The sequence below is a fragment of the Hyla sarda genome, chromosome 2 (genome assembly GCF_029499605.1).
Source record: "Hyla sarda isolate aHylSar1 chromosome 2, aHylSar1.hap1, whole genome shotgun sequence".
Taxonomy (NCBI): Eukaryota; Metazoa; Chordata; class Amphibia; order Anura; family Hylidae; genus Hyla; species Hyla sarda.
This window is the reverse complement of record NC_079190.1, coordinates 420370405-420502379: the sequence shown is the minus strand read 5'-3', so window position 1 is coordinate 420502379 and position 131975 is coordinate 420370405. Positions and strand designations below refer to the sequence as shown.

Genomic DNA, 131975 nt, shown 5'->3' with positions numbered 1-131975 from the left:
CAGACACATGAGGTCTAGCATTGTCTTGCATTAGGAGGAACCCAGGGCCAACCGCATCAGCATATGGTCTCACAAGGGCTCTGAGGATCTCATCTCGGTACCTAATGGCTACCTCTGGCAAGCACATGGAGGGCTGTGCGGCCCCCCAAAGAAATGGCACACCACACCATTACTGACCCACCGCCAAACCGGTCCTGCTGGAGGATGTTGCAGGCAGCAGAATGTTCTCCACGGCGTCTCCAGACTCTGTCACATGTGCTCAGTGTAAACCTGCTTTCACCTGTGAAGAGCACAGGGCGCCAGTGGCGTATTTGCCAATCTTGGTGTTCTCTGGCAAATGCCAAACGTTCTGCACGAGGTTGGGCTGTAAGAACAACCCCCGCCTGTGGATGTCAGGCCCTCATACCACCCTCATGGGGTCTGTTTCTGTCCATTTGAGTGGACACATGCACATTTGTGGCCTGCTGGAGGTCATTTTGCAGGGCTGACAGTGCTGCTCCTTGCACAAAGGCGGAGGTAGTGGTCCTGTTGCTGGGTTGTTGCCCTCCTACGGCCTCCTCCACATATCCTGATGTACTGGCCTGTCTCCTAGTAGCGCCTCCATGCTCTGGACACTACACTGACAGACACAGCAAACCTTCTTGCCACAGCTCGCATTGATGTGCCATCCTGGATGAGCTGCCCTACCTGAGCCACTTGTATGGGTTGTAGACTCCGACTCATGCTACAACTAGAGTGAAAGCACCGCCAGCATTCAAAAGTGACCAAAACCTCAGCCAGGAAGCATAGGAACTGAGAAGTGGTCTGTGATCCCCCATCTGCAGAACCACTCCTTTATTGGGGGTGTCTTGCTAATTGCCTATAATTTCCCCCTCATGTCTGTTCCATTTGCACAACAGCATGTGAAATTGATTGTCAATCAGTGTTGCTTCCTGAGTGGACAGTGTGATTTCACAGAAGTGTCATTGACTAGGAGTTACATTGTGGTGTTTTATATATTTTTTTGAGCAGTGTATCTCTACCTAATTGTGTATATGGAGAAGTCGGACATATTCCTGTTTTTACAGATTTCTCTAAAACATTGTAATGTTACAGTAAACCATAGTTTGCCTGTCCCTGTTTCTGATGACAGGTTCTCGCATACACACATACCTGATGTATAATATCTATATGATGACCTTGCATTATTCACATATACATTGAGAACCCATTATTTCTGTATCAATAAATAACTTTGTTTTCTATAACAGCTTTCCCGGCATAAGCATCTTGCTAAAGATAATGTCCCGGATATTTATGCCTTGGAGTTTACTGGTTTAGAAGAGATCAAGAAACGGTATGGTGAGGACTCTGTGAAGTTTAAGGATGCAACCAGAATTCTTTCAGAATGTCTACAGAAAGTAAGCAACACTGTGCTTTTCACTAAGCAAGGACCCTAGCATTAAAACGAATGTTCAGGCCACTAAATTCTCTTGCAATTAGTTGGCTCCTCTAATATAAACCATTAGGTACACGTTAGAGCCCTGTGCAGGACTGGTTTTTCAATCTCGCTCGCGATGACTTTTTTGACCAATCCCTCCCACTAAAATGTTTGTCAAATCCTGCCTGCTCCCGCTAACATAGGAATGTACTGACACTAGGGTGCAATGCTCTGCACATACTCCCCATGTATACATGTTGTACACACTAGGGATCGACCGATATAGTTTTTTTTTAGGACCGATACTCTGTGAACGTTAGGGCCGATAACCGATAACTTATACCGGAATTTCGGTATAAGTTAACGGCTATTTTAAAATATGCAATTTGGACTTAAGTATTTTTTTTTTTTTTTTTTATTCTACCTGTACATTATCAACTGTGCAATTTGCAGACATTTACGCACGCAGCAATACCACATGCTTTTTAATTTTTTTTTTTTACTTTGCTCTGTCTACGGTCTCCATACCCCCCATGTGCAGAGCAGACTGCAGGCACGCCTGGAGGCCCTGGGTGGATCGCCGACCGCCAGAGCTGCAGCACAGCACACAGTGTGTGTGCGCTGTGTATAGATTGCATTTTTACATACCAGAGGGGCCCGGGCAGAGGCGGCAGCAGCAAAAAATTGAAGTGGAGGATTACCTCCAGGGCAGGCAGGCTGAGCGGGGGGGAAGGAATGGTCCCGACACAGATGAAATGGCGGCAATTACGTCAGCGGCGGGGGAGGAGACAGTTAGGAGGAGGAGCAGCAGCCCCACCCTGGTGAGTGATTGGTGAATATACTCAGAGGATGGGGCTGCCGCTGGGTCACTGAGGCTCCTGCAGGATTTTGTGGGACCTGCAGGTTTTGGGTTTGGTCCGGCGGAATCCCAGTGCAGGGCTCTAGTACACATCCATGTCTCCTGTAACATCCCTAACCCAAAATATAAACACAACCTGATCATGTATGACAAATGAATGAAGCGTGAGATTTATGGTCACTGGCAATATGTTTTGCTTTACCTAGGAATCAAACAAGTTTCTGCTTCTAGGTACTTGTTCAGTACATGATTAAAAGAGAAAAGATTTCCAAATGCTGACATCTTATTCATTGTTGTAGTTTGCAGATGACATGCACAGTATTTATGGGGGAAATGCTATTGTGGAAGTTGTCACAGTGGAAACATTTGAGACTCCTCTGACAAGAAAGAGCCGTTCTATTCTGGAAACTGCAACTGCTGTAAGTACTTATATAGACACTGTCCTTTAAATAAACTTTGCATAGAACATAAGTAAAGGCAAATATAAGAAACTATGTAATAGATCATCTTAGACAAGAATGCATTTTTTTCTCCTGTTATCAAATTCCCTCTGCGGCTCCAGCTCTGCTTTGTCCTGGGTCTGCAAGACAAGAAATACATGTCTTTGGCGGGGCACGGAAGGAGATAGGAGTGGAAGTGCTTGTGAACTACCAGTCTGTCATCCCAGGGCTTAAAGGGGTACTCCACCCCTATACATCTTATCCCCTATCCAAAGGCGGTACCCCTGTAATCTCCCTGATGCACCCTGCATTCGTTTACAGTGCCAGGTACAGTGCTGGAGCCTCTGCCCCGCAACGCCAGTCATCCGGCAGGGAGCAAAGTTTGCTTTGTGCACCAGATGTCTGGGGGGTCGCAGTGGGACCCCCGCGATCAGACATCTTATCTCCTATCCTTTAGATAGGGGATAAGATGTCTAGGGGCGGAGTAACCCTTTTAACCCCTTAACGACGCAGGACGTATATTTACGCATCATATCGCGTCGGTCCCGGCGGTAATCAACGGCCGGGACCCGCGGCTAATACCACACATCGCCGATCGCGGCGATGTGCGGTATTAACCCTTTAGAAGCGGCGGTCAAAGCTGACCGCCGCTTCTAAAGTGAAAGTGAAAGTGACCCGGCTGCTCAGTCGGGCTGTTCGGGACCGCCGCGGTGAAATCGCGGCGTCCCGAACAGCTGATCGGACACCGGGAGGGCTCTTACCTGCCTCCCCGGTGTCCGATCGACGAATGACTGCTCCGTGCCTGAGATCCAGGCAGGAGCAGTCAAGCGCCGATAATGCTGATCACAGGCGTGTTAATGCACGCCAGTGATCAGCATTAGAGATCAGTGTGTGCAGTGTTATAGGTCCCTATGGGACCTATAACACTGCAAAAAAAATGTAAAAAAAAAGTGTTAATAAAGGTCATTTAACCCCTTCCCTAATAAAAGTTTGAATCACCCCCCTTTTCCCATAAAAAAAATAAAACAGTGTAAAAAAAATAAAAAATAAACATATGTGGTATCGCCGCGTGCGTAAATGTCCGAACTATAAAAATATATCATTAATTAAGCCGTACGGTCAATGGCGTACGCGCAAAAAAATTCCAAAGTCCAAAAAAGCGTATTTTGGTCACTTTTTATATCATTAAAAAATGAATAAAAAGTGATCAAAAAGTCCGATCAAAACAAAAATCATACCAATAAAAACTTCAGATCACGGCGCAAAAAATGAGTCCTCATACCACCCCATACGTGGAAAAATAAAAAAGTTATAGGGGTCAGAAGATGACATTTTTAAACGTATAAATTTTCCTGCATGTAGTTATGATTTTTTCCAGAAGTGCGACAAAATCAAACCTATATAAGTAGGGTATCATTTTAACCGTATGGACCTACAGAATAATGATAAGGTGTAATTTTTACCGAAATATGCACTGCGTAGAAACGAAAGCCCCCAAAATTTACAAAATGGCGTTTTTTTTTTCGATTTTGTCGCACAATGATTTTTTTTTCCGTTTCGCCGTGCATTTTTGGGTAAAATGACTGTCACTGCAAAGTAGAATTGGCGATGCAAAAAATAAGCCATAATATGGATTTTTAGGTGGAAAATTGAAAGGGTTATGATTTTTAAAAGGTAAGGAGGAAAAAACGAAAGTGCAAAAACGGAAAAACCCTGAGTCCTTAAGGGGTTAATACACAGTTTAGACTGCTGCTGAGATATAGAAGTGTAGTATCTCTTCTGTGTATGGCAGACGCCATAGACATGAGGCTCCACCCACCAGCTCTGGGAGAACTGAAAACTAGAAATGAAGCCTGCAGAGAAGAAATCTGCTAAAATATCATATACAAGTAATAGAATGACCAGGAATAGTGCTGCTTCTCATGTACACACACCCATTATCCTAAAATGACAGATACCCTTTAAGGACATTTTATTTCATGCTGCGATGCGTTGCTGGCAGTCACAAGAGGGACTGCAGAGAGCTCCTGGTTGCGGCTGGGTAGCGCTGTGTGTACTCAGGTGTGGAGGAGTTCCCACTGTAGAAATCCACCACTAAGAGTGGACACAGAGTTACCCGGCCGCAGCCAGGAGCTCACTCTGCAGTCCCTTTTTGTAACTGCAGTCAGCGCATCCCGGGCATAAATTACGCTGCAGATATGCCCCGCGTGACCTTAAATGTGTAATATTGTAGAAACTTGTTCCATTGTCTGAGTCATTTAGTACACTGGGCCAGTGTGAACAAAAAACCATCCTTGTACAGCAGTGTAACTTGGTTATGTAGATAGCACTTGTATGTTTTCTCATTATTAACAAAGCATATTGTTTTGTCTGCTCAGACCGCTCCCACCAATCCATACAACCTGGCTTATGACTATAACTTTGACTACGCTGTCATCTTCAACATCATCTTGTGGATTATGATTGGTCTGGCTCTTGCTGTTATTGCAATCTCATACAATCTCTGGAACATGGACCCTGGCTACGACAGTATCATCTACAGAATGACCAACCAGAAGATCCGGATGGACTAATAAGATGTAGTAAATTACTTCAACATAACTGGTTTCTTTGGTTATTTTTTGTTTCCTAAAATTGTCAATATGTAAGAAGGTGAGAACCTAATTCTACCTATAGTGACGTAATAAATATATAGTTAAACATCTTTTTGCGAAAAAGTGTGTGTGTGTGTGTATATATACTTTTTTTTTTTCCTAAAAAAAGATTTTTTAACTATAATTTTTATTACGTCACTATGGGTAGAATTAGTTTCTCATATATATATTAAAAGGAAGCCGCTACTTTTTTCTTAATATGTGGCCCTTTAAGCCCTTCCCTGGTTCACTAGATTTGATTTGTCGTCATATGTAATTTTATTTATTAAATTATTTTAATCTTTCTCCTTCCACTAGAAAAGTGACCCCTTATGTTTAGTACTATAGAATTGTTAATACTCTATAACCCCTTTTAAGATATGAAAGCTGAGCTGTGATTGGTTGTTATTGGCAAAACAGACAGGTGTATGGAGACCACTTCATGTTGGCACATCCGCAGTTATGTTACGGTAACCACTCCATGTCATAATAGACCCCAATATGCATAATAGTGTTCCCCTTGAATATTATTGGTTTGGTGAATAAATACATTTGTTGATTTGTGTGTAAAGATAACCTTGTGCCTCTGTCAAATATCTGTATATTAGGAATACTGATGGCATTTCTCTCGTTTTCCTCTGGACATGGCTGTAAATGTTTTATTCTTCTGATGTAAATATATAGATATATATATATATAAAAAAAGACAGTAAATTCATTGCCCCGGTTGTTCTAATCCTGTTCTGTCTTGCTGTATTCTTTTCCCCATTGCTGTTGCTCAGTGCTGTGGTTAGTAGCCTTCCACCTTCCATTGATTCCAGAAGGCCAGCGAGGCCCCATTCCCACTTGTCTAGTGATCTGGCTCAGTTTCCATATGGCATTGTAGTAAAGCGTTGCAAGGAAACTGATGTTAAGTGCTGATCCTATTGTTTTAAAGGGGTACTCCCCTTGGTTAACGTGTTTTTTTTTTTTTTTTTTATCAACTAGTGCCAGAAAGTTAAACAGATTTGTAAATCACTTCTATTAAAAAAATCTTTATCCTTCCAGTACTTTTTAGGGGCTGTATACTACAGGGAAAAAAAAAATGCACTTCCTCTGATGTCATGACCACAGTGCTCTTTGCTGACATCTTTGTCCATTTTAGGAACTGTCCAGAGCAGGAAAAAAATCCCCATAGCAAACATATGCTGCTCTGGACAGTTCCTAAAATGGACAGCAGATTCATAGACCAATTGGACAGCAGAGAGCACTGTGGTCATGACATCAGAGGAAATGCATTTCTTTTTTGGATTTCTCTTTAATATACAACCCCTAATAACTACTGGAAGGAGTAAGATTTTTTTAATAGAAGTGATTTACAAATCTGTTTAACTTTTTGGCACCAGTAGATTTAAAAAAAATAAATAAACATTTCCATGGGGTACTCCCTTGGAAATCTTATTTTTTTTTTTTTTATCAACTGGTGCCAGAAAGTTGAACAGATTTGTAAATGACTTCTATTTAAAAATCTTAATCCCTCCAGTACTTAGCAGCTGCTGTATACTCAACAGGAAGTTAAGTTGTCATTTTCTGTCCGACCACACTACTTTCTGCTGACACTTCTGTCCATTTTAGGAACTGTCCGGAGCAGGCTAGGTTTGCTATTGGGATTTGTTTCTACTCTGGCCATTCCTAAAATGGACAGAAGTGTCAGCAAAAAAGCACGGTGGTCAGACAGAAAGGACATTCAAAAAGAAAAGCACTTCCTGTGTAGTATACAGCAGATGATAAGTACTGGAAGGATTAAGATTTTTAAATGGAAGTAATTTACAAATCTGTTTTAATTTTCTGGCACCAGTTGATTTAAATAAATAAATAAAAATAATCCATTGGAGTACCCCTTTAAACCCATCTGTGCATTTTATCAAGAATTGTGATAGTCTCTTCCTTTCGATAGGGGATAAGATGCCAGGGGCGGAGTACCCCTTTAACTACAGAATACACATAAGTGTGGCTGGAAATATAATAATATTTTGTGCCACACCTTTATTGAGAGCTCTGAGGCCAGCGATATCCCTCATATACATTGCAGGAAATAGGAGACGTGATAATTATTTAACTTATAATTGACCACAGAATACACCGTATATCAGCCCTATTTATTGTCATTTAGATAGAAATGTTAACCTGTTGAATTTTTTTTTCCACTGATCTATCTTCTGAATGCTGGTAATAAGTAAAGATTTCTGTTTAAATAAACTGTCCAGAATGGATAAAATCATTTGTATATTGTATTTACTGCAATTAACTCTGGAATCTATATATAATTTAGCAGGAAGCCGTCCAGAAATTAAAGGGGTATTCCGGTGAAAAACCATTTTTCTTCATATCCACTGGCTCAAGAAAGTTAAACAGACTTTTAACCCCTTAAGGACCAGGCCATTTTACACCTTAGGACCAGAGCGTTTTTTGCACATCTGACCACTGTCACTTTAAACATTAATAACTCTGGAATGCTTTTAGTTATCAATCTGATTCCGAGAGTTTTTTCGTGACATATTCTACTTTAACATAGTGGTAAAATTTTGTGGTAACTTGCATCCTTTCTTGGTGAAAAATCCCAAAATTTGATGAAAAATTAGAAAATTTTGCATTTTTCTAACTTTGAAGCTTTCTGCTTGTAAGGAAAATGGATATTCAAAATATATATTTTTTTTAATTCACATTTCCAATATGTCTACTTTATGTTTGCATCATAAAATTGATGTGTTTTTACTTTTGGAAGACACCAGAGGGCTTCAAAGTTCAGCAGCAATTTTCCAATTTTTCACAAAATTTTGAACCTCGCTTTTTTTCAGAGACCAGTTCAGGTTTGAAGTGGATTTGAAGGGTCTTCCCATTAGAAATACCCCACAAATAACCCCATTATAAAAACTACACCCCCCCAAAGTATTCAAAATGACAATCAGTAAGTGTTTTAACCCTTTAGGTGTTTCACAGGAATAGCAGCAAAGTGAAGGAGAAAATTCACAATCTTTATTTTTTACACTCGCATGTTCTTGTAAACCCAATTTTTGAATTTTTACAAGGGTTTTGCAAGGGTTAATAGCAGAAAATACCCCCCAAAATTTGTAACCCCATCTCTTCTGAGTATGGAGGTACCCCATAAGTTGGCATGAAGTGCATTACGGGCGAACTACAATGCTCCGAAGAGAAGGAGTGATATTTGACTTTTTGAGAGCAAATTTTGCTCGGGGGGCATGTCTCATTTAGGAAGCCCCTATGGTGCCAGAACAGCAAAAAAAAAAAAATATGTGGCATACCATTTTGGAAACTAGACCCCTTGAGGAACGTAACAAGGAATAAAGGGAGCCTTAATACCCAACACGGGTTTCACGACTTTTGCATATGTAAAAAAAATATATATATTTTTTTTCACTAAAATGTGTTTCCCCCCATTTTCACATTTTTGCAAGGGTTAATAGCAGAAAATACCCCCCAAAATTTGTAACCCCATCTCTTCTGAGTATGGAGGTACCCCATAAATGGACCTGAAGTGCACTACGGGCGAACTACAATGCTCAGAAGAGGAGGAGCACCATTGAGCTTTTGGAAAGAGAATTAGTTTGGAATGGTAGTCAGGGGCCATGTGCATTTACAAAGCCCCCCGTGGTGCCAGAACAGTGGACCCCCCACATGTGACCACCATTTTGGAAACTACACCCCTCACAGAATTTAATAAGTGGTGCAGTGAGCATTTACACCCCACTGGCGTTTGACAGATCTTTGGAACAGTGGGCTGTGCAAATGGAAAATAAAATTTTTCATTTTCACGGATCACTGTTCCAAAAATCTGTCAGACACCTGTGGGGCGTAAATGCTCACTGTACCCCTTATTACATTACATGAGGGGTGTAGTTTCCAAAATGGGGTCACATATGGGGGGGGGGTCCATTGTTCTGGTACCATGGGGGCTTTGTAAACACAAGTGGCCTTCAATTCCGGACAAATTTTCTCTTCAAAATCCCAATGGCGCTCCTTCTCTTTTGAGCATTGTAGTGCACCCATAGAGCACTTTACATCCACATATGGGGTATGCTCTTACTCAGAAGAAATTGGGTTACAAATTTTGGGGGGCTTTTTTTAATTTTCCCTTGTGAAAATGAAAAATTTAGGGTAACACCAGCATTTTAGTGAATTTTTTTTTTTTTTTTTTTTCATTTTCCCATCCAACTTTAATGAAAATTTGTCAAACACCTGTGGGGTGTTCAGGCTCACTATACCCCTTGTTACATTCCGTGGGGGGTGTCGTTTCCAAAATGGGGTCACATGTGGGTATTTTTTGGGGTTTACGTCAGAACCGCTGTAAAATCAGCCACCCCTGTGCAAATCACCAATTTAGGCCTCAAATGTACATGGTGCGCTCTCACTCCTGAGCCTTGTTGTGCGTCCGCAGAGCATTTTACGCCCACATATGGGGTATCTCCGTACTCAGGAGAAATTGCGTTACAAATTTTGGGGGTCTTTTGTTTTTTTTTCCTTTTACCTCCCGTGAAAATAAAAAGTAAAGGACAACACCAGCCTGTTAGTGTAAAAATTTTTTTATTTTTTTTACACTAACAGGCTGGTGTAGGCCCCAACTTTTCTTTTTCATAAGGGGTAAAAGGAAAAAAAGCCCCCAAAATTAGTAACGCAATTTCTCCCGAGTACGGAGATACCCCATATGTGGCACTAAACTGTTTCCTTGAAATACGACAGGGCTCTGAAGTGAGAGAGCGCCATGCGCATTTGAGGACTAAATTAGGGATTGCACAAGGGTGGACATAGGGGTATTCTACGCCAATGATTCCCAAACAGGGTGCCTCCAGCTGTTGCTAAACTCCCAGCATGCCTGGACAGTTAGTGGCTGTCCGGAAATGCTGGGAGTTGTTGTTTTGCAACAGCTGGAGGCTCTGTTTTGGAAACACTGCCGTACAATACGTTTTTTTTTTTTTATTAGGGGGACAGTGTAAGGGGGTGTATATGTTGTGTTTTACTCTTTATTATGTGTAAGTGTAGTGTAGTGTTTTTAGGGTACGTTCACACTGGCGGGTTTACAGTGAATTTACCGCTAGGAGTTTGCGCTGCGGTGAAAAATTTGCCACAGCTCATACTTGAAGCAGAAAACTTACTGTAAACCCGCCAGTGTGAATGTACCCTGTACGTTCACATGGGGGGGGGGGGGGGGGCAAACCTCCAGCTGTTTCAAAACTACAACTCCCAGCATGTACTGACAGACTGTGCATGCTGGGAGTTGTACTTTTGCAACAGCTGGAGGCACACTGGTTGGAAAACCTTCAGTTAGGTTCTGTTACCTAACTCAGTATTTTCCAACCAGTGTGCCTCCAGCTGTTGCAAAACTTCAACTCCCAGCATGTACTGATCGCCGAAAGGCATGCTGGGAGATGTAGTTATGCAACAGCTGGAGGGATCGCAACTACAACTCCCAGCACGTAGAGACAGCTGTTTGCTGTTTAGGCATGCTGGGAGTTGCAGTTTTGCAACATCTGGAGAGCTATAGTTTAAAGACCACTGCACAGTGGTCTCCAAACTGTGGACCTCCAGATGTTGCAAAACTACAACTCCCAGCATGCCCAGACAGCAAACTGCTGTCTGGGCATGCTGGGAGTTGTAGTTTTGCAACATCTGGAGGTCCACAGTATAGAGATTACTTTGCAGTGGTCTCAAACTGTAGACCTCCAGCTGTTGCAAAACTGCAACTCCCAGCAAGCCTAAACAGCTCTCTGGGCATGCTGGGAGTTGTAGTTTTGCAACATCTGGAGGGTTACAGTTTAGAGACCACTATAGTGGTCTCAGACTAGCCCTCCAGATGTTGCTAAGTAACTCACCGGCTTCCGTTGGATCCAGGAAGCTGTGTCGCCGTCCTCTTCTTACGCCGATCGTCGCCCGCTGCCGCCGCTAATCGTCGCCCGCTGCCGTCGCCGATGGGTAAGTGGATCTTCGGCGCCGGTCCCTGTCGGTTTCCCCGTCCTGCCTATTGTGGGTGGGCAGGACGGGGAAACCGAAAGTAAACCCCTCCGCCCCTGATCTGCTATTGGTGGTCGCGTCTAGACCACCAATAGCAGAGATAGGAGGGGTGGCAACTCTGCCACCTCACTCCTATCGCTACAGGGGGATCCTGAGTGTCTAGGACCCCCGCGATCCCCCTTCTATTCCGGGTCATCATAGACCCGTAATGACCCGGAATCGGTGCAAATTGCAAGTGTGAATCCATTTGCGCGGGGTGCCTGCTGACCCCGGCCCGATCCCCGCCCGGCGCGCGGCGGGGACCGAAATTCCCACGGGCGTACAGGTACGCCCTTGGTCCTTAAGTACCAGGGAGCAAAGGTGTACCTGTACGCCCTTGGTCCTTAAGGGGTTAAATTACTTCTATTAAAAAAAAAAAAAAATCCTACCAGTACTTATCAGCTCCTGAAGTTGAGTTGTTCTTTTCTGTCTGACCACAGTGCTCTCTGCTCACACCTCTGCCCATGTCAAGAACTGTCCAGTGCAGGAGAGGTTTACTGTCGGGACTTGCTTCTACTCTAGACAGTTCCCGAGACAGACAGGTGTCAGCAGAGAACACTGCTGTTAGACAGAAAAGAACTCCACTTCAGCAGCTGATAAGTACTGGTAGGATTAAGATTTTTTTTAATAGAAGTAATTTACAAATCTGTTTACATTTTCAAGTTTTTCAACGCAATACCCCTTTAAATTGTGAGGATGATACGTGAAATTATCCTCCATTTTAGCTTGGTATGTGTGGGCACCCTCCAGTACCGATGGCGTTTATTCACATATTGTAGTTGTGTTGTCTGTTTTGGGGAATAAAAATATCTGGAAAAAAAATTACTTGTAAATAAACCCTGAAGCTCAATGGAGTTAGGATTGATATGTGAAGGTCTGTTTTCAGTCCCAGCTACAAAATTAAAGGGGTACTCCGGTGGAAACCAATTTTTTTTTTTTTTTTTTTTTTTTTTAAATCAACTGGTACCAGAAAGTTAAAAAGATTTGTAAATTACTTCTATTAAAAATATTTACCCCTCCAGTACTTTTTAGCAGCTGTATGCTATGCTACAGAGGAAATTCTGTTCTTTTTGGATTTCTTTTTTGTCTTGTCTACAGTGCTCTCTGCTGACACCTGATGCCCACATCAGGAACTGTCCAGAGCAGGAGAAAATCCCCATTGCAAACCTATGCTGCTCTGGACAGTTCCTGATACGGGCATCAGGTGTCAGCAGAGAGCACTGTGGACAAGACAAAAAAAGAAATTGAAAAAGAACAAAATTTCCTCTATAGCATATAGATGCTAAAAAGTACTGGAAGGGTAAATAATTTTTTATAGAAGTAATTTACAAATCTGTTTAACTTTCTGGCACCAGAAAAAATGTTTTCCACCGGAGTACCCCTTTTAATCCATTTTAATATATGGCACTTATTAGAAACAACATGTGTGTGTGCAGTCATAAATATAAATGATCTGTAAATCTGTTCCTATAGTTGATTCATGCAATTTTCTTCAGATTTTTTTTTCTTCTTTAGGACAGAGCTGTTATCTTTGACTGACTATTGCTAAGCTACAGTGCCTGCAGGGAGTGTGAGGTAGTTAGAAACACAGCTTCTGTCTGATCATTGGTTCAGGCTGCTGTTCTCTCTATGATCGGATTGCTTTCCCTGTATGAAGAAGTCTATTATAATACGAGGGACAATCAAAAACCAAAGGTATTTATTAGTTATGCGAGAAACAACAAAGAAGCTAGCTACATACATATATACACACAAGAACTTCCTCCTTTTGCCCCTTTTGTTTCTCGGGCCGCCCGGACAAACTGGGGGCCACTCAGGATAGAAGGGCACCCTCTTTCAAGACTCGCTCCTGGAAGCCGGGGTCCTGTTCCAACCGCCCCTCTTCCAAATCCGGGACTCACAAGCCTCCCATTGCCTGAGGGTGCACCCACATCCGAGCCTTCTCTTCAGGTGGGTGGTCACCTGTCCCTCTTTCGGGATGTTTGGCTGGCACAAATTCAAGATTCTTGGGTTCGAGAGGTCGTGTCCCAGGGCTATCTCATTGAATTCTCTTCTATTCCCCGAGATCGTTTTTCCGGTCCCACCACCCACCATCTCCCGCTCTTGCTGCAGCTTTTCAGGTGCCAGGGAGTGATCCTCCTCGGGCATGCTTTTCAGGGTTCTACTCCAATCTCTTTGTTGTTCCCAAGAAGGATGGCGCTGTCTGTCCCATTCTCAACTTAAAGCTTCTGAACCGTTATGTACGGCTTTGGCATTTTCGGATGGAATCCCTGCAGTCAGTAGTTGCCTCCATGGATCCGGGAGAGTTCCCCTCTTCCGTGGACATACGGGATGCCTATTTGCACATCGCAATCGTTCCGGCCCATCAGCGGTTTCTCAGATTCGCTGTTCCTGCGCATCACTTTCAATTTGTTGGCCTGCCCTTCCAGGCTGGCAACTGTGGTGCTCCTCCACTCTCGGGGTGTATCTGTTCTTCCCTATCTGGATGACCTTCTCATCAAGGCACCCTCCCAGGAGCAGAATCGGGTCAGTCTCCACATCACTCTGCAGACCCTCTCCAGTTTCGGTTGGATCATCAACCGCGAGAAATTCAGCCTGGTTCCGTTCCAATCTCTGACCTTTCTCGGGGATCCGCTTTGACACAGCAGTTGCATGTCTCACTCTTCTGGAAGACAAGCTTCAGGAGCTGTGGTCGAGTGTTCGCTTGCTTCGACTGCCAGGTCCAATTCCTGTCCGTGCCTGCATGTCTGTTCTGGGCAAGATGGTAGCTTCCATGGAGGTGGTCCCCTTTGCCCAATTTTGGTACCGCCACCTTCAGTGGGCCATCCTCTCTCCCCCTTGTCTCTCCTACATGGCATCCGGCTTCTGCTCCAAGTTCGTCGCTCCCTCCTTTGGTGGCACTGGTCACCTCCCCTTGACATGTCCTGACCACGGATGCGAGTCTCCTTGGCTGGGGAGGTATCTTCCGGGTCAAAATGGTACAGGACCGATGGACCCTGTCGAAGTCCGGTCTCCCCATCAATGTCCTGGAACTTTGTGCGATCTTTCGGTGCCTTCTCTGGAGTCACTGCAGCTCGGCAGTCATGAAGGAAGTGTCGAGGATCCTCTCCTGGGCGGAATTTCACGTCCCAGCCATATCGGCAGTGCACATTCCCGGGATCGATCCGGGCGAGTGGACCCTTCAACCGGAAGTCTTCTCTCAAATCTGTCACCGCTGGGGAACTCCAGATGTGGATCTCTTCGCGTTGCGCCGGAACAGGAAAGTATATCTTTGTTTCCAGGTCGCGGGATCCCCAGGTGCAGGCGGTAGACGCGCTCTTTCCTCCGCTTCCACTTCTTCCCATGGTTGTCCGGAAGCTCAATGACAGCAATTCTGGTGGCCCCGGATTGGCCTTGTCGTGTATGGCACGCAGACGTGGTCAGTCTCGTGCCAGATGTTCCCTTCCGTTTTCCTGATTGTCCCAACCTTCTCTCCCAGGGACCCCTCTGCCACCCCAATTTACTTCCGCTGCGTTTGATGGCGTGGCGGTTGAAACCGCAGTTTTGAGGGCTCAGGTGATTTGGACCATGCTCCGTGCCTAGAAGCCTTCGTCCTCCAGGATTTACCACCATACCTGGCGGGCCTATTTCCGCTGGTGCGAGGCTCGTTCTCTCTCTCCCACCTCTTTTTCCTTGCCCAAACCTCTTGTCTTTTTTACAATCGGGCCTGGTAACATGCCTTGCCCTCAGTTCCATCAAGGAGCAGGTTTTGGCTCTGTCCTCTTCCAATGACCAATTACATCCGACCTTCATGTGCACACTTTTTTGCAGGGCGTGGCTCACGAGGTCCCTCCGTTCCGGTCCCCTATGGCACCTTGGGACCTCAACCTCATTTTGGATGCTCTGCAGAGCATTCTGTTTGAGCCTCTTGGTCAGGTTTCCCTTCGCTTCCTTTCCTGGAAGGTGGCCTTCCTTGTAGCAGTCACGTCCATTCGCCATGTGTCAGAATTGGCTACCCTCTCTTGCCGTTCCCCTTTTCTGGTGCTTCACCAAGATAAGGTGGTTCTTTGGCCCTCTTTTCAACCCAATGTCGTAACTTCCTTTCACTTGAATGAGGAGATTGTTGCCTTCCTTCTGCCCATCCCCTTCTCATCCGTGGGAATGCCAGCTCCACAAACTGGACTTGGTTTGGGCAGATCGGACATATTTGTCCGTCATTTCCTCCTTTCGGCAGTGTGACTTTCTGTTTGTGCTTCCCGATGGGTGGCGCAAGGGGCTTCTGGCCTCCAAGGCCACTATCTCCCGGTGGATCCGCTCTGCCATTTCAAAAGCATATCGTTGCAAGGGTAAGGTTCCCCCCTTTCGAGTGACGGCTCACTCCACCCGTTCGGTGGGGGCATCCTAGGTGGTCAGCCATGGGGGCTTTGGCTCTGCAGGTTTGCAAGGCAGCGACTTGGTCATCTCTGCATACCTTTGCCAAGTTATACCATGTTCACACCTTTGTGTCCATCGATGCAGGCCTGGTACAGCCGTCCGCTTGAGTTTTTCTGGCTGGGATGTTAGTCTTCCCTCCCCAGGGACTGCTTTGGGATGTCCCATGGTCCTGTGTCCTCCAATGAAGCGATCGAGAAAAGTAGATTTTTTAGACTTACCGTAAAATCTTTTTCTCTGAGCTTCTATTGGGGGACACAGCACCCGCCCATTAGTTTGTTTGTGACCAGCTAGATTCCGTTGCTGTGGAGTGGGGATAATTTTTGTGGTCGGTTGCCCTTCCTTTGTCTGGGTTTGTTCGCACTTTCTTTTCTTGGTCGGTTCTCCTTCTGCTTTGGGACTAAACTGAGTTGCTCAGAGCCAGGAGGCGGGTATATCCTGCTGGGAGGAGCCGGCTTTCTTTTTTTTTTTTTCCCTAGTGTCAGCCTCCTAGTGGCAAGCAGCATATACCCATGGTCCTGTGTCCCCCAATAGAAGCTCAGAGAAAGATTTTATGGTAAGTCTAAAAAATCGACTTTTTTCTTTCCATGCATCCACTCTCACTGAGTATTTAAAAATTCAACAGATATCTAGAGCTTTACGTTAAGTTAGTAATTTTTTTTTAGGAAGAAGTAGAAAGTCCAAAGAGTCGGAATCTACAGCCTACGGAATCTCCAGCCTTATGCCTATCCCTATCTTATATGAAGGATAGCCTTCTGCCTATTTCTATCTTATATGAAGTATAGCCTTATACTTATCCCATGCATGTTTAAACTCCTTCACTGTATTTGCAGCGACCACTTCTGCAGGAAGGCTATTCCATGCATCCACTACTCTCTCAGTAAAGTAATACTTCCTGATATTACTTTTTTTTTTTTTTTCCAAAATAATTTTTATTAAGTTTTTCACAGAACATAAGAAACAGCAGCATCAAGTGATGCAATGAAACAGAGCTTGTACAAAGCTCTAAAAGTCGTACATGTACAATGTTTTACAATCAACAGTTACAACCAAACCAAGGAAAACACTGACAGTGGTATATAGCTATTTCCAATTGGTGGGACTAAAATCAAGAATGGTCATTAAGACTGCTAGTGTATTGGTATAATGAAAAAATGCATTCAGTGCTCAGAGAGTGACATCAATGTTACAAAATGAGTGACCGCAATGTCAATATTGCATGTGAACGGTTCATATAAGTGCTCAATAAGGAGAACAGCTAAACCGGCAAGGATGATACTAGGAGGGGGACCGTGCGAAGGGAGCCTAATCATTCATACTGACTATGTCCTTCTATATGTCTACACAATGGGGAGACTGTTTCCACCTCTCCCACCTACCAGTAAAAGTACTAAAACCTACGGAAACAAGGGCTATAATCTTTTCAAAGGAGTAGGTGGTGTTGATTTTTGCTATCAAAGATTCAATAGAAGGGACATCGGCTGACTTCCAGCGACTTGCCAACGTTATCTTAGCGATTATACAAATGATGCAATAGAGATCCCTATTTCGTTTAGATATAGAGGTTAGGTCCAGAAATAATAGTACAGATTGTGGTGACCATGGAACGTCGTGGCCTAGAACTTCCTTCAATAACTTTGTGCACAAGGACCAAAAGGGTTGAATATTAGGGCACTCCCAAAGGATGTGATAAAGTGTTCCTCTGTTCCCATACCCCCTCCAACATTTGTCAGATGTCAGTATATATCAAAGCTAATTTATCAGGTGTGTAGTACCACCGTAGGATAGATTTCATTGCAGACTCTATGTGTGTAGAGCATTGAAAAGCAATATGTATATGTTTGAAGGCTAGTCGCCAGGTTATCAATGGAAGGACATCTGTAACTCTCTTTCCCACAACCTCAGGGGATAGGGCTTAACGTCACTATGATTTTGCATAAGAGAGGAGTAAAATGGTTTCAAACCCTTTTGTGTGGATGCGAGTAGGCCAAGTGCCGCACTGTCCGCGTCTCCTGGGGATGGAGCAAGGCCTTGCAAACAATGTCTTATTCGTAAGAATTTATAGAAATCTTGTTTGGGTAGGTTAAATTATGCGGCTATTTCAGAAAATGGCAATAAAAAGCCCTTATCATAGATGTGTGTAACGTGAGTCATGCCCCTCAGGGTCCAAGATGATAGGTTTATATTTGGAATAAGGGCTTGCAGGAAAGTAAGTGGGATATCCGCTAGGGACAATCTAACTGGGTTAGCCATATGTGTGATAAAAAATGCTAGGGTAGCTATATAATACTAACGGATATTTGGAGAGCCTAAGTCTAGATCTGGATAATATGTGTGGGGCCAGCCTGGGTCTCTTGCCCGCCCATATGAAGGAGGAGAGTGCCTTTTGTGCTTTGAGAAAGAATGTAGAAGGGAGCGGGATGGGAAGAGTCCGGAAGAGATAGAGACATTTTGGTAAGAGAAACATTTTAAAGGTTGCTACCCTTCCCACCCAGGAGATTTCTGATTGTCCTAAACAAGATATGTCTGCTTGAATGTCCGTCAGAAGTCGTTCATAGTTATTAGGATAGAGTAGCTTAGAAGGGAAAGAGAGCTGGACACCCAGATACTGGATGCTAGACGTGCGCCAGTCGAATGGGAAAGTCGATTGCATTGTTGTGATAGTGTGGGGGTAAGGTTGATGGAAAGGGCCTGGGTCTTTGTATCATTAAGGTGATAATATGACAGAGCACCATATTTGGCTATGTTATCCATTACTGCTGGAAGCAATGTCACTGGATCGGTAAGAGACAGGATGACGTCATCAGCATATAGGGCTATAGTATGCTCACTACGACCAATTGTGACACCTGACACTGGCATCTTGTCTAATAGATTGGGCCAATGGTTCCATAGACAAGATGTATATTAGTGGAGATAAAGGACACCCCTGACGGGAACCGTTAGTGATCAAGAACGGCTTCGAAAGCGAGCCATTAGCCAGCACTGTCGCTGTAGGTTGAGAGTATAAAGAGGTCAGGGCCATGAGAATACTACCCGAGAAGCCCATGTGAGCTAGGACCGAGAAGGCGAAAGACCAACGAAGTCGGTCAAACGCCTTCTCCGCATCCAAGGCGAGGATCACCGACGGGACAGAGGCATGCTCCAAATGATGCAATATATGTAAGTCTCCTAGTATTGTCTGAGCCCTGCTGCCCAGCAACAAACCCCGACTGGTCAATATGAACCAAGGAGGGCAAAACCAGGGAAAGGCGGCAAGCCAATAGCTTTGCATAAATTTTTATGTCCTGGTTCAACAGAGATATAGGTCTAAAATGTTGAGGCCTGTCCTGTGTCTTTCCCGGCTTTGGCAGGGTGGTGATGACCACTTGCAGATTCTCCAGTGGGAACCTGCCAGTGCGGGTCGCTGTGCGGCAGAAGCCCAGGAGGTGTGGGGACAGAAAATCAGTAAATGCCTTATAATATGATGCAGCAAACTCGTCTTGGCCAGGAGCCTTACCTCTAGCGAGGGATTTGATAATTTTTTACAATCTCCGAGAGTGTGATATCCTGATTGAGAGAGTCCAGCTGTGCGGGGGATAAAGTAGGAAGGCTAAGGTTAGAGAGATAGGATTGTATAGAGGAGGACAGGTCAGGGGGGGGGTAGGAATGGACTCTTGTAGATTATACAAGTGTGCGTAAAAACAACTAAACCCATTGGCAATGTCTGTAGGTGTATAAAGTTTAGTATTAGTGACAGGGTGTAACAGATACGGTATCCGGGTTTTAGCCTGACGTTGCTTTAAACGGTTTGCTAAGAGTTTGCCAGCTTTATTATCTTGAGAATAATATTTGGCCTATAATTTTCTATGGGATTTTTCATAGGATGTTAATAAAAGGCAGCGAAAGCTGCAGCGTGAGGCAGCAACCTCCTCAGCGTGTAACTGAGAGGGATCCATCTGGTTGACAGATTCCGCTTGTTTTAACTGGGCTAGTAAATCATTCATAGTCTGTATTCTGTTTTTTCAAGATCGAACAGTACTTAATGCAAGAACCCCTTATAACCGCTTTGTGGCAGTTCCACAGCAAAATAGGATCCGAAACTGAACCCTCATTTTGAGTGAAGTATTCCTGAATGTCTTTTCTAAGGCATTCACCAAATTGTGGGTGAGACCACAGGTAGGGGTTATTGTGAAAAGCATAAGCCGGGGGGAGGGGGGGGGGGGAATTGTGCTATCTTTAAGTTTGAGGACAATAGCTGCGTGGTTGGACCATTTTATAGGTTCAATTTCGGATTGCAGAGCAAGATCTAAAAGGGACCTACCCACCAGAAATAGATCTATTCGGGAATATGTGTTGTGAACCCACGAGTGGAAAGTGTACTCTCTTTGGGACGGGTGGTGTACGCGCCATATATCATAAAGGTCCATAGTAGAAAGCAAAGAAGACAAAGAAGCAGGAGAAAAGCGAGAAGGAGAGGTAGAGTCCAGTTGAGGGTCGGAAACAATGTTAAAGTCCCCATAAATGACTAGAGATCCCCAGGCCGAGCCCCCAACAATTTTTAACAGTCGTTTCAGGAAATTCAGCTGTCCCGAGTTAGGGGCATAAAGTGAAACAATGGTGTAGCGAGCGGCATTGATGGTACACCTAAGGATCACATACCTCCCCCGCCGGTCCGACACAACTTCTTGCAAGGAGAATGCCACTGTGTTCCTGATTGCAATCATGACTCCCCGAGATTTGGAACTAAAATGAGAGTGGAAAAGTTGAGGGTACAATGGGTGGTGTATATGGAAAGCATCTTTATCTAAGAGATGGGTCTCTTGAATACATAGAACGTCACAGTTCAAATTTTGAGCTTCTTTCCATAAATATGCCGTTCTATGTGGTGCATTTAAACCATTCACATTTAAGCTTGCAAACGTTATAGCCATATCACAAATCTATCAAAGCAATGATGCATCAGTAGCAGGTATGTAGTTATAGGGTGGTAGCACGCATTTCCCAGCCAGCATGCGTCTACCATGGCGTCACTGAGCACTACACACAGACCATATATATTGGTTATACCACAGAGAAGACAACAAAGTAGGAGAACACATAAAACAAACATTAACATAACAAAACACACAGAGGATGGATTGCCTAGGCAAAGACCATAAACTTCCAGTGGGGGTTAGAGTCCACACTGTAACCGGGCATACGGGTCACAACACAGAGGCCTGCGCACCAGCAGTTGTATGAGACAGCGCCCAGCCCATCAGGCGGTGGACCAGTCCTTTTCCACCATCCTTGGTCCCGGAGATTTCGTTGGTTGTGAAGGATAGATCGATGAAATGTTCCACCGTTTTAGTAATTCTTCACCCTCCTTGAGGGTTCGCACCAAATGCATTGCGTTGTCTCTGCGAATAAGGAGGCACCGGAAATCCCCAACGGTACATGATGTTTCCCCTCCGCAGGGCTGAGGTGATTGGAAGAAGGGCTCTACGAGCCTGTAGGGTAACCGCCGAGAAGTCGACATACACCGTAATCTTGTGGTACGGAGCAGGGAGGCCATTATTGCAGCGAGCATACTCCATGAGTTGTTCCTTAATGTGGAAGAAATGAATGCGAGCTAAGACATCACGTGGAATAGAGTCCTCTAAATGCTTGGGTCTGGGAACCCTGTGCGCCCTATCAATAATGAGATCTTGAAGCGGGCAGTCTGGTTAAGTAGCTTTAATCAAGGAATGCACAAAGTCCGGTATATCTGCCGAAGCAACGGTCTCTGGGATACCCCGTAGTTTCACATTGTTGCGTCTGCTCCGATCCTCTAAGTCAGCCATTTTGAGTTTGAGTGCAGATACCTCCTCTTCAAGGTCATCCCTCAAATCAATAAGAGTGTTATGGGATACAGCGAATTCACCAAACTTTGCCTCCAGGTGATCTACTCTATCACCTAAATCTTGAATAGAGGCTTGCATAGGATGTACCATTTTGTGAATGTCCTGCAAAAATGACGAACGTAGTAGCAATAGCATGTCCCTCATTTTGGTATCAGTGAGGGATTCATTAGACACAGGTAGTGCAGCCAGTGGATCTGTTACTGCTGCGTCCCCAGAAGAGAAAGTGCCCCAGTCACCCACCTCAGTACACGCTGGCAGGACACTCGGCTGTGCATGCTGGGCGTCTGTGCTGGGAGAGGCGCAGGCTCCCAATACTGAATCTGAGGAGCTAGAGGGGAAGCTCCGGGCCGGGCTCACCAGTGCGCCTGTCACGTCCCTTTCCGGCTGCCGCGGGCGGTCTGTGATCAGCGGCGCCGGCTCAGATTGCAAGGCCGAGGAACGGAGCGCTGGGTCCGACGTGGATCTCCTATGCAGGAGCGGAGACTGTGCAGGTGAGTGTCTCCATAGTTGCGGTGAGCGCTCGGTCTGCCGCGCTGAAGAGATGTCGGCACCATCTTGCCGGGAGGCCGCTCTGGGCTTAAAGACGAATTTGTCCAGTCTGCCGGCCTTGATCGGTTTCCTCCTCTTCACTGGCATGGCGGCGGAGGTTCTGTGTCGGGATACTGCTGGGCAAGGCGGTGAAGTACGGATGGGACCATGTGCCTCGGCTGCCAGGCCACGTCCCCTGATATTACTTTTAAACCTTTGCCCCTCTAATTTAAAACTATGTCCTCTTGTGGCAGTTTTTCTTCTTTTAAATATTCTCTCCTCCTTAACCGTGTTGATTGCGATTGTATTTAAAAGTCTATCATATCCCCACTGTCTCTTCTTTCTTCCAAGCTATACATGTTAAGGTCCTTTTAACCTTTCCTGGTAAGTTTTATCTTGCAATCCATGTACTAGTTTTGTAGCTCTTCTCTGAACTCTCTCTAGAGTATCTATATTCTTATGGAGATACGGTCTCCAGTACTGGGCACAATACTCCAAGTGAGGCCTCACCAGTGTTCTGTACAGCGGCATGAGCACTTCTCTCTTTCTACTGCTTATACCTCTCCCTATACATCCAAGCATTCTACTAGATGTTTCCTGATGCTCTTACATTGTCTTTTCTACCTTTCAGTCTTCTGAAATAATTACTCCTAAATCCCTTTCCTAAGATACTATGGTCAGGACTGTGTCAAATATTCTATATTCTGCCCTTGGGTTTTTACGCCCCAGGTGCATTACCTTGCCCTCATCCACATTAAATTTCAGTTGCCAGAGTTCTGACCATTCTTCTAGTTTGCCTAAATCCTTTTCTATTTGGCATATCCCTCCAGGAACATCAACCCTGTTACATATCTTTTTGATATTAACCATCAGAAAAGTTGTTCATTTATGGAAGAAATCCCAGTAACTGTTCGCCGTTCTTCCACTTTTGATCCAGAAATTAAATCTGATAGTCTGGATACATTTATGAGAGTTGTGTCCAATGACCGCCTCATTGTAATTAAAAAAGTGGACAAGGGGGGGGCGCATTGTTGTGATGAATCGAGACCTTTACATAAAAGGAAGCTTATCGTCAGTTAGATTATTCAAATGTCTTTACGTTTGAGAGGAGATCCTACTAGTGCATTTAAGAAAGATGGATGCGTTTATCCTTGAGAGTGTACAGGAAGGTTTAATTTTGGATAAGCTAGCTAAAACATTAATTATTAGTGTTCCAGTATTTTATATGCTGCCAAAGATCCATAAGGATCGAGATAGGCCACCTGTTCGCCCGATCGTGTCAGGATCGGGCTCTGTTACAGCCTTTCTTGATCCTTGTGGATAGCTTTATCCAACTGTGGATCAAAAAGTTAGAGAGGGGTCTGATTGCTACTAATGATTTTCTGAATGATTAGAATCATGTGACAGTGAGGGGGTTACTTTTTTGTGTACTCTTGATGTACAAAGTTTGTACACTAATATACCTCAGATTGAGGGGATGCAATGCATTAGAGCGTTATTGTCTAAAGATGTCGAGTTGGATAATAGAAAGATTAACTTCCTCATGACGTAAGTAGAATAAGCCCTTACAATTTTTTTGCTTTGACCAAGAGTTTTTTCTGCAGGCGTATGGTGTTTCAATGGGGTCCTCAGTGGCCCCAGGATTAGCTAATGCCTTTATGGCTAACGTTGAGGATACATGTCTTCAGATCTCTCGACCTGGAGACGTTGTCCACGTGGTTTTGCTACGTGGATGACTTCTTCATGCTATGGAGAGGTTCACAGGAATCATTAATGTCATTCATGGAGCATTTAAATGTGTGTCATAATACAATCACGTTCACACTGACACATGACCCTTATAGTATTTGTTTTTTGGACGTGGAGATAAGAAAAACACAAAGGTTTTGAGACTACATTATTTACAAAACCCACAGATAGAAATAGCATGCTACATCGACGGAGTTACCATGCTCCCATCGTTTTCAAGGGACTCACCAAGAGCCAATTCGAATCTCTAGTAATGATAATGAATATACAAAAAACAAAGATTGTGGAGAAATTCATATCGAAGGGATACAACAAAAAAATGGTTAAAAAAAATAGGGACAGAGGTTTGAAAGACTAGTAGATATCTCTTAAGACAAACTAAGGGTAGTTCTGTGAGCAAACAAAAAAAGTGAAGGAGTAATGTATGTTTCTAAATATGGCAAACGTTCTTCTATTATCCAACTCACTATTAGGAAGTATTGGGAATTGTTATCCACCGAAAAGAAGCATGGATTAGTATTTCGAGATCCCCCTATGTTTACTTACAGAAAAGGGAAACTATAGGTGATAAACTTGTGAGGAGTGACATTATGGAAAAACAAAAAGGATAAACATTTATGGCAGCGAGAAAAAACTGGACTTTTTCATGTCTTTCTTGTATACAGTGCAATGGCATTATAAAAGGTGGTGATATTTTACACCCCACTAAGAGCCACTATCCCGGTTAAAGGTTATCACACATGCAACAGTACTAACGTGATATATGTTTTAAAATGTCCATGCAGGTTTTTCTATGTAGGGCAGACCGCACGGATGATTAAAACTAGAGTTGGCGAACACAAGTCTGCAATAAGATGCTATACACACAGAGAATCTGTGGCATGTGCGGTACAGCAATACGGGGAGACAACAGTGGCCGGACATTTCAAAGAACACGGACATGTAGCTTCTGATTTAAAGGGGTACTCCGACGCTAAGACATCTTATCCTCGCTGGGGACCCCGTGATCTTTCATGCAGCACAACGTTACCATCAGCCCCAGGAGCATGTTCGCTCCGGGTTTGATGACTGCCGATCACGGGGCAGGAGTATTGTGACGTCACAATACTTTGCCCCCGTGATCGGCAGTCATCAGACCCGGAGTGAACATGCTCCAGGGGCTGATGGTAACAGTGTGCTGCGTGTAAGATCACGGGGGTCCCCAGCCACGGGACCTCCGCGATCAGGCATCTTATCCCCTATCCTTTGGATAGGGGATAAGATGTCTTAGCAACAGAGTACCCTTTTAAGATGGCAAGTGATCGAGTAGGTGACAGTGAACAGTAATGTGGATGTTAATAGAAAGAATTTGCTGAAAAGGGAAACCTTTTGGATTGTAGGACTAGAATCTTTGGAACCGAAAGGGCTGAACGAAAACTGCAATTTCAAGGTCTATTTGTAATAGTGGACTTCAGTATGATAGCGGGTACTGGATGGATAAAGAAGAAATGTGATATGCGCAGTGTGTAAAGAGTTAACTACTCACCTGAGTCCAGTCGCTACCATTCTTAAACCCACTTGTTTTTCAAGCCTGTGCGCATGACTAAGGGGGTGTGCCCCTGAAACGTACCACGACAGGTTTGTACTCGTGTATCTCTCCATCTGATTGAGGTATGCTGTTTTTACATCTTGCACAGTGAATATTGGCACTTATGTGTCTGAATACTTTGCATACATGAAGATATTATGAAGATTGTTGAAAAAATTATCCAAACATCGTTAGGAACATTATGCTGCAGCCTGAACACCATGATCTACTGAGTTTAAACAAATTCTTTATTAATACACCAATATAATGCATATAATACAGTCATGGCCATGAACATTAGCACCCCTGAAATTTTTCAACAAAATTAAGTATTTCTCACAGAAAAGGATTGCAGTAACACATGTTTTGCTATACACATGTTTAGTCCCTTTGTGTGTATTGGAACTAAACCAAAAATGGGAGGAAAAAAGCAAATTGGACATAATGTCACACCAATCTCCAAAAATGGGCTGGACAAAATTATTGGCACCCTTAACTTTATATTTGGTTGCACACTTTTTGGAAAAAATTACTGAAATCAGTTGCTTCCTATTACCATCAATAAGCTTCTTACACCTCTCAGCCGGAATATTGGACCACTCTTCCTTTGCAAACTGCTCCAGGTCTCTCTTATTGAAAGGGCGCCTTTTCCCAACAGCAATTTTAAGATCTCTCCACAGGTGTTCAATGGGATTTAGATCTGGACTCAGTGCTGGCCACTTCAGAACTCTCCAGCGCTTTTTGCCATCCATTTCTGGGTGCATTTTGACATATGTTTGGGGTCATTGGGGGAGATTTATCAAAACCTGTGCAGAGGAAAAGTTGCTGAGTTACCCGTAGCAACCAATCAGATCCCTTCTTATATTTTTGACAAGGCCTCTGCAAAATGTAAGAAACAATCTGGTTGCTATGGGCAACTGGGCAACTTTTCCTCTGCAAAGGTTTTGATAAATCTCCCTAATTGTCCTGATGGAAGACCCAAGATCTCGGACGCAAACCCAGCTTTCTGACACTGGGCTGTACAGTGCTACCCAAAATCCGTTGGTAATCCTCAGATTCCATGATGCCTAGCACACATTCAAGGCACCCAGTGCCAGAGGCAGCAAGACAACCCCAAAAATAATTGAACCTCCACCATATTTCACTCTAAGTACTGTGTTATTTTCTTTGTATGCCTCATTCCATTTTCGGTAAATAGTAGAATGATGTGCTTTACCAAAAAGGTCTATCTTGGTCTCATCTGTCCACAAGACATTTTCCCAGTAGGATTTTGGCTTACTCAAGTTCATTTTGGCAAAATGTAGTCTTGCTTTTTTATGTCTCTGTGTCAGCAGTGGGGTCCACCTGGATCTCCTGCCATAGCGTTTAATTTCATTTTAATGTCGACGGATAGTTAGAGCTGACACTGATGCTTCTTGAGCCTGCAGGACAGCTTGAATATCTTTGGAACTTGTTTGGGGCTGCTTATCCACCATCCACCGGACTATCCTGCATTGACACCTTTCAGAAATTTTTCTCTTTCTCGTCCACGCCCAGGGAGATTAGCTTCAGTGCCATGGGTTGCAAACTTCTTGATAATGTTGCGCACTGTGGACAAAGGCATATGGACTTGTAACCTTGAGATTGTTGATATTTTTCACCAATTTTGATTCTCAAGTCCTAAGACAGCTCTCTTCTCCTCTTTCTGTTGTTCATGCTTAGTGTGGCACACACAATGCAAAGACTAAGTGAACTTCTCTCCTTTTTATCTGCTTTCAGGTGTGATTTTTATATTGCCCACACCTGTTACTTGCCACAGGCAAGTTTAAAGGAGCATCACATGCTTGAAACACTTTTATTTTTCCACAAATTTGAAAGGGTGCCAATAATTTTGTCCAAACCATTTTTGGAGTTTGGTGTGACTTTATGTCCAATTTGCTTTTTCCCCTCACTTTTTTGGTTTAGTTCCAATACACACAAAGGGAATAAACGTGTATAGCAAAATGTGTTACTGCCATCCTTTTCTGTGAGAAATACTTAATTTTGTTGAAAAATTTCAGGGGTGCCAACTAGAGATGAGCGAACTTACAGTAAATTCGATTCGTCACGAACTTCTCGGCTCGGCGGTTGCTGACTTTTCCTGCATAAATTAGTTCAGCTTTCTGGTGCTCCGGTGGGCTGGAAAAGGTGGATACAGTCCTAGGAAAGAGTCTCCTAGGACTGTATCCCCCTAGGCATGTTTCTAGGCATGCTTTGTGACCGCAGGAAGGGGGAGACTGAGCTGTGAGTGTCATCTATTGTCTTTTCTGATGTCACCTTTCACTGTAATGCCGTACAGATCACTTTCGAGCAGCCTCCTCCTTATCACCACTGACAGAACAAAAAGTTTCTGCTTAATATTAAGCCCAGTGGCCAGAGTGAAAACAGCAAGATTTCAGGATTGTTTTAAAATCGGAACATGTTAAAAAACTTTACCAAAAATTCTTAAAACAAATATGTCTAACATAAAAACTTGATATTAGCGATAGGTATCTTTCCGTTGACACATTCCCTTTAATGTGTTTGACCAAATAAATATGCAAGTGAAAATGCTAAAGAAAGCACAACGAGAAACGCTGCAAAACCTTGTGGGGGAATCCAGCCTAAAGAAAGGAGCAAAAAAAAATATATATATTTTTACTTGAATATTTTCTGTATTATCATTTTACTGGTTTATTGGACCAATAAGAAAAGCTTTTACCAATTATCTTACTTAAAATAATTATCGTGGAATAGAAAAATAGAGCTAATTTCTCAGGCACTGAGACTAAGCTGAAATTAAACATACAACCTAGGGACAGGAATGGATGGTTCTGCTTTTCTAACCCTGGATAACCCCTTTAATCTGTTGCTGTGCATATGGGCACTGTCAGATTCAGAAACCTTTTATATGTTGTACATCTTGGCAAAACATTAAAGGGGTACTCCGCCCCTCGATATCTTATCCCCTATCCAAAGGATAGGGGATAAGATGTCAGATCGCCGGGGTCCCGCCGCTGGGGACCCCCACAATATAGCAAGCAGCACCCACCTGTAACTGCTTCCGGAAGCACTGGAGGCTCTCAGGCTAATTCCTCCCGACCACGGGGACGGAAGATCGTGACGTCACGACTCCGCCCCCGTATGACATCACGCCCCGTCCCCTCAATGCAAGTCTATGGGAGGGGGGCGTGACGGCCGTCACGCCCCCTCCCATAGACTTGCATTGAGGGGGTGGAGTCGTGACGTCATGATCTTCCGTCCCCGTGGTCGGGAGGAATTAGCCTGAGAGCCTCCAGCACTTCCGGAAGCAGTTACAGGTGGGTGCTGCTTGCTATATTGCGGGGGTCCCCAGCGGCGGGACCCCGGCGATCTGACATCTTATCCCCTATCCTTTGGATAGGGGATAGGATATCTAGGGGTGGAGTATCCCTTTAACCTTTCTAATATACTTAATAAGAACATTTTATTTATAAAAATATTTTTATTAAGTGCTATTGAGACAGAAGGTAAGGTAATTGCCATCAAATAGGTATTAAAAAAAACCTATTTAATGGCCTTTGCTGTAATGTATGGTACAGGTAACAGTCAGAACCTGAAGTCTTACTATTTCAGCTATCTGATTTGGTGACTCAAACAGCAGTAGAACCAAAATCAAAGGAGTAGTCAAGTTTATCTGAAGGATAGGGGATAAACTGATCGCGGGGTGTCCGACCTCTGGGACCCCGCGCGACCTTCCGCCTGGCTCCCCGGATGAATGCAGTGTGTCAACCATGGCACAAAGCTGTGGCCGACATGCCCCCTCCATGCATCTCTATGGGAGAGCTGGAGATACCCGAACATTGGAGGCGCCGTGTGGTGGGTTCAACCTGCGGATAGGGGATAGGTTTTGTTATACTGCGTAACGCCTTCAATCTATGCATGTGACCTAGAGCAGGTACCTACTACTATAAAGATACATTAAAAAGTTAAACAGCACAGAATACTGAACCTAATTCATTTTAAGGGTATGTTAACATGTGCCGTATTTTTCTGCAGCAGATCTTGCTACCCATTGAAAATCAGCAGCAGATCTACAACTAAATATGAATCAAAATACACACGTGTGAACGTACCCTATTTGCAGCGTATTTTACGCTGCAAATCCGCTGGTGAAGGCCCGCTCTCTGCTGGCTTTACATGTGCCTGCTCGTAGCGGCAATACCCGCTACGAGCAGACACACTGCGATGTGCTAGTCGCAGTATACTCGCACATCGTAGGCGCTCTCTGCCTAGCCCAGAGCAGGCACATGTAAAGCCAGCATAGAGCGGGACCTTCATAAATATGCTGCGAAAATCCATTGGTGAAGGCCCGCTCTACAGCAATACGCCGCTACCAGCAGGCACACTGCAATGTGCGAGTCGCAGTATACTCGCACATCGCGGGAGCTCTCTGCCTAGCTCAGAGCAGGGAGAGCGGCCGTGATGTGCGAGTACGCTGCGCACATCGCTGCACTGTGTCTTCTCGTAGCGGCGTATTGCCTCTACCAGCAGGCACATATAAAGCCAGCATAGAGCGGGGCCTTCATCAGCGGATCTGCAGCTAAATACACTGCAAAAATCCGCCCGTGTGAACGTACCCTTAGGGTATGTTCACATGTACGCAGATTTGATGCATAGGATTTTCTGCTGCAGATTTCAATGTAAACTAAATGACAGCACAGCTTCTAATCTGCAGTTACAAATCCTGCGCATCAAATCTGTGCAGGATCCTGTACCCTAAAGAAACAATATAAGGGTACGTTCACTGGTGTATATTTTTGCTGCCCATTGACTACAATGGGTAGCAAAATCGGCAACAGCAAATCTGCAGCAGAAAATATGCACGTGTGAATGCATCCTAAAGAATTCGTTCTTCTTGGTCCCAGACTGCCCAACAAAAACTAACCTTCTGCATTGGGTGGAACATGATTCTTTCTCAAGTTGTCAAGCCTTTTAAGGTCTCCTTGGAGAACAAATCCGAGATCTTCATTTTGGGACAAGAAGTTTTTTATTTTGCCGACTTTGTCCTCATTCTGCAGAAAAATACACATTTATGTGCCAGTCACTTTCCTTCATGCTGAAAGCTTAAGTGCGGTCATTTTTGTTCTATACTCACCTCTTCAGTCAATGAACCTTGCTCCTCTATTTCTAAACAGAGCTCTTGGATCAGCTGCTGTATCAGTAATATCTCCACTTCCTCTGGGGATATTCTAGTAATTGTACAGGATTGTGAAGTAACTCTGCCTTGAAGGTCCACTGGAGTTATTAGACTCTGGAGTTCAAATTTCGGAATTCCATCAACCTCAATCACGCCAATGCTCAATTCTGACAAGAGGACCTGAAATGTTTGTAAATGTAATGAGATGAGATTATGTTGCACATACTATAGATTTAATGTTGAGTCCGTATTGACTTGGTACGTAGATTGTGGGAATTCTTAGCTCCCTAGTAAATTGGAAGGAAGCTTAAAAACCTTAAAATGTCTAAAAACTGAACCTTATATTTTATTGTCCTTGTTCTGCTATGAGCCAGCATCTGATATCTGACACATCTTATGTACATTGCCCCTGATATGAAATGCCATCTGCTTAGAATGTTGTGTCAGATCTTCAGTAAAGAATACAATGTGATACAGTGATCCCTCAACTTACAATGGCCTCAACATACAATAGTTTCAACATACAATGTTTTTTTCTGGACCATTGTAACTTAAAACCAGACTCAACATACAATGCTACAGACAGTCTAGATCTGTGATACCTGTCACAACTGGAGGAACTGACCAATCAGAATGGGCATCTTACTGGTAAATCACCTGTATTACTGAAGTGCATGCACTGACCGTCTGTCTGTTAGCGCCCCCTACAGTACAGGGAGGAACTACAAGTTCTGTACTACTCCTTACATGTGCCGGGGTTAGCTGCTCCTTTGGACACCAAGTAAGGGCGGCTCCATTTGGGACACTGTGTGTACTGTATAGGACCCTGAAGAAGCTCCTGTTCTCTACTTAACCCCTTAAGGACGCAGCCCTTTTTCGCAATTCCGACCACCGTCGCTTTACGAATTAATAACGCAAAAACGCTTTTATTGAATATTCTGATTCTGAGAATGTTTTTTCGTGACATATTCTACTTTATTTTGGTGGTAAATTTTCGGCGTTACTTGCATTCTTTTTTGGTGAAAAATCCAAAAATTTCATGAAAATTTAGCATTTTTCTAACTTTCAAGCTTTCTACTTCCCAATAAATTTTATTTTTCTTCACAAATACAATATGTCCACTTTATGTTGGCATCATAAAATGGACATATTTTTGCTTTTTGAAAAAATTTGAGGGCTTCAAAGTAGAGCAGCAATTTTCAAAAATTTCATGAAAATTGCAAAATCTGAAGGGACAGATGTTACAGAACTACAACTCCCAGCATGCCTGAGCAGTCTAGGCATGCTGAGAGTTGTAGTTTGGCAACATCTGGAGGGCTACCGTTTGGGCACCACTGTAACAGTGGTCTCCAAACTGTGACCCTCCAGATGTTGCAAAACTACAACTCCCAGCATGCCCAGACAGCCTTTGGCTGTCTGGGCATGCTGGGACTTGCGTTGCAGTTTGGCCTTCCTAGTGGTTGCCACAGTAAAGATCACTTTACTTTCACTTTCATTCCTACCTGTGCCTGTCTCCAGCGACGATCGGGGGTCCCCACGCATCTTCTCCTCCAGGTACCGGCCTCCATCTTCTCCCCACGTTCCCCACAACATCCAGGGGTGGGCAGAACGGGGTGGTTGCCATGGCAACCCACTGTCCGGCTCTGCCATTGGTCAGAATCAGTTCTGACCAATGGCAGGGGATAGGAGGAGATCGCAGCACTGCAACCTCACTCCTAGCCCTCAGGATGATCAGGGCTGTCACTGACAGCTCCTATCATCCCTATTTTCCGGGTGATCGGGTCACCAGAGACCCGATCAGCCCGGAATAGCAGAAAATCGCATGTCTGAATTGACATGTGATTTTCTGCGATCGCCGACATGGGGGGGGGGGGGGTCGATGTCTCAGGACCCCTCTGGGCCTGGGCGATGTGCTAGCGGCTAGCGGCGGGGACCGGAATTCCTACGGGTGTATGAATACGTCCTTAAGGACTCGGGATGCAGGGCGTATACATACTCCCGGCGTCCTGAGGAGGTTAAACCATTGTTTCCCAACCAGGGTGCCTCCAACTGTTGCAAAACTACAACTACCAGCATGTCCAGGGTGCCTCCAGCTGTTTTGCAACAGCTGGAGGCACCCTGGTTGGGAAACACTGACATAGACAGTAATTTACAGTTCCCAGCAGCTCTTTCTTACTTTTATATATAAGGATTTGCTTTATCTATATTAGTTGTCTACTTATTTTTCTTTATTCCTCACTTTTTCCTATTTTTTGGATGACATTTTGGGGCTTCAGAACCAATTACCAGGTTTGCATAGAGTTCTGGTCTCAACATACAATGGTTTCAACATACAATGGTCATCCTGGAACCAATTAATATTGTAACTTGAGGGACCACTGTAATTCATTTCATTCCTTATCTCACATTGAGTATAATGGAGAGGGAGCATTCATACCTCAAACTGACCCAGCAATGTTATATTGATGGTTTATCTAGTTCTATAAGTCTTTCATAAGACACTATGCTAACTATATATCATATTTTATATAGACTTTTACCTTCTGCATTTCTTCACCTCCGCTCAAAAGGCCAGGAACGTGTTTGAATTCAGAAACGAGATCATACAACTTTTGTTCAAAGTGTTTCAACCAAGAAGAAGAGACCTTCATATCAGCAGAGTGCATCAACTCATTTCTGCACTTTATCAGCTATGAAGAGAAATAATACATGCAAAATTAATTCTCCAACTAAGGGTATGTTCACACAGCGTATTTTTACACACATTTCTAACACATATTCCACATTGGAATACATGTGAAAACTATAGGCAATAGGTTTCCCATTGTTCACACTCACATCCTGTGCTGTAGTTCATATGTGGATTCTGCTACAGATTTGAAATTTGTAAATATGAAACAATTCACTTTCTAAGGGTGCGTTCACACGCTCTTTGTTTTTGCGGGTTTTCCGCTGCGTATTTGAAAGGGGTGGGCTCTTCTCGGCTGTCCATAGCAGATTGTCCGCGGCGGAATTTACGCTGCGGAAAATCCGCCGCAGTCACTACTGACTTCAATGGGGCTTGCGGCGGATTTTCCACAGCGTAAATTCCGCTGCAGACAATCTGCTATGGACAGCTGAGAAGAGCCCGCCCCCTTCAAATACGCTGCGGAAAACCCACAAAGAGCGTGTGAACGCACCCTAATGCACTTTCTGTGTGTACCTAGTGCAGGAAATGTGTCAGGTAGCCAAACTTGTGGCAAAATCATATTTTTGCCACAATTTTTATATTTGCTACTACAACAAAAATCCTTGCCATCATTTCAACTTATTTGTACTGTATCTGGACACTTAAGCTATGTTCACATGGCGGAATTTCCTTAAAGAAGCACTCTGTTTTTTTTTTTTTTTGGTTTTGCCTATATCATCCACACTAACCATCACAGGTCCTACAGCACCATTTGTTTTATTCCAGCGCAGCAGCATCCATGTGTTCTATCCCTGTAACTTGGTCAATGATCACATTCTTGATTCTCCCAATCTTCCAGTACTTAACCCCTTAAGGACCAGGCCATTTTACACCTTAGGACCAGAGCGTTTTTTGCACATCTGACCACTGTCACTTTAAACATTAATAACTCTGGAATGCTTTTAGTTATCAATCTGATTCCGAGATTGTTTTTTCGTGACATATTCTACTTTAACATAGTGGTAAAATTTTGTGGTAACTTGCATCCTTTCTTGGTGAAAAATCCCAAAATTTGATGAAAAATTTGAAAATTTAGCATTTTTCTAACTTTGAAGCTCTCTGCTTGTAAGGAAAATGGATATTCAAAATATTTTTTTATTTTATTCACATTTCCAATATGTCTACTTTATGTTTGCATCATAAAATTGACGTGTTTTTACTTTTGGAAGACACCAGAAGGCTTCAAAGTTCAGCAGCAATTTTCCAATTTTTCACCAAATTTTGAACCTCGCTTTTTTTCAGAGACCAGTTCAGGTTTGAAGTGGATTTGAAGGGTCTTCCCATTAGAAATACCCCACAAATGACCCCATTATAAAAACTACACCCCCAAAAGTATTCAAAATGACAATCAGTAAGTGTTTTAACCCTTTAGGTGTTTCACAGGAATAGCAGCAAAGTGAAGGAGAAAATTCACAATCTTTATTTTTTACACTCACATGTTCTTGTAAACCCAATTTTTGAATTTTTACAAGGGGTAAAAGGAGAAAATGTATACTTATATTTGTAGCCCAATTTCTCTCGAGTAAGCACATACCTCATATGTCTATGTAAATTGTTCAGCGGGCGCAGTAGAGGGCTCAGAAGCGAAGGAGCGACAAGGGGATTTTGGAGAGAACGTTTTTCAGAAATGGTTTTTGGGGGGCATGTTGCATTTAGGAAGCCCCTATGGTGCCAGAACAGCAAAAATAACCCACATGGCATACCATTTTGGAAACTAGACCCCTTGGGGAATGTAACAAGGAATAAAGTGAGCCTTAATACCCCACAGGTGTTTCACGACTTTTGCATATGTAAAAAAAATATATTTTTTTCCACTAAAATGTGTGTTTCCCCCCAAATTTCACATTTTTGCAAGGGTTAATAGCAGAAAATACCCCCCAAAATTTGTAACCCCATCTCTTCTGAGTATGGAGGTACCCCATAAGTTGGCATGAAGTGCATTACGGGCGAACTACAATGCTCCGAAGAGAAGGAGTGATATTTGACTTTTTGAGAGCAAATTTTGCTCAGGGGGCATGTCGCATTTAGGAAGCCCCTATGGTGCCAGAACAGCAAAAAAAAAACACATGGCATACCATTTTGGAAACTAGACCCCTTGAGGAACGTAACAAGGAAAAAAGTGAGCCTTAATACCCCACACGGGTTTCACGACTTTTGCATATGTAAAAAAATATATATTTTTTTTTCACTAAAATATGTGTTTCCCCCCAAATTTCAAATTTTTGCAAGGGTTAATAGCAGAAAATACCCCCCAAAATTTGTAACCCCATCTCTTCTGAGTATGGAGGTACCCCATAAGTGGACCTGAAGTGCACTACGTGCGAACTACAATGCTCAGAAGAGGCTTTTGGAAAGAGAATTCGTTTGGAATGGTAGTAAGGGGCCATGTGCATTTACAAAGCCCCCCATGGTGCCAGAACAGTGGACCCCCCCCACATGTGACCCCATTTTGGAAACTACACCCCTCACAGAATTTAATAAGTGGTGCAGTGAGCATTTACACCCCACTGGCGTTTGACAGATCTTTGGGACAGTGGGCTGTGCAAATGGAAAATTACATTTTTCATTTTCACGGATCACTGTTCCAAAAATCTGTCAGACACCTGTGGGGCGTAAATGCTCACTGCACCCCTTATTACATTACATGAGGGGTGTAGTTTCCAAAATGGGGTCACATATGGGGGGGTCCATTGTTCTGGTACCATGGGGGCTTTGTAAACACAAGTGGCCTTCAATTCCGGACAAATTTTCTCTTCAAAATCCCAATGGCGCTCCTTCTCTTCTGAGCATTGTAGTGCACCCATAGAGCACTTTACATCCACATATGGGGTATGCTCTTACTCAGAAGAAATTGGGTTACAAATTTTGGGGGGCTTTTTTTTATTTTCCCTTGTGAAAATGAAAAATTTAGGGTGACACCAGCATTTTAGTGAAAAAAAAATTTTTTTTTTCACTTTCCCATCCAACTTTAATGAAAATTTGTACGGTGTTCAGGCTCACTATACCCCTTGTTACGTTCCGTGAGGGGTGTCGTTTCCAAAATGGGGTCACATGTGGGTATTTATTGTTTTGTGTTTATGTCAGAACCACTGTAAAATCAGCCACCCCTGTGCAAATCACCAATTTAGGCCTCAAATGTACATGGTGCGCTCTCACTCCTGAGCCTTGTTGTGCGTCCGCAGAGCATTTTACGCCCACATATGGGGTATTTCTGTACTCAGGAGAAATTGCGTTACAAATTTTGGTGGTCTTTTTTTCCTTTTACCTCCCGTGAAAATAAAAAGTAAAGGACAACACCAGCATGTTAGTGTAAAAAAAAATTTTTTTTTACACTAACAGGCTGGTGTAGACCCCAACTTTTCTTTTTCATAAGGGGTAAAAGGAAAAAAAGCCCCCAAAATTAGTAACACAATTTCTCCCGAGTACGGAAATACCCCATATGTGGCACTAAACTGTTTCCTTGAAATACGACAGGGCTCTGAAGTGAGAGAGCGCCATGCGCATTTGAGGACTAAATTAGGGATTGCACAGGGGTGGACATAGGGGTATTCTACGCCAGTGATTCCCAAACAGGGTGCCTCCAGCTGTTGCTAAACTCCCAGCATGCCTGGACAGTCAGTGGCTGTCCGGAAATGCTGGGAGTTGTTGTTTTGCAACAGCTGGAGGCTCTGTTTTGGAAACACTGCCGTACAATACGTTTTTTATATTTTATTAGGGGGACAGTGTAAGGGGGTGTATATGTTGTGTTTTACTCTTTATTATGTGTAGTGTAGTGTTTTTAGGGTACATTCACACTGGCGGGCGTTTACAGTGAATTTACGGCTAGGAGTTTGCGCTGCGGTGAAAAATTTGCCACAGCCCAAACTTGAAGCAGAAAACTTACTGTAAACCCGCCAGTGTGAATGTACCCTGTACGTTCACATGGGGGGGGGGGGGGGGCAAACCTCCAGCTGTTTCAAAACTACAACTCCCAGCATGTACTGACAGACCGTGCATGCTGGGAGTTGTACTTTTGCAACAGCTGGAGGTACACTGGTTGGAAAACCTTCAGTTAGGTTCTGTTCCCTAACTCAGTATTTTCCAACCAGTGTGCCTCCAGCTGTTGCAAAACTTCAACTCCCAGCATGTACTGATCGCCGAAAGGCATGCTGGGAGATGTAGTTATGCAACAGCTGGAGGGATCGCAACTACAACTCCCAGCATGCAGAGACAGCTGTTTGCTGTTTAGGCTTGCTGGGAGTTGCAGTTTTGCAACATCTGTAGAGCTATAGTTTAGAGACCACTGCATAGTGGTCTCCAAACTGTGGACCTCCAGATGTTGCAAAACTACAACTCCCAGCATGCCCAGACAGCAAACTGCTGTCTGGGCATGCTGGGAGTTGTAGTTTTGCAAGATCTGGAGGTGCACAGTATAGAGATCACTTTGCAGTGGTCTCAAACTGTAGACCTCCAGCTGTTGCAAAACTGCAACTCCCAGCAAGCCTAAACAGCTCTCTGGGCATGCTGGGAGTTGTAGTTTTGCAACATCTGGAGGGTTACAGTTTAGAGACCACTATAGTGGTCTCAGACTGTAGCCCTCCAGATGTTGCTAAGTAACTCACCGGCTTCCGTCGGATCCAGGGAGCTGCGTCGCGGTCCTCTTCTTCCGCCGATCGTCGCCCGCTGCCGTCGCCGATGGGTAAGTGGATCTTCGGCGCCGGTCCCTGTCGGTTTCCCCGTTCTGCCCCGCCTATTGTGGGAGGGCAGGACGGGGAAACCGAAAGTAAACCCCTCCGCCCCCGATCTGCTATTGGTGGTCGCGTCTAGACCACCAATAGCAGAGATAGGAGGGGTGGCAACCCTGCCACCTCACTCCTATCGCTACAGGGGGATCGTGGGTGTCTAGGACACCCGCGATCCCCCTTCTATTCCGGGTCACCGGGTCACCATAGACCCGTATGACCCGGAATCGGCGCAAATCGCAAGTGTGAATTCACTTGCGATTTGCGCCGATCGCCGACATGGGGGGGTCTAATGACCCCCCTGGGCATTTGCGCGGGGTGCCTGCTGATAGATATCAGCAGTCACCCCGGCGCGATCCCCGCCCGGCGCGCGGCGGGGACCGAAATTCCCACGGGCGTACAGGTACGCCCTTGGTCCTTAAGTACCAGGGAGCAAAGGCGTACCTGTACGCCCTTGGTCCTTAAGGGGTTAAAGGGGTACTCCGGTGAAAACCTTTTTTCTTTTAAATCAACTGGTGCCAGAAAGTTAAACATATTTGTAAATTACTTCTATTAAAAAATCTTAATCCTTCCAGTACTTATTAGCTGCTGAATGCTACAGAGGAAATTCCTTTCTTTTTGGAACACTGATGACATCACGAGCACAGTGCTCTCTGCTGACATCTCTGTCCATTTTAGCAACCGTGCATAGCAGATGTATGCTAAGGGCAGCATGGTGGCTTAGTGGTTAGCACTGCTGCCTTGCAGTGCTGGGGCCTTGAGTTCAAATCCCACTAAGGACAACAATAGATAAATAAATAAAGACATTATTATTATTATAATAACGTCAGCAGAGAGCACTGTGCTCGTGATGTCATCAGAGAGCATTCCAAAAAGAAAAGAATTTCCTCTGTAGTATTCAGCAGCTAATAAGTACAGGAAGGATTATGATTTTTTAATAGAAGTCATTTACAAATCTGTTTCACTTTCCGGAGCCAGTTGATTTAAAAGAAAAAGGTTATCATCGGAGTACCCCTTTAAAGGGGTATCCAGTACTTAAAAACTTATCCCTTATCCACAGAATAGAGGATAAGTGTCTGATTGAGGGGGTCCGACCGCTGGGACCCTCCACGATTTCCTGCCTGGCACTCCCCATGCACAGAGATAAATCATCACCTCATATCCTTCCTACTAGCTCCCAGATCCCTCCTCACTCCTCTGTGCTCCATGTGTACTGGAAGATTTGGAGACTGAGGAATGTGATCAATGACCAAATTAGCAAAATAAAACACATGGATGCAGCTGTGCTGGAATAAACCAAATAGCACGCTGTAAGACTAGTGATTGTGAGTGTGTGTGAAATATATGAAGTGTATATATATGTATATGGGAAAAAAAACTGCAGTGCTTTTTGAAGGTTAAAGCTAGTGTAGTGTTTGTGCCTATAATAAAATAGGAAATGTCACCATAACAAATATATATATTATATATACAGTCATGGCCGTAAATGTTGGCACCCCTGAAATTTTTCAAGAAAATGATGTATTTCTCACAGAAAAGGATTGCAGTAACACATGTTTTGCTATACACATGTTTATTCCCTTTGTGTGTATTGGAACTAAACCAAAAGAGGGAGGAAAAAAAGCAAATTGGACATAATGTCACACCAAACTCCAAAAATGGTCTGGACAAAATAATTGGCACCCTTAACTTAATATTTGGTTGCACACCCTTTGGAAAAAATAACTGAATTCAGTCGCTTCCTATAACCATCAATGTTGGACCAATGTTGGCCACTGAATAAGGCCTACAAAGAAAAGAACACAGTACCTACAGTGAAATATGGTGAAGATTCAATAATGTTTTGGGGTTGTTCTGCTGCCTCTGGCACTGGGTGCCTTGAATGTGTGCAAGGCATCATGAAATCTGAGGATTACCAACGGATTTTGGGTTGCACTGTACAGCCCAGTGTCAGAAAGCTGGATTTGCGTCCGAGATCTTGGGTCTTCCAGCAGGACAATGGCCCCAAACATATGTCAAAAAGCATCCAGAAATGGATGGCAACAAAGCGCTGGAGAGTTCTGAAGTGGCCAGCAATGAGTCCAGATCTAAATCCTATTGAACACCTGTGGAGAGATCTTAAAATTGCTGTTGGGAAAAGGCGCCCTTCCAATAAGAGAGACCTGGAGCAGTTAGAAGAGGAAGAATGGTCCAACATTCCGGCTGAGAGGTGTAAGAAGCTTATTGATGGTTATAGGAAGCGACTGATTTCAGTGATTTTTTTCAAAGGGTGTGCAACCAAATATAAAGTTAAGGGTGCCAATAAATTTGTCCAGCCCATTTTTGGAGTTTGGTGTGACATTATGTCTTATTAGCTTTTTTTCCTCCATTTTTGGTTTAGTTCCAATAAACACAAAGGTAATAAACATGTGTATAGCAAAACATGTGTTACTGCAATCCTTTTCTGTGAGAAATACTTTATTTTCTTTTACGGCCATGACTGTATATCCAATAGAAATTGCAGCACTACTTATCAGTCCTTAATGTATATGGTGCCAGCGCTCTTCTAGACCCCATCAAAGTCCATCCAAGTTATAGAAACCAGCTAATGGCGCAGCACTCCAAAATAAAAAAGTGATTTATTTTCCCATGTTAAGCATTACAACGTTTCAGCTCCTCCTGGTGCAATTTTCAAGCAAGAAACTCTTACCCAATGTACAGTATGTATACATTAAAACTCAAAAAGGCTGGAGGGTGCCCATGTTACTTAAACATCACAGAGAGCACAGAGGAGTCTTATCAGACAGGAGAGAGCACAGAGGAGTCTTATCAGACAGTAGAGAGCACAGAGGAGTCTTAACAGACAGGAGAGAGCACAGAGGAGTCTTAACAGACAGGAGAGAGCACAGAGGAGTCTTAACAAACAGGAGAGAGCACAGAGGAGTCCTATCAGACAGGAGAGAGCACAGAGGAGTCTTAACAGACAGGAGAGAGCACAGAGGAGTCTTAACAGACAGGAGAGAGCACAGAGGAGTCTTAACAAACAGGAGAGAGCACAGAGGAGTCCTATCAGACAGGAGAGAGCACAGAGGAGTCCAAACAGACAGGAGAGAGCACAGAGAAGAGTGCTATCAGACAAGAGAGAGCACAGAGGAGTCTTAACAGACAGGAGAGAGCACAGAGGAGTCTTAACAGACAGGAGAGAGCACAGAGGAGTCTTAACAAACAGGAGAGAGCACAGAGGAGTCCTATCAGACAGGAGAGAGCACAGAGGAGTCCGAACAGACAGGAGAGAGCACAGAGAAGAGTGCTATCAGACAAGAGAGAGCACAGAGGAGTCCTATCAGACAGGAGAGAGCACAGAGGAGTACTATAAGACAGGAGAGAGCAAAGAGGAGTACTATAAGACAGGAGAGAGCACAGAGGAGTACTATCAGACAGGAGAGAGTACTGAGGAGTACTATCAGACAGGAGAGAGCACAGAGGAGTTCTATCAGACAGGAGAGAGCACAGAGGAGTACTATCAGACAAGAGAGAGCACAGAAGAGTACTATCAGACAGAAGAGAGCACAGAGGAGTGCTATCAGACAGGAGGGAACACAGAGGAGTGCTATCAGACAGGAGAGAGCACAGAGGAATGCTATCAGACAGGAGAGAGCACAGAGGAGTGCTATCAGACAGGAGAGAGCACAGAGGAGTTCTATCAGACAGGAGAGAGCACAGAGGAGTTCTATCAGACAGGATAAAGCACAGAGGAGTGCTAGCCCACCCTCACTTACTGGACTTTTTCTATGTCTCAGCTTGGACAAAGCCATGATTTTATAAGCCATGTACAATATATAAAAAGTTTTTGAATCTGACAGAGCCCATTTAAATCTATTCTACCCCACCCCCTTGTGCGAGGGTTGGGTTTTTGTCTGAAGCCCCATGAAAGTCTATTGGTCTTCTGGTACATCTCCTGATCTCTTTACCCTCGGTCTGCAGAGATTCATGGGACTTTCAAACATCTTGCTGACTGTCCAGCAGGCACGTGCAGAAAATAGTTAGAGAAGGGGTCTGGATATAAGGACGCAATATGAGGACGGGAATGGTTCTCTTTTTGAACTGTAGACATGAGAATATGTTTCTGTGAATGTATTGATACATTTTAATGTTAAAGTAAATGTTACCTCCCGAACCCTTGATAAATTTGATCCACTGAAATAATCGCAAGTGTTCATCAAGTTGAGAAGAGCTGCCACATCGCACTTCTCGGGTCCTCTGACCTGGGCTTGTCCACGTGGCATATACACCTAGAAAACACATACTGATGAAGGGAGATGAATCACAGTTCACTGCAGAAGCCTGTTGTGGTTTCAGTAGCTAGACTGATATTGCATTATATACACTCATCGGGGGGGATTTATCAAAACATGTACAGAGGAAAAGTTTCTGAGTTGCCCATAGCAACCAATAAGATCGCTTCTTTCATTTTTGAAAAGGCCTCTGAAAAATAAAAGTGGCAATCTGATTGGTTGCTATGGGCAACTCAGCAAATTTTCCTCTGGACAGGTTTTGATAAGTCTCCCCCATTGACAATACAAATAATGCACCAAGAAGGGGAATCAAATGAATATGTGTGATGTGATGCAACCGGGCAGGCCAAGGAAGTTGGGACAGCAAAAGTAGAATTGAAGTGCTCAGCACAAGGTCTCCATACATAAAGGGGTACTCCGCCCAAAAAAATCTAACCCCTTATCCAAAGGGGACCCCTGCGATCTCCGGCGCAGCACCCTAGTCATCCATGCACGGAGCAAACTCTGCTTTGTGCTGGATAACAGGTGACTACAGCCGTCACGCCCCTCCAATAGACATGAATGGAGTGGGCGTGGTGTGGCGTGACGCCACAAACGCGAAAGCTCCAAGCTTTCGTGTTCCGGGCTCGCTGCTGGCCCGGAGATCGCTGGGGTCCCCCGCATTCAGACATCTTATCCCCTATGCATTGGATAGGGGATAAGATGTTTTTTTCAGCTGAGTACCCCTTTAAGCCTGACTGTTGTTAGATCCCAAACAGAACCTGGATTAATTGCTAAAGACTAAATGGATCCAGTCGATAGCAAAGGTGACACTTGTTGGTTGTCAATGGAAGAACATGTAATAGGCACCATAATACCAACTTTCTTCCTGCTAAGCACCTGTAAAGGGTCCGGGCAGAGACATGTGAGTGTAATAAAGGTGGCACCTGTGTCTGGATGGTGGACAAGAAAAATATGCTCGTACTTGCCAGCCAGAACCTGTTTGCCATGTTGTGCATGCCATCATGCCGTCACTGCTCCCAACACCTCCACAGGTGGTTATCCAGGAAAAAACTTTTTTTTATATATATCAACTGGCTCCAGAAAGTTAAACAGATTTGTAAATGACTTCTATTAAAAAATCTTAATCCTTTCAGTACTTATGAGCTTCTGAAGTTAAGGTTGTTCTTTTCTGTCTAAGTGCTCTCTGATGACACGTGTCTCGGGAACCGCCCAGTTTAGAAGAGGTTTGCTATGGGGGTTTGCTCCTAAACTGGGTGTTTCCCGAGACACGTGTAATCAGAGAGCACTTAGACAGAAAAGAACAACCTTAACTTCAGAAGCTCATAAGTACTGAAAGGATTAAGATTGTTTAATAGAAGTCATTTACAAATCTGTTTAACTTTCTGGAGCCAGTTGATATATAAAAAAAAGTATTTTCCTGGATAACCCCTTTAAGTCTGTCAACTGTCTGTCAAAATGTCTTACCAAGAGGTACACTATCCAAAAGTAGCCTCAAAGAGCCTTTTTATAGGGCAGCGTGGAAGCACTTTAACACCCTATTGTGCCCAGATCCAGTGTGAAATTAGTTCACACCTGTAATCATTTACAGATCTGGCTGAGACATAAATGCATTCCAAGTTTTGCAGAAATCCAACATTATCACCTGGATTCATTCTTTTTTTTTTTTGCATAAAAATTGAAAAAAGTGATAAAGAGTCTGAGTGAGGGCTTTCTGCATGTCAAAACCAAGACATGAAGTACTGCTGTCAGGATAGGGCACCATTGAGACAGGTACTGAGGTGGAGCAAGACAACCCGTTTAAATGTCAGATGTAACAGTGATGAGTCCATTTGATGTAGTAAAGAGGAGTGTGTAATATGTATTAGCACTAATTGGCCAGCTGAGTATAGCAGAAGAATCTAGTAGTGATGTATGAAACATGATAAACAACAATAGCAGCTACTACTAAAAAGCAGCTTTGCCATGTGCTGACATGGTCCTGTGCATTTTTACCTCCACCATAAACACTGCAATCTTTCTATCACACTATCACTCCCCTACACTTGTGATTCCATGTGCACATAGCAATATTATATGCAGATTACATGTGTAATGCAGAGTATTTGATCCATAGAATGACATGGTACATATTTGCTTTTGGTAATAATGGGCACCTTACCTTAGCTACTTCCCAGTAGTGTGTAGGCCACAATGAAGGATTACTGTTTCCCCAGTGTATGTCTCCATTTTTGTAGTTATGGTGAGCTAGAATGAGTTCCTTCCACTGAGCACAAACAGGACAACTGGGCTGAAACTTGTAAGGGAAAAAAGCAAGAATTAAACTGCTGGTAAAAAATGGTGCAATAATCCAGCTGTATCTATATAAGGGTGGTTTCACACTGATTTTTGGATTCTGTTTAACATAAAGGCTTTATACACTTGAAAAGTATATAAATATATATATATATATATATATATATATATATATATATGTTACGGATGCTAAAAACAGATGCTGCTGTAAGCTAAATCCATTTCTTATTGACTTACCTTATAAAATGTTATGTTTACTTTTTTTTATTTTTCTGTACACAATAGTGACTACTAGAGATGAGCGGAGTTACAGCTATTCGATTTGTCACAAACTTCTCGGCTCAGCAGTTGCTGACTTTAGCCTGCATAAATGAGTTCAGCTTCCAGGTGCTCCGGTGGGCTGGAGACTCTCTCCTAGGATTGTCTCCCCCTTTTTCAGCCCGGAGCACCAGAAAGCTGAACTAATTTATGCAGGCTAAAGTCAGCCACTGCTGAGCCGAGAAATTTGTGACGAATCAAATCACTGGAAGTTCGCTCATCTCAAGTGACTACATTAGGCATACATGTACACTTTAGTCTTGCTTCCGTTGCATGAAGTGTGTTAAGGAGGAGCATTATTCTTACCTGATGAGTCCTGGTTGCTATCAGCATCCAGGACCCACGGCAAAGGCCCTGACATCGCCGATCAGGCCGAGGTCATGCATTAACTCTTTAGACGCCACGAATGTTGACTGTGGTGTCTAAAATGGGAAAAAGCTAATCCAAGGCTTATCAGCACCACCCAGATGAAATCTCAGGGTTCCGATCAGCTGAGAACTCAGACAGAGGTCACTTACTCTCCTTCCACCTATGTAATCGGCTCCTTGACTGCAGGAAACCTCAGCAGTCTGGAGTAATGCAGCACCGATAACAATGATCAATTTTGTTCAGCATTGAACAGTGTAGGCCAGTGGTTCTTAACCTGGGTTCGGTGAGTCAGTGGTGAGTCAGGGGTTCGGTGAGTCAGTCCCGGGGGTTCGGCGGGGGAGGTCTTAACAGGATAGGAAAACCAAGCAATTGCCTGGGGCCCCGAGCAGAGCCAGTGTTTGCCCATCCTGTAGCGACAGGGCAATTCCCCCCATCACTAATAACTCCCTGCGGCCCCGCGTTAAGTTTAAAAACGCAGGGCCGCTGGGACATAGCGCACGCCGGGACGTCACTGACGCCCCGTGCGTGCGCCCATGGAAATGAAGGCTCCGAGGACCGGAGGATAGAGAAGGAGGAAGACGCGCGCTGGCCAGCTTGGTTTATTTTCTCGTTCCAACGCTCACCCATGGATACTGTCATTCAGTCTGCTATACACCGTCATTGGCATCTCATAGAAAATGATGTAGACCTCATGGAAGTGGCACTTAGGCTGCTTTCACACTATGAAAAGTACCCGTTATATAACAACCGTTATAAAATAGCGGGCGATCGCGGGGTTAAACGGCCATTAGAAAATCCCTAACAGACGTTAGAAAATCCCATTATAGTCTACGGGATTTTTCTAATAGCTGTTTTAACTCGTTATCACCCGTTATTAATAACGGACGTTATTTTGTGACGGGCGATTGAACGGTCACTTTATATACCAGAAGAAGAAAAAATTGACCTCACAAATATTTTTTTTTCCATTTTGGAGCATATGTTATGGAAAAATGAATGAAGAAAGATTACAAAGTACCATTGTTTACGCAAAAAAACAAGCCCTTATATGGGCGTGTAAACGAAAAAATAAAAGTTATGGCTATTTAAGGGCGAGGAGGAAAAAACGGAAGTGCTACAATGAAAATTGGCCTGGTCCTTTAAGGGATATTCCAGACAAAAACTTAAATATATATATATATATATATATATATTCTATTAAAAAATCTTAATCCTTCCTATCAGCTGCTGAAGTTGAGTTGTTCTTTTCTGTCTGGCAACAGTGCTCTCTGCTGACATCTCTGCTTGTCTCGGAAACTGCACAGGAGAAGAGGTTTGCTATGGGGATTTGCTTCTACTCTGGAAAGTTCCTGAGACATGTGTAATCAGAGAGCACTTAAAAAAAAACAACTCAACTTCAGCAGCTCATAAGTTCTGAAAGTATTAAGATTTTTTAATAGAAGTAATTTACAAATCTGTCCAGTGGACAGACAGACACTTTCTGGTGATTAAAAAAAAAAAAAAAAAGTACCCCTTTAAGTATGTGTCCTGGTGCTTTTTAAATTGTAATGTTTCTGTAATGGTTTTATTGTCTAATTATGTTTAATAAAGATCTATTTGTCCTTATGTGATTTTTTTTGTGCACATTATTTGTTTGGTATTGGTGGTGCATGTTGTACATCTTGGCAAAACATTAACCTTTCTAATATACTTAATAAGAAAATTTTCTTTTTATAGAAATCATGGCTTAGAAAATCATGGCTTTGTCCAAGCTGAAGCACAGGCATGAACAAAGTCAAGTGAGTGAGGGTGGGCTTGTACTCCTCTGTGCTCTCTACAGTCTGATAGCACTTCTCTGTGCTCTCTCCTGTCTGATAGCACTCCTCTGTGCTCTCTACAGTCTGATAGCACTCCTCTGTGCTCTCTCCTGTCTGATAGCACTCCTCTGTGCTCTCTACAGTCTGATAGCACTCCTCTGTGCTCTCTCCTGTCTGATAGCACTCCTCTGTGCTCTCTCCTGTCTGATAGCACTCCTCTGTGCTCTCTCCTGTCTGATAGGACTACTATGTGCTCTCTTCTGTCTGATAGCACTCCTCTGTGTTCTCTCCTGTCTGATAGCACTCCTCTGTGCTCTCTCCTGTCTGATAGCACTCCTCTGTGCTCTCTCCTGTCTGATAGCACTCCTCTGTGCTCTCTCCTGTCTGATAGGACCCCTCTGTGCTCTCTCCTGTCTGATAGCACTCCTTTGTGCTCTCTCCTGTCTGATAGCACTCATATGTGCTCTCTCCTGTCTGATAGCACTCCTCTAAGCTCTTTCTTGTCTGATAGTACTCCTCTGTGCTCTCTCCTGTCTGATTGTACTCCTCTGTGCTCTCTACAGTCTGATTGTACTCCTCTGTGCTCTCTACAGTCTGATAGCACTCCTCTGTGCTCTCTACAGTCTGATAGCACTCCTCTGTGCTCTCTCCTGTCTGATAGCACTCCTCTGTGCTCTCTCCTGTCTGATAGTACTCCTCTGTGCTCTCTCCTGTCTGATTGTACTCCTCTGTGCTCTCTCCTGTCTGATAGGACCCCTCTGTGCTCTCTCCTGTCTGATAGGACCCCTCTGTGCTCTCTCCTGTCTGATAGCACTCCTCTGTGCTCTGTCCTGTCTGATAGGACTCCTCTTTGCTCTCTACTGTCTGATAGCACTCATCTGTGCTCTCTACAGTCTGATAGCACTCCTCTGTGCTCTCTACAGTCTGAGAGCACTCCTCTGTGCTCTCTCCTGTCTGATAGCACTCCTCTGTGCTCTCTCCTGTTTGATAGGACTCCTATGTGATCTATTCTGTCTGATAGGACTCCTCTGTGCTCTCTCCTGTCTGATAGCACTCCTATGTGCTCTCTCCTGTCTGATAGCACTCCTCTGTGCTCTCTCCTGTCTGATAGGACTCCTATATGCTCTTTTATGTCTGATAGCACTCCTTTGTGCTCTCTCCTGTCTGATAGCACTCATCTGTGCTCTCTCCTGTCTGATAGTACTCCTCTAAGCTCTTTCTTGTCTGATAGTACTCCTCTGTGCTCTCTCCTCTCTGATTGTACTCCTCTGTGCTCTCTCCTGTCTGATAGTACTCCTCTGTGCCCTCTCCTGTCTGATAGGACCCCTCTGTGCTCTCTCCTGTCTGATAGCACTCCTCTGTGCTCTCTCCTGTCTGATAGGACTCCTCTGTGCTCTCTACTGTCTGATAGCACTCCTTTGTGCTCTCTCCTGTCTGATAGCACTCATCTGTGCTCTCTCCTGTCTGATAGCACTCCTCTAAGCTCTTTCTTGCCTGATAGTACTCCTCTGTGCTCTCTCCTGTCTGATTGTACTCCTCTGTGCTCTCTCCTGTCTGATAGGACCCCTCTGTGCTCTCTCCTGACTGATAGCACTCCTCTGTGCTCTCTCCTGTCTGATTCTGTGCTCTCTCCTGTCATATCAGACAGGAGAGAACTAAGAGGAGTGCTAGCCCACCCTCACTTACTGGACTTTGCCATTGCCTGTGCTTCAACCAGGACAAAGCCATGATTCTATAAGCCATGATTTCTATAAAAAGTAAATTATATTTTCTATTTATAGCAATCATTGGATTGCAAATGCACTGATCAGTATTATCGGCAATCTATTTTTCTGGTCTGCTAGAAGGCAGACCAGAGAAGACCCAGTGAAGACGGTCAGAGGCAGGTTAGGAGACCAGCAACATGGATTGGCGGTTGTGTTGGTTGTTGTGAACATGGATTTAGCAGTGGAGATCTGAGGTCCATTTGACAGTGATCAGTGGGTTATTGTGATTGGATATTTAAGCAATATTACTCATATTCTGGAGACTGTGGGTCTATTTTGCAAGACTATTGTAGGAAAGGACACTTCTAATCTTGGGCATGATATTCATCAGATTAGACTATAATTAGGGCATGGAAGATATATTGTATCAAGTTATTAGTCCCTTTGAAAGAGATATTGCCCACATCCATCTGCATCCCTCTGGTTAAAGGGGTATTCCAGGAATTTTTTTTATTTGACTATGCTACAGGGGCTGTAAAGTTAGTGTAGTTCCTAATATAGTGTCTGTACCTGTGTGTGACGGTTTTCTCACAATTCTTCTGTGATTTTCACCCCAATATTTATTTTTAACAGCATACAAAATGACTGCTGTCTCGGATTTTTCCCAGGTTACAATGCGGCCGAGACCTGACTCACTAGTCAGCTGATGACAGGGAGCCTGTTTGCTTCAATGGGTGGAGGGATCGCTTGGTGGGAGAGAGATCAATCTGCAACTAATGCAACAGCTGTAGGCACCCTGATTGAAAACCACAGGTCTTTGAATGGATGCCGCTCATTTATGTTTCAATGGGTGGGGTGGCTGATGTGTGGGAGGGAAGAAAATGGAATTGTGGTATTTGTAGTCAAAAAAAGAATAGTCAAAAAGTAAATACCAGTTCACAAAAAGCTAGCCACAGTGTTATGGTAATCTTACAACATAGCCATTTAGCCCCAAGACAAGAGCAGATCGTTCCTAAGCTTGTCCATTACTGCCTGCCAGGTATGTACTAAAATCACCTTATGGTGGAGAACCCCTTTAAGTATTGTTATTTAATCTGGATTGCAGAAGAGTTTTACAAAAGGTACACACTATCTGGCTATCTCCTTTATGTGGTTGACCTCACCCTGTGTGTTCCAAAAAACTATATATTGGTCTACATAATAATGGGAGGATTAATGACCTCCACATGGAACTACATCTAGCAATATATCATAAATGTATTCATATGACCTAGGAGTAATTGTTATGTATCTTATTGCTATGATTTGCAAATTTGTCGAATACCCTTTTTTGCTTTGTAACTGACATCTGTATGTATGCATATGTTTGTAAGTTTACATATTTATGTATTGTGAAATAATGTTTAATGTCTCCCCACTTGCATATCACTACTATAATCCCCTGATGAACTTTATTTTGCAGTTAGTTATACAGTGAAATGTGTTGGGAAGTTTGGGGTTTCTATTAGGAGAATCTGGTTACTAGATCTCTGTAATAAGCAGAGAGACTGCATATGGGTTTCCTCCTAGCATTCTCCCAGCCCTCTGGTAGGGAGCACATGGTAGGTGTTCATGCTGGTGTGGTGCTCTGTGGCAGCCATTGTTTCTGTGATGCTTTATCTGTGGGGTGGTGCGGACGAGAGCCAGGGGCTTGGTTGGGCAGTAGTGGTGCTGCCTGGCCACTGGGTCATTCCCCCTGTGGGCTTGGTCTCGTGGAGGCAGTGGTTGCTGCTGGGTGCTACATCAGTGTTAGGTTAGGGACCCACTCTGAATAGGTGGCCTTGATGTGGCGAGTGGGCTTGTACTTTTTGATCAAAATGTAAACTAACAACCTGTTATTTTTATTTTATTTATGCTGAGAAGCAAGTAGATCAAAATACAAATTTTGGATGTGCGGCTGTGTTTCTGTTTCTCTATTTTAGTTTTTCTCTGTAATAAAGCCAACCAAAGTGACGATTTTCTTATATATTTATGGATTCTGCTTTTTGATATGTGCCTTTTGTAATAGTGTTTTAACTTGTGATTAACCTGTTAATGACCATGGAAGTGTATACTCGTCCAATGGCCGTTAACGGGGTGTACTGGCCGGCCCCCAGCTGATTCCTGTAGCTGGGGGACGGCGTTAATAGCCAACATGCGGACGGCTATTAACCCTTTAGATCACCGCTGTGAAAGTATCCCATCCCTGGTGGTCCAGTGGGGGGGGGGGGGGGGGGAAGCGATCCACTGTGGAGGTAGCCTGAGGGCTTACCTCTCCTTCCACGGCAGCTCCTGCGCTCTGAATGATAAAGCCTGGCAGGATTTATCAATCAAGCGCAGAGTACACAGGTCAATGTGGTTTTATGAAACCACATTGATCTGTATGAAGAATCTAATGATTCCTCCTAAAATTCCCCTAAGGGGACTAAAAGTGTAAAAAAAAAGTTTAAAAACACACACATTAACCCCTTCCTTATTAAAAGTTTAATTCACCCCCCTTTTTCCAAATTCCATATAAAAAAAATATATAAACATAATAAAAATAAACATATGTGGTATTGCCGTGTGTGTAAATGTCCGAACTATAAAAATATATCATATATATATCACATGGTCAATGGCGTATGCAGAAAAAAATTCAAAAGTCCAAAATAGCGTATTTTTGGTCACTTTTTATACCATAAAAAAAGGAATAAAAAGCTATCAAAAAGTCTGATCAAAATAAAATGGCACTGATTAAAACTTCAGATCACGGTGCAAAAAATTTGCCCTAATATCACCCCGCACACAGAAAAATAAAAAAGTTATAAGGGTCAGAAGAGGACAATTTTAAATGTATAAATTTTCATGCATGTAGTTATGATTTTTTCCAAAAGTACGACAAAATCAAACCTATATAAGTAGGGTATCATTTTAATCGTATGGACCTACAGAATAAAGAAAAGGTGTCATTTTTATCGAAAAATGTACTGCGTAGAAACAGAAGCCCTCAAAATAAAAAACATTTGAGTTTTTTCTTCAATTTTGTTGCACAATGATTTTGTTTCCCATTTTGCCGTAGATTTTTGGGTAAAATGACTGATGTCATTACAAAGTAGAATTGGTGGTACAAAAATAAGCCATCATATGGATTTTTTGATGCAAAATTGAAAGGGTTATGATTTTTAAAATGTAAGGAGGAAAAAACAAAAGTGCAAAAACAGAAAAACGCTTGGTCCTTAAACTTTTGGGGACGAAGGGCGTATGCATACGCCCTTGCATCCTGGTACTTAAGGACAAAGGGCGTATCCATACGCCCGTGGGAATTTCGGTCCCCGCCGTGCGCCGGGCGGGGATCGGACCAGGGTGACTGCTGATATCGATCAGCAGTCACCACGCCCATATGCCCAGGGGGGTCATCAGACCCCCCATGTCGGCGTTCGGCGCAAATCGCAAGTGATTTCACACTTGCAATTTGCGCCGATTCCGGGTCATACAGGATCTTTGGTGACCTGGTGACTCGGAATATAAGGGGGATCGCGGTTGTCTAAGACACCCACGATCCCCCTGAAAGGATAGGAGTGAGGTGGCAGGGGTGCCACCCCTCCTATCCCTGCTATTGGTCGTCAAAAACGATGACCAATAGCAGATCGGGGGCGGGGGGGTTAACTTTCGTTTTCCCCGTCCTGCCCACCCACAATAGGTCGGGCAGAATGGGGAACCGAAGGGGACCGGGCGCCGAAGATCCACTTACCCATCCGGAGGCAGCGGGCGACGATGTCGTGCGGAAGAAGAAGACGGCTCCCTGGATCCTACGGAAGCCGGTAAGTTGCCTAGCAACATCTGGAGGGCTACAGTCTGAGACCACTATACAGTGGTCTCTAACCTGTAGCCTTCCAGATTTTGCAAAACTACAACTCCCAGCATGCCCAGACAGCTGTTTGGGCATGCTGGAATATGTAGTTTTGGAACAGCTGGAGGGCTACAGTTTGAGACCACTATACAGTGGTCTCTAAACTGTATCCCTCCAGATCTTGCAAAACTACAACTCCTAGCATGCCCAAACAGCTGTTTGCTGTCTGGGCATGCTGGGAGTTGTAGTTTTGCAACATCTGGAGGGCCACAGTCGGAGATCACTGTGCAGTGGTCTATAAACTGTAGAACTCCAGATGTTGCAAAACTGCAACTCCCAGCATGCCCAAACAGCAAACAGCTGTCTCGGCATGCTGGGAGTTGTAGTTGCGTACCTTCAGCTGTTGCATAACTACATCTCCCAGCATGACCTTCGGCGATCAGTACATGCTGGGAGTTGTAGTTTTGCAACAGCTGGAGGCACACTGGTTGGAAAATACTGAGTTAGGTAACATAACCTAACTGAAAGTTTTCCAGCCAGTGTGCCTCCAGCTGTTGCAAAAGTAACAACTCCCAGCATGCACGGTCTGTCAGTACATGCTGGGAGTTGTAGTTTTGCAACAGCTGGAGGCACACTGGTGGAAAATACTGAGTTAGATAACAGAACCCATTTTGGAAACTACACCCCTCACGGAACGTGACAAGGGGTATAGTGAGCCTTATCACCACACAGGTGTTCATTTTTATTACATTTGGATGGGAAAATGAAAAAAAAAATGTTTTTCACTAAAATGCTGGTGTTACCCTAAATTTTTCATTTTCACAAGGGAAAATAGGAAAAAAAGCCCCCCAAAATTTGTAACCCCATTTCTTCTGAGTAAGAAAATACCCCATATGTGGATGTAAAGTGCTCTGCGGGAGAACTACAATGCTCAGAAGAGAAGGAGCACCATTGGGATTTTGAAGAGAAAATTTGTCTGGAATTGAAGGCCACGTGTGTTTTCAAAGCCTCCATAGTGCCAGAACAATGGACCCCCTCACATGTAACCCCATTTTGTAAACTACACCCCTCATGTAATGTATTAAGGGGTGCAGTGACCATTTACGCCCCACAGGTGTCTGACAGATTTTTGGAACAGTGGTCCGTGAAAATGAAAAATTTTATTTTTCATTTGCACAGCCCACTGTTCCAAAGATCTGTCAAATGCCAGTGGGGTGTAAATACTCACTGCACCCCTTATTAAATTCTGTGAGGGGTGTAGTTTCCAAAATGGGGTCACATGTGGGGGGGTCCACTGATCTGGCAACCACGGGGGGCTTTGTAAATGCACATGGCCCCTGACTACCATTCCAAACTAATTCTCTTCTCCAAAAGCTCAATGGCGCTCCTCCTCTTCTGAGCATTGTAGTTCGCCAGCAGAGCACTTGATGTCCACACATATGGTATTTCCATACTCAGAAGAGATGGGTTGACAAATTTTGGGGGACATTTTCTCCTATTACCCCTTGTAAAAATGTAAAATTTAGGGAAAAAACAGCATTGTAGTAAAAAAAAAATTTTTTTCATTTACACATCCAACTTTAACAAAAAGTCGTCAAACAGCTGTGGGTAGTTAAGGCTCACTGTACCCCTTGTTACATTCCTTAAGGGGTGTAGTTCCCAAAATAGTATGCCATGTGGGTATTTTTTGCATTTCTGGCACCACAGGGGCTTCCTAAATGCGACATGCCCCCCAAAAACCATTTCAGCAAAATTCACTCTCCAAAATCCCATTGTTGCTCCTTCCCTTCTGAGCCCTCTACTGCGCCCGCCGAACACTAGACATACAGATATTAGGTATTTCCTTACTCCAGAGAAATTGGGTTACAAATTCTGGGTGGCTTTTTCTCCTATTACCACTTGTAAAAATTCAAAAACTTGGTCTCCAAGAACATGCGAGTGTAAAAAATGAAGATTTTGAATTTTCTCCTTCACTTTGCTGCTATTCCTGTGAAACACCTAAAGGGTTAACACACTTACTGAATGTCATTTTGGATACTTTGAGGGGTGCAGTTTTTATAATTGGGTCATTTGTGGGGTATTTCTAATATGAAGGCCCTTCAAATCCACTTCAAAACTGAACTGGTCCCTGAAAAATTCCGATTTTCAAAATTTTGTGAACAATTAGAAAATTGCTGCTGAACTTTGAAGCCCTCTGATGTCTTCGAAAAGTAAAAACATGGCAACTTTATGATGCAAATATAAATTAGACATATTCTATATGTGAATCAATATATCATTTATTTGAAATGTCTATTTTCCTTTCAAGCAGAGAGCTTCAAAGTTAGAAAAATGCTATATTTTCTAATTTTTCATAAAATTTTTGTATTTTTCACCAAGAAATGTTGCAAGTATCGACAAAAATTTACCACTACCATAAAGTAGAATATGTCACGAAAAAGCTATCTCGGAATCAAATTTATAAGTAAAAGCATCTCAGAGTTATTAATGCTTAAGGTGACAGTGGTCAGATTAGCAAAAAATGCTCCTGTCCTCAGGGTTATAATGGGCTCCGTCCCCAAGGGGTTAAGGGGTTAAAATAAAGAATAGGTTTTTTTTTAGCTATATTTGATCAATTTCTTGATGTTGAACTAGCTACATTGGACATTCTAGTCCGTTGTGTCAGTGGCAGGTTAGGAAACCTCTGTCTGCCATCTTGGCTGATATGATCCCCGTAGTCATGCTATGGGTGATCAAATCAGCCATCGGAACCCCCATATTGCCGCAGATGCCATGATCAGTATTAATATCAGTGTCTGACGGTTTAATGGCGGACATTAGTGCAACCGCTGATGTCCGCCATTACCAGCAAGTCCCAGGCTGCTGATAGCAGCCGGGACCTGCTGTGCATGGAGCGAGCATGATGATTTTTTTTTTTTTTAAAACAATGCCCATTTGACAGCATATAAAAAATCAACCTGTACTTACTTCCACAGGGACGCAAGACAGCAGCTTCAAGGTTTCAACCAGTCCCTTGAGCCCCTTTAAATGGCATGGGGGTCCTTAGGATACCATATAGTTGAATACTACTTTGAACAGTGTGGGTGAATGGCACACTGGCAGACCTTATAGTACTACTACTCCCAGCAGCTGATGCATCAGGCTGTGTCTATTAGTACAACAGGAGCTTCAGTACAGCAGAGCTATGAGTTTGTAGTCCTATGTTGTATAATAAAGTATACTTCTAGAGTTTTTTCACTATGATGCAGCTCTGTGCGCAATAGTCCTTTATCTGAAAATGATTATTATTTTTTTTTTAAATCAGCGCTGCAAAACCAAACGGTAAGGGATGCTTTCAGCTGTATATATCTGTGCTGTGTGAGAAGAGGTCACAGAGGTATTAAGTCACTGTATGGCAGTATTCTATAGTCACATAAGGTGGTATATATAGTTTTTGTATTTATATCAATATTTGAATGAGCTGTCAATGGAGGCATGTTCAGGCTCAGCGCCTAGGGCAGCCTGTAAATATGGCTCTGCAGGGGCGGACAAAGGCAGCAGTGTGTGGGCCCTGCTATTCATGACCTCAGGGCGCCAATATTCCCATTTTTTTATACAGTCATGGCCGTAAATGTTGGGACCCCTGAAAATTTTCTCGAAAATGAAGTATTTCTCACAGAAAAGGATTGCAGTAACACATGTTTTGCTATACACATGTTTATTCCCTTTGTGTGTATTGGAACGAAACCAAAAAAGGGAGGAAAAAAAAGCAAATTGGACATAATGTCACACCAAACTCCAAAAATGGGATTGTTTCAAGCATGGGATGCTCCTTTAAACTCACCTGGGGCAAGTAACAGGTGTGAGCAACATAAAAAAATCACACCTGAAAGCAGATAAAAAGGAGTGAAGTTCACCAATCTTTGCATTGTGAGTCTGGGTGTGCCACACTAAGCATGAACAACAGAAAGAGGAGAAGAAAACTGTCTGAGGACTTGAGAACCAAAATTGTGGAAAAATATCAACAATTTCAAGGTTACAAATCCATCTCCAGAGATCTAGATTTGCCTTTGTCCACAGTGCGCAACATTATCAAGAAGTTTGCAACCCATGACACTGTAGCTAATCTCCCCGGGCATGGACGGAAGAGAAAAATTGATGAAAGGTGTCAACGCTGGATAGTCGATAAACAGCCCCAAACAAGTTCCAAAGATATTCAAGCTGTCCTGCAGGCTCAGGGAGCATCAGTGTCAGCGCGAACTATCTGTCAACATTTAAATGAAACGCTATGGCAGGAGACCGAGAAGGACCCCACTGCTGACACAGAGACATAAAAAAGCAAGACTACATTTAGCCAAAATGACCTTGAGTAAGCCAAAATCCTTTGGGGAAATGTCTTGTGGACAGATGAGTCCAAGATAAAGCTTTTTGGTAAAGCACATCATTCACTGTTTACAGAAAACGGAATGAGGCCTACAAAGAAAAGAACACCGTACCTACAGTAAAATATGGTGGAGGTTCAATGATGTTTTGGGTTGTTTTGCTGCCTCTGGCACTGGGTGCCTTGAATGTGTGCAAGGCATCATGAAATCTGAGGATTACCAATGGATTTTGGGTCGCACTGTACAGCCCAGTGTCAGAAAGCTGGGTTTGTGTCCGAGATCTTGGGTCTTCCAGCAGGACAATGACGCCAAACATACGTCAAAAAGCACCCAGAAATGGATGGCAACAAAGCGCTGGAGAGTTCTGAAGTGGCCGTCAATGAGTCCAGATCTAAATCCCATTGAACACCTGTGGATAGATCTTAAAATTGCTGTTGGGAAAATGCGCCCTTCCAATAAGAGAGACCTGGAGCAGTCTGCAAAGGAAGAGTGGTCCAATATTCCGGCTGAGATGTGTAATAAGCTTATTGATGGTTATAGGAAGCGACTGATTTAAGTTATTTTTTCCAAAGGGTGTGCAACCAAATATTAAGTTAAGGGTGCCAATAATTTTGGAGTTTGGTGTGACATTATGTCCAATTTGTTTTTTTCCTCCCTTTTTTGGTTTAGTTCCAATACACACAAAGGGAATAAACATGTGTATAGCAAAACATGTGTTACTGCAATCCTTTTCTGTCAGAAATATTTCATTTTCAAGAAAAATCTCAGGGGTGCCAACATTTACGGCCATGACTGTATTTGCTTATAGGCATGTTTATAATAGCTGATCTATAAGTTATAATAGATCACCTATCATAAACAGATATGCCATTCAGGAGCATGGAAAAGTTAGGTGACAATTTCTCACTTAGCTTTTCCAATCTTCTGAATGGCATTCAGCTTATAGGCATATATGTTTATAACAGCTGATCTTTTATAAGCAGATATGCCATTCGGGGGTTTGGAAAAGCTAGGTGAGAAATTGTTGCCAAGCATTTGCATGCTCCCTAATGGCATATCTGCTTATAGACATGCTTATAACAGCTAATCTATTATATTTTATCACTTATAATAAATCGGCTATTATAAACAGATGTTTATAAGCAGATATGCCATTCAGAAGCATGAAAAAGCTAGGCAACAATTTTTCACCTAGCTTTTCCAAGCCCCTGAATGGCATACCTGTTTATAATAGCTGATCTATTATAAGTCATAATAGATCAGCTATTATAAACAGCTTTGTCATTCAGGAGCATGGAAAAGTTAGATGAGAAATCCCTTATCCATGTTCCTGAATGGCATGTTAATAATAGCTGAGCCATGCTGACTAACGTCTCAAGGAAGTGTTCATCAGGATCCTATGTCACAGAAGCGGCTCCCCTCAGGACTCACCGCCGGCAGCACCGCACCTCTCTCTATGATTCCCCTATGTAATAATTCAAAATTCTGCATGCGGCAGCAGAATCGCATTTTGCTGCACTGGAGGGCCCAGGGGAGGAGTCTGTATGTGAAGACGTACAGCAGCAGCGGCGCTGTACTCACATGTGAGTGACTGACCTGTCACCTAGGTCCGGCTGGGAGATCTCTCCAGCAGCACTGGCCCTTTAATGACTTGCTCCTAAGATCTGTGTTCAGGGGAGCAGGATGGGCGGCCTATGAGGGGCTGGCACCGGGCAGCCTATGCAGGCCGCTGGGCCTATTTTGATATAGGGGCCTGGAGCTCCATCGGCCCCTACTTTAATCCGGCCCTGATGAAAGGGCAGCGGGCCCTCTTACACCCTGGGCCCCCGTGCAGCTGAACCAGCTGGAAAGGTGATATGTCCACCCCTGTGACCCTCAGTGAGCAGTCTTGAGTGGGGGCCGTCCTGCTGCACATCACAAAGAGGGTGCATAATTACTATATAGGAGCACAGAGAGGGCCTAATACTATATAAAGCACAAGGGTCATAAAAGAATTATCCAGCTGGAAGGTTTAGGTTTTTTTCGAAGCATGCCCATTCTACTTTAAAAAAAATCAACCGTTACTTATATCCAGCCTGCTCAGTGTCTCCATTGTCCCGCTCAGGTCCCTGGTTGATGATGCTTGGACCCAGAATGTCACACTGCCCTACAGTGATTGGATAAGCGGCAGTATGACACTCTGGGCATAAATAAAGGTTAATACTTTTAAAAAAAATACCCCTTGTGCCTGATGACCCCTTTAACTACTGTATAGAGCACTATTACAGCGTGAGGGAATATTGTTAGAAAGTTTGTACAGTATGGAGATAAACATAGTGCTGAAGCGAGGAGCCTAAAATGTGTGTTTGGCAGATTCTGTGATGACAAGACTTGGCCGGAAGACGTCTTCATGATGCGCAGGACTAAAAAGTGAACGACTCGAAACAAAGATGACGTCACCTGTGGATCACTTAGAGTAGACAAGGTGATAATATTGCTCCTTGTATACTGGTAATATTAGTATTATTGGTCTCACTATACAGGATTTGGTCAGTAACAGCATACTGACAATATATACGGTGATAATATACTGGCATTAGTGATAATATTGATCTCAGTATACAGGATTTGGACAGTATATATAATTATTTATTTATTTATTTACTTACACCTTCTAAGAGAGGTTTATCCAAACCTGTCCAGAGGAAAAGTCGCTGAGTTGCCCATAGCCGGTGGCTGTGGGGCTGGTTTGCAATTATTTCCAGGACTGGTTTTTATCCCCAGTCCGGCCCTGGATATTATCCTATTGGGACATATATACTGCTAAAGCAACCTTATGGGAACCTATCTATAGGGGTGGACTAATTAGTGAATTTTTCCAGACCCAAATATAGATAAAAAGGACAGAGGAACAGAAATTGTAGCAACTTGACAGAACAGCACGCTTACATGTACAGTGGGGATCAAAAGTTTGGGCACCCCAGGTAAAAATTTGTATTAATGTGCATAAAGAAGCCAAGGAAATATGGAAAAATGTCCAAAAGGCATCAAATTACAGATTAGACATTCTTATAATATGTCAACAAAAGTTAGATTTTATTTCCATCATTTACACTTTCAAAATAACAGAAAACAAAAAAAATGGCTTCTGCAAACGTTTGGGCACCCTGCAGAATTTATAGCATGCACTGCCCCCTTTGCAAAGCTGAGACCTGCCAGTGTCATGGATTATTCTCAAACATCATCTGGGAAGACCAGGTGATGTCAATCTCAAAGATTTTAAATGCCCAGACTCATCTGACCTTGCCCCAACAATCAGCACCATGGGTTCTTCTAAGCAGTTGTCTAGAAATCTGAAACTGAAATAGTTGACACTCACAAAGCTGGAGAAGGCTATAAGAAGATAGCAAAACATTTTCAGATGTCAATATCCTCTGTTCGAAATGTAATTAAGAAATGGCAGTCATCAGGAACAGTGGAAGTTAAAGCAAGATCTGGAAGACCAAGAAAAAATATCAGACAGAACAGCTTGCAGTATTGTGTGAAAAACAATTCAAAACCCACGTTTGACTGCACAATCCTTCCAGAAAGATCTGGCAGACACTGGAGTTGTGGTACACTATTCCACTATAAAGAGATTCTTGTACAAATATGGTCTTCATGGAAGAGTCATCAGAAGAAAACCTCTTCTACGTCCTCACCACAAAATTCAGCGTTTGAACTTTGCAAATGAACATATAGACAAGCCTGATGCATTTTGGAAACAAGTTCTGTGGACCGATGAGGTTAAAATGGAACTTTTTGGCTGGAATGAGGAAAGGTACGTTTGGAGAAGTAGGGGAACAGAATTTAATGAAAAGAACCTCTGTCCAACTGTTAAGCATGGGGTGGATCAATCATGCTTTGGGGTTGTATTGCAGCCAGTGGCACAGGGAACATCTCACGAGTAGAAGAAAAAATGGATTCAATAAAATTTCAGCAAATTTTGGATGCTACCTTGATGCCATCTGTGAAAAAGCTGAAGTTAAAGAGAGGATGGCTTCTACAAATGGATAATTATTCTAAACACACCTCGAAATCCACAGGGGATTACATCAAGAGGCGTAAACTGAAGGTTTTGCCATGGCCTTCACAATCTCCTGATCTCAATATAATTGAAAATGTATGGATAGACCTTAAAAGAACAGTGTGTGACAGACAGCCCAGAAATCTCAAAATCAAAGAACTGGAAGACTTATGTAAGGAAGAATGAACAAAGATACCTCAAACAAGAATTGAAAGACTCTTGGCTGGCTACAAAAAGTGTTTACAAGCTGTGATACTTGCCAAAGGGGCAGTACAAGATATTAACGCTGCAGGGTGCCCAAAATTTTTGCAGATGCCATTTTTTTGTTTTCTGTTATTTTGAAAATGTAAATGATGGAAATAAAATCTAACTTTTGTTGACATATTATAAGAATGTTTAATCTGTAATTTGATGCCTTTTGGAGATTTTTCCATCTTTCCTTGGCTTCTTTATGCACATTAATACTAATTTTTTACCTGGGGTGCCCAAACTTTTGATCCCCACTGTACAGGTGAGGTGGAATATATCCAGGGCTGTTTGTCATCACAGCTGAAATTATTATAGTTTTTCTACTCCATTAGCTCGCTAGGGGGCGTTGTCAGCTCCGCAGCGCTGTCCTCCAGCACGTACCTGCTTCCTTGCTGCCCTGCACTGACATCTCTTCTTCGGTCTGGGCGCAGTGATCCTGTCGCTCAGCTCCCAGTGGAAGTCCAGCATCTTCCCGCCTATGTATCCCTTCAGGCGGTCCTGCAGCAGCAGCAGGCACTGCCCAGCCTTCAGCCAGTTCATGTACTCCCCGCAGTTCATCCTGGTCGCCAGCAGTGCCATGGCTCCGGGCACCCTCAGCCTGCTGCTCTAAATGATTCCGGTGCTGACTCCTCCCCGGTCTCCCTGCTACTAAATAGTGAACGAGGAAATGAAACTTATTTCAGCGTGTAAGGATGCATTTTGGCCACCAGGTGGTAGCAGCGTCACCCCTTTGCCTGTAATATCTCCATCCAGTGACTGCAGCTCGCTGCCCGGCTCCTCCTCCATAGAGTGACAGCAGCACAATAATACAGGAAGCCGGGGAATGTCCTGCCGTGTGTACGGAGGGGAGCCTGCTGTAGAGAGGGACCTGCTGTACAGAGGGACCTGCTGAAGAGAGGGACCTGCTGAAGAACAACCATCTGCCACCTGCACCCCGGCCTGAGCACCATGGAGGAGCAGCACAAGGCAGAGGTACTGGGCACTGGCACTACAGGGTACTGTGGTGGGATCAGAGCAGCTGGGGACCACAGTGCAGGACTAATCGGCTTCTTCTAGCACTCAATCGTTTTGTAATATATACAAACCCACCACACAAAGTGAGGGAACACTAATGTATCCAGGTAAGAAGCTGTCACAAGAATCAATCTGCATTCATGTGAATGTATCTTCTATAAGGGGTTGAAAAGAAAAAAGTTTACTTTCAGAACAGCTGGAGAGCCACAAGTTTGGGAACACTTCTGTACAGTATAGACCAGTGGTCTCCAACCTGCGGACCTCCAGATGTTGCAAAACTACAACTCCCAGCATGCCCGGACAGCCGTTGGCTGTCCGGGCATGCTGGGAGTTGTAGTTTTGCAACATCTGGAGGTCCGCAGGTTGGAGACCACTGGTATAGACTGCTGCCTTCATAGTGGATTTGATCATACATTTGAATGTCTGCATTGCCCCAGATGCTTTCATCTCTTTCGCGACCAGTGTGCCTTCAGCTGTTGCAAAACCACAACCCCCAGAATGCCTGAACAGCCTTTGGCATTAAAGGAGAACTCCGGAATATAAAAATTGTTGCCCATACTGCCGGCAGTAAAAAAATAAAGATGTACATACCTTCCTCCGCTCCCCCGGGTCCTCCGGTAACCGTCTCCGGTCTCCGCCGCGATCCTCTTCCTGGTTGCCGGTGGTCGGAGAATTATACTGCGCTCAGCCAATCACCAGCCGCAGCGAAGTCCCGACTCGGCCGGCGATAGGCTGAGCGGCAGTGTGAGAACGCTTCAGGACACAAAAGTCTTCACTACACTGGCGCCTGCTGCCGGGGCCGAAAACGTCACACTGCCGCTCAGCCTATCGCCAGCCGAGTCAGGACTTCACTGCGGCTGTTGATTGGCTGAGCGCAGTAAGACTCTCAGACCACCGGCAACCAGGAAGAGGATCGTGGCGGAGACCGGAGGCCCCGGGGGAGCAGAGGAAGGTATGTACATCTTTATTTTTTTGCTGACGGCAGTATGGGGGGCCAATTTTTATATTCCGGAGTTCTCCTTTAAATGGTCAACTGGTCTTGCTGACTTTTCACTAATGTGTATAGGGGGTCATAAAGGAGAACTCTGGTGGGAGTTTTTTTTTAATCTACTTACCTCCAGCGCTCCCATGGTGCCTCCGGTGTCCTCTGATGTGATCGATTTCCTGAGCTACAGCGTGACTATCATCTTCAGAGACACTCATGCCCAATGTGTCATACTGCAGCTCAGCAAGTCACTGGGCACAGCGATGTCCCACATTGGTCGGGGATACGCCAAGCAGCAGTGTGATGTAATGGGCCAAGGCCCGGCCTTTTTCATGGTGCCGGGCTTGTTACATCACTTCCCCTCAGTGTATGACCATCCGAGGCAGGACATCGATGCGGCCGGCGATAAGCTCAGCGCAGTGTGACGTGTCAGGCCCCAGAATGCGGAAGAAGACCGGGGCCAAAGGACAGGAGACCGATATCGGTGGCAGTAGGGGAGCAGCAGGAGGTAAGTTAAAGTTTATTTATTTTTTGTTGTTGCAGCACAGGCAGAATAGAAAAATAGCTTTGGATAATCCCTTTAAAAACTGCAACAGGGAGGGGTTACTCTAGGCACTAAACTGCTGTTGCTCCTAATAATAATACTAATAAGCCTACAGACTATAGGTAAAAAGGAGGGAGATCACATTCAGGAGGCAGCACAGTGTGCATACAGTAGTAGCTTTATAGATGGTGAGAGATGAGAGGGAAGCCTTGATTTACCTTTATTTTACAATGTGGATACTCTGCTGCTAGAAACCGAATTCCCCTAACAGGCAGTTGACAACAGTTTCCATGTAAGGGAGTAATGCAAGACTTAAGGGTTTCCTGCGATAAGGAGTCATGGGGGAAGTTGTTTGAAATGACGGTGACCATTGAAATGCACTACAATACACTTTCATGGCATTGTTCTTCATTTTCGTTGTTTTTTTTTTTTTTTATCATTGTGTTTTTTATTTATTTATTTATTTATTTTTTGTAGATTTGGTGTTTTTTTCATTCAGTTTGTGACTTTATTCTCCCATAATGCATACAATACATCTAGTATGGCCTAGGTTCCACAGAGCAGCTCCTGACTGAGCAGCGCCTCCACGCAGGAAGCACCCACCCAGCCTGACACTGGTTGTAGAGGGGGTCTGCCTTGGCCAGTGATTGGGTAAGTGGGTGCTTCCTGCATGGGAAAAGAAAGCAGGAGGAACTGCTCAGTTGATAGCAGGCTCTTTATAACAGAAGTGATGGGGGATTGAGGCATGTAAGTAAAATGGTTTTCTTAGCCCATCCTAAACCTTTAAACCTTTGTTTAGCCCACCTCCAAACCTTTGTTTTTTATGAATATTTTTTTAATTTAAAAAAAACAACAACTGGGATTTATCAACAACTTGTACAATGGGTAAAAAAAAACCTCTGTTATTTATCCTTCAGCCACACGTAAAACCACTAAACTATCCAGGAATTAAGTCCAATTAAGGGTAGATAAGTGATAACTATGGTGCCACCTTCATTCAGCATTTATGTGACATAGTCAAAGAAATAAATGAGACAAGACGGACATGATCAGTCCTTAGTAAAGCCATGCTGGGGTCATCAAGTTGTTAGTTTTCAGGTGGTCAATCCTCTTTTTCAAAAGAGTTTTCATAATTCCATCACAAATACAAACTACGACAGTAGATACCAGCTTCTTATCTACTACCCTTCTTGGGGATGGGTACAATATTGGCCATTCACCAGTCATCAAGAGCATAACATGTTAGGAGGGACTAGTTAAAAAATCAGTCAGGGGTGCAGCAGTCTAAGCTTGGGGTTCTTTAAAGGTTCATTCCATCTTTAGACATCTTATCCCCTCGAACTCCATGCCAGCCCCCTCCCTCGATCTCCATGCCGGCACCCTGGGGTTGGACACCCCACAATCTCCGGGTAGGCACCCTGGCGTTCTGAACACTTATGTTCAGAACGCCAGCTTCTGGCAGCTGTGATCATGACATCACGCCACACCCCCACCAATTCATATCTAGAAGCCAGAAGCTGGCATTCTAAACATAAATATTCAGAACGCCAGGGTGCCTACCCGGAGATTGCCGGGGTCTCTGTGGTTGGACACCCCCCCCCACGATCAGACATTTTATACCCTATCCTTTGAATAGGGTATAAGATGTCTAGGGGCCGAGTATCCCTTTAAGGACTCTGGGGTGGACACCATCTGGATCCATTGCCATATTTAATGGTAAAAGTTTACGTTCACGTAAAACATCAGCCTCTGAAAATAACAGAGCTAAACTCTTACAACTAGAGGTAATGAAATGTCCAAGCATATATTTTTAAAAGTTACCTTTCAAAAATACTGAACAAAAGAAACTATTCTAATCGTCAATGACCACCTTTATAACCATTGATATTACCTGCAGCTACATTGTCTCGGCTTTTTAAAAACTCACTGAATGAAGATCAGTCATTTAGCTGGAGTGGGCTAACTGACTACTACAGTGGAGATCAAAAGTTTGGGCACCCCAGGTAAAAATTTGTATTAATGTGCATAAAGAAGCCAAGGAAAGATGGAAAAATCTCCAAAAGGCATAAAATTACAGATTAGACATTCTTATAATATGTCAACAAAAGTAAGATTTTATTTCCATCATTTACACTTTTAAAATTAAAGAAAACAAAAAAAATGGCATCTGCAAAAGTTTGGGCACCCTGCAGAATTTATAGCATGCACCTCCCCCTTTGCAAAGCTGAGACCTGCCAGTGTCATGGATTGTACTCAATCATCATCTGGGAAGACCAGGTGATGTCTATCTCAAAGGTTTTAAATGCCCAGACTCATCTGACCTTGCCCAACAATCAGCACCATGGGTTCTTCTAAGCAGTTGTCTAGAAATCTGAAACTGAAATAGTTGACGCTCACAAAGCTGGAGAAGGCTATAAGTAGATAGCAAAACGTTTTCAGATGTCAATATCCTCTGTTCAGAATGTAATTAAGAAATGGCAGTCATCAGGAACAGTGGAAGTTAAAGCAAGATCTAGAAGACCAAGAAAAATATCAGACAGAACAGCTTGCAGGATTGTAAGGAAAACTATTCAAAACCCACATTTGACTGCACAATCCCTCCAGAAATATCTGGAAGACACTGGAGTTGTGGTACACTATTTTACTATAAAGAGATACTTGTACAAATATGGTCTTCATGGAAAAGTCATCAGAAGAAAACCTCTTCTACGTCCTCACCACGAAAATCGGCGTTTGAACTTTGCAAATGAACATATAGACAAGCCTGATGCATTTTGGAAACAAGTTCTGTGGACCAACGATGGTTAAAATTGAACTTTTTGGCCGGAATGAGCAAAGGTACGTTTGGAGAAGAAGGGGAACAGAATTTAATGAAAAGAACCTCTGTCCAACTGTTAAGCATGGGGGTGGATCAATCATGCTTTGGGGTTGTATTGCAGCCAGTGGCACAGGGAACATCTCACGAGTAGAAGGAAAAATGGATTCAATAAAGTTTCAGCAAATTTTGGATGCTAACTTGATGCCATCTGTGAAAAAAGCTGAAGTTAAAGAGAGGATGGCTTCTACAAATTGATAATGATCCTAAACACACCTCAAAATACACGGGGGATTACATCAAGAGGCGTAAACTGAAGGTTTTGCAATGGCCTTCACAATCTCCTGACCTCAACATAATTTAAAATATATGGATAGACCTTAAAAGAGCAGTGCGTGACAGATCTCAAAGAACTGGAAGACTTTTGTAAGGAAAAGTGGGCAAAGATACCTCAAACAAGAATTGAAAGACTCTTGGCTGGCTACAAAAAGTGTTTACAAGCTGTAATACTTGCCAAAGGGGGCAGTACAAGATATTAACTCTGCAGGGTGCCCAAACTTTTGCAGACGACATTTTTTTCTTTTGTATTATTTTGAAAGAGTAAATGATGGAAATAAAATCTAACTTTTGTTGACATATAAAAATGTCTAATCTATAATTTGATGCCTTTTGGAGATTTTTCCATCTTTCCTTGGCTTCTTTATGCACATTAATACAATTTTTTATCGAGGGTGCCCAAACTTTTGATCCCCACTGTAAAGTTAGAAGATCATCTCTGGGTTATTTAAGCTTCAATCAACAAACTCCACACTGCTACACCTGTGTAGTTCTACTGCCATAGGCCAGAATTGTACTTGACCACAATATAACATTTTCTCTGCTGAAATATGTACCTCGGTGAGTTCAGCATTTAAAGGAGATCTGCAGCCATAGACACTTATATCCCCTATCCGCAGGATCTCCTGTACGGGGCCCTGGCTCTCCCATGCAGGTGGTGTGTCGGCCGCAGCATGACCCAGTGGCCAACACTCCCCTCCATCTATCTCTATGGGAGAGGCGGAGATGCAGATTCGTGCATCCTCACCTCTTCCATAGAGCTGTATGGAGGGGAAGTGTCGTCGACCTCAGTGAGGACAACGACATGCGCATTAGCCACACAGAGCCGCGGTAATGCCGAGTCCTCGTACAGGAGATCGCGAGGGGTCCCAGCGGTAAGACCCCCACGATCAGACACTTATCCCCTATCGTGTGTTTATAAAGTCTTTTGTATGTATATATGTAATATGTTTATACCGTTGTCTACTTTCCAATGCATTTCTTACTGTACTGTTGTGTAGGGCTGGGCGGTATGGCCAAATATGTGTATCGCAGTATTTTTGAAACTTATGGCGGTTCCACGGTATATAACGGTATTCCCCCCCCCCTCCCAAAATGAATTATTAGCCCAGCGCTGCGCTGTCCCCATCGGGGTACTACACCCGCAAGCGCTGCCCTCCTTGTCCTCCTGTTTGTTGCGGCCGCCGCCACTGACACTCTATAGCTGTATCCCTATGCCTGGGCTGCAAAAGTTAAACAAAAATAAACTTTAACGCATGTTCCTACGTTGGCCTTACGTTCTTCCTGGGGACGTGAACGTCGAACAGCCCTCAGCCTATCACCGGCCTCAGCGATGTTCTGCCTCGGCCGGTGATAGGCTGAGTCCACTGTCATGTAAGAAGCTGGCTGATTGGCTGACGGCTTTCCGACGTTCCATTCCCTAGGAAGCTGATCCGGACCGACGGGGAAGATGAGTTTATTTTGTTTACTTTTGCAGCCCGGGCATAGGGATACAGTATAGAGCAGTGGTCTTCAATCTGTGGAACTTCAGATGTTGCAAAACTACTACTCCCAGCATGCTGGGAGTTGCAGTTTTGCAACATCTGGAGGTTGAAGACCACTAGTATAGAGTGTCAGCGCCGGCGGCCGCAACAAACAGGAGGATGAGGAGGGCAGCGCTTTTGGGTGATATGTGAGTAGTACCCCGATGGGGACAGCGCAGCGCTGGGCTAATAATTAATTGGGGGGGCAGGACAGCGCTCGCGGGTCACATATGATTAGTTCCCCGATGGTCAAGCGCTGGGCTGATAATTCATTCATTCCCGAGGGGGAACCGGTATTGCGGTATGGGTTAAAATTCATATCGTGCAGCATAAAAATTTCGGTATTCGGTATGAACCTGTATACTGCCCAGCCCTACTGTTGTGGGACTAAGAATATTTTACCCAAGTAATCTTAAAATAAATGCTTTGTTTGCTCCAGGGATCCTGCATGACCATCATGTGAAAATACTTGCAAATGATAAAGGTCTCAGTCTTTTTACTGGGAAAATATTTTTAGTTGGCAAATTACATGGCAAATGCATTTGTATCCTCACCCAGACCCACTACAATACTGTTTCTCATTCAGGCTCCTTTACATTTGCATATTATCTCCTGGATACAGTGGAACGATACACACAGACATTTATTTCCATCAATATATAGAATTCTCCGAATGCCTTATTTTTGACTGTATTCTCCACTTATAATGATGCAGAGTTATTTTATTCTTAAACAATATTCAAAAGAATGTTTACCTATTAAATAACTAGACAACTTTCTCCTCTCAGTCCAAAATTAGCAAAAATTCAATATACAGTCCTGGAATAGTGCAGATGTGCTGGAGGGTTCCCAAGACCCTGGACTATGATGTCAACACTTTTTTTTCCAAAGTAGAAGTTTATTAGATTTTTCAATAAACAATACAAACCAATCAGAACAATGTCATCTTTTTATTCTATTATTAATGTACCGTATATACTCGAGTATAAGCCGACCCGAATATAAGCCGAGGCCCCAATTTCACCCCAAAAACCCAGGAAAAGTTATTGACTCGACTATAAGCCTAGGGTGGCAAATACATCATCCCCCCATGTCATCATCCAGACCTCCGTCATTAACACCCCGTCATCATCACCCTATCATCATCACCCTGTCATCATCACCCTGTCATCATCCCCTTCGTCATCATCCCCCCCCCCCCCTTCATTATCACCGCCTGTCAATCCCTTCATCAGTGGCCTTCAACCTGCGGACCTCCAGATGTTACAAAACTATAACTCCCAGCATGCTGGGAGTTGTAGTTTTGAAACATCTGGAGCTTCGCAGGTTGAAGACCACTGCGGCCTTCGTCATCATCCAGACTCCCCCTTTAGTTTTCTACTCACCTCCCCTCGATGGGAAGGAAAGGTGAGCTGGTCCGGGCCATCTATGCTGCAGGGACCATCCGGTGGGGAGGGTTAGTCGTTCCGGGCTGTCCATCTTCACCTGGAGGCCCTCTTCTCCGGGCCTGCCCTGGACTAGTGACATTGCCTTGACGATGACACACAGGGACATTCATGCGCAGGGACATCACGGACGTCTGCTACGCACGGACATCCCTGTGCGTCGTCGTCAAGGCAATGTCACTAGTCCGGGGGCGGCCCGGAGCGGAGAAGAAGGCCTCACAATTAAGATGGACAGCCCAGGACGACTAATCCTCCCCACCGGACGGTCCCTGCAGCATAGATGGCCCGGACCAGCTCAACCTTCCTTCCCACTGAGGGGAGTTGAGAAGAAAACTAATGGGGGGTCTGGATGATGACGAAGGCCGCAGTGGTCTTCAACCTGCGGACCTCCAGATGTTTCAAAACTGCAACTCCCAGCATGCCTGGACAGCCGATGGCTGTCCAGGCATGCTGGGAGTTGTAGTTTTGCAACATCTGGAGGTCCACAGATTGAAGACCACTGAGAAGGAATTGACAGGCTGAGAGTTCACTCGAGTATAAACCGAGGGAGGCGTTTTCAGCACAAAAAATCGTGCTGAAAAACTTTACTTATACTCGAGTATATACGGTATACCTGGCCAGACTTTTGCATTAGCCGTCCTGGTCTGTGCAGATAGGGCCTGACAGGCCTCTGGATCTCTAATACACCATATATACTCTTATAGACATTGATTTACATAGTAAGTTACCCAAAGGGGATCTGTATTTGACTCCCCTGCAAATATTTTTCCAGCTGTATTGTAACTTTATTTTAGTTTGGACTCTGAAATGCCTTTCATGTAAACAGATTTCTGATGAAGAATCCTGGGCCATCATTTTATAATCCGATTATAATCTACCTGTTTTACACACTAATTTCAGATATTTTGCTGTTTTCATGGTTTAGACTTCATAGTTTGGCAAGCTTAAATGGGCACTGTCATGAAGTAAAAAAATTGATATGTTGTAGTACTTAAGTACTACAACATATCTCTAATATACTTTAATTAAAAAAAGTGATTTTAAACAAGTTTAAAATCACTTTTAAATTCGGCCACTAGGGGTCGCCCTCCTAGTGGCCGAATGCATTCAGCAGTGACGTCACTACTGGATTTCGACTCATTTCAGCCTGGCAATGAGTCGAAATCCAGGCACTGCTGTGCTCGCTCCCGCCTGTCAATCAAACAGGCGAGAGCAAGCACACTGATAACTGGGGCTACGCGCATTGGCCAGCTCCACTGGCCTCGCGCGCGGCCCCGCCCGCCCCCGTTACCCTGTCCGGAGGCAGCGCTCGCACTCATTGCTGCGCTGATCCTCCGGATGGGTAAGTTATTTAGAATAGCTACCATTATTGTAATCCGTCCCGGGTCTCGGCAGTATTATCGTGCACGGCAGGCCGGCGATGCTCCTCTACTCCTCCTCCCTGGATAGCACATGCACAGGTAAACAGGGAGGAGGAGACCCCGGAGCTGCCTGCCGTGCTATTGGCAGATCATCTATGCGCGCTCCCGACAGGAGCGCTGCATAGACGATCTGAGGGCGGAAGCAAGCGCCCAGCAAGGCATCAGTGACGTTGCGCTTGCTGGGACGCGCTGCTTCCTGCCCTGCTTTATAGAGCAGATTTAGAAGCACTAAATCTGCTCTATTAAAGCGATTTAATTTTTTTTTAAGCCAGGTAGGGGGTTAGGGCTAGATTACTAATAGGTAGGGACAGATTATATTATATATTACTTGGTGGGAGCTACACTTTAAAGATAATCTGTCAGCTGTATTTGCTGCTAAGAACTTTTGGAAAGCTGTGAGGATATAAATAAATACTGTACCTTTCCTGGAGCTGATAGCGGTTGCCAGACTAATAAAATCAACTTTTTATTTTCTGGCCAAGTGTCAAAGAGGCGGAGCTGAGGTGCTCAAGTGCCACAACCTGCCATACCTGCCCACCCTCTTTTTGATTGATGTAGAGGCCTCTACATGTCAGTCAAGAAGGGGCTGGAAGATGTGGGTAGACGTGCCAGGTTGTGGCACTTGAGCACCTTAGTGCAGCCTTCTTGACACTTGGCTGAGAAATAAAAAGGTAATTTTGTAAGTTTGGCAGCCATCATCAGCTTTAGAAAATGTACAGTTTTCTTTTATAACCCAACCGCAACCCAATGGTGTTTGCCCCTCTTAGCATCAAATACAACTGATAGATTATCTTTAAAGGGGTACTCCAGTGGAAAAAAAAATTCTTTAAATAAGCAGGTTCCAGAAATTTAAACAGTTTTGTAAATTACTTCTATTTAAAAATCTCAAAGGGGTATTCCAGGAAAAAAAACTTTTTTTTATATATCAACTGGCTCCAGAAAGTTAAACAGATTTGTAAATGACTTCTATTAAAAAAATCTTAATCCTTTCAGTACTTATGAGCTTCTGAAGTTAAGGTTGTTCTTTTCTGTCTAAGTGCTCTCTGATGACACGTGTCTCGGGAAACGCCCAGTTTAGAAGATGATTGCTATGGGGGTTTGCTTCTAAACTGGGCATTTCCCGAGACACGTGTCATCAGAGAGCACTTAGACAGAAAAGAACAACCTTAACTTCAGAAGCTCATAAGTACTGAAAGGATTAACATTTTTTTAATATAAGTAATTTACAAATCTGTTTAACTTTCTGGAGCCAGTTGTCATATAAAAAAAAAAGTGTTTTCCTAGATAACCCCGTTAACCCTTCCAGTACTTATTATCTGCTGTAAACTCCAGAGGAAGTTCTTTTCTTTTTGAATTTCTGTTCTGTCTGACTTTGCTGACACCTCTGTCCATGTCGGGAACTGTCCAGAGTAGGAGCAAATCCCCACAGCAAACCTATTCTTCTCTGGACAGTTCCCAACATGGCCAGAGGTGTCAGCAGAGAGCACTGTGGTCAGACAGAAAATAAATTCACAAGGAAAATAATTTCCTCTGTAGTATAAAGCAGCTGATAAGTACTGGAAGGATTAACATTTTTAAATAGAATTAATTTATAGATCTGTTTAACTTTCTGGCACGAGTTGATTTAAAAAAAATAAATAAAAAAAAAGAGTACCCCTTTTAAGTTAATCTTAATAACTTGGGCCCCTGATTACGTTGGTTTGGTGTGTTACATTTTTACAGTAAGACACAACGCTCTATCTGAGCACGACATTCTGTGCGATTCTTAATGTCAAAGGTGACAGAACTGCCGCCATAGGCTCAAAATAGCAGTGTGAACTTACCTTTAATAGTGTTTTTGTGGGAAATACATATGCACTTGTACTCGAGAACCTCATCACAGTGTCATCTAACTGTTTTCTTACTTTTTGTTTTATTCCAGAGCACTTTCAGTGGAGATGAAGCAAGCAATATTGTTAAAGAGGTGAATCTGTTCTACATGCATTGTACATTGTGTAAATTATAATATAGAATTCATCAATATTTTATTAGAAAAATCACAGACTTTATACTCTAACATTATACTCTCAAAGGCCATGTTCAGAGGTGGACAATCTGTTGTTGATTTGCAGCGCTAAATCCACACGTACAATCCACAAGACACTACAAAATGTCGCTTGTGGATTTGCCATAAATGTTTGCTGTAGGGCCGCAACAAATGATTAATTGCACAATCATTTTGTTGTTGATAACTGAATAGATAAATCAGGGGAAAACGGCAAAAAAAAAAAGTTTTTTGTTTTTTTGGGCTTTACTTAAAGGGTACCTCTCATCAAAAAAACTTTTGATGTATTATAGATTAATGTATGCAGAATAACTTTACAATTGCATGTTATTAAAAAATATGCTTCTTTCTATTTAATTTTCCACTTTGAAGAAATGACCACTAGGGGTCTCCCTACCAGTCCTGGCAGCAAGCATTTCAGACTCATGCTGGAGTCCTAAACACTACGAGCTGCCAGTCTGCTTTGTTCACAAAGGAGAACACTCAGAGCTGCCAAGCCTGCTTTGTTCACAGCCTGTTTTTATACGGTTTTTACTTTGCACATGCGCATTTGCATCCTAAAGTCTCCACCCAACACCCCTCCCATTAAAAATGGACAAAATTTTCAAAAGCGTATGGGTTTTTTTAGGAATAAAAACGTACGGAACTGTATGCACTTTTATAAACAGTATACAGTTTAAAAACGCATACGGGTTACTTTTTCCGATACTTTTACATCTGTTTTTTTGCCATACGGTTTTCTTTAGAAAAACGGATGGAAAACAGTATGGCAAAAACGTGATGGGAACCCAGTCTAACTCGTTTTTTGCTCAACAACGAATCAGAGCTCGATTAATCGATGATGGGTTTCGTCGACAACGAATTAGATTTTCGATTTTTATTGTTAATATAAAATTTGTTGCAGCCCTAGTTCTGTGTGTGTGTAAGTGCACCTAAAGTATCCTTTTCTTTTTTTTTGCTGATAAATACCAGTCAGTAGATTACTAGATATACAGTATCTCTGTATCCACAAGGAATTATTTCCTGCATATAAAAATGAATTTTTTGGAACCTTTTTGCCCCATGATAGAGCAATATTATCTATCAAGCAAACAAGTACTAATGTAGAGACTGAACATAGGTAGCTTAAGTATAGTAAAGGTAGATGTCTCAAGGATACTTCATTTATTCTCTTTCCTGGGCATCCAATTCCTTCTAGTCTTCTCTGTTACTCCGGTGAAATTGTTTTTTTTTTTAAATCAAGTTACACAGATTTGTAAATTACTTCTATTTAAAAAATCTTAATCCTTCCAGTACATATTGGCTGCTGTATGCTCCACAGGAAGTTTTCTTTTTGAATTTCTTTTCTTTCTGGCCACAGTGCTATCTGCTGACACCTCTGTCCATGTCAGGAACTGTCCAGAGCAGGAGCAAATCCCCATAGCAAACCTATCCTCCTCTGGACAGTTCCTGATACGGACAGAGGTGTCAGCAGAGAGCACTGTGGTCCGACAGAAAATAAATTCAAAAGGAAAAGAACTTCCTCTGTAGTATACAGCAGCTGATAAGTACTGGAAGGATTAAGAATTTTAAATAGAAGTAATTTACAAATCTTGTTTAACTTTCTGGCACCAGTTGATTCTAAAAAAAATAAATAATAATAATTTTCCACCGGAGTACCTCTTTAATGCAGCTGTTCAGGATCAAGATATATGTTTGAGATCATGCAGAACAGCTTTGTCACAGCCTCTGCCCTAATCTTCAACCATGGATTTTATAGTGTATTATAATTAATGTTCCTTTTAATATTATTACAGTTGATACAGTATGTGGATACTTATTAGCCAGGATTTAGATTCCGGCCCACATGATAACGCTTTTGTATTACAAGGCTTTGTGTAAAAAATGTGGCATAAGTGTAAAGCAATGTTTCTCTTCAAAGCCCTGGGATAGGGAAGTATTTGTTGGCCAATTGTTTCCTGATCCCTTGGCATTATTTCAGTTTCAGTGAACTTAGAACACAGAGATTACAAATAAACCACAAATCAGCAAACAAGGGGTTTATCGGGGTACATATCCAAGGGTAAAAAGCCAGAGTATCCAGAAATCACAAGTCAGAGCAAAGGGACAACCTGGAGCCCAAGAAGAATCACAGGCTTTGAGAGAGTCTGTGCCCATCCTAAAGTTTACCTCTCATTTATAAATATTTTTGACGTCACAGAGACATGGATACATTTTTGATCAGTTGGGGTTTCAGTGCTGAGATCCCTTCTGATCTTTACACCGAGTAAAGAAAAGCACGCTCTCAGCTTCACAGGGCAACCCTAAAGATGATAACTTTTGACATGTCTCTTTAACTTGTAAATAGTTTTCGAGAATGACGGGAACACTTTAAATTTGGAATCCTGGTGCTCAATCGAACATGTCCCTTATCTAGGATTGGCCAACCAGCCCTGCTGGAGGACATAACAACATTAAAAACTTTCTCTTGGCACTGTTGTACAGTGAAAGCTGCCAGGAGAGAGATGATTCAGGGAGAATGCAAACAGGTTTGTATTTAATACTTTAAGACTAGGGATGAGTGAATCAAATCTGACAAATCCAATTTGTTATGAATTTCAGGAAAATTTAGATTTTCTGCTAATATCGCCCCGATTCAATTGCGTAAATCGCTTCATTAAACTCCATTTAGTGCGGTCCAGGCTCCAGGGCATCTAAAATGGCAGATCCACATGTGATGACGTGGAGCAAGGAATCCTGCGAAGGCGGAAACAAGGGTCGGCGGGATAACCCTTAAACACATGCAGCATGCAGCCTATCAGCAGCCAGCCACCCCTGTGATGTAACAGCCCTATATAATCAGCAGCCATCTTGCGGCCACTCACATCAGCATTCTATTGCAGAGAGAGAGAGGGACAGAGACCAGTGTGTTGCACAGAAAAGCTTTTTTACAGCAGTGATTCACCTCAAGCCCAAATCCAGCCTAGAAGCACTGACAGGGAAGGGAGTGAGATTGAGAGAAAGTGCACTTTTGGGTGTATTACAGCAGTGATTCACCTCAAGCCCAAATCCAGCCTAGAAGCACTGATAGGGAAGGGAGTGAGATTGAGAGAGAGAGTGCAATATTGGGTGTAGTACACAGCGACTGTGTGCTGCAGCACTGGTGTGTACAACAACTGAAAAGCTAATAGTAGCCAGCCAGTTAGGGTGAGCAGAGCACTAAAAGCTTATTGTCCTCTATTATGTGCGTACATCTAAATGGTGTATCATTTTGTTCCTCTTAAAATCTCAAGGGCCTAGTTACTGTGAAAGGCCAGCCAAAAGTGCACACCTGCTGGTGTTGTAGACATATACTGTTTTAAGCGTAGGGGAGAGCATTGAACTCCCCTCATAAGTGTATACCACATATGTACATCTAGGTTGTGTACCATTTTGTTCCTGTTAAAGTCTTAAGGGCCTAGATATTGTGAATTACACACCTAGTGGAGCGTAGTGGAGCGTGTTGTACTCCCCTCATATACACACTAAGTATGTCAGGCAGGGAAGTGCCCGGACGTGCACAGAGGAGTAGCAGAGGCCTAAATTCATCAGGCAGAGGTCGCAGCAGACTAGAGGCAAGTTGCAGCAGGAGTCGCAGCGAGAGGGCTGAGCTCCCTGTATCAGCTAACGGTCGTGTCTCGACCAGCAACCCATCTTCCATCATCGATTGGTTAAAACTGTCATCCACTTCATCACAAGTGACATCTGACACCCCCAGTCAACAGTCGGTGGGTTCCTCAGACACAACCCTCAGTTGGCATGGCCCTGGAGCAGTCCCTGTCCTCCCATTGCCTCTGTCCTATGCTGTTCCCTCCCCCACAGAAGAATTGTATGCTGTAGGTTCAGCTCCACTATTCACTGAGGACGATCTAATAGAGGACAGTCAGCAGCTACTGCCCAGCCAAGAAGTGGAGGAGACATCTGCCGCTTCCTCTGCTAGGTGGGCAAGTAGTGATGAGGAGAGTGGCATGGGAGTTGGTGTTGCGAGCATTCAGGGTCCTGAAGCAGACACTGTTGAGGAACCTGAGGAGCACATCAGTGATGTGCAGACGCAACTCGATGATGATGAAGCCGATTGCACTTGGGAGACGGGTGCAGAAGGGACTTCATCATCATCAGGAGAAGAGGTTGGCAGGTTGCCTGTGAGGCAGCAGCTGAGCCAGCAAGGTGGTAGCATGGTTGGCAGTCAGCATGGTGGCAGAAGTGGAAAGTCTGGAGCCAAACGTGCCCGAGGTAAACCACCTACTTGGTGGCAGCCTACCTTCCCGGGAAGTAGTGGAACAGGGGTTCCCGGAGTCGGTAGCAGTAGCAGTCAATCAGTGCAGACTGTTGGTGGGAAAATCAGCTACTCGGCGGTGTGGCAGCTATTCATCAAGCATCCGGAGGAGGTTAACATAGCCACATGCAAGATGTTTTGGCAGAACGTGAAACATGGCCAGGGTCCCAATGTTGGCACCACGGCCCTGCGTCAACATATGAACCGTCACCATAAAGCGGCTTGGGAGAACGGTGGCTCCAATGTGGTTGTCCAGCCTGCGGCATCACCCATTGGCATACTGCTCCCTGTTTCAGCCAGCCAAGGCTCCACCACCTCAGCCGAAGGGAGCTGTCATACCCATCTTCTGTCGCTCCAGATGCTCTTGCTCCTCCTACTTGGAGTCAGTCATTCCGCCAGCAATCCATCGGCGAAGCCATGTCCAAGAGACAACAGTATTCCCCCACTCATCTAATGGCGCAGAAGCTGAATGTGCTCCTGTCCAAAGTTGCTGGTGCTACAGTCCCTCCCTTTTCAAGTGGTGGACTCTGCACATTTCAGAGAACTGATGGCTTGTGCCTAGCTGAGGTGAAGAGTCCCAAGCTGTCATTTCTTTGCAAAGAAGGCAGTACCAACCCTGCACAATTTTGTGGAACAGAAGGTGGGCCAGTCCTATAGCCTGTCGGTGTGTACCAAAGGAAGCCTGCGCTGCGACAAGGAAGCCTGAGCTTTGCGCCCTGCATAGCACACGTGTTTAATCTGGTTGTCAAGCGGTTTCTGAAGTGTTCCCCCTATCTGCAAGACATCCTAACAATGGGAAGGAAACTTTGCATGCACTTTGGCCATTCGTACACCGCAAAGCGCACCCTCCTTGAGCTGCAGCATCAGAACGGTATCCCCCAACATTGTCTGATTTGCGATGTATCCACACGTTGGAATTCCACCCTCCATATTTTGGACCGATTATATGAACAGAGAAAAGCCATCACCGATTTCTTGATGATCCAAGCGGATAGGGGGACTCCCCTTTGTAACTTCAATGTCAACCAGTGGCAGCTCATATGTGACACCTGTCATTTGCCTAGGCCCTTTGAAGAAGCCACCTTATTAGTCAGTCGCCAGGATTATGGGATGAACAACGTCATTCCACCGCTTCATTTACTACAACACGTGTTGGAAGCAATGGCTGGTCAGGGCACTGGAGACGTGGCATCTACATCTCACGACCACATGAGCCCTGTGGGGGCTGAACTGGAGGAGGAGGGGGAGGGGCACAGTTTAGGTTTTGTGAGATGGGCGGATTTTCTAGTCATCTGACAGGAGAGGAGGAGCAGGAGCAGCCAGAGAAGCTAGAGGGTTATGAGGGAGACGAGGCAGAGGACCCAGACACAGCATGGCAGTAGGCAGTGGAGATGGAGGCAGGGAGTCCCTCAAAGTCACTTGCACAAATGGCACGATGCATGCTCACTTGCTTGCGTAGTGACTGCCGAATTGTCACTATTCGGCAGCGGGATGACTTCTGGCTCTCCACCTTATTGGACCCTTGCTACTGGCACAAAATGGGGGCCTTTTTTTACACCCACTGACCTACTACAGAGACATCCTATGTAGTCAGTTGGCCGATGCCTATCTGCGCCATCGTCCGTCCTCTCGCAGGTCTGACTCGGGGGGGCCCTCTGCGCTCACCTTCCACTGCCATGGCTGCTGGAGAGGGGTGGGGTGGCAGGCGCAGTACCAGCTTCATTAGCAACAGCCTGAGTCTACAGTCGCTGATGAGTAGCTTTCTTCACCTGCATAGTGAAGCAACTCATCAGTAGCAGGTAGATCTGGAGCAGGACCTGAACCAGCAGGTGGTGGCATACCTTGACATGACCATGCCAACACACCTTGAAGATCCGCTGGACTTCTGGGTAGCCAAACTTGATTTGTGACCGCAACTAGCAGAGTTTGCCCTGGAAAAGCTGTCCTGCCCAGTTAATAGTGTGCCATCAGTGCGGGTGTTTAGTGTGGCAGGGACCATAGGAACCCCAAGGAGAACTCGTCTGTCCACGAAAAATGTAGAGGGACTGACCTTTGTGAAGATGAATCAGGCATGGATCAGCCAGGATTTCCACCCACCAATGCCTGATGCATGAGAGTAAATTGACAATGGTGCCACACCAACACTTTGCAAATATGGATAGTTAAGGTGCTGCTCCCCAGTTACAGACATTCCTCCACATAAGACCACAAGTAAGTTTTGTGGATATGCATCAACTAAAACTTAACTTTTCTAAGGATAAAATATATGTACCCAATTTTTTTTCAAAATCGAACAAAAGCAAAGGTGTGCAAAAAAACACCATATGCCACCTACACCACCAAGTATTGATGTGATGCAAAGACCTCTAAAAGGTGGAAGGGAACAACGTATGGTCCATTGTAACTGGTGGGGGTAAAAAATACTCTCGCATTATTAATTCCCTTCTTGGCCCCACACAGGAACCTCTCCCTATTTCCACCTGCAAGAACTGCCATTTCACAGGGTTTTTAGGTGGAAATAGGGAGAGTTTCCTTTGTGGGCCACCCTTTTTAGGCGAGTAACACTTACCAAGAAGGGAATTAATAGGGCGAGAGTAGGGCCTTTACAGGGGAAGTTTTTACCCTCACCTGCTACAGTGGACAATACGTTGTTCCCTTCCACCTTTTCGAAGAAAGTTTTACTAGTCTTAAAAAGGGTGGCCCCACACAGGAACCTCTCCCTATTTCCACCTAAAAACCCTGGGAAATGGCAGTGTTTGCAGCTGGAAATAGGGAGAGGTTCCTATGTGGGGCCACCCTTTTTAGGGCAAGTAACACTTGCAAAGAAGGGAATTAATAATGCAAGAGTAGGGCGTTACAGGGGAAGTTTTTACCCCCATGGGTTACAATGAACCATACGTTGTTCCCTTCCACCTTTTAGAGGTCTGTGCATCACATCAATACTTGGTGGTGTAGGCGACACATGGTGTTTTTTGCACACCTTTCCTTTCATTTGATTTAAAAAAAAACTTTGGGTACATATATTTTTTCCTAAACATATTATTAAAAGTTAACTTTTACGTAATGCATATCCTCAATACTTACTTGTGCACACTAAAACTTTTACAAAAGAGATCGTTTTCTTCTGCCTAACTGCTCAGCTACTATTCTGATCCTGCCACCTGCCTGATGCCACACATCTGATGCCAAGTTCTCCTTTTTTCACCCACTTTCGACACCGGGTACTGGTATTGCCACCCACTGCCCCACTATGTCACCGGGTCACTTTCAGGACTCCTGATGCTGCTGATGCCACCTCCCGGCTGTCTCATTCTGCCACCATATGTTCTCATGCTGATGCCAGCTCCAGGCTGTCTCATTCTGCCACCATATGTTCTAATGCTGCTGCCACCTTCAGGCTGTCTCCTTCTGCAACTATATGGTCTCCTCATGCTTCCGCCACCTCAAGGCTGTGTCATTCAGCCACTATATGGTCTCCTCATGATGGCGCCAACTCCAGGCTGTGTCATTCAGTCACTATATGGTCTCCTCATTATTCCGTCAATTACAGGCTGTGTCATTCAGCCACTATATGGTCTCCTCTTGCTGCTGCCAACTCCAGGCTGTGCCATTCAGCCACTATATGGTCTCCTCATGATTTCGCCAACTCCAAGCTGTGCCATTCAGCTACTATATGGTCTTCTCATGCTGCCGCCACCTCCAGGCTGTGTCATTCAGCCACTATATGGTCTCCTCATGCTGCCGCCACCTCCACGACGTGTCATTCAGGCACTATATGGTCTTCTCATGCTGCCGCCACTTCCACGCTGTGTCATTCAGCCACTATATGGTATCCTCATGCTAATGCCACATCCAGGCTCTGTCATTGTGCCGCTCTGCGACAGTGATTCTAATAGAGACACCTCTAATCTGCATGTTATACTGAATAACAGTATTATTTCACTAACCCAGTACATACCCTATGCGTGTTATATCAAGGCAAATTGTTCTACACCTCTATTGAGGCTCTCTGTAGGCCAGAAATAGCCGTTTTAAATACAGATTCGCCATGAATAAATTCGGACCAAACCAAATTTTTTCCGAAAATTTGGCAATTTTTCAAAAATTTGCTCATCTCTATTTAAGACTACGCAGAATACGCCAGATTCATCACATTGTCTGTTTGATAAATTTGCCACAACTTTAAACAAACTTGTCCACTTATTAGTTGTCTTAATTTGCAACAGATTTTTGCATGGCCCCTTTCTACCAGGTCACATCCCTAGATGAATGAGGCACAAAAGTGATGAAAAAAAACAATAAATACAAGTTTTTTTTTTATGCCACTTTTTTAGTAGTTGATTTACACCGAAGTGTTCTTTTTATATCCTTGAGATACAAAACTTATTAGGGAAGAAATAGTGATGGGTGAAAGGCTAGGTCCTACTTTTTTGCCTATTACCGTATTTTTCGCCCTATAGGACGCATCGGCGTATAAGACGCACCCAATTTATAGGTGCAAAATCTAAAAAAATTTAGATTTTGAACCCAATAGTGGTCTTCAACCTGCGGACCTCCAGATGTTGCAAAACTACAACTCCCAGCATGCCCGGACAGCCGTTGGCTGCCCGGGCATGCTGGGAGTTGTAGTTTAGCAACATCTGGAGGTCCGCAGATTGAAGACCACTGCATAGGAGGTAATACTCACGTGTCCCCGCCGCTCCGGACCCGTCACCGCTGCCCTGGATGTCGCTCCATCACTGTCGCCGCGTCCCCGTCGCTCCGGAACGTCTCTGCTGCCGGCAGGGTATCCTCGCTCTCCGTCGCCGCTATCACGTCGTTACGCACGCCGGCGCACGTACGCGACGACGTGATGACGAGGAAGGAGAGCTCCGGCCATACAGGGGATGCCTGAACGGAGAAGACACCGAGGAGGCAGGTAAGGTCCCTCCCGTTGTCCTGTAAGCACTAACCCGGCTATTCAGTTGGGCTGTTCGGGACCGGTGAAATCGCGTGAAATCGCGGCGGTCCCGAACAGCCCGAACCGGGTTAGTGTCACTTTCCCTTCAGACGCGGCGGTCAGCTTTGATCGCCGCATCTGAAGGGTTAATACAGGGCATCACTGCGATCGGTGATGTCCTGTATTAGCCGCGGGTCCCGGCCATTGATGGCCGCAGGGACCGCCGCGATAGGGGTGTATTCGCCGTATAAGATGCACCGACTTTTTCCCCCCAGTTTTGGGGAAGAAAAAGTGCGTCTTATTCGGCGAAAAATACGGTATATACTATTCTCAAGTAGTATTACATGGTCATTTGATGGTGTATGAAGTTTGGTTCAGCACTTAAAGCCAGTTGGTGAAATTGGCTGTTATATCATATATAGGGTGACAGAAGCATGTTGTTGGGTATCAGACAGATATTCTGCAGGCAGGGATAAAGGGGGAGATCTATCAAAACCTGTCCAGAGGAAAAGTTGTTGAGTTGCCCATAGCAACCAATCAGATCGCTTCTTTCATTTTTCTGAGGCCTTTTCAAAAATAAAAGATACAATCTGATTGGTTGCTATGGGCAACTCAGCAACTTTTCCTCTGGACAGGTTTTGATAAATCTCCCATAAAAGTACATTCTTATCTTAACTTATTACTGTTGTGCAGCATTACTACAGGGATATGTAAATGTTGGGTAGTATACACACAAGCCTTTAACCATGTATTTAACCATGTAGAGTATTAATGGTAATGGAAATTATACAAATGACTATACCCTTATGCATTGTGTCTTGGGACTTGAAAATGGTCTGTACAGCTTTTACTAGATTATGACTGGGATACATTAGTCTTTACAAATATTCTCCTAGGAAATAAAACATAAGTTAGATTTAAATGACTTAAGCCTTGGCTTCTGCTGTTTAATATAGTGTATACATACATTATAGATGCCTTCTGCTTACATAACATTTCCACCTGATATCAAAATATCATTCATATTTACACAGATCAGCCTTAACATTAAAACTACCCGCCTAACAATGTGCAGCACTGTCCTCTCAAGGCATGAGCTTCATCCTTGTCATGTCACTCAGATCCTTACTTTTTCCTTCTTCTAGCACATCAACTTTGAGAACTGAGCATTCACTTGCTGCCTAATATATCCCACCCTGTTGCAGGTGCCATCACCACCAGGGAATCAAGGTTATTCACTTAACGGGGTTATCCACCAGACAGTAATGGACAGGCTTAGGAAGGATCTGTGCTTGTCTTGGTGCTAATTGGCTGTGTTGTGAGTCCACCATAACATTGCTGCTTTCTTATTGTGAAATGGCTATTTATTGTTGGATTTCCCTTCCTCCAAATACAAGTCCCAGGATCCCTTAGTTGTAAGTGTGAGGTCACTTTTTTCCCTCCCACCCATCAGTCACCCCACCCATTGCAGTACAGCTGAGCTATGTATGCTGTTTATGAAACTACAATTCCCTGCAGCTCTGTGGAGAAACATCTCCTTCCTACCCAGCAGTTGCTCCACTTATTAAAGCAGACAGGCTGCCTTTTAACAGCTGACTAGTGATGTAATGTCTCGGGCCACACATAAACCTGGGAAAACCTGAGACGCTCCTCTCCCTGCCGGTGACACACCTCCATTCCTCTTGTTTCTGTGGAAGTTATTTTTTGCCGGAGATCTCCGTTAACAGATCTAATTTATGGTTCAAAGTCTAGTGTAAACATCTCCCCACACAGTGAGTCTGCAGTAACTTAGTAAGAGACAGACATACAGTCGGGGACACATACATGCTCAGTACTGAGACACCTGCACGCTCAGTCTTCAATAAACAACCAAATTGGCAAGTCACATTGGCATTGAAGGCACATGATGGGCTTTTTGGTATTCTTAGCTTTTCTAGATATAGCTGTTCATAGAACTTTATGTATAGAATTTCCGTTACAATATAACATATAAAACCTACATTAATCTTCAGACACCAAGAGATAAAAATAAACAACCATGCCCTTGTTCTTAAGTAGTTTTGTATAAATATGTGGGATCTGTAACATATAAGAACATGAAGCCCGATCCACATTGACCTTACTAAGGACATTCTGAAGTGTTTACAGTGTATCTGTGATAGACCCATTACATCATTCCATATCAGAACAACACTGCTATTCATTGTCTGCAACTTATGAAGCCATTCATAGCAGCCAAAAAGACAGAATAATGACTCATTTACAGAATCTTCTATGCTGACTATACCAGGGATTTATCATTTTGCTCTTTATATTGATAAACAATAAGTCATTTAGTTCTGTTTCTTGTGAGGCAAAGAACTTGTTCACACATTCAGGTTTCTAATTGCAATCATCGTATACAACGTTAGGAATGAGTTTGAAAGGAGGAAAAGTCAAGTTTTCCTTTATAAGTGTCCTTCATTTATGATCTTTTCCTGGATTTAGATTTAATACATGCAATTATAAAACTGAATGTGTGAACACAGCCTATCAGATCTGTGATAACTGAGATGGCTCTCGATGACATAAAATCCCATCCGTACCCTTATTTTTGATGGCAAGAATATCACTGCAGACTGCGTTGTTCTATCTGTATAGAAGGCTTTGTAACCCTAGTGTGGTAGGGAAAAATGCCAGTGTGAACAGAAACTTAGCTGATCATTTTAATTAGATTATTATACGATCCTTTTATATAAACCACAATATTTATGCACATAAAATTTATTTAGGATAAAAGCCTTATTATTTATACCCTAAAACTGTTTGTTCTTATTTTTACTAAAAGCTTGAAGCTAATATTTGTTTGTTTTCATTGTACAGTGTGTAGACGTCATCCTAGGTGGAGTAGATTATGATGAAAGTAGAGTAAATGAGTGGATGTCTGCCGTGGTCGAACAATCTTTAACCCATCTAGTAAAGACGGAAAAAGCCTTCAAATATATTGGTAAGTTAAATTCTGTTTAGTAAGTATTTGTCTGGTAATTGCTGTTCAATGTGACATGCTGCTTACTCAGCATAAAGGCTGCATTCTTTACAAACTGTAGTACTGTAGATGCTATCCACACTGCATGGTTCACATGTGGCAGGGAAGGCTCTATGTTTAAATGGGCACTCTCATTAAAACAAATTTTTGCTATTGCACTCCTTATGGTAAATGAAAAATCTTTCTAATATACTTTGTTTAAAAAAAATGAAGTTTTCTATGTTTTATTTGTGTTTAAAAAAGCTGCCACTAGGTGTCTCCCTACTTGTCCAGAGCACTTCCCCCCCCCCCCCCCCCCCCATGTTTTGCACAGACTTTGGACTCCTGCTGGCCTGGCAGAAGTCCAAAATCAGGAAATGCAGTCTGGAGTGCTGAGGGGGGGGGGGGGGTGTCCAGCCTCATCCAATCATAGCTCCTCTCACACTTAACTGCCGTATGCTGTTGGTTGCAGAGTAAGGGAGGAAGTTCTCCCCTGTATGGCTTCAGATCATGTCACACCTGCTGGGTAACACCCCTTCCCAGTCTGTGAACCTGAGGCTGAGCAGAAGATACAGAGCAATATCAAGGCTCAAAACTAAAAAATAATAAAAATAAAGTGAGGGGGAGGGGGTTTATCATGATGGGGCAGTGAACTGGGAGGATTATAAAATGTATCAAGTTAATGAGAGGTACTCTTTAAAGGTTTTATGTCCATTTAGAATTTGTACAGAGCCTCTTCTTAGTATAAAGCCGCACAGCCTGTCTTCATTGCCTTCCAGGCTTCTTCAAATCTTTTTCCCATGATGCAATTCTTCTTTGCAGAATATAATTTTTTCTACAAAGCAGAAAAGGCTTCTCCAGTATCCACAGTCGAAATGTGTACAACTTTTATTTCTTTATGTTTAGAAACACAGGGTACACAAAAATAATTACTAAAATATAATAAAATAAAAAAAATCTAAATGCGTTTCCAAAAGCTACAGGTTCTTAAAGGGAACGTGTCATCATTTTTGTGTTTCCCGGACCAGGAAACAGCCCCCTGTGGCTTTTGTTTACATCGCTGTCCTTAACCCCTTAAGGACCGGGGTTTTTTCCGTTTTTGCATTTTCGTTTTTTGCTCCTTGCCTTTAAAAAATCATAACTCTTTCAATTTTGCACCTAAAAATCCATATGATGGCTTATTTTTTGCGCCACCAATTCTACTTTGTAATGACGTCAGTCATTTTGCCCAAAAATCTACGGTGAAACGGAAAAAAAAAATCATCGTGCGACAAAATTGAAAAAAAAAACGCTGTTTTGTAACTTTTGGGGGCTTCCGTTTCTACGTAGTACATTTTTCGTAAAAATGACACCTTATCTTTATTCTGTAGGTCCATACGATTAAAATGATACCCTACTTATATAGGTTTGATTTTGTCGGACTTCTGGAAAAAATCATAACTACATGCAGGAAAATTAATGCGTTTAAAATTGTCATCTTCTGACCCCTATAACTTTTTTATTTTTCCGTGTATGGGGCGGTATGAGGGCTCATTTTTTGCGCCGTGATCAGAAGTTTTTAACGGTACCATTTTTGCATTGATAGGACTTATTCATTTTTAAATGATATATAAAGTGACCAAAAATGCACTATTTTGGACTTTGGAATTTTTTTGCGCGCACGCCATTGACCGAGCGGTTTAATTAATGATATATTTTTATAATTCGGACATTTCCGCACGCGGTGATACCATATATTTTTATTTACACTGTGTTTTTTTTTTTTATTGGAAAAGGGGGGTGATTCAAACTTTTAATAGGGGAGGAGTTAAATGATCTTTATTCACTTTTTTTTTTCACTTTTTTTTTTTGCAGTGTTATAGGTCCCATAGGAACCTATAACACTGCACACACTGATCTTCATCATTGATCACTGGTTTCTCATAAGAAACCAGTGATCAACGATTCTGCCGCATGACTGCTCAGGCCTGGATCTCAGGCACTGAGCAGTCATTCGGCGATTGGACAGCGAGGAGGCAGGTAGGGACCCTCCCGCTGTCTTGCCAGCTGTTCGGGATGCCGCGATTAGCCGCGGCTATCCCGAACAGCCCGAGTGAGCTAGCCGGCCACTTTCGGTTTCGCTTTTAGCCGCGCGACTCCGCTCTGAGCGCGCGGCTAAAGGGTTAATAGTGCGCGGCGCCGCGATCGGCGCTGCGCGCTATTAGAGGCGGGTCCCGGCTTCACTATGACGCTGGGCCCGCCGTGATATGACGCGGGGTTACTGTGTAACCCCGCGTTATATCAGGAGAGCAGGACCAAGGGCGTACCTGTACGCCCTTGGTCCTTAAGGGGTTAAAAGTGGTCCATTTTAGGAACTGTCCAGAGCAGCAAATATTTGTTATGGGGATTTTCTCCTGCTCTGGACAGTTCCTAAAATGGACAGCAGAGAGCACTGTGGTCATGACATCAGAGGTGTCACGATGCCGGCTGGCAGGAGGTGGATCCTCTGTGCCAGAGAGGGATTGGCGTGGACCGTGCTAGTGGACCGGTTCTAAGTCACTACTGGTGTTCACCAGAGCCCGCCGCAAAGCGGGATGGTCTTGCTGCGGCGGTAGTGACCAGGTCGTATCCACTAGCAACGGCTCAACCTCTCTGACTGCTGAAGATAGGCGCGGTACAAGGGAGTAGACAGAAGCAAGGTCGGACGTAGCAGAAGGTCGGGGCAGGCAGCAAGGATCGTAGTCAGGGGCAACGGCAGGAGGTCTGGAACACAGGCTAGGAACACACAAGGAAACGCTTTCACTGGCACAATGGCAACAAGATCCGGCGAGGGAGTGCAGGGGAAGTGAGGTATACATAGGGAGTGCACAGGTGAACACACTAATTAGAACCACTGCGCCAATCAGCGGCGCAGTGGCCCTTTAAATCGCAGAGACCCGGCGCGCGCGCGTCCTAGGGAGCGGGGCCGCGCGCCGGGACAGGACCGACGGAGAGCGAGTCAGGTACGGGAGCCGGGGTGCGCATCGCGAGCGGGCGCCACCCGCATCGCGAATCGCATCCCGGCTGGAGGCAGTATCGCAGCGCACCGGGTCAGTGGATCTGACCGGAGCGCTGCAGTAACGAGAGTGTAGCGAGCGCTCCGGGGAGGAGCGGGGACCCGGAGCGCTCGTCGTAACAGTACCCCCCCCCCCCTTGGGTCTCCCCCTCTTCTTGGAGCCTGAGAACCTGAGGACCAGACTTTTGTCTAGGATATTGTCCTCAGGTTCCCAGGATCTCTCTTCAGGACCACAGCCCTCCCAATCGACCAAAAAAAAGGTTTTCCCTCTGACCTTCTTGGAGGCCAGTATCTCCTTTACGGAGAAGATGTCCGAGGAGCCGGAAACAGGAGTGGGAGAAACAAGTTTGGGAGAGAAACGGTTGATGATGAGTGGTTTAAGAAGAGAAACGTGAAAGGCATTAGGAATACGAAGAGAAGGAGGAAGAAGAAGTTTGTAAGAGACAGGATTAATCTGGCACAAAATTTTGAAAGGACCAAGATAGCGTGGTCCCAATTTGTAGCTGGGAACACGGAAGCGGACATATTTAGCGGAGAGCCATACCTTGTCTCCGGGAGAAAAAATGGGGGGAGCTCTTCTTTTCTTATCAGCAAACTTCTTCATGCGTGATGAAGCCTGTAAGAGAGAATTTTGGGTCTCTTTCCATATGGTGGAAAGATCACGAGTTATTTCATCCACAGCGGGCAAACCAGAGGGCAAGGGAGTAGGGAGGGGGGGAAGAGGGTGACGGCCGTACACCACGAAAAATGGGGATTTGGAAGAAGACTCAGAGACTCTGAAGTTATACGAGAATTCGGCCCATGGTAGAAGATCTGCCCAGTCATCCTGGCGGGAGGAAACAAAATGCCGTAAATAATCACCCAGGACATGGTTAACTCTTTCTACTTGCCCATTGGACTGAGGATGATAAGCAGAAGAAAAGTTTAATTTAATCTTGAGTTGTTTACAGAGAGCCCTCCAGAATTTTGACACGAATTGGACGCCTCTATCCGAGACGATCTGCGTGGGCAACCCGTGAAGACGAAAAATGTGTACAAAAAATTGTTTTGCCAACTGAGGCGCTGAAGGAAGACCAGGAAGAGGAATAAAATGTGCCATCTTGGAAAATCGATCAACGACCACCCAAACAACAGTGTTGCCACGGGATGGGGGTAAGTCTGTAATAAAGTCCATACCAATCAGAGACCAAGGCTGTTCGGGGACAGGCAGAGGATGAAGAAGACCAGCGGGCTTCTGGCGAGGAGTCTTATCCCGGGCACAGACAGTGCAGGCCCGCACAAAATCAACAACATCCGTCTCCAGAGTCGGCCACCAATAGAAACGAGAGATGAGTTGCACGGATTTCTTGATGCCCGCATGGCCTGCGAGATGGGAGGAGTGACCCCACTTGAGGATTCCGAGGCGTTGGCGTGGAGAGACGAAGGTCTTCCCTGGAGGAGTTTGCCTGATGGAGGCTGGAGAAGTGGAGATCAGGCAGTCAGGAGGAATGATGTGTTGCGGAGAGAGCTCTACTTCCGAGGCATCCGAGGAACGAGAGAGAGCATCGGCCCTAATGTTCTTATCGGCAGGGCGAAAGTGAATTTCAAAATTAAACCGGGCAAAGAACAGAGACCACCTGGCCTGGCGAGGATTCAGCTGTTGGGCAGACTGGAGATAGGAGAGATTCTTGTGATCGGTGTAAATAATAACTGGAAATTTTGATCCCTCCAGCAGATGCCTCCATTCCTCAAGTGCTAATTTAATGGCCAGTAGCTCTCGATCCCCAATGGAGTAGTTCCTCTCCGCCGGAGAAAAGGTCCTAGAAAAAAAACCACAAGTAACAGCATGCCCGGAAGAATTTTTTTGTAGAAGAACCGCTCCAGCTCCTACTGAGGAGGCATCAACCTCCAATAGGAAGGGTTTAGATGGGTCAGGTCTGGAGAGCACGGGAGCAGAAGAAAAGGCAGACTTGAGCCGTTTAAAGGCGTCTTCCGCTTGAGGAGGCCATGACTTAGGATTGGCATTCTTTTTGGTTAAAGCCACGATAGGAGCCACAATGGTGGAAAAATGTGGAATAAATTGTCTGTAATAATTGGCGAACCCCAAAAAACGTTGGATAGCACGGAGTCCGGAGGGGCGTGGCCAATCTAAGACGGCAGAGAGTTTGTCTGGATCCATTTGTAGTCCCCGGCCAGAGACCAAGTATCCTAGGAAAGGAAGAGATTGACATTCAAACAGACATTTCTCCATTTTGGCATAAAGTTGATTGTCACGAAGTCTCTGAAGAACCATGCGGACATGCTGGCGGTGTTCTTCTAGGTTGGCAGAAAAAATCAGAATATCGTCCAGATACACAACAACACAGGAATATAAGAGATCACGAAAAATTTCATTAACAAAGTCTTGGAAGACGGCAGGGGCGTTGCACAGGCCAAAGGGCATGACCAGATACTCAAAGTGTCCATCTCTAGTGTTAAATGCCGTTTTCCATTCATCCCCCTCCCTGATGCGGATGAGATTATAAGCACCTCTTAAGTCCAGTTTGGTAAAGATGTGGGCACCTTGGAGGCGATCAAAGAGTTCAGATATAAGAGGTAGAGGGTAGCGGTTCTTTACCGTGATTTTATTAAGACCGCGGTAGTCAATGCAAGGACGTAGGGAGCCATCTTTTTTGGACACAAAGAAAAATCCAGCTCCTTCAGGAGAGGAGGATTTGCGGATAAAGCCCTTTTTAAAATTTTCCTGGATGTACTCAGACATAGCAAGAGTCTCTGGGGCAGACAGAGGATAAATTCTGCCCCGGGGTGGAGTAGTGCCCGGGAGGAGGTCAATAGGACAGTCATAAGGCCTGTGAGGAGGTAGAGTCTCAGCTTGTTTTTTGCAAAATACATCAGCAAAGTCCATATAGGCCTTAGGGAGACCGGTTACAGGGGGAACCACAGGGTCACGGCAGGGAGTACTGGGAACCGGTTTAAGGCAGTCCTTGAAACAAGAGGTACCCCAACTCTTGATCTCCCCTGTGGACCAATCCAGGGTTGGGGAATGGTGTTGAAGCCAGGGTAGTCCAAGGAGAATTTCGGAAGTGCAATTGGAGAGGACCAAAAACTCAATTTTTTCGTGATGAGGTCCGATGCACATTAGGAGGGGCTCCGTGCGGAAACGTATGGTACAGTCCAATCTTTCATTGTTAACACAATTGATGTAGAGGGGTCTGGCGAGACTGGTCACCGGGATGTTGAACCTGTTGATGAGAGAGGCCAAGATAAAATTTCCTGCAGATCCGGAATCCAAGAAGGCCATAGTAGAGAAGGAGAAGGTAGAGGCAGATATCCGCACAGGCACAGTAAGACGTGGAGAAGCAGAGTTGACATCAAGGACTGTCTCACCTTTGTGCGGAGTCCGCGTACGTCTTTCCAGGCGGGGAGGACGGATAGGACAATCCTTCAGGAAGTGTTCGGTACCGGCACAGTACAGGCAGAGATTCTCCATGCGGCGTCGTGTCCTCTCTTGAGGTGTCAGGCGAGACCGGTCAACTTGCATAGCCTCCACGGCGGGAGGCACAGGAACGGATTGCAGGGGACCAGAGGAGAGAGGAGCCGGGGAGAAAAAACGCCTCGTGCGAACAAAGTCCATATCCTGGCGGAGCTCCTGACGCCTTTCGGAAAAACGCATGTCAATGCGAGTGGCTAGATGAATGAGTTCATGTAGGTTAGCAGGGATTTCTCGTGCGGCCAGAACATCTTTAATGTTGCTGGATAGGCCTTTTTTAAAGGTCGCGCAGAGGGCCTCATTATTCCAGGATAGTTCTGAAGCAAGAGTACGGAATCGTACGGCGTACTCGCCAACGGAAGAATTACCCTGGACCAGGTTCAACAGGGCAGTCTCAGCAGAAGAGGCTCGGGCAGGTTCCTCAAAGACACTTCGAATTTCCGAGAAGAAGGAGTGTACAGAGGCAGTGACGGGGTCATTGCGGTCCCAGAGCGGTGTGGCCCATGACAGAGCTTTTCCAGACAGAAGGCTGACTACGAAAGCCACCTTAGACCTTTCAGTAGGAAACTGGTCCGACATCATCTCCAAGTGCAGGGAACATTGAGAAAGAAAGCCACGGCAAAATTTAGAGTCCCCATCAAATTTATCCGGCAAGGATAGTCGTAGGCCTGAAGCGGCCACTCGCTGCGGAGGAGGTGCAGGAGCTGGCGGAGGAGATGATTGCTGAAGCTGAGGTAGTAGCTGCTGTAGCATCACGGTCAGTTGAGACAGCTGGTGGCCTTGTTGCGCTGTTGTGACTGCTGGGCGACCACCGTGGTGAGGTCGGCGACAACTGGCAGAGGAACTTCAGCGGGATCCATGGCCGGATCTACTGTCACGATGCCGGCTGGCAGGAGGTGGATCCTCTGTGCCAGAGAGGGATTGGCGTGGACCGTGCTAGTGGACCGGTTCTAAGTCACTACTGGTGTTCACCAGAGCCCGCCGCAAAGCGGGATGGTCTTGCTGCGGCGGTAGTGACCAGGTCGTATCCACTAGCAACGGCTCAACCTCTCTGACTGCTGAAGATAGGCGCGGTACAAGGGAGTAGACAGAAGCAAGGTCGGACGTAGCAGAAGGTCGGGGCAGGCAGCAAGGATCGTAGTCAGGGGCAACGGCAGGAGGTCTGGAACACAGGCTAGGAACACACAAGGAAACGCTTTCACTGGCACAATGGCAACAAGATCCGGCGAGGGAGTGCAGGGGAAGTGAGGTATACATAGGGAGTGCACAGGTGAACACACTAATTAGAACCACTGCGCCAATCAGCGGCGCAGTGGCCCTTTAAAGAGACCCGGCGCGCGCGCGCCCTAGGGAGCGGGGCCGCGCGCGCCGGGACAGGACCGACGGAGAGCGAGTCAGGTACGGGAGCCGGGGTGCGCATCGCGAGCGGGCGCCACCCGCATCGCGAATCGCATCCCGGCTGGAGGCAGTATCGCAGCGCACCGGGTCAGTGGATCTGACCGGAGCGCTGCAGTAACGAGAGTGTAGCGAGCGCTCCGGGGAGGAGCGGGGACCCGGAGCGCTCGGCGTAACAAGAGGAAATGCATTTCTTTTTTGGATTTCTCTTTAGTATACAGCCCCTAAAAAGTACTGGAAGGATTAAGATTTTTTAATAGAAGTGATTTACAAATCTGTTTAACTTTCTGGCACCAGCTGATTAAAAAAGAAAAAAAAAAAAGGTTTCCGCGGGAGTACCCCTTTAACCCCTTAACACCTTAAGGACCAAGGGCGTACAGGTACGCCCTTGGTCCTGCTCTCCTGATATAACGCGGGTTACACAGTAACCCCGCGTCATATCACGGCGGGCCCGGCGTCATAGTGAAGCCGGGACCCGCCTCTAATAGCGCGCAGCGCCTATCGCGGCGCCGCGCGCTATTAGCCCTTTAGCCGCGCGCTCAGGGCTGAGCCGCGCGGCTAAAAGCGAAACCCAAAGTGGCCTGCTAGCTCAGTCGGGCTGTTCGGGATAGCCGCGGCTAATCGCGGCATCCCGAACAGCTGACAGGACAGCGGGAGGGCCCCTACCTGCCTCCTCGCTGTCCGATCGCCGAATGACTGCTCAGTGCCTGAGATCCAGGGATGAGCAATCATGCGGCAGAATCGTTGATCACTGGTTTCTTATGAGAAACCAGTGATCAATGATGAAGATCAGTGTGTGCAGTGTTATAGGTCCCTATGGGACCTATAACACTGCAAAAAAAAAGTGAAAAAAAAAAGTGAATAAAGATCATTTAACTCCTCCCCTATTAAAAGTTTGAATCACCCCCCTTTTCCAATAAAAAAAAAAAAAACACAGTGTAAATAAAAATAAACATTTATGGTATCACCGCGTGCGGAAATGTCCGAATTATAAAAATATATAATTAATTAAACCGCTCGGTCAATGGCGTGCTCGCAAAAAAATTCCAAAGTCCAAAATAGTGCATTTTTGGTCACTTTTTATATAATTTAAAAATGAATAAAAAGCGATCAATAAGTCCTTTCAATGCAAACATGGTACCGTTAAAAACTTCAGATAACGGCGCAAAAAATGAGCCCTCATACTGCCCCATACACGGAAAAGTAAAAAAGTTATAGGGGTCAGAAGATGACAATTTTAAACTTATTAATTTTCCTGCATGTAGTTATGATTTTTTCCAGAAGTCCGACAAAATCAAACCTATATAAGTAGGGTATCATTTTAATCGTATGGACCTACAGAATAAAGATAAGGTGTCATTTTTACCGAAAAATGTACTATGTAGAAACGGAAGCCCCCAAAAGTTACAAAACAGCGTTTTTTTTTTTCAATTTTGTCGCACAATGATTTTTTTTTCCGTTTCACTGTAGATTTTTGGGCAAAATTACTCATGTCATTACAAAGTAGAATTGGTGGCGCAAAACATAAGCCATCATATGGATTTTTAGGTGCAAAATTGAAAGAGTTATGATTTTTTTAAAGGCAAGGAGCAAAAAACGGAAAAAACCCTGGTGCTTAAGGGGTTAAGGACTCAGCCCATTTTGGCCTTTGTTCTTTGAGTGAAGGCCAGGAATGAATTCAAAAGTAATAGAAGATGTATATAAGTTAAGACTTCTTCTTTCTGGATCCACTTCTGTCTTTGGCTAAAAAAAAACTGCAACAAAAGCTGCAGAAATGTAAGTAAATCTCTGATTTGGAACCAGTGTTCCAAAAAGTTATTTCTTTTAAAATCCAGTTAAGGGTGCGTTCACACAACGTATTTTGTTTCAAACTTGCAGCAGTAAACATGCTGCGAGTTTGAAACAAAATACCCATGTGCAGGGATCAAGTCCTGGAAAAAAAAGTGAGGGAACTCATCCAAGATTTCCACTAAAGGGCTGGTCCTGCTGGACTCCTGCTAATGGGAATGGTGTTCCTGCTGTGAAAAAAGTGCAAGAACTCAGTTCCTATGTGTTCCTGCAGGATTTGAGCCCTGCCCTTGTATGAACATGTTCTTAAAGGAAAACTGTCATGTGTTTTGTCACACACTATCCACGGGTACTTTTGGATAGTGCGGGAGACGCTGAACATTTTGAGTCCTACCTTGCCCGGATCCGCTTCGCCCGTTATAGCTGGTTTTTGGTATATTCAAATTAGCTGCTAACTGGCACGGGCGGGTTACTGCCTTCAACTGGCACTGTGACGTAACCGCTGCCCGGCTTGCAGCACCACCCGGCTAATGAATATTCATACGTTGTCTTACACTCTCCGTCTCATCTCGGCCGAGTCCTGGACGATACTGCGCATGCACAAAATTTCCTGCTATACCTGAAAGCTGTCTTCAGCGTTTGAAGCAACGCTGAAGACAGCTTCAGTGTATAGTAGGAAATCCCGCGCATGCGCAGTATTGTCCAGGACTCGGCCGAGATGAGACAGAGATTGTAAGACAACGTATGAATATTCATTAGCCGGGTGGTGCTGCGAGCCGGGCAGCGGTTACGTCACAGTGCCAGTTGAAGGCAGTAACCCCGCCCGTGCCAGTTAGCAGCTAATTTGAATATACCGAAAACCAGCTATAACGGGGGAACGGCGCAGCGGAACCGGGCAAGGTGGGACTCAAAATGTTCAGCGTCTCCCGCACTATCCACAGGTACCCGTGGATAGTGCGGGACAAAACATATGACAGTTTTCCTTTAAAAAGTGTGAATACTACTGGATTCCTACAACTAGGGAGTCATGCATTGTGGGAGCTCAGAGGCAGTTCGTGCTGGCAACAGAAGGAAAATAAATCATTGTCTGTTTTCTGGGGCAACCAACAAAACTATAAAAAGATTAACATCATTATGAAAAAGCACAAGTTGTGCAGGGTGTGTTTGCATGTTCAGATTTTATATGCATTTTTTGAAGCTAAAGCCAGGAATGTATCATAAATGAAGGACAGATATAAAGGAGACACTAAACCTTTAACATTTTTTTTTATCTATTCCTGGTTTTGGCTTCAGAAGCTACATAAAAATATGAATGTGGGAAAACACCCTAAAACAAAGCATTCTCAATTTCTAATAAAGTGCAGATTCTATACATGTATTTTTATGTAGGAAAAAGAAGAAAGTGGAGGTACTCAACCTATAAATATGTCCGAGAACTCTGCCCAGGTGATATCCTCATATACACCCACAAGAAAGATCAGAAGAAGAAAAAATATAATAACAAATGGCAGGTTCTCAAGGACTAGTAAATATGTGTAGCCGTGGATGGGGGTGGGATGAAAAATGAATGGATAATAGTGTTAGCTGTGTATGTAGGTATTGTATGATTGAAGAAAATGAATAATTGATCGTAAATTTATATCCATGAAGAATATTAGCTATGTATATAGGTGTTCTGTGGTGAAAGAGGTTAGTAGTTGGGGTTAATAATTTACCATTTGCTAATGTCCAAGTTGCAAAACAAATTTATTATTCTAAATAATAAAATACAAGATAAAAGATAATAAGTGCAATAAAGTAAAAATACAAATAAGTAATAGGGCTGGGCAGTATACCGGTTCATACCGAATACCAACATTTTTGTGCTGCACAATATGAATTTTAACCCATACCGCAACACCGGTTTGGCCCCTCCCCCTCGGGAATGAATGAATGAATTATCAGCCCAGCGCTGCGCTGTCCCCATGTCGGGAAACTAATCATATGTGACCCGCGAGCGCTGTTCTGCCCCCCCCCCCCCCAATTATTAGCCCAGCACTGCGCTGTCCCCATCGGGGTACTACTCACATATGTCACCCGCAAGCGCTGCCCTCCTCGTCCTTCTGTTTGTTGCGGCCGCCGGCGCTGACATTCTATACCAGTGGTCTTAAACCTCCAGATGTTGCAAAACTACAACTCCCAGCATGCCCGGACAGGGCATGCTGGGAGTTGTAGTTTTGCAACATCTGGAGGTCTGCAGGTTGAAGACCACTGCTCTATACTGTATCCCTATGCCCGGGCTGCAAAAGGTAAGCAAAATAAACTTTAACTCACCTTCCAGACCAGCTTCCTATGGAATGGAACGTCGGAAAGCCGTCAGCCTATTACTGGCCGCAGCGATGTTCCGCCTCGGCCGGTGTTAGGTTGAATGCACTGTCATGTAAGAAGCCGGCTTCTTACATGACAGTGGGCTCAGCCTATCACCGGTCGAGGCGGAACATCGCTGCGGCCAGTAATAGGCTGACGGCTTTCCGACGTTCCATTCCCTAGGAAGCTGGTCTGGAAGGTGAGTTAAAGTTTATTTTGCTTACCTTTTGCAGCCCGGGCATAGGGATACAGTATAGAGTGTCAACGTCGGTGGCCGCAACAAACAGGAGGACGAAGAGGCAGCGCTTGCGGGTGACATGTGAGTAGTACCCCGACGGGGACAGCGCAGCGCTGGGCTAATAATTAAATTTTTTTTGGGGGGGGGGAATACCGTTATATACCGTGGAACCGCCATAAGTTACAAAAATACCGCGATGCACATATTTGGCCATACCGCCCAGCCCTAATAGGTAATACTGAATTGTGCAAAAAAGAATGCTGGGTAAGAAATATGATAAATGTACTCTGACTGACGGTCAATTAGCGGAGCTGGCGGTCTTCCTAGCGCTTAGCACCAGACCAGCGCTAGGAGGACCATGAGCTGCGCTAACTGACCGTCAGTCAGAGTACATTTATCAAATAGAGTAAGGATGGTCGGCACTTCGGTTTCTCACCCGGTGCACGAAGAAAACGAATATGTAGTTGAAGAAGTCTCGGCACTCGGCACCCCGAGTGCCGAGACTTCTTCAACTACAGAGTACATTTATCATACTTCTTACCCTGAATTCTTTTTTGCACTATTCAGTTTTACCTATTTTATTGCACTTATTATCTTTATCTTGTATTATATTATTTAGAATAATACATTTGTATTGAACCTTGGACATTAGCAGATGATAAATGATTAACCCCAACGTCTAACCTCTTTCACCACAGAACACCTATATACTTAGCTAATATTATTCATGAACGAAAGGATGACCGCAGCACTCCAAAGTATCAAAAATAAAAAGTGACTTTTATTCTATGAACAGGCAAGTGCGACGTTTCGGTGTTCTCGCAACACCATTCTCAAGCCAGGCTTGAGAATGGTGTTGTGAGAACACCGAAATGTCGCACTTGCCTGTTCATGGAATAAGTCACTTTTTATTTTTGATACTTTGGAGTGCTGCGGTCATCCTTTTGTTCCTGTATTCTTTTGGACCCGGGACCGGGGTCCCAGAGACCTGCCTGCACCATATTTATTTAATTCGCTGTTTTGGAGTTGCTGCTCTACACCCAATTTTTTTTATATTATTCATGGATATGAACTTATGATCAATAATAAAAAAAAAAATTCAATCATACAATACCTACATACACAACTAACACTATTATCCATTCATTTTTCATTGCACTCTAATCCACGGCTATACATATTTACTAGTCCTTGAGAACTTGCCATTTGTTGTTATGTCTTTTTATGTGTCTAGCTTCTGTATTTGGCTCACAAATCCCTCTGTTCTGTTGCTAACTTATTCTTAAATTCACTGCTCAGGAAGGAACGTGAGCCCACAAGCACTGAGCCCACCCTCACTCACCATGCATTCACTTCCTGCCTGAGTCTGCTGTGCTGTGCTGGGTCTCTTCATCCAATCACTGCTAGTTGCTCTATAACTCCCTGTCTGATAGACAGGACAGGACTGAGCACAGAGAAGTGCTAATCGTGCCCTCAAATACTGGACATTGTCCCTGCCTGTGCTTCAGCTGGGACACAGGTAATGCTGCAGCCGGACAGGATCATGTTCTGGATGGTATAGGGACCCTAGTAGTCTTTTTTTATAAGCCATAATTTCTAAAGTATATTAGAAAGGTTGATGTTTTGCCAAGAGGTACAACAAAGTTTTTGATTCTGACAATGCTCATTTAAACTGTAAAAAATTAAACATATCCAAATATAATTAAACATAATTGTAATAATATTATTCAATGCAGAATACATTTACGGTAGTACAGGTTGCCATATGTGACATGTATTTCTCTGTTGTTACAGTATTCTTGGTTTGAAGGATCACTATTTGAATGTCCCCCTTCGTAAACAGATTGATTCCAAGATCCGCAATTTCCTTTTAACCTTTTGCTTCCCAGTAGTAAACAATGTCATTGATAATACCTTTGTATCACTTGACAGCATACAGTACCGTCCGGTGTTAGTACAGTTTCCCTGACATCATTACATGTCCTATAAAATGACAGGGTGTGTCCCATAGACGGCTTGTAGACAGTCATGTGAGCAGTTAAAGCATCATAATAATTGGCGGACAAAATTTTAAAACCACTTTACTGGTTTGACAGCTTTGCCTTTTATGATTTTTACTACTTAAGCGGAAATTGAAGCCGCCGTCACCATGAATGCCGTACACGTACTAGTGAAATGAATATTAGCTTGCCTGGATTTACTTTAGAAATTGGAAGCCAAGTTCAAATTCTTTTGCTGGATTTCTCCTACACTGGGTATACTCTCACAATATGCCATTTAAGTGCCACAAATATGTATTGGGGCCACTGTTTAGAAAAGAACAAGGTCAATAGGTGTTTATTAAAGGGGTTATCCAGGAAAAAACTTTTTTTTTTATATATCAACTGGCTCCAGAAAGTTAAACAGATTTGTAAATTACTTCTATGAAAAAATCTTAATCCTTTCGGTACTTATGAGCTTCTGAAGTTGAGTTGTTCTTTTCTGTCTAAGTGCTCTCTGGTGACACGTGTCTCGGGAACCGCCCAGTTTAGAAGCAAATCCCCATAGAAAACCTCTTCTACTCTGTGCAGTTCCCGAGACAAGCAGAGATGTCAGAAGAGAGCACTGTTGTCAGACAGAAAACAACAACTCAACTTCAGCAGCTGATAATTATTGAAAGGATTAAGAATTTTTAATAGAAGTCATTTACAAATCTGTTTAACTTTCTGGAGCCAGTTGATAAAAAAAAAATAATAATGATAATTTTTTTCCTGGAATACCCCTTTAACACCAGTGTTTCCCAACCAGGTCGCCTCCAGCTGTTGCAAAACTACAACTCCCAGCATGACCGGACAGCCTTCGGCTGTCCGGGCATGCTGAGTGTTGTAGTTATGCAACAGCTGGAGGCGACCTGGTTGGAAACACTGCCTTTACATTGATGAATAACTACAATAAGAAACTTCTGGGTGGTAGTGGGTAGAGATGAGCGAACTTACAGTAAATTTGATTCGTCACGAACTTCTCGGCTCGGCAGTTGATGACTTATCCTGCATAAATTAGTTCAGCTTTCAGGTGCTCCCGTGGGCTGGAAAAGGTGGATACAGACCTAGGAGACTCTTTCCTAGGACTGTATCCACCTTTTCCAGCCCACCGGAGCACCTGAAAGCTGAACTCATTTATGCAGGATAAGTAATCAACTGCCGAGCCGAGAAGTTTGTGACGAATTGAATTTACTGTAAGTTCGCTCATCTCTAATAATGGGGTGCTATATTATCGCAATCTGTCATCTTCATGACTGACTTGCTGCTCAGCTTTAAATGTATTCATGCATAAAAGCTAAGAGCTCTCCTCTGTAGACGAAGTTCATGGTTTTTAATATATAGCATAGATCTAAGGACAGCTGTTTCTAAGAGTATCCCTGAAGGGGTATTTTTTTTTTTTTCAAATCAACTGGTGCCAGAAAGTTAGATAAGTTTGTAAATTACTTCTATATAAAAATATTAATCCTTCCAGTACTTATCAGCTTCTGTATGCTGCAGAGGAAGTTGTATACTTTCCAGTCTAACCACACTGCTCTCTGCTGACACCTCTGTTCGTGTCAGGAACTGTCCGGAGCAGGAGAGGTTTGCTATGGGGATTTGCTACTACTCTGGACAGTTCCTGATATGGACAGAGGTGTCAGCAGAGAGCACTGTGGTCAGACAGAAAAGAACAACTCAACTTCCAGCAGCTGATAAGTACTGAGAGGATTACAAATTTTTAATAGAAGTAATTTACAAATTTGTTTAACTTTCTGGCACCGGTTGATAAGAGAACATTTGTTTTTCACCAGAGTACCCATTTAATAGGTGCTACTAAAACCTTCAGTGATCAGTCAGTCGGTGCAGCTTCCAGCGCAAATGTAATACTTGGCATTGCCAGGTCTGTATTATTTATTTATATATATATGTGTATATATATATATATATATATATATATATATATATACACAGACACACGCACACACACACATATAGATATATAATATATATATATATATAAACAGACTTAAACTGTGATTTATACTTGACAGAAATTGATAATTGTATGCTGTTTGGTTTAATATCTTTCAGTTACCTGTACAGTTATGCAGAAAAGAGGAGGTGGTCTCCACACTGCAAGCTCCTCATTTTGGGATAACTCCACTGACGGTAACTCAGGATACTCTTCATTTGAAAATAGGCCCTTCCTTACACGGGAGGCTGTACTGCACTTGAGTCTCTGTATTTACTGTCTATTCACTTTGTCTGCCTCCCTGTTAGAGTTGAGTGAATCTGTGGTAAGATATGCCAAAGGCGATCAGCCATCATCTTGTAAAAGCAGCCCAGAGCCATCTCCCAGACTTCTCCCGGAATCAGAACACTTGGAAAGCGGAACAACTTTTACAAGACTCAATTAATCGATGACCGATTAATTAAAGAAAATATGTCATGCCGAAAAACGTATCCCCTAACCGCAGGATAGTGGATAAGTTTTAGATTGTGATCTCATGTACCAGGCCCCTGCTCTTCCCGGGAGCGGCGCGTGACGCCCTTGTACAAAGCACGAAGCCGCCACGCCCCCTCCATAAATCCCTATGGTAGAACTGTTCTGCTATCTTCGGCTCTCCCATAGAGATATATGGAGGGGGCGTGGCGGCCCCAGTTTCGAGCAGGGGCCCCGTACAGTAGATCCTGGGGGTCCTAGCGGTCGTACCCCCACGATCTTTAGTACAAGACTTCTTCTTTAAATCTGGGTTCTGCAAATCTTTCTGTAGATAAGCTCAACTTTATTTCATATGGAATTGGAGGCATATGGAGGTACAGTAGGGCTCATTGAATTCTACAGTTGCCCTGTTTCAACTTGGTTGAAAATTTTATGAAATGCAGAAAGTTTTGTCCAGCTCAGTATTTACCGTATTTTCGCCCTATAGGACGCACCGGCGTATAAGACGCACCCAATTTATAGGTGCAAAATCTAAAAAAATTAAGATTTTGAACCCAATAGTTGTCTTCAACCTGCGGACCTCCAGATGTTGCAAAACTACAACCCCCAGCATGCCCGGACAGCCGTTGGCTGTCCGGGCATGCTGGGAGTTGTAGTTTTGCAACATCTGGAGGTCCGCAGGTTGAAGACCACTGCATAGGAGGTAATACTCACGTGTCCCCGCCGCTCTGTGTCCCCGGGTATCCTCGCTCTCCGTCGCCGCCATCACGTCGTTACGCACGCCGACGCACGTACGCGACGACGTGATGACGAGGAAGGAGAGCGCCGGCCATACAGGGGATCCCTGAACGGAGAAGACACCGAGGAGGCAGGTAAGGTCCCTCCCGGTGTCCTGTAAGCACTAACATGGCTATTCAGTCGGGCTGTTCGGGACCACCGCAGTGAAATCGCGGCGGTCCCGAACAGCCCGATTGAACAGCCGGGTTAGTGTCACTTTCGCTTCAGACGTGGCGGTCAGCTTTGATCGCCGCGTCTGAAGGGTTAATACAGGGCATCACCGCGATCGGTGATGTCCTGTATTAGCCGCGGGTCCGCCGCGATAGGGACCGCTGCGATAGGGGTGTATTCGCCGTATAAGACGCACCGACTTTTCCCCCCCCCAATTTTGGGGAAGAAAAAGTGCGTCTTATACGGCGAAAAATACGGTATGTCATTATTTTGCTCCTCCATAGTGTTTCAGTATTTCTCATCTGTATTTTTTTGTCATTGGCATCAGTAATTTCCCTCATGTTATACATACACATACAGAGCCCTCTGCTTGTTGAACAAATGCGAAATACAGATCAAACCTCCGTGTTTCCTGGACTGGGGACGTGACATCACACCACTCCCCTTCCATTCATGTCTATGGGAGGGGGTGCCATGGAGGGGGCATGGCGTCACGTGACGCATAGAATGCGGGTGCTGCAGGGAGATTGCGGGGGGTCCCAGCGGCGGGACCAGTGATTAGACATATTATCCCCTATCCTTTGGATAGGGTGTCTTGCTAACTAGTTTGAAACTCCTCAAAACGCTCACTGTTATACAAAACAGGCACACTTCTAAGCATAAGACATATTTTATTTACCTATTTGCTAAAATCTAAACATAATGAAATATAAACAATGAATCATGGAAGTAAGAATCAATACATTTACCGGATATTGTATCATCACTCCGTGATCGGGGGACTCATCATCGATCGTAGGAGGTACCCGTCTATGTCTGCATCACACAACGCGTCTGCTCTGGCTGGAAATCCCATTGATTCGGGGAGTTTCCTGAGTTTTTGGTACCATGCCTTGCGCAGTCCCGTATATGCTCAATAATTGGACGCGGTGATCACATGTGCTACTAGTTAGGGTTAAGTCTTGTGTGTGCGCGCTTACGGTTATGCGCTTTTTTACACAACATGTTATATAAGTGTGACATATCACGCATGCCCAGTAGTTGTTTACCAGAAGGGGTGGCGTGGGATCAGTACTGTTAAACCAATCACCATCCATCCTCCTCATGTGCAGATAAGTCATAGAACTAGTTGTTCTGAACTTAAGTAACCCTTATATTTATACAGTTTCATAGAGAACAAGAGCCATTACTATTCTTTATACAATTCATCGTGATTCTAGCTATGCTAAATCAGACACTCACACAGACTTGTCAGAATTGTATCACATAGGGGATAAAATCTTTTTGCCCGAAATACCCGTTTTAAATGTTTATAATACAAGGTAAAGACTTGGACGAGAATGTTTTAATGTACACAAAAGAAATTGCCCAGGACCATGAAATGAACACCCTAATAGCACAGTCAAAATAGGGAGGTAGTCAATGCATTAAATGTATCCCTCAATAAATAAGAGGTGGGCGCACCCAGTATTCCAAGTCACACTACTTAGATTTATACTGTATACATAAAATTTGGTAGAACAGAAGTCATGTAGTGATAATTGTTAAATAGTATAATAAGATGCAGGACTTCTATGCATTCCCTCTACTTACCTCCCGCCAGTGCCTGATGACCCGCTGCGGTCCCCAGTACACTCCTCTTCCAAGTTCCCTGTGGTCAATACATCATGTCGCAATTTAGCGTATCGCTGACCGCAGCGATGTCTCTCCTCAGCAAGTAACTGGCTGAGCGGCAGTGTGGCGTTTTGAGCCCCAAATTCCGTCATCTTCCTGATGCATTGGGCTCAATAAGTCACATTGCCGCTCTGTCTATCACTGGTTGAGGCGGGACATCTCTGCGCTAAGCAATTCATTGAGCCACATCGTGATGTATTAATTACAGGAAACTTGTAAGAGGAGGACATTGGAGTCTGCAGCGAGACAACCGAGGCACATGGGGAGCGTATGGAGGTAAGTAGAGGTTTATTTTTTTTATAACTAACAGAATGGGAATGTTGCTAAAACAAAAAACCTATCCTAGAGCAGAGGTTCTCAACCGTTGGTACGCCATGTACCTAGGGGTACGCCACGGGGTGAGCGTGGGTATGCCAATGCGCTGACAAATACCAGCCATGCATTGGCCAGTATTTGTCAGCGCATAGCAGAGAGTGGCCGCGACAGCTCTCTGTACAGTAGGGCGTCTTGAGCTGCGGCCGCACAGGTTTCCGGGGAGACGTGTGACCTCCCCTGACGTTTTGCTGAGGTGCCGCACAGCGCAGGAGGATGTCACATGTCAGTATGGCCTGCCGAACGGAACGCGCTGCATACACGGACAGGCCAAACGGGACCGCAGGAGGCCGGGTAAAGTTTTTTTAAAAAGTGAAAAATAAGTGTATGGGATGGAGGGAGGGTTTTTGTATGTGTAAATATATATATATATATTAGCCCAGTGGGATCGGGGGGGGGTGGAGGGGGGAATAATCGTGCAAGGCATTAAGATGAAGGGGGGGGGGGATAATGGCACAAGGGGATTAATCTTAATCTCCTTGTGCCATTAACCCCCCCTCCCTCTGATTCCCTTTTGCCATTATTCCCCCCTCCCTCTGATTCCCTTTTGCCATTATTCCACCCCTCCCTCTGATTCCCTTTTGCCATATCGGATAATAATGGCACAAGGGGATTAAGTTGGAGGGGGAATAATAGCACCAGGGGATTGCATTAGTATAAAGGTAAACACATGCCTTTTGTCCGCGGGTACCCCTTATTCATAAGTTCCATGCGAGGGGTACCCGCGAACATACTTTCAGCCTTTGGGGGTACAGTCGCCAAAAAGGTTGAGAACCACTGTCCTAGAGTACCACTTTAAAGAGTTGCAGCCATTTGTCAATTGGTGCTGAATTATGTCACCAGTTGATTTCAGTAGCACTGTTTCTAGCCCGGTGTTGATGAAAACTCCACACAGTATCCACAAGCTACCACAACTTCATGCTATGTTTTTTTAGCATCTGTGAGCCACCATTAATGCTATCTTTTGACAATAGCATATAAAATTAGAATTGTAGGTGAATTGTAAGTGCTGAGCTATATCGGCTGACATATTGAGACTGAAACTGGTTTTATTCTGGTTAAACTGGGATGGGAGTCAAAGTTAGCCCTTCACAGGGAGGTTGCCACTTTGGCTTTCCCTAAGTCACTGTCCCCAGAGTCATCACCAATAGTCAGTCAGATGCAGTAGATACAGTAGGGCACATACTAGGTAACAGGACTAGAGATTGGATTCAGAACTGTGTAGGCAGATGAAGCAAGTAGACAGGAGGTTTCAGAAGGGCAGGAGTATAGTAAGGCTACATTTACTCTACATTTTGGGCATAAAGCTGCGGGATCCTGCGGGGAAATTTAAAAACTGGCAGCTGCCGTATCACCACACCGCATCCTATTCATTTAAATGAGCCTGCCGGAGTCAAATAGTGGCCGTATCTGGCAATCTGGACTCCTGGCAATCAGACATGTTATCCCCTATCCTTTAGCTAGGGGATAACATGTCTAGGGGCAGACTACCCCGCGTTGTGTTGTATCAGTCATAGGGTTAGAAAGTATAAAAGTGTAGGCTACAGGCACAAACTTAAAGAAGTAGTGCAGAATCAAAAATATATCCGCTATCCACAGTATAGGGGATAAGTGTTAGATGGCAGGGGGTCTGACTGCTGGGACCCCCCTGCAATCTCCTGCCCAGCTCTCTGCATGAATGCAGTGTGTAAACCACGACACAAAGCTGTGACTGACATGCCCCTTCCATGCATCTCTATGGGAGAGCCAGAGATACTCGAACTCCTTTAACACTCAGACACCAAGTGTGTGCCCTAGCTGGTTTATACATCAACTTAAGGTAATTTCTCCATGCAAGCAGCTGAAGTATTGCAGAAAGGCAACGGACCATAGCACAGCATTAGTTATCTAATATAAAGGTGTGTTCATTAGCCCATGGCAGATAACGTAATATAACATTCAGCTAGGATGCCCGCAATATCATACTTGTCAATGAGTTCAGTGGCGCAAACATCGCCTAGCCACATGGTATAACCGCTGAATGGACAAGACGGAATGGCGCAGGGCATGGAGTGGTGAATAACAGAGCGGTTTGTGACAGACACTTGTGGTTGTAACTGTAGAACAAACACAACTTCCCAGCAGAGACAGATCCTGACGCTCTTGGGTACTAGTAACACTTCTGTATCCCTAACATTACTTTATATGCTTAGACCCTACTGCCCAGATATTGACTACTGTCTCTTCTTAGCTGTGTAGCAGAGGTAGCAGTCCCATCAGGGCCCTGGTGTCTAACGAGGCCCCAAAACACATCTTCCCCATTAGAGACCTGTAATATAATTGACATATGTTTCCAGATTGTGCATCGGGGCCCAGAAGCTACAGGCTACGCCTCTGCAATTCAAGCCAATATATCTCAGCAAGACCAAATAGTGGTTCATAGATGCGTCTTGGGAAAAAATGTTTTTGTCATCTAAAATCTCTAGCGTAAGGCTGGCAATGGGACTTCTGATGTGGATTAGTGACACATTTTAAGATGTGCTATTCATTGGCTGTAATTATTTTGGCTTTTCTCCTTACTAAAACCTGTTTTATTCCATTCAGGCAGCTGCACAGTGCGATGGGAAAACCGGACCATGTATTGCGTTGTCAATGTTTTCGCTGTGGCCATACACCTATAAAGGAATGTCAGGAAAATATTTGCCCGTTGCACGCGTAATGTTATAAAGAAAAAGAAAAAATAGACACAGCAAATATGCTTATCTGTTTAAGGCTGGAAACAGACACAACGATAAACTCCCCAAAATACGCCATACTGGCATGCCGTTTTTTTGAGCCAACAATGCTATGGCTATATGTTAGCCAGGAGTCTATAGCTCGGTGGCTGGAAGTTTTTTTCTAAATCTCAGCATGCTTTGGGTATGTTTATTTTAATTTTTTTAAAGAAATTGTGGCATTTTTCCTCCCATATACTATAGGTGAAAATAAATCACTATATAAAATGCCATGTGTGCTTGTATGTTGGCATTTTGTCCCCAGATCTTCAATAAAAATCACTTGGTGAAAGAATCACATGACTTGTATTGATCAAACAACGAAAATACAGCATATAAAAAATGCCACAAAAATATGGGGTCAGTTGTTTTTTTCAGGCCAAAAAAAAATGAAAGAAAGTTGTGTCTGTTCGTATCCTTACCAAACTATAGCAGCTTGCTTAGTTGTCTATTTTAGGCGGGATAAAGCACAATTTATCATGTGCCACAGAAGTTCCAGTCAGGAATTACACGCTACTGCCATTGCCTGCTACATGATGTATTACTGATGTTTAACAGAGTCAATTGTATAAAATGTATACAGTAATATATAAACTCTCAGGAATAGAAATATATACATAAATGGAGCACCCTAAACAGAAAATATTATAACCTCTTTATATTTACTAGTTATTGCTCCTATACATTGAGAATAACTGCACATAATAGTTCAGGTTTACCATTATATACACACAATGCTCATTGCATCTAGGCTTATACTAGCTAACCAGGTTAGAATTATATTTTCCATTCCTTTTAGCTTTGATATTACTTTATATTGGTGCAAAACAAGAAACTGGATGTCCAGCGCCAAGACTCGTGCAAAACGGATTCTTTAATGCTTAAAAAGCCATAACAGGGGTCAATGTGACGCGTTTCAGATGCGTTAGCACCCTTAATCGTACATAAGATAAAACCACATTTGTCTGGGTATATATAGAGGAAATGACATGGTTCTCCCAGGTGGAAGGAAAAGTGATTGCTCACATGACCGACCTCCTGGAGTCAGACATTAACCCCTTACAACCACAAAGTAAAATATACATAGTATAACATACACAAGTATTGGTTAAGACAAAAGTACACATTTAGGGGCATACATATGTTCGCAAAGTGTAAAGAACTTATTACATGTAAAGGAATAATTATTTAAATTTTCAAATACGCATTCATATGTATGTACCTAGGGTGTGTAAAAAACGCACACATGTCAGGGAAACCTGTGTGAATAGGTCACAATCACTCCAAAGAGGAGATTGAGGAAAGGCATGCATGGTTGTACAAATGTATTCGAACAGAAATTGACAAAATTTATATATAGAAGAAGTATATTTTATATTCTGAATAATACAAAAACAAACCCAGATGCATGTCCCGCTAATGTTTAAACCCGATTTCTGGACTCCAACATGCTGCTACATAAATAAAATGTATCTATAGTGAATATAAAAAATGTTTTTATATTAAATTATATAGCAAAAAAGAGAGAGCTCAGATAGATAGCAGAGCCACATATGAATATATGGATACAAATATAACATTTGCTGCTTCCAAAAACATGAGGGCAAAAAAAGAGGGCAAAAAGAATACAGGATGCCATAACACAGAAATTTGGAAAAAACGAGGGAAATGTAAAAATAGTATGTAATACTAATTTAAATATTTAATAGTACAAAATAACATCTTGTCTTTTGTTTAGGCCCTGAGGCGCCCTGGTTCCCAATTTGATGATCCAGTATACTTCGCGGTTCAACAATTTCTGTCTATGGTTACCACCGCGTTTGGGCAAAAAAACTTTTTCAATAGCAGATAACTTAATAGAGGAAAAATCCCCGTGATGGTGTTGGGCACAATGTAGTGATACAGATGAAACATTTCTGGAATTAAAGTGAGGTATATCTGATAAATGTTTCCTAATACGGGTTTTAAGACTATTGGTGGTGCACCCCACGTACTGTACCTTGCACGTCACACACGACAGGAGATACACGACATATTTTGTATTACAGTTGATGTATTGTCTAATGTTATATGTCGCTCCTGTCGCGTATGACGTGACCACAGACGTGGGAGACAGGATATTGCAGCAGATGCAGCGTGTATGTCCGCATCTGTAAATGCCTACAGTTTTCAACCAGGTAGGTGAAATAGTAGTGTGGGAAGAAAAAAGTGAGGGCGAAATAGACTGACCAAGTGTTGGAGCACGTTTAGCCACACACCGAAGACCTGCATGCATGGTATCTGAAAGTTGAGGATCAGATGAAATTAATGGTAAGTATTTTTTTATGATACTGCAAATCTGGGGAAATTGGAGACTATATTGTGTAGAAAAGACCATGGGTTTAAAAGTACTGTTTGTAATTCTCGGGTGTTGGCTTTTGAGTAGACGGTCTCGGCTCCTGGATCGGGCAATGTTGTCTGCACGATCCAGTGACCACTGTGGATATCCTCTGTTGCGAAGGCGTTTGGATAACGCATTCATTTCAACAGAGAAATCCATATCCCTAGTGCAATTCCGTCTGGTTCTGATAGCTTCTCCAATAGGAAGGTTATGGATGACATGTGGGGGGTGACACGAACGAGCATGTAAGATGGAATTAACCGCAGTTTCTTTGCGATAAGTAGTAGATATAATTTTTTGAGAATCCGTGTCACCCCTCATAGTCACATCCAAAAAAGACACGTTAAAAATGCAATGATTAACTGTAAAGCATAAATTCAGCATGTTGGAGTTCAAAAAATCTTTAAAACAATCCAAATCTTTGGCATCCCCCCTCCATATAAATAGCAAATCATCAATATACCTGCCATACCAATGTATATGGGACTTGAATATATTAGTAGATGAATATAAATACAAACTTTCCCAGTAGGCCATGTATATATTAGCTATAGATGGGGAAAAACGTGCGCCCATCGGGGCCCCGGTGGTCTGCAGGAAGAACTGATCATCAAACATAAAAAAATTGTGAGTAAGTAAATAATCCAAAACGATGATCATATATTCCTGCAGACCAGCGGGGTATTCAGAATATGTGGTCAGAAACCAACTCATAGCAGTTTTTGCCTGACTGTGGGGAATTACAGAATAAAGTGAAGTTACATCAGCTGTAATCCACGTTAGTCCCTTAGACCACTCTAAACTTTCTATTGCTGATAAAAGATGTTTTGTATCCTGGATGTATCCAGGCATAGTAGGAACGAGTGGTTGAAGGAGATTATCTAGCCAGGCGGATAGGTTCTCATTAAGGGAACCTATCCCAGCAACTATGGGTCTGACTGGTGGGGGGAAACAATTTTTGTGTATCTTGGGGAGTGAATGGAAGATAGCTGTAACTGGATGTTCAATTTTGATGTAATCTGCTTCAGATTTAGATATAAATCCATTCTGCTCCCCAAGATCCACAAGTTCTCTGAGTTGCTCCTTGAAAATGGAACAGGGGTTGCTGGATAACCGTCTGTAGGTAGTAACATCCGACAGTAATTCTAAGTTTAATTTTTTATATAGACCGGCATCCAGCAACACCACTGCTCCCCCCTTGTCGGCTTGCCGTACGACCAAATCGGACATATTAGATATGTCCTTCAAGGCCACACGTTCCTGAAAGGAAAGATTGGAACTAGTGGTGGTTCTGGACTGAGATAGAATAGTCAAGTCACGCTCAACAGCCTCCTGAAAAAAATCAAGAGACTGTGTGCGCGACATAACTGGATAGAAATAAGGATTTTTGGTTGCAAACTTAGGGATAGATTGCGGCACAGAGGAAGAGGGTTCATGCATATGTTGTAATTCAGATGAAACACATAATTCTGCAAATGAACAACGTAAAACACTTTCCAAACCATTATGAGGAAGCATAGAGTTAACATCATGACCCTCTACTACATGACTTTCCTGGTTATTGCCCAAAAATTCTATCTCATTAGTGTCCATGGGATTGTCCATCTGAAAAAAATGTTTGCGTATAGTAATCCCTCTCACAAATCTATTCACATCTAGTAAGGTAGAAAATAAATCAAAAGTTCGGGTAGGAGAAAATGATAGTCCTCTCGATAATAAAGTAATGTGATGTGTAGACAGTACCTTTGCAGATAAATTGTATACAGGGATTGTTAATTCCTCTTGCGATTCCGCTGGGGGTTCCTTCTTCTGTTTGGCAGAGCGATGTTTTCTGCCACCCCGTCGTTTTTTGACTGCTTAGATTTAACAGATGCTGATGGATTTTGGGGGGCATTAGTGATGGAGTTGCCTGGACGAGCAGAATCAATGGTTTCTGGAGCGGAGTCAGACGAATCCATTTCTGTGGAGCTGAAGTTCACTCTCTGCATACTCCTGCTGCGACGATGGTGTTTGAATTTTCTTAGAATTGAACGGGGGGTGCCGGATTTTGTATCAGTTTGAGGCCAGATGTAGACATTGTTTGTCTTATAGTCCTGCATATCTCTCAACAGTTTGGACTGTTTTATGTCCATGATCGTGGCTTCCAATTTATCCAGATTTTCTTGGATTTTCTTATCAAGATCTTTAAATGCAGAGTTGTCTTCAAATTGTGCAACAGCACTTTGTAGTGTAGTGATGTTGATTTGAATGTCTTTCAAAGCATTCTCCTCGTATTTTATGAGGAGTTTGATGAAACGTAATGATGAATCAGTTAGAATCTCTTCCCACTCAATTTTGAAGGCATCACAATATATGGTGGAAGGGAATTTCCTGATCCTGAGCCCACGTGGAATCATTTTATCGTCAAAGTATTTTTGCAATGTCGATATGTCCCATGTGAGTCTCAGCTCCTGTATGAGTGCGGTTTCCAATTGAGACATGTGAATGCGTAGGTCCACGACCTCCTGTTTTTCTTGGCTAGCACTGTTTAGCATGGTGTTGATTTTCAAAGCACGAGCCTTCCGATCCTCAGCAGACTTTAAACACGCGCTGGTATTCATATTCTCAGCCGGTGTGCTGGTGGTCATTGTCTCGGAAGGTAGGGGCAGGGAATAAATCCCCAGGGGAGCACGAGATATAAAGCCTTGATGAAAACAGAAAAGGTAATGGAATTCTCAGCTCACCCTCCAGGGCCCCAGGCGCACGGACTGTGCGAGGCAGCAATGTTGTAGCAAAACAAGAAACTGGATGTCCAGCGCCAAGACTCGTGCAAAACGGATTCTTTAATGCTTAAAAAGCCATAACAGGGGTCAATGTGACGCGTTTCAGATGCGTTAGCACCCTTAATCGTACATAAGATAAAACCACATTTGTCTGGGTCAGACCCATAGTTGCTGGGATAGGTTCCCTTAATGAGAACCTATCCGCCTGGCTAGATAATCTCCTTCAACCACTCGTTCCTACTATGCCTGGATACATCCAGGATACAAAACATCTTTTATCAGCAATAGAAAGTTTAGAGTGGTCTAAGGGACTAACGTGGATTACAGCTGATGTAACTTCACTTTATTCTGTAATTCCCCACAGTCAGGCAAAAACTGCTATGAGTTGGTTTCTGACCACATATTCTGAATACCCCGCTGGTCTGCAGGAATATATGATCATCGTTTTGGATTATTTACTTACTCACAATTTTTTTATGTTTGATGATCAGTTCTTCCTGCAGACCACCGGGGCCCCGATGGGCGCACGTTTTTCCCCATCTATAGCTAATATATACATGGCCTACTGGGAAAGTTTGTATTTATATTCATCTACTAATATATTCAAGTCCCATATACATTGGTATGGCAGGTATATTGATGATTTGCTATTTATATGGAGGGGGGATGCCAAAGATTTGGATTGTTTTAAAGATTTTTTGAACTCCAACATGCTGAATTTATGCTTTACAGTTAATCATTGCATTTTTAACGTGTCTTTTTTGGATGTGACTATGAGGGGTGACACGGATTCTCAAAAAATTATATCTACTACTTATCGCAAAGAAACTGCGGTTAATTCCATCTTACATGCTCGTTCGTGTCACCCCCCACATGTCATCCATAACCTTCCTATTGGAGAAGCTATCAGAACCAGACGGAATTGCACTAGGGATATGGATTTCTCTGTTGAAATGAATGCGTTATCCAAACGCCTTCGCAACAGAGGATATCCACAGTGGTCACTGGATCGTGCAGACAACATTGCCCGATCCAGGAGCCGAGACCGTCTACTCAAAAGCCAACACCCGAGAATTACAAACAGTACTTTTAAACCCATGGTCTTTTCTACACAATATAGTCTCCAATTTCCCCAGATTTGCAGTATCATAAAAAAATACTTACCATTAATTTCATCTGATCCTCAACTTTCAGATACCATGCATACAGGTCTTCGGTGTGTGGCTAAACGTGCTCCAACACTTGGTCAGTCTATTTCGCCCTCACTTTTTTCTTCCCACACTACTATTTCACCTACCTGGTTGAAAACTGTAGGCATTTACAGATGCGGACATACACGCTGCATCTGCTGCAATATCCTGTCTCCCACGTCTGTGGTCACGTCATACGCGACAGGAGCGACATATAACATTAGACAATACATCAACTGTAATACAAAATATGTCGTGTATCTCCTGTCGTGTGTGACGTGCAAGGTACAGTACGTGGGGTGCACCACCAATAGTCTTAAAACCCGTATTAGGAAACATTTATCAGATATACCTCACTTTAATTCCAGAAATGTTTCATCTGTATCACTACATTGTGCCCAACACCATCACGGGGATTTTTCCTCTATTAAGTTATCTGCTATTGAAAAAGTTTTTTTGCCCAAACGCGGTGGTAACCATAGACAGAAATTGTTGAACCGCGAAGTATACTGGATCATCAAATTGGGAACCAGGGCGCCTCAGGGCCTAAACAAAAGACAAGATGTTATTTTGTACTATTAAATATTTAAATTAGTATTACATACTATTTTTACATTTCCCTCGTTTTTTCCAAATTTCTGTGTTATGGCATCCTGTATTCTTTTTGCCCTCTTTTTTTGCCCTCATGTTTTTGGAAGCAGCAAATGTTATATTTGTATCCATATATTCATATGTGGCTCTGCTATCTATCTGAGCTCTCTCTTTTTTGCTATATAATTTAATATAAAAACATTTTTTATATTCACTATAGATACATTTTATTTATGTAGCAGCATGTTGGAGTCCAGAAATCGGGTTTAAACATTAGCGGGACATGCATCTGGGTTTGTTTTTGTATTATTCAGAATATAAAATATACTTCTTCTATATATAAATTTTGTCAATTTCTGTTCGAATACATTTGTACAACCATGCATGCCTTTCCTCAATCTCCTCTTTGGAGTGATTGTGACCTATTCACACAGGTTTCCCTGACATGTGTGCGTTTTTTACACACCCTAGGTACATACATATGAATGCGTATTTGAAAATTTAAATAATTATTCCTTTACATGTAATAAGTTCTTTACACTTTGCGAACATATGTATGCCCCTAAATGTGTACTTTTGTCTTAACCAATACTTGTGTATGCTATACTATGTATATTTTACTTTGTGGTTGTAAGGGGTTAATGTCTGACTCCAGGAGGTCGGTCATGTGAGCAATCACTTTTCCTTCCACCTGGGAGAACCATGTCATTTCCTCTATATATACCCAGACAAATGTGGTTTTATCTTATGTACGATTAAGGGTGCTAACGCATCTGAAACGCGTCACATTGACCCCTGTTATGGCTTTTTAAGCATTAAAGAATCCGTTTTGCACGAGTCTTGGCGCTGGACATCCAGTTTCTTGTTTTGCTACAACATTGCTGCCTCGCACAGTCCGTGCGCCTGGGGCCCTGGAGGGTGAGCTGAGAATTCCATTACCTTTTCTACTTTATATTGGTGATATATTGCCTTGAATTTGCAGTTCCTATTACTTGCTTTTGGACATTTGCACTGCTTATAAAAGGGGTTGTCCGACAGGATGAGATTTAAAAAGGGGACAGAAAGTGTTAAAAAGTGACTGGCTAAGAGGACATGTCCTTGTGTCACAACAGGGACATGAAAGTGAAGGTCAGTGGGGACCTGAGCAGCATCGGGTGGGGGATCACTGCCGTTAAGTACTGTTTTTTTTTTTTCCCCTTTTTATTTGATCCCCCCGCCGGACAATTCCCTTTAACATGATGACATGTTAAATATATGAATTTATTTACAGTATAATTTAAAACATATAAAACAATTTTACACTGACAGAAAGTGAATGAAAATTGTATCATGTATACTGCGACATTTATATGGATTTTAAGTGAAACGCATTAAATGTAAATTTAAAAAGCCAAGTGTGAAAGCTGGTTTTATTTTTCTGATGACACATATGATACCTTCGATGGACAGTAATGTCTGTAATATCTGACGTCCAGGCAGCAAGTGTTTAAAGCTGTGTTTACATGATAGAATGTCCGCACGGAAAATTTCTGTGCGGACATTCCAACGACAGCGGTAGGGGTTAGGATTAGGGAGTGAGAGAGAGCGGGCTGTAAAGCAGAAAAGTGTGTCCCTGTGCAGAGGGTCACATTCCGCTACAGGGACATACTTTTCTGCTTTACAGCCGGCTCTTTCTCACTCCCTAATCCTAACCCCTATCCCTAATCTTAACCCCTAATCCTAACCCCTACAACCAATCCTAACACTAACCCCTAATTCTAATCCTTACCCCTAATCCTAACCACTAATCCTAACCCTTAATCCTAACCACTAATCCTAACCACTAATCCTAACCACTAATCCTAACCCTTAATCCTAACCCTTAATCCTAACCCTTAATCCTAACCCTTAATCCTAACCCCTATCAGCGATCATCTCTGAAAAGGGCTAAGAGCGCTGAGCTCAGGTCACATTCGGCTAGGGGTGACAGGTTTTTTCACTTCACCGGTGCTAGGACCACTCTGAAATGTGCCGTCTCATATATGGCAATGCAAACGCCAAAATCTAAATTTCCGCACCAGATGTGAACAGTGCAGAAATCAGTGGGACTCAGCTGCTTCCGCAGAAAGTCCATCTTTTGAACATACCTAAGGGGATCTGTCGCCTTACCATTTCTTTGTAATAAGCATGGTTATCATCTGTATTCAGGGAATGCACCGATCCTATGTTTTCTTCTAAGGATCTGATCCCATATGGACTAAGGGAAGCAGATACTGTACAGCCTAAAAGAATAATAGTCTTTGTCATATGTTAGGCAATGTACATGTTTTAGGCATCACAATCATTACAGCATTTAATGGGTAAATGGTATTGATCACAACTACTGCATTGTTTTCCGAACAGTGTGTCTCCAGCTATTGCAAAACTACAACTCCCAGCATGCCCGGACAGCCTTTGGCTGTCCGGGCATGCTGGGAGTTGTGGTTTTGCAACCACCAGGGACACACTGTTTGGAAAACCCTGAACCTCTGTATATCTGGGCATAAAGGCCCAATACACAGAAGATAGTGGGGGAAATTAATAATTTGTCGTAGAGCTTTTTTTTTTTTTTCCTACAATAGGCGCTTGAAATGTCGCAAGTGCGCCTAAGAACTCTTATTTGCGACTTTTTGCAAAAAAGAAAAATCTGCCAACGCCCAGCTCTCCAGACATTACGGCTCCCCCCCTGCTCTCTGAGCTAGGCCGAGAGTGGCAGCCATGTCTGGAGTACACTGCGCACGCAACTCGCAGCTACCTCGGTGTCTGCTTAAAGCAGCGAATAGTCATTGGATTATAAATGATTCACATCTATCATGGATCATGCAAAAACAGGAGTTATGACCCCAGTGTGGACAGATATATGGCAGGGTACCTATTACCACTCTAAATCAGAATCACCACAACATCCTTTGCACCCCCTATAACTATGGCACGTGGTGTACCCAAAAGTTGCATAGAAAGTTATGAACAGATAGGACAAGATCTTCACATAAATCCATGTGACCAAAGGGATGAGAAACATATGGAGAGAAAATACTAAAGACTGGCAATGTATTTATGTTTAGGGGTATACACATAGGGGGAGATTTATCAAAACCTGTGCAGACAAAATTTGCCCAGTTGCCCATAGCACTCAGCTTGCATTATTCATTTTTTTAAGAGACCTCTGAAAAATGAAAGAAGCGAGCTAATTGGTTTCTATGGGCAACTAAGCAAATTTTCCTCTGCTCAGGTTTGGATAAATCTTCCCCATATTCTTTATGCATCTAAAATATACTATAATAGAAAACCATAGCTGCCAATGGTAGTTGTAGAGTACTACTGTGCAGCCAGCAGGTGGCAGCAGTGATCTGCAAATATATTGGTCTCATCAGGATATTCTAAAGTAGTTTGCACTGAATTTATATAAGGCCATATATATATATATATATATATATATATATATATATATATATATATATATATATATATATATTTGTCCTACAAAATAAAAATGGTCAGCATTCCAAAATGCTGGAATTCCGCTCATCACGTCAGTCCTCAAGCACCCTTGGTCATGAAAGGGTAAATTCTGTAATTCAGTAATGGTACGAAGACTATGATACGGTCAATATTGTTTTGTAATAATGTAATTTAATGAGCAGTGAACATTTATAAGATGCTAGCCGCTATGCTATTCTTTTCTGTTAATATCCCAGAAGCTAGCACTGCTATCAATGTTCACAACTGTCCCGGTGTCCTTATAAGAGACCAATAAGATCACTGCTTTACATATTTCATCACCTACGCCAGTGGTCTTCAACCTGCGGACCTCCAGATGTTGCAAAACTACAACTCCCAGCATGCACGGACAGCCAATGGCTGTCCGTGCATGCTGGGAGTTGTAGTTTTGCAACATCTGGAGGTCCGCAGGTTGAAGACCACTGACCTACGCTATTACCTAACTCTAAATGGCAAGTATACTGCATGTCATACACAATATATTTTGTTATTTTTATTTTGGAATTTTGTAGGAAACAAAGTATATAAATATTAAGGGGGCTTATTTTCTGTTACCAAGATGACTTTGAGGTCTGATGCGTTAAATACAATCAGAAATGGAAAATAAAAGTGACAGCCGGCTCTAGTATTACAGCTAAGTGGCAGGCAGTCCTCCAACCTCTGAAGAACAACATCTGGATTGAGGGTTTGGAAAATTAAAACAATTCGACTTGTTGGAATGAAACGATTTAAGAAGTCAAGTGATGAAAGTCAGTGTCTCAGCAGACAAGTGCAAAGACAAAAAACACTTTGGCTGGAAACAAAACCTTGTGGAACACCCAGCATGAAACAAATAACACTTCTTCCAAAAAACCTGAAAAAAATTATAGGGAGCTACGTTACTTAACCCTTAAAGGGGTACTCCGCTGCAAACATCTTATCCCCTATCTAAAGATTAGGGGATAAGATGTTAGATTGCAGGGGTCCTGCCACTGGGATCCCCGCGATCTCCAGAGTGGCACCCCATCATTTGGTGCATGGAGCGAACTCCGCTCCGTGCCCGATGACCAGGGCCGGTTTTAGGCTTAGCGTGGCCCTAGGCAAAATCAAAAGAGGGGCCCCAAAAGTGGTAATAGTGCACTAACCAGATTTGCACATTTTTGGTCACTTCAAATACCATAAAAAATATCTAAAAAAGCAATTGAAAAGTCCCATCAAAACAAAAATGGTACCGATAAAAACTTCAAATCAAAGTGCAAAACATGACCCTCATACATCCCCATATACAGAAAAATAAAAGAGTTATAGGGATCAGAATTTTATATTTTTGTATAGTTCCCCCACATTAGGTTGGCAGTATAGTTCCCCCACATTAGATAGGCAGTATAGTTCCCCCACATTAGGTTGGCAGTATAGATCCCCCACATTAGGTTGGCAGTATAGTTCCCCCACATTAGGTTGGCAGTATAGTTCCCCCACATTAGGTTGTAGTTCCCCCACATTAGGTTGGCAGTATAGTTCCCCCCCACATTAGGTTGGCAGTATAGTTCCCCCACATTAGGTTGGCAGTATAGATCCCCCACATTAGGTTGGCAGTATAGTTCCCCCACATTAGGTTGGCAGTATAGTTCCCCCACATTAGGTTGGCAGTATAGTTCCCCCCACTTTAGGTTGTAGTTCCCCCACATTAGGTTGGCAGTATGTTCCCCCACATTAGGTTATAGTTCCCCCACATTAGGTTGGCAGTATAGTTCCCCCACATTAGGTAGACAGTATAGTTCCCCCACATTAGGTAGACAGTATAGTTCCCCCACATTAGGTAGACAGTATAGTTCCCCCACATTAGGTTGGCTGTATAGATCCCCCACATTAGGTTGGCAGTATAGTTCCCCCACATTAGGTTGCAGTTCCCCCTAATTAGGTTGGCAGTATAGTTCCCCCCATATTAGGTTTGCAGTATAGTTCCCCCCACATTAGGTTGGCAGTATAGTTCCCCTCACATTAGGTTGGCAGTATAGTTCCCTCCCCCCCCCACATTAGGTTGTAGTTCCCCCACATTAGGTTGGCAGTATAGTTCCCCCACATTAGGTTGTAGTTCCCCCACATTAGGTTGTAGTTCCCCCACATTAGGTAGACAGTATAGTTCTCCCACATTAAGTTGGCAGTATAGTTCCCCCACATTAGGTTGGCAGTATAGTTCCCCCACATTAGGTTGGCAGTATAGTTCCCCCACATTAAGTTGGCAGTATGTTCCCCCACATTAGGTAGACAGTATAGCTTCCCCACATTAGTTCCCCCTCATTAGGTTGTAGTTCCCCCACATTAGGTTGTAGTTCCCCCACATTAGGTAGACAGTATAGTTACATAGTTACATAGTTACATAGTTAGTACGGTCGAAAAAAGACATATGTCCATCAAGTTCAACCAGGGAATTAAGGGGTAGGGGTGTGGCGCGATATTGGGGAAGGGATGGGATTTTATATTTCTTCATAAGCATTAATGTTATTTTGTTCCATAAATGTATCTAATCCTGTTTTAAAGCTGTTAATTGTTCCTACTGTGACCAGTTCCTGAGGTAGACCGTTCCATAAATTCACAGTCCTCACGGTAAAGAAGGCGTGTCGCCCCTTGAGACTAAACTTTTTCTTCTCCAGACGGAGGGAGTGTCCCCTCGTCCTTTGGGGGGGTTTAACCTGGAACAGTTTTTCTCCATATTTTTTGTATGGGCCATTAATATACTTATATACGTTTATCATATCCCCCCTTAAACGTCTCTTCTCAAGACTAAACAATTGTAACTCCTTTAATCGCTCCTCATAGCTAAGATGTTCCATGCCCCATATTAGTTTAGTCGCGCGTCTCTGCACCCTTTCCAACTCCGCAGTGTCCCTTTTATGGACAGGTGCCCAAAACTGAACAGCATATTCCCCCACATTAAGTTGGCAGTATAGTTCCCCCACATTAGGTTGGCAGTATAGTTCCCCCCACATTAGGTTGGCAGTATAGTTCCCTTCCCCCCCACATTAGGTTGGCAGTATAGTTCCCCCACATTAGGTTGTAGTTCCCCCACATTAGGTAGACAGTATAGTTCCCCCACATTAAGTTGGCAGTATAGTTCCCCCACATTAGGTCTGCAGTTCCGTTCCCCCACATTAGGTTGGCAGTATAGATCCCCCACATTAGATTGGCAGTATGTTCCCCCACATTAGGTTGGCAATGTGTTCCCCCACATTAGGTAGGCAGTATGTTCCCCTACATTAGGTAGGCAGTATGTTCCCCCACATTAGGTTGCAGTTCTCCCCCATTAGGTTGGCAGTATGTTCCCTCCATTAGGTAGGCAGTATAGTTTCCCCACATTAGGTGCAGTATGTTTCCCCACATTAGGTAGGCAGTATGTTCCCCCACATTAGGTTGTAGTTCCCCCAGATTAGGTAGGCAGTATAGTTTCCCCACATTAGGTGCAGTATGTTCCCCCACATTTGGTAGGCAGTATGTTCCCCCACATTAGGTTGCAGTCCCCCCCCCATTAGGTAGGCAGTATGTTCCCCCACATTAGGTTGCAGTTCCCCCCCACCATTAGGTTGGCAGTATGTTCCCCCACATTAGGTAGGCAGTATAGTTTCCCCACATTAGGTGCAGTATGTTCCCCCACATTAGGTAGGCAGTATGTTTCCCCACATTAGGTTGTAGTTGCCCCACATTAGGTAGGCAGTATAGTTTCCCCACATTAGGTGCAGTATGTTCCCCCACATTAGGTAGGCATTATGTTCCCCCACATTAGGTTGCAGTCCCCCCCCATTAGGTAGGCAGTATGTTCCCCCACATTAGGTTGCAGTTCCCCCCCATTAGGTTGGAAGTATGTCCCCCCCCATTAGGTAGGCAGTATAGTTCCCCCACATTAAGTGCAGTATGTTCCCCCCACATTAGGCTGGCAGTATAGTTCCCCCACATTAGGTTGCAGTCCCCCCCCCCCATTAGGTAGGCAGTATGTTCCCCCACATTAGGTTGCAGTTCCCCCCATTAGGTTGGCAGTATGTTCCCCCCCATTAGGTAAGCAGTATAGTTCCCCCACATTAGGTGCAGTATGTTCCCCCACATTAGGCTGGCAGTATAGTTCCCCCCATTAGGTTGGCAGTATGTTCCCTCCACATTAGGTTGCCTTTCCCCTCCCCCATTAGGTTGGCAGTATGTTCCCCCACATCAGGTTGGCAGTATAGTTCCCCTCTCCCCCCCCCCCTACTTTTTCCTATTTTTCACATTTCCTTACCAGATCTTGTGGGCTGTGGGGATAATATGAGGAGTGACGTCTCCTGCCGGGTCCTCTATGCTGCGTCAGGGACGTCACTCCTCATTTCCTGCAGCCAGACACAGAACACTTCACGACACAGGCGCTGCAGGAAATGAGGAGTGACGTCCCTGACGCCGCATAGAGGACCCGGCAGGACACGTCACTCGTCATATTATTCACACAGCCCGCAAACCCGGCGTTTTAAAGTTACCGTGGCCAGGTTGCTTATCTCTAACAAGCAGCCGACGCTGCGGACACTTTAAAACAGTTGCCCCCCCTACTGAGTAGCCGGCAGGGGGCCCCCTGGGGGATGGGGGCCCTAGGCAATTGCCTGGGTTGCCCCCCCCTAACGCCGGCCCTGCCGATGACCGACGATGCAGCCGCCAGGCCCCCTCCATTCATAGCCCCCCATTCATCCATAGCTGCAAGCTTCCACGTTCCTGACGCTGCCGGCACGGAGATCGCGGGGGTCCCCAGCGGCGGGATCCCCGTGATATAACATCATATGCCCTATCCTTTAGATAAGGGGATAAGATGTTTGCAGCGGAGTACCCCTTTAAGTGCCGGGGCAATTCAAGTTTACCCCTCCACACTATTTAATTGTCATAGCTCTTTTATTTTCCATCTACAGACCCCTTCATAAAAGGGCTTGCTGTTTTATCTTGCTTTTGTTTTTTTGCAGGACGAAACAATTGTACTTTGTAGAGTTACCCTTCATTTTTCCATAAAATAATCTGGAAAACGGAAAGAAGGGAAATGTAAAAAAAAAAGCAATTTAGCAAATTTTGGTGGGGATTTCTTTGGTACCCCCGTGGTTACCTTGCGATCACACTGACATGTTATCTTTATTCTTCAGGTCAGTACGAATTCAACAATACCCAAATAGTATAGTTTTATGATTTACTGGGTAACAAAAATATGTGTTAATTTTTTTAACTTTGTATGCGCCAAATTGCTTAGTTCTGACCCATTTAATATTCCTACCTACAGAGCTGGGTGAAGCATTTGACATACGTCAGACTTTTTGATCACTTTTTTTTTTCCGTCTGGGATGGGATGTGGCCAAAAAAACAGTAATTCTGAAATTTTGACTTTTAGACTTTTTTAGCTTATGCCATTTTTTTATTTTTATATTTTAATAGTAAAGACAATTCCGCATATCAGTGAACTGCTGATCAGCCTCCCTATGGCAAACTGTACCAGTAGCTCAGTCATGGCAGCCACGGAGGCCTAGTACAACGGGTTGGCTCCCCTCGATCGCATTACAGGGGTGCCGATTCAATCCCTGAATGGCCATTGACGCACAACGAACACTTTTTGGAACTGCCCAGGCTTTTAAAATATAACACTATCGAAACTGCATGGTAAATTATACCAAGCATCAGAATTGCAGATTTTTGGTCACATCATAAATCAGAAAAAAAAGACTAAAAAACAATCAAGAAGTTAAATCTACACAAAAATAATACAGATAAAAACAACAAATCATGCAATGCAAAAAATTAAGCTCTCTTAGGCTGGGCTCACATATATTAGTTGTCCGGAATAGTTTCCCTTCGGCGTACATCGTAGGGAAACCAATGCTAGAACTGATCCTATTCATTTGAATGGGACGGTTCACAATCATCCAGTGTCTCAATTTTGAACATGCCAAACAGCACCTGGCAGGGAAATGCAGCTTTCTGTGTTCCCCTGTCCGATGGCAGAAACGATGGACGCGGATGGCATACAACAGATAACAACTGATGCACGTTGTCATTAGTTGCGGCATCAGTTGCGTCAAGATTTAGGCCGGATGCTGGAAATATGTGAACCCAGCCTAGCAATCCTGTAAATGAAAAATAAAAAAGTTATAGTGGTCAAAATAGGGCAATTTTTAGCATATTAAAAAAAAAGTTTTTTTTCCTTTTATTTAACATACCCACACCAAAGTTAACACGTCAGTTTTATTGTAATTTACACTGCGTACAAAACCCTAAAATTTCAAAATTGTGTTTATTTTTTCCATTTCCACAAATACATTTTTTCTGTTTTGTCATCCGTTCTTTGGTAAAATAAAAGGTGTCATTACAACATACAATTAGTCCTGCAAAAAACGAGCCCTCATGTGGCTCTGTGGATGGAAAATTAACAGTGTTTATGCCTTTTATTTGGTGGGGAGGAATAAGCAAAAAAAAAATTTATTTGACTTGGTCATTAACCTGTTGGAGACAGGTACGCCAGGCATCCCGTAACACCCTGAGGCCCCCCTATAACAATGATCTCTGTGATTGGACTGTCAATTCTGACCGTTCAATGACAGCTTTTCTGCGCTGATTGTGTCTCTGGTGACCCGATCGCCCAGAAAATAAGGATGATTGGAGCTGTCAGAGACAGTCCCGATCATCCTAAAGTATAGGAGCGAGGTGGGCCACTGTGCAATGGTCTCCAAACTCTCAGCATACCCAGACAGTCCAGGCATGCTGGGAGTTGTAGTTCTGTAACATCTGGCCCTTCAGATGTTGCCAAACTACAAATCTCAGCATACCTGGACAGTCTGGGCATGCTTGAAATTGTAGTTTTGTAACATCTGGAGGTCCACTACACAGTGGTCTCCAAACTGTTCTCCAGTTGTTGCATAACTACAACTCCCAGTATGCCCTTAGGCTGTCAGTGCATGCTGGGAGTTGTAGTTTTGCAACAGCTGTAGGCATACTTGTTGAGAAACACTGAGTTAGAGTCTATTTTCTAACTCAAAATTTTCCAACCAGTGTGCCTCCAGCTGTTGTAAAACTACAACTCCCAGCATGCACTGACAGACCATGCATGCTTGGAGTTGTAATTTTGCCACAGCTGGAGGCACACTGGTGGGAAGGCACTGAGTTAGTCTGTTATCTAATTCGGTTTTTCCCCACCAGTGTGCCTCCAGCTATGGTAAAACTACAACTCCCAGCGTGCACGGTCTGTCAGTGCAGGCCAGGAGTTGTAGTTTTGCAACAGCTGGAGGTTTGCGCACCCCACCCCCCCATGTAAATGTACAGGGTACATTCACATGGGTGGGGGTTTACAGTGAGTATCCGGGTGCAAGCTTGAGCTGCGGCAGATTTACTGCTGCTGCTCAAACTCCCAGCAGGAAACTTGCTGTAAACCCCCGTCTGTCTGAATGTACCGTAAAAACACTACACTACACCTACATGAAATAAAGAGTAAAACACTACATACACATACCCTAACACTGCCCCCCCCCCCCAATTAAAATGAAAAATGCATTGTATGTCACTGTTTCCTAAACAGAGCCTCCAGTTGTTGCAAAACAACAATTCTCAGTATTGCCGGACAGTCATGTCAAAACCGCTGCAAAATCTGCCACCCCTGTGCAAAGCACCAATTTATGCCTCAAATGTACATAGTGCGTTCTTACTCCTGAGCCTTGTTGTGCGCCCGCAGATCATTTTTTGTCCACATATGGGGTATTTCCGTACTCAGGAGAAATTGCGTTACAAATTTTGTGGGGCTTTTTCTCATTTTACCCCTTATGAAAAGGAAAAGTTGGGGTCTACACCAGCATGTTAGTGTAAAAAAATAAAAAATTTTACACTAACATGCTGGTGTTGCCCCCCATACTTTTCATTTTCACAAGAGGTAAAATGAGAAAAGACCCCCAATATCTGTAATGCAATTTCTCCTGAGTACGGAAATACCCCATGTGTGGACATAAAATGCTCTGCGGGCGCACAACAAGGCTCAGCAGTAAGAATGCACTATGTACATTTGAGGCATAAATTGGTGCTTTGCACGGGGTGACAGATTTTACAGCGGTTTTGACATAAACCCAAAAAGGAAAGCAAAAATGAATTTTCACTGAAATGCTGGTGTTACCCCCAATTTTTTATTTTCACAAGGTATAATAGATGAAAAAGTCCCCCAAAATTTGCAACACCATTTCTTCTGGGTAAGAAAATACCCCATATGTGGATGTAAAGTGTTCTGCGGGCGCACTCACATGGCTCAGAAGAGAAGGAGCAAAATTAGTGTTTTGGAGAGAGAATTTGGCTGGAATTGAAGGCCATGTGCATTTACAAAGCCCCCATGTTGCCAGAACAGTGGACCCCCCCCACATGTGACCCCATTTTAGAAACTACACCCCTCAAGGAATGTAATAAGGGGTACAGTGAGCATTTACACTCCACAGGTGTCTGACAGATTTTTTGAACAATCGTCCGTAAAAATGAAAAAATGTATTTTTCATTTGCACAGCACACTGCTCCAATGATCTGTCAAACACCAGTGAGGTATAAATGCTCACTGCAGCCCTTATTACATTCCGTGAGGGGTGTAGTTTCCGAAATGGGGTCACATGTGGGGGGGTCCGCTGTTCTGGCACCATGGGGCTTTGTAAACGCACATGGCCCAATTTCCAAACAAATTCTCTCTCCAAAACCCCAATGGCACTCCTTCTCTTCTAAGACAGGTAGTGCTCCAGCAGAGCACTTTACATTCACATATGGGGTATTTTCTTACTTGGGAGAAATTGGGCTTAAAATTTTTGGGGCCTTTTTCTCCTATTACCCCATGTGAAAATGATAAATTTGGGGTAACACCAGCATTTCAGTGTTAAAAATCTAATTTTTCATTTTTACGGCCCACTGTTCAAAACACCTGTGAGGTGTAAGTACTAACTCTAACCCTTGTTATGTTCCTTGAGGGGAGTAGTGTCCAAAATGGTGTCACATGTGTGGGGTTTCTGCTATACTGGCACAATGAGAGCTTTGTAAACACACATGGCCCCCGACTTCAATTCCAGCCAAATTCTCTCTCCAAAAGCCCAATGGTGCTCCTTCTGTTCTGAGCCCTCTATTATGCCAGCAAAGCACTTTACAAATTCATATGGGGTATTTCCTTACTTGGGAGAAATGGAGGTTTACATTTTGGGTGGCATTTTTTCCTACTGCCCCATTTGAAAATGAAAAATTTGGGGTAACACGAGTATTTTAGTGTTAAAAATAAAAATTTTCATTTTCAGGTCAATTTTAACGAAAAGTCATCAATCACCTGTGAGGTGTTAAGGCTCACTATACCCCTTGTTACATTCCTTGAGGGGTGTAGTTGCTCCTTCCCTCCTGGGCCATTTTGTGCACTCCCAGAGCACTTTACATGCACATTTGAGGTATTGCCATACTCGAGAGAAATTGGGTTACAAATTTTGGGGGGGATTTTTCTCCTTTTACCCCATGTAAAAATAATAAAAAATGGGGCTACAATAACATGTTAGTGTAAAAATTGGAGATTTTGAGTTTTTTCCTCCACATTGCTGGTATTCTTGTGAAACACCTAAAGGGTTAACAAACTTTCTGAATGTCATTTTGAATACTTTCAGGGGTGCTGTTTTGATATTGGGGTCCATTATAGGGGATTTCTTACAAAAAGGCCCCTCAAATCCACTTCAAACTGAACAGGGCCCTGAAAATTTCAGATTTTGAATTTTTCATGAAAATTTGGAAAATTGCTGCTTTACTTTGAAGCCCTCGAATGTCTTCAAAAAGTAAAATCATGTCAACTTTAGGCTAAGTTTCCACTTCTTTTTTTTTCTGGCAGTTTTGGGAAAACTGCCACTGCAGTTTTTGAGCCAAAGCCAGAAGTGTATTCAAAATAGCTAGGACATATAAAGGAAGGACTTACACTTCTTCTCCCTTATGGATCCACTTCTGACTTAGGCTCAAAAACTGATGTGGCAGTTTTCCAAAAACTGCCAGAAAAAAAAAAAACAAGTGGAAACTTAGCCTTATGATGCCAACATAAAGTAGACATATTGTATATGTGAATCTATATATAATGTATTTGGTATTTCCATTTTCCTTACAAGCAGAGTTTCAAAGAAAGAAAAATGCAAAATTTTCAAATTTTTCATGAAATTTTGGAATTATTGACAAAAATTTACCACTAACATAAAGTACAATATGTCACGAAAAAAACATCTCAGAATCAATTTCATAAGTAAAAGCATCACAAAGTTATTAATGCTTAAAGTGACAGAGGTCAGATTTGCAAAAAATGCTCCCTTCCTCAAGGTCAAAATGGGCTCCATCCCAAAGGGGTTAAAGGGGTATTCCAGGAAAAAACTTTTTGTTTTTTATATCAACTGGCTCTGGAAAGTTAAACAGATTTGTAAATTACTTCTATTAAAGAATCTTAATCCTTCCAGTAGTTATCAGCTGCTAAAGTTGAGTTGTTCTTTTTCTTTCTGACAACATTGCTCTCTGCTGACACCTATGCTTGTCTCAGGAACTTTCCGAAGCATTAGAGGTTTGCTATGGGGATCTGCTCCTACTCTGGACAGTTACTGAGACAAGCAGAGGTGTCAGCAGAGAGCACTGTTATCAGACAGAAAAGAACAACTCACCTTCAGAAGCTGATACAGGGCCACAGTTTGAGACCACTGCTCTAGAGTATGGAGATCCAGTGTAATCCGATAACTGGCAGGTAACTCCTTGACTCCAAGGAACATTATCATCGGAGGCTAGCGACAATTAAAGGGGTACTCCCGTGGAAAACTTTTTTTTTTTTAAATCAACTGGTGCCAGAAAGTTAAACAGATTTGTAAATCACTTCTATAAAAAAATCTTAATCCTTCCAAGTACCTTTTAGGGGCTGTATACTAAAGAGAAATCCAAAGAAGAAATGCATTTCCTCTGATGTCACAACCACAGTGCTCTCTGCTGACCTCTGCTGTCAATTTTAGGAACTGTCCAGAGCAGCATATGTTCGCTATGGGGATTTTCTCCTGCTCTGGACAGTTCCTGAAATGGACGGCAGAGGTCAGCAGAGAGCACTTGGTCATGACATCAGAGGAAATGCATTTCTTTTTTGGATTTCTCTGTAGTATACAGCCCCTAAAAAGTACTGGAAGGATTAAGATTTTTTTAATAGAAGTGATTTACAAATATGCTTAATTTTCTGGCACCAATTGATAAAAAAAAAAAAAAGTTTTCCACGGGAGTACCCCTTTGCCTCCTGTTGTTTAGTCATATAACCAGGAAAGGTGTCAGTGACCAGGTGACTTGAAGGTGACCTATGGGAGTCCTCCAAATTATTCCCTTATATTGCAGGGAGGAGCTAGCCTAGTCAGATGAGGAGCAGTACAGTCAAGACCTGAGAGTGTCTGGTGTCCTAAGGGAGACCAAGGCCTAACCATGCAGCCATGCTTCTATCAACTGTGTACCCCTTCATGTGAAAGTCAAAACCTTGTAAGCAACCACAGGGAAGAAGTCTAGTTAGTCGTAGTCAAGTCTATCAAGCCTGCTAAAGTCAGCGTGGGAATAGCATGATAAAGTCCAAGTCCACTACAAGTCCCAGCGAGCCCACAAGTCTCCAAAGTCACTGGTCATCTCCTTAAGCTTAACTGAGCTGTAAAGACTGTCTGCCTCCCCTGTCTGCCTCAGTAAAGCTGCCGTTCCTTGCATTGGAGTGATTGTTTGCCCCCCGCCTGGCCCAGGAAACAGCAGCCATACCTCAGCCATACCTAGAGGATAACCACGCCCTGGTGTCACGAACACAAGGGGTTAATGCCATCTGACCCTAGGTTAATAACATTTGCCCTTCCATCGCACCCTCACCACATTAGTATGCCATGGCGTATTCTCTGTGGCCCTCTAGCAGCTGATCAACCAGTCATTGGAAATAGGCTTGGGCATTTTCCATCCCAAAAGGCATGACACAGCACTCAAACAACCCAAAAGGAGTGATAAAGGCTGACCGCTCCTGGGCCTCTGGGGTCATAGGGATCTGCCAGTACCCTCGGCTCAAATCCATGATAGTCACATATTGGGAACCTGAGATACCCAAAGAAAAAAATTCCCACACAGTAGGTCCTACGCCACAAGACATAGAATAATTCATAAAGAAAAAGGCGTCAAACAGGACATAATTGACACAAAGTATACTTTATTAACATGAAAAATGACAAGACATTTAAAATAATTTAAAAGAATACATATATAGTAGTAAACATGAATCCAAGAGATGCTGAGAGAGAAGAACGGGGGCTATGCTTGTCTGCCAGGGAAAGAGTTAAATAAATAGTGCACATAAGTATTGTTTCCCATGAATTAATGAGGGAGGCTACGGCTCAAGGGTTGTGGAATAGATATTAGGAACTGATCCGGCAATGCTCGGATCGCAATTAAATACAGAAAATCAGAGAGCAAGAGAGAGCCCCAGGGGATCAAAAGCGCATTATAAGTAGAACAAACCCTAAGCTAGACAATATAAGGAAATACTTTACCAAGTGGAGCAGAGAGTACAATGCTACAGCCACCCGCCACCCAACGTTTCACCAATGAAGGCTTCTTCCGGGGTGTGGTCAATAGAGTGTGGGGTATGTATATATGCAGAGACTTAACCAATTAAAACCAGGGACAAAAGCACGTGATGTAATTAGGGCGTCGTAATCGCCCATAGGTCACTGTTACCAAGCCTCGCTTTCATACCGAGGTCCGGAAACAGATACGTCTGTCAGCGTGCATCACCTGACAAACCAAGCCTCGCTTCCAAAGCGAGGCTCGGATGTACGGGCCAATCGTATACTGGGATGTGTCATTATCCAGTAGAGAGCCAAGCCTCGCTGTCAAAGCGAGGCTTGGAAAGTGCTCAGATGCGGAGATCCCTACTAAAGCGAAAATTCATAACTCTAGGTAGTTAGTTATAATTATATACAGGCACAATTCAAACATAAATAAAAAATAAAATATATTCATTTCTATATCAACATATTATAGATTACATATCAGGGACTAAATATCATGATGGGTACATATTGTGAGTAAATACATAAAGAGTACACACTTAAGGTAAGTACATATAATACTAGGGTCACATGTTATGTGAATGCAAGTGCATATTATTATATTTTTCATATATTCATATATTTTATTATATAGATATTCATGCAGCTGCACTGCACAAAGGCAGTACAGCATCATGAAGAATCAAGGTAAGTGCATCGCGTGCAAAAAAAAAAAACAAAACAAAACAACAGAACAACAGTGAAAAAAAGTCGAGTGC

General features: G+C 43.7%; 3 protein-coding genes across 4 annotated transcripts in view; 2 read left to right on the top strand and 1 right to left on the bottom strand.

Annotated features, from left to right (window-relative positions):
* ATP6AP2 (ATPase H+ transporting accessory protein 2) overlaps positions 1 to 6329 on the top strand; it is a 27566-nt gene extending 21237 nt beyond the window's left edge. The window contains exons 7-9 of the mRNA XM_056558896.1: positions 1251 to 1400; positions 2579 to 2698; positions 5098 to 6329. Of these exons, the coding sequence (XP_056414871.1) occupies positions 1251 to 1400; positions 2579 to 2698; positions 5098 to 5292 (465 nt within the window). The 3' untranslated portion in view covers positions 5293 to 6329. The remainder of the gene's footprint in view (positions 1 to 1250; positions 1401 to 2578; positions 2699 to 5097) is intronic.
* A 21199-nt stretch (positions 6330 to 27528) lies between these two features.
* Positions 27529 to 104309, bottom strand: C2HXorf38 (chromosome 2 CXorf38 homolog). 2 transcript variants are annotated; one of them, XM_056558894.1, is made up of 7 exons: positions 104178 to 104309; positions 44576 to 44710; positions 42289 to 42411; positions 33232 to 33381; positions 30650 to 30871; positions 30440 to 30566; positions 27529 to 28136 (listed from the first exon to the last, which is right to left on the bottom strand). In XM_056558894.1, exons 1-7 carry the CDS (start codon positions 104190 to 104192, stop codon positions 28048 to 28050), a joined length of 861 nt encoding a protein of 286 aa, XP_056414869.1. In that variant the 5' UTR covers positions 104193 to 104309; the 3' UTR covers positions 27529 to 28047. The 2 variants fall into 2 exon arrangements, with proteins under 2 accessions (XP_056414869.1, XP_056414868.1); XM_056558893.1 differs by lacking the exon at positions 104178 to 104309 and adding an exon at positions 61785 to 62000 and having other exon boundaries at positions 27530 to 28136.
* Positions 62210 to 109044, top strand: DYNLT3 (dynein light chain Tctex-type 3). Its single transcript, XM_056558895.1, has 5 exons — positions 62210 to 62375; positions 73408 to 73449; positions 85626 to 85749; positions 102129 to 102206; positions 108058 to 109044. Exons 1-5 carry the CDS (start codon positions 62352 to 62354, stop codon positions 108132 to 108134), a joined length of 345 nt encoding a protein of 114 aa, XP_056414870.1. The 5' UTR covers positions 62210 to 62351; the 3' UTR covers positions 108135 to 109044.
* Positions 109045 to 131975: the final 22931 nt, after the last annotated feature.

Excerpts from the sequence above, each read along its gene's own strand:
- C2HXorf38 (XM_056558893.1), bottom strand. The coding sequence starts at position 61,982 with ATGGCACTGCTGGCGACCAGGATGAACTGCGGGGAGTACATGAACTGG. Across the intron at positions 42,412-44,575 it reads ACTACTGGGAAGTAGCTAAG|GTGTATATGCCACGTGGACA; the intron begins GTAAGGTGCCCA and ends TGTGTTTTCTAG. Across the intron at positions 30,872-33,231 it reads GAGGTGAAGAAATGCAGAAG|GTCCTCTTGTCAGAATTGAG; the intron begins GTAAAAGTCTAT and ends CAAACATTTCAG.
- DYNLT3 (XM_056558895.1), top strand. The coding sequence starts at position 62,352 with ATGGAGGAGCAGCACAAGGCAGAG. Across the intron at positions 73,450-85,625 it reads CAAGCAATATTGTTAAAGAG|TGTGTAGACGTCATCCTAGG; the intron begins GTGAATCTGTTC and ends TTCATTGTACAG. Across the intron at positions 85,750-102,128 it reads AAAAGCCTTCAAATATATTG|TTACCTGTACAGTTATGCAG; the intron begins GTAAGTTAAATT and ends AATATCTTTCAG.